General features: G+C 49.0%; 1 protein-coding gene across 2 annotated transcripts; it reads right to left on the bottom strand.

Annotated features, from left to right (window-relative positions):
• Positions 1-37,297: 37,297 nt before the first annotated feature.
• SLC37A2 (solute carrier family 37 member 2) lies at positions 37,298-100,394 on the bottom strand. Of its 2 annotated transcripts, none has more exons than XR_006574786.1 (18): positions 100,168-100,394; positions 75,822-75,903; positions 75,058-75,139; positions 73,369-73,447; positions 71,743-71,878; positions 67,599-67,675; positions 65,654-65,820; positions 62,643-62,680; positions 60,258-60,416; positions 54,924-55,014; positions 54,267-54,329; positions 51,605-51,690; positions 48,025-48,073; positions 46,604-46,677; positions 43,618-43,696; positions 42,515-42,612; positions 40,707-40,874; positions 37,298-37,834 (listed from the first exon to the last, which is right to left on the bottom strand). XR_006574786.1 is itself a non-coding variant. In XM_044996744.1 (18 exons), the coding sequence occupies exons 1-18, from the start codon at positions 100,224-100,226 to the stop codon at positions 37,819-37,821; spliced, it is 1,500 nt and encodes a 499-aa protein (XP_044852679.1). In that variant the 5' UTR covers positions 100,227-100,391; the 3' UTR covers positions 37,302-37,818. The 2 variants fall into 2 exon arrangements, 1 of the variants encoding a protein (XP_044852679.1); XM_044996744.1 differs by having other exon boundaries at positions 37,302-37,834; positions 40,810-40,874; positions 100,168-100,391.
• Positions 100,395-144,179: the final 43,785 nt, after the last annotated feature.

Raw genomic sequence — 144,179 nt, 5'->3', positions numbered from 1 at the left:
GGAAAGTTTCTTTTCCCATTTAAAAAAGTTCTAGCCTTCCCATTGGCTCTTTTGGTCAGGTGCCCACTTTTTTTCCCCTTTACCTGGGGGACTTTTAAACTTTTTACAGGTAAAGCAAGTAGGGGAAAGGATCACAACACCAAAAATCAACAATTCAGCACACACAGGAAAACCAGGCTAAAAGGATGCTGCATTGTAATTGAAATTGTGTCCGTACCGGGAGAAATAAAGATGCTATCTGCAGGGGTGCTATGGAGGACAGCTGGGCCTTTAAGCAATAAGCACTCAGCTCTTTGAAGTAACCTGGGACTTGGTATCCATTCCAAGGGAAAGCCTTCACACAGAGTGTGTGGACCGTGACCTGCATGGGGGAAACACTGGGGTTTTGTTCTTCTTTGTTTCTTTAGACACTATAAAGAATGCCTGGAAGGTGCGAAGACCTCCCTCTTCTCCCAACAGAAACAGGGCTTCCCCTGCTTGTCCTTATGTTAGAAATTCAGGTAACGAAGAAATGGATGGGGCCTCAATTCTGCCCTGAGAACCGCGAAGGCAGCAGAACTGCACAGAGATCTGTTGTAGCCAAAAGGTTCACTCACAGTTCTCAGTGCAGGATCAGGGACTAAAACATTACAGCTGTGCAAGGATAGTCCTGTGATCCAAGACTCCCATAGTGTACGGGCTTCTGAGATGTTTCTCTGGCTTGTTCCAACCACGCTGTGACTCTCAGGTAACAAATGGTCCTGAGGGCACATGCGCAAACAATATAGGTTTGGATGAGAAATTTTCCCTCCATTCATTTCCTCAAACAAAGAACACCACAGCCCCGAGGACAAGTAAAGGGCTGAACCAAAAGCCATTTCTTTGGCAACCTAGGCCTACCGGAGTTCCCCATCCTGGGTAGGAGAAATCCTCCAGTGACTTAGGCCTGCCTCTTCCCTGCCCCTAGCATGGGGGGCACGGGAATGGGGAAGGATGTGAGGTCATGGCATCCTTGTGCTCTAACAATCCCAGATGCCATAACATCCCTTCAGGGCTGTTAGCAGCCTATGCCAGGGGCCAGCCCTGCAGCCCATCTGCACCGGAACTGGGGGGCACAAAAGATTCTTGAGGCTGCTGTTGCCCTTCTCCGCCACAAAGCTTCACAGAACACCACTCAGACACAGCCCAGGACTGGCCCTGAGTTCTTCTGTTCATGGAGTTGCTTTCTCTTGTGGGTGCCGAGGCAGCAGGCAGTTGGAGATTGCCACTCAAACTCAAGTAGCAGATCCAGTGTTGGGCAGCAGGCCGGCAGAAATCTGCCAGCACTGATCCTCATGCTCCTGAGGAGCCTCACCGAACTCCCCAGGACTCCGTGGGGGCATGCCCCTTTGCAGGAGCAGGGCCTTAAGCGATAGAGATGCTGCAGAATGTGAAGCCTTCCAAGGACTCCAGGAACAATTTGCTGAAATTATATTGATACCATTTCTTGCACTAGGACGCCTGCAAAAATGTGTGACACTTTCTCCCTTGTCTCCACCAGACAAATAGGACTATTGGGAAGACAAAGAAGTTATAAAAAGGCCAGTTGTCAAGGCCAGTGTTTTGTATTACACATAGAAAATATATATTAAACTCCACTAAAATCTGTGGGAGCTATAGGAACTCAGGAGGGAGGAATATTATGAGGCATGATAAATATTCCAAACACGCTGTGTGTGTCCCATAAATGTTATCTTAGAAACAATTGGCTAATGTGAACCAGCAATTAGCATGTGAAATGGAGCCCTTGCTCTGTAAAGTATGGGTTTGCAGTGTGAATATTCAAGGAGCTCTTTGACATAGTAAAAAGGGGCGGCTTAGTGTTTAACAAATGTCCTCATAATGCACTCAATTGAAAAGCTTATTTAAGGTTTCTGTGTTTGTTCCAAACTCCTCCAGATGTCACATTTGTCACATCAGCACTGGGCTCATGTTTATTCTGTTCTGGCTGATAAAAAACGACCCCCATTGTGGGACTCATTACAATAATTTTTCAGGAGCATTGAATTCTAACCTCTATGCCACAGTGACTATTGCTTAGCTCTTAATTTCTTTATTCCTACCACTTGACCACAGCCCACTGCCAAAAACAGGGCAAGAACCCCGGAATGCTGATAGCCAATATTCCATCGCATCTCACAAGCAGGTGTATAACTAGCTTGGGAATTGTATGTTGGATCCCCACTAAGGATTAGTTCACACCGATGATAACAGCCTAGCTCATCTCCCAGTTTCTCCTTTTCTTGGAGGAGTTGAAGGTGGTGCTATGGATGTTAAGATCCTAAGTCCACACCCTGTAGGACTAAAAATAGTATGTGATGGTATCATAAAAGAGTGCATCATAATGCTTATGCCCAGAGGGACTGAACGGAGGTTACATGGGCAACCTTCATTCTGGCATTTCCTACCTTTTGAGCACTTGACTTTGCAACCTTAATATTTTTGGAACACTTTTTTTTCAGCGTTTGTGTGTGGGGGGTGTATGTAATATCTGTCTGTCTTGGAGACTCCATCTTAAGTTATCACCAGGGATCCTAGTTTTCCGTGATTAAAAATAACCAAAATGCTCCTAGAGAAAAACATAAAAATCTATGTTTTTCCTTGATGAAAATGAAATGCTGAACTTTCGTTTTCCTTGCCACAATATATATAGGTGTCAGTCAAACACGTTTTATTGATAGACAGTAGAACCCCAATTATCCGCACCTCCATTATCTGGCTCTCTGTATTAACCAAACGACCAGCTGCCTGGGGCTGGCAGCTGGAGGCCCCCCCACATCTTAAAATAAGGGATAGAAAGCTCTTTGCCAATTCTCCTGATTATCCCAATTTTTGATTATCTGATCTGGATAAGATCAGATAAACGGGGTTCCACTGTAAACTTAAAGTGCATTCAAAAATCAACGCCAAGATGGGAAGATGCATTGAATACGTGACACTGGTACTTTCAGTAACATGTATTCAATAGTTAATATATGTTTTTATTTTTTCACAAAATGCAAAAACTAAAAATTCTCTGTAAAAATGCCAATTCTATGTTTTTCTGTATTTTTCCATGACAAACAGATTTCTAGGATCCCTGGTTATAACTCACTGGATCTTAGTGGTGTCAGGGCATTGCTAATGGGCTACTGAGCCTGTCTCCTATAGATTGTGAGTCCGAAGCCAGACAAGCTCACCAAATGATTTGCAAATATACAAATGAACTAATTTGCATAAATGTTTATGCAACTGCAAGTGTCCTCAGTCTTTTCCCCAAAAGTGGCATCCTTAAACCTTTGCCAGCACCTAGGGCTTCCAAGACTGTATTTCAAAAATACGGGGTTGTTTTCTTAGCTCCTCACCCAACCCCTCCTCTCAAAATTATCATTATTATTAATAATAACAATAATGGTACAGTACTCACTGACATTTTCCAGGGTATTTCTTGCTCGTTTTTGCAGCACTCAGCAACTCCTGATTTTGTTATACTGAGATGAAAAATAAGAGATGTCCCTTGTAATACAGGACTGTTGGCGACCCTACCAGCAAGGGACTGCAGGCCAGCTGAGGTTCGCTGAAGAATACCATCCTCTGGCCATACCTGCTCCCTGCTCCTCCTCACTCCCTCCCTGCCCCCTATGCCACGGGGGAGTCATGCAGGGGCTGGGTACATGCTGCAGGAATTCTCAGCTGGCCACATCCAGCGAGCTTCCAGCTCCTTCGTGCCACCAGAGCAACACAAAGGGGCTGTTAATGCAGGAGAGAGCCTATGGCTCCAGCCAGCTTGAGTTTTGTGGAGGGGAAAGACCGTGCTGGAGTAATAGCATTCCAGAGCCCAGGGGCTTATGTATCCAGGGCCGATGCAAGGAAGTGTCGCGCCCTAGGCGAAACTGCCACCTTGTGCCCCCCACCCAAGCCCTGCGGCAGCTCCGCTCTGAGGTGCCCCCTGTGGCAGCTGCCCTCCCTGTCCTGAGGTGCCCCCCCCGTGGCAGCTCCCCCCCCGAGGGAGCCGTCCAGCACCTCCCCACCCCAGCTCACCTCTGCTCCAGAAGCCCTGCTGTCGTGCCCGTCGCCGGGCTCGTGTCATGTGCGCTAAGCAGAGCTGCGGAGCTCTGCCCAGCCGCCGGCGCCACTGCCGGCAATTAGAAGAATCGCATGGGATGGAGCGGCCGCTGCGCTGGGAGGGAGCGGGAGTCTGAGCCGCTGGCAGGCAGCCTAGGGGTTCCCCTGGGTCAGCACGCCACCGGCAGCCCGAACCCCTGGGCTGGCTGCCAGCGCACTGACCCAGGGGAATCCCTGGGCTGCCTGCCAGCGGCGGTGCTCTGACCCAGGGGAACCCCTGGGCTGGCTGCCGGCGGTGGCGCACTGACCCAGGGGAATCCCTGGGCTGGCTGCCGGCGGCGGTGCACTGACCCAGGGGAACCCCTGGGCTGCCTGCCGGTGGCGGCGCGCTGACCCAGGGGAACCTCTGGGCTGGCTGCCGGCGGCGGCGCGCTGACCCAGGGGAACCTCAGGGCTGGCTGCCGGCGCGCTGACCCAGGGGAACCCTAGCATGTATATTGTTCTGCTTCACCTTCTGGTCTCTTCCTCAGCTCCTTTCCCTTGCATGGCACTGGGACGTCTCTCTGTGCGCCCTAGCCTCGCCAAGTCACTGCAGAGAGCCTTGGTCCTGCAGGAGAGCAGTTGTTGGGCCTGCACACATCCCTCTTCCTAGTGTAAGGGCAATGAACACCAACCATCGGGACCAAGCCACAGCACAAGCCAGGAGCTAGGAGTCTCTCTTTCAACAAAAAGGTAGCAGGTATTTGGAATGGACGTGGCTGTGAATACCAAGCTAGGCATTTAAAAGCAAGGTGGACTTCCGGTCACGGTGACGCCTGGGCAGTGAAGTTCAAAAGGGCTTCCAGATGGATTGTTTGGGAAGGGAATGTTGCATTGTGGGATTGCAGCTGGAGGTTTGCTTATATCAGCATGGGTACATAAAAAAGCGGAATAACTATGCTGGAAAAATCAGAGAGTTTTATTGGTAGGAGACAAAATTACATATGGATGCATGTCAGGCTGTGCCTAAATAGGTGAGTCAACTTTCTAATGTAGCTCAGGCCTCAGATTTAGCAAAGCGACTGTCCCTTTATCAAGTTTCAGAGGTCAGTTTGGGCTTTTCACAGAGGTCTAGGGGATTTAGGCACTAAGACTAGATTTTCAAGGACCTCTGCACGTTGGGTGCTGAATTCTTTTGACTATCTGGTGTGGTGCTGAGATCTGGAAAGTTTGACCCTGAGCCAGTCTGAAAAGTTGGCCCTAAATTCCCTAGAATGCTTTGCACATCTCAACCTTAGTTTGTAAAACATAGCTCACGAGAAGGTGGGTGAGAATCTTAGCTCCATCTTGTATGGCTTCGGCAGCAGCAAGAGCCCCGACCACCCCTGGTTGTTTGAGTGCTTTGCAGCAGAGGCACCCAGCTGTGCTGGGGTAAGAACTTTTCTTTGTCAGCAGGCCGAGTAATGTGAACCATGCACGGCTTGTTACCACAGAAAGCAGCACTAAATCCTGCTTAGGAAACCAGGCTTGATGTGCAGAGCATTAAGGATCAGAGCAAAGGAAGGTAAGGTCTCTGGGGTATGGTACTCGCAGACTGCAGAGCTGAATCATCATCCCATACATCATCTAGGTGACATGGAAATCGTGCTGGGAACTGTGGAAAGGATTGCTACCGTAATTCTCCTGGAGAACGGAGGAGAAAGGAAAGCAGGGCATCTGGAAAAAAGACTATGGAAGATTTTACTCTTTATTTCAAAGTAGAAACCACTCCACTGTCAACTCTCAAAGAGAAAAAAACTCCCTTATGAAGATTAGCTTGTAGTGAAGACATCGTCACAAGCTGTAAAGCCTGCAAGTCCTTGACTCTGCAGCCCTTCCACCTAATATGGGCTCCTTACTTCAAAAACTGGTTGACAAAATCTGTTGTTGATCGTGCTAAGGTCAGTTCTTGATGGGTGGGACTATCTAGATCCCTTGGATTTCAAGAACTGCCTGAACACAGGGATGCGCTTCTGACATCCAGTATGAAAAATCTGCAAAGTGATGCACTTTGGAAAACATAATCCCTACTATGCATACAAAATGATGAGGTCTGAATTAGCTGTTACCACTCAGAAAAGAAATTGTGATATCATCATGGATAGTTCTCTGAAAATATCTGTTCAGTGCGCAGCAGCAGTCAAAAAAGCGAACAGTGTTAGGAACCATTAGGACAGGGATAGATAAGGAGACAGAAAATATCATAATTCCACTATATAAATCCATGGTACGCCCACATCTTGAATACTGTGTGCAGACGTGGTTGCCCCATCTCAAAAAAGATATTTTAGAACTGGGAAAAGGTACAGCGAAGGGCAACAAAAATGATTGGGGTATGGAACAGCTTCCATATAATGAGAGATTTAAAAGATCGGGACTGTTCAGCTTGGAAAAGAGATGACCAAGGGGGAATATGATAGAGGTCTATAAAATCACAAATGGTGTGGCAAAAGTGAGTAATTCAGTGTTATTTTCCCCTGCAGATAACACATGAACCAGGGGCCACCCGATGAAAATAATAGACAGCAGATTTAAAACAAACATACGGAAGTATTTCTTCACACAACACCCAGTCAACCTGTGGAACTCATTGCCAGAGAATGTTGTGAAAGCCAAAAGTATAACTGGGTTCAAAAAAGAGTTAGCTAAGTTCATGGAGGATATGTCTACCAATGGCTATTAGCCAAGATGGTCAGGATAAAAAACCATGCACTGGATATCCCTAAACCTCTGGCTGCCAGAAACTGGGACTAGACAAAAGGGAATGGGTCATTCAATAAATTTCCCTGTTCTGTTTATTCCCTCTGAAGCATCAGGCACTGGCCAGTGTCGGGAGACAGGATACTGACCCAGTATGGCCAGTCTTATGTTCTTAACAGCTAAAACAATGGTGCCAAGGAGAAGTGGTCTGTGTAGGTCACAAGGCAGTTTGATTTGTCTTCAATTCAGTGACCCATCAGTATCTTCCAAAATACCAAACTGATCTGAGTGTCCGTCTTAGAGGGGGCTGTCTGATTTTCTGGCTTACGTTATAGATGTCACCAATCTCTAAGGAAAAGGACTAGGAAAGTTTCTGGGGTATCTAGTCTCCACTGATATATGCTCTGCTCCTGATGTGTCTCCACAATGTCTCCACTGGGATCACAAACAACTTGCTGCCAAACAATAAAAACCTGGCAGATGACTTGCAGACCTGAAAGACATGTTTCCATGTATATATGCCCCCTGTGGACATGACTGATTTCCACAGGCCCCTGATGGATATACCTGATATTGAGGCTTTCGTGTGTGTGTGTGTGTGCACGCATGCAGTTTTTAGGGTTTTTTAAAATATTTGTCCCTATTTAATTTATTAATCCTATGCCCATGTTTGTGACTGAGCATGACTGGATTAAGTTTATGCATCACACCCATGTAACAATAATGAATGTGAGCTGTGATTTTTTTGTCACAACTTTTTCAGGCTTGTCACTAAATCGACCCACTTTCATGAAAATGTAACAGCCTCAGCTCTCCAGACTTTCAAATGTCACTGCTGGTATTTCCATAGATCTGATACTAATGGGTGACTTTCAGCTGAGGAACTTTAAGTGCTTTACAGAGGTAGGCATTGAATCCATAAGTCCTGACCCCCAGTCGCTGGCTGTGACTGCTTTTATTATTATAGTTACGGCATTGTTGGTACCTGCACATCTTACACCAAAGCCCTGTAGCCAGAGCCTTGTTCTCTGCTCTTCTCCTGCAGCTCCATCTTCATCACTTGGACAGGGAGCAGCCAAACAGTGGCCATCCTGAGGATATTGATGGGGAGCCTGCGAAGCTCTGCTAGGCAAAGCCCCACACAAAGAGCTGGCTCTTGCCTAGTGCCCCAATGGTGATAAGGCCAGATTTTGGGTGTGGGGGGGAGGGGGAATGAAGTCCACAGCCATGTGCCTTCACCTGAAAAGAGCTGCCTGGGCCCCACGACTTTGACCCGATGGACCATCTGCTGAAGTGAATCTGCCACACTTAAGCGTTACAGTGGCATGTGTGGTGCGAGGTGGTCACTGATAGCTAGGTCCATTCGGGGCCTTAGGACCTTGAATAGCATCTGAGGTTGGTCTGGTTACCAGAGCCAAAGGTAGCACGCTTGCATGAGGAGTGCATACCTGCCTGCTCTGTCTGAAAGGTTCTGAATTGTCTGGGGTCAGGGCCGGCTCCAGCGTTTCCGCCACCCCAAGCGGCGAGAAAAAAAAAGAAGCTGCGATCGGCGGCACTTTGGCGGCAGCTCTATCACGCCGCTTCATTCTTTGGCGGCAATTCGGTGGGAGGTCCTTCCCTCCAAGAGGGACTGAGGGACTCGCCACCGAATTGCCGCTGAAGAGCCTGACATGCCGCCCCTTTCTCTTGGCCGCCCCAAGCACCTGCTTGCTGCACTGGTGCCTGGAGCCGACCCTGGCTGGGGTTGCTGTGTGGCTATGCTCAGTCCCAGAGAGAGTGAGTTGCATGTCCCAGGGGATGGATTCAGTTTCTGAGGGTGCAGGGGCAGAGATGAATACACTGCACACCACTTTCACCCCAAGAGCTGGGCACAGCTCCCCTCGCCAGCCAGCATTGCCTTCCTCTAACTCAGACTATGGTTCAACCAGGTCCCTGCTGTGCTCCGGCACTGGAATGCCAGGAGGGATGAGGACTTAGGACCTGATCCAAAGCCCATTGCAGTGAATAGGTGTCCTTCCATTGGCTGTACCATTCTTGGATCAGACCCCTGAGTGTCAGCTGCTTAGTGGTGGCTCTTCAGCCAAAACCCCTCACAGGCCACTGGGGATTAGCTTTGCTTTATTTAATTCTTGTCTGGAATTCCCAGGCAGCCCAGCCACAGCTCTGCTGAGACAGTCCCAGAGTTTCGTGCTGCTCCCTTGGGATGAGAGGAGGGAGGGTCGTGTGAGATCAGGGGATTTGTAATCTCTGGGTGTGAGATCCAAGGTGCCTTTTCACTTGTAAAGAGCCAGAGCAGTGGGAGACGATGGCAAATTGACAGGCTCTCCAGTGCCAGTGGGCTCCCTGAGGACCCCGTGAAATAACAGCATAGGGCACTATGGCCTGAAAACACAAGGCCATTGGGCCGCCTTCTCCACAGAACACCTGCCAAGGGAGTGGAGTGGGTTTCACCAGGGACATCTTGGGACCGTTCCCATCTTCCCTCTATCTGAAGGCAGGTGGAAGAATAGTGGGGGTTTCATAGATCAAGGCCAGGACAGGCCATTATGATGTGTATTTGGTTTGTTGTGGTAATAGAATCTTGCATTGCTATGGCAACTGAGTTAGATTATTAGGGGATAGCCCAGCCAGTTTGGGCTGGTTTTTGGTTAGTTCAGTGAGTGTCAATAAATGGCTGCTTTCAAGTTTTACAGCTCTCTGTGTCTCCAGTGATTTCTTCCTAAAACTGTTGCCTCCAAGGATATCACAACATGGCGACGAGGATGGGATCTCTGTGCTGCCCCAGCAACAGAAGGAAATAGAACTTAAGGTACCAAAAAACAAACAAACCCTTTTTGCTGCTGGAGTGGAGTGAGAACTAGCTTGTTGGCACTGACTTTGCAAACTGAAACTAAAACCATGGCTACACTTACAGGGCCACTGGAACCTTTTGAGGAGAACTACAGTGCAATGGCACATATATACTGAGCGTTTTGAGCTTTTTGTTATTGCAAATGACATTACAGAAGAGAAGAAGTTGCCAATATTCTTAAGTGTTGTAGGGGCTAAGACCTACTCCCTGCTACGCAGCTTACTACACCCTGTTAAGCCAGAGACCAAATCTTACAGTGACATTGTGGAAATCCTGGGGTCCCGTTTTTCTCCAAAACCACTGGTAATTGCTAAAAGATATAGGTTCCACAAAAGAGACCAGAAAGAAGACAAAACAGTTGTACAATTTGTAGCAACTTTGAGAAAGCTTGCAGAACACTGTGAATTTAAGGAGACGTTAAATGACACCCTACGTGACAGGTTAGTGTGTGGCCTGCACAGTCAAGCTATACGGAAGCGCCTATTGACAGAGGCTCAGCTTACCATACAGAAGGCTGTTGATATTGTGGTCTCCATGGAACTGGCTACAAAGGAGGTACAATCCATTGGTGCATCCCCTAGGGTGCATAAGGGATCACAAGAACCTACCTACAAAACTGCGGGAGTCAGGAATGTTACCACTGTGTTAAGTCGGGTCACCAGGCATCAGAATGCTGGTGTAAGGACCTGGTGTGTCGACACTCTGGCAAAAAGGGACACATTGAGTGTGTCTGTAAACAAAAGGAAAAGAGGCCTGTGGTCAGGCTGACCAAAAAGGGAAATCTGCATATCCTAGAGCAGACCCAGGATGACCAAGAAGACACCTCATCATAAGAAGAAGAGCCACTCCACGTTTTGTCTTTGGAAGTGGGCTCACATGAATACTGGGTAACCCCCTTGTTAGACAGCAAACCTATATGCATGGAACTGGACACCGGTGCAGCCGTCTCGCTGATCTCTGAGACTGTATATAAAGAAAAGCTACAGCATCTTCTGCTTAAAGCAACAAAAACAATTCTGAAGACATATACGAATGAAGCTGTGCTCATGTTGGGCACTACTGATGTTAAGGTGGAGCTCAATGGACAGGCTGCTAAATTGCCACTGTTTGTGGTGAGAGGTAATTACCCAGCCTTAATGGGTAGGTCTTGGCTTAGGAAAATTCAACTGAACTGGGCAGAAGTGCGCCAAATGACTAAAAAAGAAACTAGTCTGCCCACTATACTAAGGAAACATGCTGCTGGTTTTGGAGAGGATGTGGGAAGTATGAAGGGAATCACTGTGACATTGAACATTAAACCTGACAGTCAACCAAAATATCTGAGAGCCAGAACTGTGCCATATGCCATCAGGCCAAAGATTGAAGTGGACCTGGAGCGCCTGGTCACAAATGGAGTCTTAATACCAGTTACCCATAGCCCATGGGCAACTCCTATTGTTCCAATAGTGAAGAAAGATGGCTCCCTACGGATTTGCGGTGATTTTAAAGTCACTGTCAACCCAGTGCTGTGTGCAGAGCAATACCCGCTTCCCCGCATCGATGACCTCTTCGCAGGCCTGGCTGGGGGCCAAAAGTTCAGTAAGATTGATCTGAGTCAAGCGTATTTACAGATGCACGTCAATGAAAAGTCCCAAGAGCTGTTGACTATTGTGACAAATAAGGGGCTTTATCGATACTGTCGCCTACCCTTCAGAATAACACCTCCTCCCGTCCTGTTCTAGAGGGCTATGGACCAGATCTTGTGTGGCTTGCCAGGGTCTAGTGCTACGTGGATGACATCCTGGTTACTGGAAGGAATGAGGAGGATTACATAAAGAATTTAGAGGCTACCCTACAAAGACTGGAAGAGTATGGCCTAGGAGTCCGCAAAGACAAGTGTGAATTCTTCCAGCCCTCTGTTGAATATTTGGGATGCATCATTGATGCTACAGGGCTTCGTAAGGCCTCTGCAAAAGTTAAGGCTATTATGGAGGCTCCCACTCCTCAAAATGTTAGCCAGCTTTGCTTGTTTCTGGGACTATTGAACTATTATGGAAAGTTCATCTCACAATTAGCCACACTGCTAAAACCACTTCACAAACTCCTTGGGCAGAACAAGGCCTGGAGGTGGACTGAAGCCTGTGATGTTGCATTTAACAAAGCTAAGGATGCATTGTTAAATTCTGAAGTTCTGACGCACTTTGATCCATCCTTACCCCTACCGTTGGCCTGCGATGCATCCCCTTATGGAGTGGGAGCAGTCGTGTCACACATTATGCCTTTGGGAGAAGAGAGACCTATTGCTTTTGCTTCACGCACTCTAAGCAAAGCATAAACTAACTATGCCCAAATCGAACGTGAGGCATTGGGAATCGTTTTCGGAATTGGGAAGTTTCATAATGCCTCCTGGCTGCTGGCAAGCACTCCTTCCTCTGCTATTCCTGTGCAGCCATCTCAGTGTCATCACCCTCAACCTTCCCGCACCCCCCCACACCAGCACATGGCTGGCTCTTGCTCAAGGGTGTTGAGGTGGATAGTTTCCAGCACTGCCTTCCTCTACCAATGTGCCTGGGCACCAGGAGGCCTATCACAACTGAGTCTTATCCGGGCAGCCGCCAGCTGGTGTCTCCATAGATCCACCTGCAGCTGCAGGAGGGAGGCTGCACCCCACATTCCAAGTGGTTTCTTTCCATCCACCCAGGCTCTGAGGATGTTCCAGGCTAGGCTGGTCGCATGGGATTCCCTCCCAGCCAGCTCTGCGGGCTCCTGGATGGGGGAGTGTGTTTAATGGGGCACATGGCATCATAGGCCCCTGGCACAGCAATGGCGTTAGCTGGAGTGATGGAAGTAGCTGTTAGCAGTGCTGAAAATCCAGTCCAGGGAGCCCAAAGGAAACATCTCTAAGTGAGGTGAATGGTGTGAGCGGCATAGAGATGAGGTGGCCGGCAAGGGACAAAATCAACCAGAAACAGAAGGTGAGGGGCAAACATGGATCAAAGGGCCACTCGTAACCTAATGGATTATACAGAAGCTATAAAATTGCCCATTAAAGGGAAGCACAGAGGGGATTTCAATGTTTTAACCAGACACTCACATTTCTGTTAGTCAGAAAAATCCAACCCCGCTGAGGATGAAAGCATTCCAATTGGTGCAGAGCGTGAAGACTTACCAGGAAACCATGTAAATCAGAGGTAGCTAAAATGATTCAACAGCCCAAGAAACTTCTGAGTGGGGTCCAGGGTTTGGCAGTGCTGGATATATGATCTAACCTCTGTGTCTGTCATCTTATAATTCATACTGTCTAGCATTTCGGCAGCGCCAATGGGGTACTGGGTTCTGTACCTGCAGGCACATTCCTGGACTAGGGGTTTATACTCTAAGATTATATAGAGGGAATTCATGTTGTTGTGGAGTAGTATAAAGGCTTTATCAGCATGAGTTTGACTAGGCTATATTACATGCAGGTGACAGAGAGATTTTGCATTCTTTCCCCTGAAATGTGGAATTCCCAAATGAGCAGCACATAGTCTGTGATGAGGATTGAGTTTTCTAGGGACTTTGAAGGAAATGCATTTCTTTTCTTTAGTGTGGGTTAAAGATCCCAGCTTGCATTCGTTTGTAATAAAAAGGACTTTTTTTATCTGTTGATCCCTTTTTTTGGATGCCTTTTGCTCACACATAGATGGTTTGTTTTCATTCACACTTTCCATACTTAACTCTCATTGCAAGGAGATGATGGATGTATATTTGTTTAAAGAAATTAGGTTGGAATCAAGCAAAGTTTATTTTCCTATATTTCCCAATGTTCCCTTAGTCTAAACAGCCACTATTTCCCCTGACTTACAATGGAAGTGAAGTTCCGTAGTGGAACTGAAGCTACTCATGCGCTCAGGAAAGATGGCCAGAGTCTTGCTAGTGGGTGGGCAGTGATGCCACTAGTTAAGATGGCCACTGTCTGCAAAGCCACAGATTACCCTCAGGGAAGCTGGCCACCATTTCACTAAAGTTTTGCCATATGAAATGAGGCTGCTCCTAGCAAAGATGGCTGCTGTTTTCAGGGGAGCGGGTGCCACAAGCTATCCCCTGGGAGGATGGCTGCCATTTCACTAAAGTCTTTGCCATCATTCCTCTCAAACCTTCATGCTTCCCAATGTGTGGGTCAAGTAACTGATATTAGTGACAAATGACCACAGAGTGGAACAGCTGGGTTGTTACACATCACACCATAACTGACGGATTCTAATGGTTCCTCACCATAAACCGCTTTGAAAGGATGTTTTCTTACTGTGTGAATTAAATAAACCAGTTTTTCCCCCAAAAAGAAAGGTGGAAATACAGAAATTCTCTCATGTGCAACTTTAAGACCCACATGGTTCATTAACAGGACTTGCCACTGGACCTTCAGAGTCCTGGCACAGATTTCTACAATCTGAATTAAATGAATCAATCCTCCAGCTGGAAACAGAACCAGACTCAAATATACCTTGTGGACCAGCCACTAGAGGGGACAAGGACTCATTCCCTCTTAATGTGGGACACACACGTCCATACATATGGTTGAGCTCCAAGACCCAGTGGCTATATTGGCTCAGCCATATTAGAGACCTAATTTCTATTCTTAGGTCTGCCAGAGGCAACCTTATGCAATTTCTCAGTTAACATATTTGTTATGCTAGGGAGGGAAGACTGATGCATGCCTAACTCGTAAGAGGATTTCACTGCAGATATTGCACTGGCTTATGGAGTCTCTGACCTCACTGCTCATGTAAGGCCAATTCAGGACATCTCAGGCCTCACATAGACTCACTTCAGCCCCAGTATGTGGATTAGCATTTTGGGATGTGTGTCTGTAGGCACTATGGATCCTAAGTGGCTCTCCTTACCTCCTGCATGTGCATTCCCAGTATAATGACTGTTCTGAGTACCTGAGGTGAAGTGTCTGTTTGGGCAAGTCTATTTGCAGAAGCCATTTCTCTATATGACCTGAAAGAATTCTGTCTGATTGATGTGTTCAAGTTCCTGGTTCATAGATTCCAAGGCCAGAAGAGACCATTGTGATCCTTTCGTCTGGCTTCTGGATAACACAGGGCAGAGACCTGCTCCAAAATAATTCCTTGAGTAGATCTTTTAGAAAAACATCCCATCTTGATTTAAACATTGTCATGATGAAGAATCCACCATGACAGTTGGTAAATTGTTCTAATGGTTAATGACTTGCACAGTTAAAAATGTATGCCTTATTTCCAGTCTGAGTTTGTCTAGCTTCATTCCATCTTGGGTGCACGCTGAAGATTTCAAGGGTCCCAGTATTCACAGTCTTTTGTGGCACTGCTGCTCTGGACTAAAATTCTGCAATGAATATCAGAGGCCCTCTCGATATTGAATGTCCCAGCGATAACTGTGAATTGTCATCAACACTCTTTGAAGATGTTCATGAGCTGATAACAATGGGTTTTTGAAGATGGATTGCAACCTGTGCCTTCAGGAGTTTGGGTTGGATCTCCTCAGTTATAAGTAAAGGATAATAGAATCATTTTAGAGCTTTAGTGAGGTGTGAGCAGTTTGCCTGGATTTTTATAGCTACCATAGTGCTGAAAGTTGGTCAGTCATGTAACTTTCGTTAAGATTCCCATCTCCACATGTTTGTCAATCTGTATAAGCTCCTTCTTCAAAGGAGCAGCTGCTCTGTGTGGCTTGTTGTAGTTGTTTCACCTCAGGGTTGATTTCCGTGTGATGTTCTCCAGAAGGCATCTGAGGCCTTTACAAATAAATCTCCATCTTGATTGTTTGTTTCTCCCTTTATTAGAGGCAGATCATTACATTTTCTGCCACTTGAAGAAGCCCCAGCTTTTAGCTCAATGGTCTACATGGATACAGATAGCTCTTGGTAGAACTCTCTTGCAACAAATATTTGCTGAAGTTGTAATTAAAGCTTTGCTCTCTGTTGTGAGGGAGATTAAACAAGAATGCACTGAGGGTAGACTTTGTACTGCCTATGTGTGGCAGCCATTCAGGCGTGGGAGTTCATAGGTTGCCAGCGCACCTTGTTTGGTTGCACAGGGTCAGCATTCAGTAGCACTTACTTTCTCCATGTAATTTGCTGGGCAAAATCAATAGTCAGGATCATGGCCCCACAATCCCCTCCACGCTGCCCCCTCCCCAGGGCTTGTGTCAGAGTAACTGGATTTTGCTGTAAAATGTCCTGCCTTTTGCCTGCTCCAAATTTCAAACATAATATTGCATTTTGCCTTTATTTTCACCTTTATTTTCCATGTTAATTTTGGAATAGAGACATGTGACGCAGTAGGGAGTGGAGTGGATTGACCTGGGAATGTCGTTTAGTTTTACTGGGACGGTCTGCATGGGGGATGGGAGAGCAGGGGATGACTTTAGGTGAGGGATGGTACCTGAGCCTGTAACCTGAGCCAGGAAGTGGGGTGGGGCCCGGGAAACTGGACAAAGGGAGAGGGGGAGAGAAGTGTGGAGTGGTTTTTGGTTTCAGTTTTGGGCAGGCTGGGAAGAGGCAGGGAACCCCAAGTCTGGGGTCTAAGATCCTTGCCCCCCAGAGGGACCTGGCTGAGGGGTCCAGGTTGTACCCACAGGCCCTGCTTGGGACTGTGTTCCTGTCATCTAATAAACCTTCTGTTTTACCGGCTGGCTGAGAGTCATGTGAATCGCAGGAAGTGGGGGGTGCAGGGCCCGGACTCCCCCACACTCCGTGACAAGACATTAAGACAAATGAGTGAGTTAATCAAGTGGCAAAGTAATACTGTGTATGTGACAAACTGCTGCCCCTAGCTCACAGCACCAGCAACCCCTGAAATAGCTGGCTTCTCACCTAGCTCATTTAAAGGTGACCTGAGAAGAGGCCCTTTTTTCTGTTTCTGTTACTTTATGAAGGATAAAAAAAGCCTGAAATGTGGGCTTTGTCCAGGTGGGTTCCCCTGGTTTTATAAGAACATAAGAACGGCCAGACTGGGTCAGATCAAAGGTCCATCTAGCCCAGTATCCTGTCTTCCAACAGTGGGAATGAATAGAAGGTGTAATCATCAAGTGATCCATCCCCTGTCGCCCATTCCCAGCTTCAGGCATACAGAGGCTAGAGACACCATCCCTGCCCATCCTGGCTATTGGCTAATAGCCACTGATGGACCTATCCTCCATGAACTTATCTAGTTTTTTGTTTTTAACCCTGTTATAGTCTTGGCCTTCACAACATCCTCTGGCAAAGAGTTCCACAGGTTGACTTGTGTGAAGAAATACTTCCTTTTGTTTGTTTTAAACCTGCTGCCTATTTACCTCTGAATGTGAGCCTTGATGGATCTTGGATTTTTTGGCGGCCCTAGGGGAGGTTGCGGAACATGTGTATTGGGAGCCCCACCTCACACTGCATGGATGTGTGTTTGACTCTTTAACAAAGACATCCTTTCTCCAAACCGTTCTTTGGTTAGATTGGCGTTAACAAAGACAACAAAAGAGAGTTTTGTTACAGCCTTTCGGCTCTTGCAATGCCATAATCCCCAGAGTGCTCCAAAGTGGACGAGACCTGAATTTCTATTGTAGAAAAGAGCAGAACCTCTTCCCTGCTCCTCTTTCCTTCTCTCTGGGATTTGTTAAAGACAAACCTTCCTGCCCTTCTCTGTCCTAGAGAAGCAAAAGCAGGGAAAGGGCGTGAACTAATCCCCCACTCCTTTGCCACTCACCTTTTAAGTGTCAGTGAGAGCCAGATTTGTTTCTAGGGCTGCTTGAGTCATGTTTGTGAGAACAAGTCTGACCAGAACCGAGAGGGAAATGTAGTGCCTTTTCCCCCCTGTTGAAAAAGAAAGGACAAAACTATTCAACTGATTCTACACAGATTTTCTAGAAACAGTTCCTCTTGGGCTTAAGCCAAGTGTGAATCATTTCAGCCCCAAAGAAATTTATCTGGGGAAAATTATGAGTCATTGAAAAAGGGGGGAAGAATTTAGGACAGATCTCTGCTGCTGTGCTGGCCAAAGTGTGCTGGCCATCTCATGAGTCTCGGTCCAACCTTCTGTTTCAGTGAGTGACAGTTCAGTGAAGCTGTGTAGAGAGTTTTTTGAACTGTCTCTGCTGTCTGTGTATTAATCCCCCAGGGATGGGAAGAATGAGGAAATATGAAGGCAACTACCTTAGCTGTTGTAAGGCCTCTGTAAAAAGTGGACGTCTCTGCAGAGATGCTTCTCTGGCATCGGAGTAAGAAAAGCAGCACCAGCAACTGCCACAATTTGCACTTGAAAAATAAGTGCTGTGTGAGTGCCGGAGGGTCAAGAATGTCACCCCTGCGGCTGGCAGTTCAGGCTGCAAGTTCCCAGTCGTTCTTCTGCAGACTTGAGTCTAGAGTAAATTTCCTCCCATCCGTGGCGTTTCCCCCTTTGTGCACGTTTCCTGGTCCATATGGAAGGACCAATAAAACATGATTGCGCTGGGTACCACACACCACGTGATCCCAGCTTGGGGGCTCTAAAGAACCCCATTAATATTTATAGGCGCAGAATTAAAGTGCGGTTTCAATTAAGGAGCAAGGCTATGAGGAGCTGGTCGGTGAGGAGTGGGGAGCAGAGGGGGGGTGGGAGAGGGGGCCTCTGCTATAGCATACCAGAGCTGTGCAGCCTAACATATATCAGTGCGTACAGCTCCACAGGCCTTTTCAAGCAGATTTACAGCCACCAGATGATCCATCCTGTCCTAGGGGCTGATATAGTGCCCCACTGGCACCCCACAGCCACGCTGCCCCAGCCCCCTCTGCCAGATGTGCATGCAGCTACTGAATTAATTTCACAGTTTCCACAGCAAGGGCTGGCTCCAGAGCGGCAGATGCCTCCGCTGTGAGCAAGCTGAATGAACCGACTGCATCAGCACCCAGAACAACAGAAGGTCTTGCCACTCGTGACAGAACCCCACCGGGGGGGGGGCGGAATTGGGAGCTGTGGGTTCTTTATCAGTAGGGGTGAAATCTCTCAGAGTTGGGTTGGATAAGCCCCCAGAAGTGTCTCTGCACCTTTTGTCTCTCCAGCATGGGGCTCAGGGGCTGGAAATCTCATGACTGGAGGCTCTCTTGGGAGACTCCTGGTATTTCCTTCTTTGGTCCAGCCAGAAATGCCTCAAGCAATAGCCACTCTCCTGTATCCCTGCAATTCCACTCTGCTCCCCATGGCACCTGGAAATACAGCAGCAGCACAAACACCAAAAAGTGAAACCAAGTGACCCTCCAGAACGTGTCTGGTGGGAGTATGGGCTGATGGCTAAGGGATGCATGTCTACACAGCCCATGGCACCAACCCTCCCAGCCCCGGTCAGCTGACTCGGGCTTACGCCAGTGCTCTCAAAACAGCTGTGTAGACAATGCTATGACGGTGTGGCTCGGGCGGAGCTCTGGCTTCAGAGGTTCCGAGCCCAAGCCCAGGGTTCCGAGCCCACGCTCCAGCCCAGTTAGGGTCTCTTAGAGGACATCTACACAGCAATCAAACACCCATGGCTGGCCTGGGTCAGCTGATCCAGACTCGCAGGGCTTGGGCTGTGGGTCAGTAAACTGCTGATGTTCAGGCTCAGGCTGGAGCCCGAGTTCTGGGACCCCAGGAGGGGGAAGGGTCCCAGGGCCTGGGCTCCAGCCCGAGGCTGAATGTCTACACAGCAGGTTGTAGCCCCACCAGCCGAGCCCCCTGCACCTGAGTCAGCTGACCCAGACCAGCCGCAGCCATGCTGCGGGTCTTTGATTCTGATGTAGACACACTGCTTCTGACTCCAACGTGCTCACAGAGCCTAGTGTTTACTGAGTGACTACGCTCCCTACAGAGAGCGCTGTGCAGGAGGGATTGTCAACTGCCCATGAAAAACCATGGGCCCTGCTACGGACCCTATGGCTGGGAACCACGCACAGTGAGATGTGCAGTAGAGCCTCAGAGTTATGAACCCCAGAGTTACGCACTGACCGGTCAACCACACCCCTCATTTGGAACCGGAAGTACACAACCAGGCAGCAGAGACAAACAAAAGCAAATACAGTATAGTATTGTGTTAAACGTAAACTGCTAAAAAAAAAAAAAGGGAAAGTTTAAAAACAGATTTGACAAGGTAAGGAAATGGTTTCTGTGGTTGTTTCATTTAAATTAAGATGGTTAAAAGCAGCTTTTTAATTCTGCATAGTAAAGTCTCAAAGCTGTATTAAGTCAATGTTCAGTTGTAAACTTAGGAAAGAACAACCATAACATTTTGTTCAGAGTAACGAATATTTCAGAATTATGAGCACTCTCCATTCCCAAGGTGTATGTAACTCTGAGGTTCTACTGTAGTACTGCATGCAGCGCTTGGGGGGGGGGTCAGGAATGGGGGGGGTTGAGGGGGAGGGGATGGCGGGTGGATGGTTTCTATTCTGCATAGCAATGACTAAGCTACAATCACAGGCTCTTGTTCGTAGCTTCCAAAGAGAATTGTGATATGTGTGCAGCTGCCTGGCCTGGCATGTGGGCGCGTGTGTGTGTGTGTAAAATGAGTGACATTGGCATGTGAGTGTGTGTGTGCGTATGTGTGTGTAATGAGTGGGGAGGGTGGGGAGGGTGAGTGAGAGATTCTGGGCTCTGTGTTTTCACATGGAAACCCCAGAACACTCATTTTATTCCTCAGGGTTGCAATGACCTGGAACCTCAGGGGGAGCTCACCCCCTCATTTTCTCACCTGCCATTCACTCCCCGTCTCTACTCCGCAGCATATCACAAAATCAGATTCTGAGGGCCTGGGAGGATTCCGTGCAGCCCTGGGCTCTGGTGGTCTGAGAAGCACCCCATACAGCCCTAGACTCTGTGGCCCTCTGGAATCACCCCACACAACTCTGAGCTCTGAGGTTCAAGAGACCAGCACCCCACATGGCTTTGAGGGTCCATGGAACAGCTGCCCATTTGGCCCTGGGCTCTGAGGGTCCAGGAATCAGGGCCCCGGGCAGCCCAGTAACATCCTTGGTATTGCATTCCTAGATTAATTATATCAGATAATATTTTTAAATGCTGCCATAGAAGTCTTTCCAGCCAAAATAGACCCTTACTACAAAATTCCATAGAGCAGCTCCATGCTCCAGTCAGAGAATCAGAGAATATCAGGTTGGAAGGGACCTCAGGAGGTCATCTAGTCCAACTCCCTGCTCAAAGCAGGACAAGGAGTGTCCTGGAGGAGTGAAGAAAGGGAGGAGTTGGGTGGGGAGGGCTGGATGGAGCAGCAGGGGGTCAGGAAATAAAGGCATTAGCAGAGCTGCTGTGGATGTTTAATCTCTCCTCATCAATCAGTCTCTTGGAATTATTAATCATTTTTGTTTCCCACCTTTGAGTTCCCCTGAGATTGCACCATTTGTGTATGGAAGGGCCCATAACTGAAGGTGATAGCCTAGGTGCAGGATCTTCACGCTTGCCCGTCCCTTCCCTCTCCAGGTAGCTCCACTTTAGACACTATAGTGCTGCAGTTTCTGCTTTGGCCCCAAGGCTTCTTGCTCTCCCTACACATTGTAATCCTTAGTCAGTGTCTGGGAGTGAAGAGGCTCGTGTTCAGTTCCTGCCCTTGGCCCAGGGTCATGGCACAAGAATTCCAAGCAGTAAGGTATTGAAAACACAAGCAGGATCATATGAAAAATTCCAGTTGCACAAACACAGAGAAGGGGTATTATTTGCACTCATTTCAACCCAGATTAGGTGAGTTGTCTGTTAATCTGCTTTTAGGTTAATCTCCCAGCACTATATTACATATTCAAATAGAGAGTAGTTTCATGGGAATTGCATGGATTTATTCCCATTTGATGAGAATGTCTGATACATGATCTCATAATGTATGTGCGCCAGTGAATAATAATCGCCGGGGGGAGGGGCAGGGGAGGCTTTCGCTCACCTTGGCAGTGGGACACTTGGCCAAGGGCACAGGTATGGCTCAAACACTACTGAATTGGGACTGAAACCAAAGCCAGATGTTTGGCTATTTCTAAACATCTGTTTGAAAACAGTGCAATAGAGACAAGGCCTGGCCCCATGCAGTTTACAGGGTTGCCGTGTTTACTCAACTAAATTAAAAGTTGTTGAAAAGCATGTGGGCAACATAACAATACTGGTTCCAGCCACGGCCTAGGGAAAGTAGTTGGTGATTAAACAGCAAAACCCATTAGGGACCAAGTGCAATGGTCATTGTCACCAGACTCCTCATCCTCCACAGAGCTGAGAGCCATGATCAGGAACTGCACTGGAGAATCCCTGCCTTGAGTTCCACCTTGGCTTGGCCTTCCCCCAGTGGCCTGTGAGAGGTGCTCCAGGGCTCCGAGCAGAAAGGCAGGCAACGCAGGGAAGAACTAGCTTGGGATTCCTGTTCTTGCTGCACACAGTCTCCACACCTGCCACCAAACCCCTCCAAATTCCCCCAGCCTCTCCGCCTTCCCAGACTTCCTGTCTACTGCCCTGATGCTTGAACGCTCTCCTGCCATATTCAGAGCTATGACCCAGCCTGAGCCGACTGGCCTGGCTTTTGTTGCTAGAGAATGGGTGAAACCAAGCCCTGGACTGTGCATTCCCTGGAATGGGATCCATTTGCTGTTATAACTGTCAGCCTGAGTCTGACAGCCGAGCGGAGCTGTTCCCTTCTGTCACATTATCACCAGTAGTGGAGACTCCACAGGCCAAACGAGCCCTCGGTTAGCCTCCAGAATAAGCCCCTTGTTTTAAGGCACCATCACTCTTCATGCCCCAGCTACTGGAGCAAGATGGCTACTCAGGCAGTGCACTGTTTCGGCCTATGACCCAGTCATGATTTTGTAATAATACTATAGGAGAATGCTATTGGCTGGTTATAAGTATAACCCTTCTGGCAGGTAGAGTTGGCAGCAACAAGGGCCAGGTTCAATATCCAGCAGTTCCTCTTAACAATACAACACAGAACCGACTTGAGCCCCCACCCAGTAACCTGGAAAAAGGTAACACTGCCCCTGAGTGCCCGTCAGAGCCAACACTTCCCCTCTCACAAGCACAAAGTCTGTGTATAGCAACAGAAAACTTATTAGAAGGGAGAGAGAACCCAGCATTAATTTGGGAAAACACCACAACCACAGTCAAAAGCATGTTACCATAAGCAAAGTAGACTCCACAGTGTCCTTTGCCTCAGTTTCCCACCTGGCAGTGGGAAAGTCCAATGAGTGAATGTCCCTTTAACACATCACTCCTGCTCTCCCTGCTGCACCCACTCACAACTGGCTGTCCTTGGTCAGCGTTCAGAGGGGCATTCACGGGATTCACCTCTCATCAAGGGGAGGCAGGGTACCAAGCAACACCTCCGCTGCTGCCTCTGCAACTGGCTCCCCTCTACTGCTGTTTCTCTGACCACTGTCTCTTTGCTGCCGCTGCTGCTTGTTGGGTGAGTGACCCGTTCACCATGCCCTGACCTTCCAGCAGATTCTCCCTACCCACCCCCACCATGCTGACAGCTAAGGGAGATTAGTGGCCTCAGTCCCACTTCCTGGGGTAGCTGCCTGGAAAGGGGAGCTCTGAATAACTGCCCCGCTCCTCTCTCCATGCAGAAGGGGGTCAGTTTGACTGTTGCTTGTGCCCAGGACAGTGGGTAGGAGGCTGATGAAGGGGGGTGGGACTCTCCCATGAGTCACCAGTGCAGGTGTGCTGCTCCTAGAGACAAGCCTTTCTTGGAAGAGCTCTGTGCCTTCTCCACTCCAGAAATAACCAGCTCTGGAGTGTTCCCTCCCTGTGTCTGTCATCTGCCTGCTTGAATGGCAGGGGCTGTGTTCAAATACTGGCTGGGTTTGGTTTTCTTGGTGTGTTCTACCCCGGTGTGGTGTAAGCCCTGCCAACAACCCCCTGGGAGGGGGGCTTTGGGGCTAGCACATTAGTCAGTGAACCCACTCTGCTTGAGTAAAGCTTCATGTATGCACCACAGACAGGAATTACTCTGGAAGTTATAGGTAGGGCTGGGTGGGAAGTGGTTTTCCCATCCTGCAAAACTTCAAGATTTCAGAGCATTTCCTCTTGGGACCAAACAGGCATTTTGAAATTTCTTGGAAAACCCAAGTGGGGTGGGAGGCACCCACCCCAGAATAGCTAATAGTCCCATGGTTAGAGCACTTGTGGGAGACTCAGGCTCTAGCCCCTGGGCTGAATCACTACTCTAGTCTCCAGCCTATTGATGGGCTGGGTCTCTCTCCTTGCCCAGAAATTCCATCCTGGACCTGAGAAACCCTTGCTGATGAATGTTTGTTGAAACTGGCAAGTTCCTATGAAAAGTTTTGGCTTTAGCCATCAGCATGTTCTGACAACAGTGTTTCGTTGAAAAATGCCCGGCCAGTTCTAGATATGAGGCACTTCCATAACATCATAAGAAGATCTCAAAGCACAATAATGAATGAAGTTTCACTGTCCTAATTTAGTCTTTATTAATCTGCGAGATAGGGATTTATTGTTTATTCCCATTTTGCAGAGGGGGACATCAGAGCATAGAAAGGCTAAATTAGTTTCCCAGGTTCACTTAGTGAGTGAGTTATGGAGCCAGAAATGGACCCAAGAATTCCCAGTCAAGTGTTCCAACACTCGACCATACTCTTCTCAGAGCCAGTGGCACAACAGATGCTAATTCAAGCATGGCTATAAGGCCCTAATGATACAAGCTAATATAAGTGGATGGGGTGCACCACACATGTGCAGAGGCTTGCCTGCATCCATCAGTCTAGAGGAGTGGGCTTAAATCGGTATGCTTTATCACTGGGCTTGTTTACTGATTATCTGGTATGTATTTTAAAACAAACAGTCTGGCTGAAGACGTGGATAAATAGGCCTAGTTAGACATACAGCTATTCAGTCAAGTCTTCAACCATATTTTCTGTCTTGTTTTCCTTTAATATGGAAAACTTACAAAAACTAGTGTATGTTCTCACATATCAAAAGGACACTGCTGAAGTGTTCCAAATAGCGTTTTCAGGTGCCTAAGGTGTTTTCACGGTTAAAGATGCCCCCTTTCACCAAAATCTGAAATTACACCCTTGACCAACTTGCCTGATTCAACTCAGGATCAGCACATTGCTTAATGCCACAGCACTGAGATATAGTTATAGTAAAAACAACAATACGTTTATTATCAAAGAGTCACAATTCAAGAGATAGTAAGTAAGGATCATGGAAACATAAGGGTTACATAACATGCTTTCTAGAGACTAAGGCCTTGTCTACACTGCCACTTTACAGCGCTGAAACTTTCTCACTCGGGGGTGTGAAAAACCACACCCCTGAGCGATGAAAGAGTCAGCGCTGTAAAGTGGCAGTGTAGACAGTTCACCAGCGCTGGGAGCCATGCTCCCCTCAAGCAGATGGGTTTTTTTTACAGCTGCTGCTCCGACTACACAGCCACGTTGGTAGTGAAGACATACCTAAACTTAACGATTAGGTTAACCTCCTGTCTAATGAAGTTTATCTCACGCAAAGCCTTTTGCAGTGTTTTCAGCCAAGGCTGGTTGTGATCCTGTTTTCATTAATGTAAACACACTGCCTGTTTACTTCCTAGGTGCAGGGTGTCTTCTTTCTTCCCCAAATATAGTCTAGCAAACCTTTGATGTGCATCTCAAGATAATGTTCTCTTCCCCCACTGTGTCTCTATACCTGTTAATACCTTGCTGAAATTCTTACAATCCTTCCTCTGCATTCAGTTTAGATGGGTGATGGAAGACCCATTGTGAATGAGACACTTAATTTACATCTCAACAGGGCGACAGGTGAATAAACACCTTTTGTGTGACAGGAAACCTGTTTCTTCACTTCTGCTGTGATACAGACTCCAAGGATACATTTCCCGTGTGCACGCAGCTCCCTGCACAGTATCTGTACATCCCTTGCTCAATAGTAACAATGGCCTGAGTGACCCTGGCTTCCAGTTAACCCCTCACAAGACATTCTTTGCTGAACTACACTGTACAGACCAGAATCAGGAAATTCCTTTAACCCTCTTGTCAGTTGGCATTAAGGAGTTCTTGGGTCATGATGGCCCCAAAGCCATTGCTATGAAGTTACGCTATGAGCTGATTAGGAGACATTGGGCCAATTCTGTTCTCATTTACACCAGTGTAACCCCAGTGAAATCTGGCCCATGGCATCATTATCACTTAGTGTACAACTCATGGTTACAATTCACTGCTGTATTTTCCAGCAGCAGCATTTGCCAATAGTTCTGTGAGGGACATTATCTGAGCCTGAAAACATGCTGCTGTTTTCATACTACATCTGTCAGAGCCTGCAAGAGAGGGTTTGTCATTGCTGGCAAGGCCGATCTATTCAGGAATTCTTTCTTGGACATATGGATAATATTTCAGATATGCCTGATTGATGTCTAATGTTTCCATTTTTTCCTTCTGCCTCAGTGCAGAGTATTCAGTTGGTATAAATAATGATAAAATTAATGTTAAACGTGAACATGAGCTGGGGAGTGATTTGACTCAAAAGGCAGGCAGTTCTCTTTATCAGTAAATACACACCTCAAGCCTTTTCAGATCTGGAGCATTAAGACTCTCACTGCTCCTTAGCAGCCACCCCATCATGATTAGACATTTATAGGGAGGTTTTGCATTGCTGACTATTGCCATGAGGCTGTGTGAGTGTGTGTGTGACTGTGAGAGATACATGGTGTTTTGAAGATCTGGCACTGGAGAGGGATGAATCAAAACAGAAAAGCACTGAGCTTTTTTACAGACAAGCTTTCCCAGTCCTGCAATTAAAATGTCAGTGCAAAAGCCATAAACAAATGGTGCCCTTCCCAGTGAGCCACACTGGGACCTTTCTGAAGCTCCATGTCACACGGCAGCAGCACCATCTAGCGACCAAAGAATTTAACATTTTTTTTCTTTTTTCGCACCCTCCTTGATTTCTGGGCAGTTAGTAACTCCCAGAACTGTTGCAGTGTGTTGTCTTGAGGGTGCCCTTATTGCACAGGACTACAGTGTATCCTCCATAAAAGAAATGCTGGGTTGGAAGCAACTTCAGGCCTCAGATGCTATTGTGGAGACTTCATACAAGAGGGGATGCTGTGGGACTTGGACTGGAACTCCCTGTCCAGTGAACGCTCAATGGCCTGGTTGTGTTGGTGAGGCTGCCAGATTTGGGTCCTCTTTTCATAGCCAGCATGTGAATCCACAAGTGAGGTAACAGTGCCACCCCTAGGGGAGCTTTGGCATGGCTCTGAGAGGATGCTACTTTTGTGTTCTGCTCGTCATTACACCTCCCCCAGGAGAAAACGAACCGTGTAATGCTAACAAATGTACATCAGTCTGGCATGACCACCACAGTCTATAGGGCACCAGCTCTCGCTCTCACACACTCTTTAATTTTACACATTGGCAGTAACGGGAAACTATGCTAAGGCTACTCAGTGGTTCTCAACCTGTGGCCTGTGGGCCACTTGTGGACCAATCAGCACAGAGCTGAGGCCTATGTTACATCCTCAGGGCTATACTAATAGTACTGGATGCGGCCCACAATGGTAAATAGGTTGAGAACTGCTCTACATGCACTACAGCTGGGAATCTGATCCCACTTCAGAGCTTGCTGCGCCTCCAGCCCCTCTGCCAGTCCTCTCTCAGAGCTCCCCCTCCAGGGTTTAGGCCTCAAGCCCTTACTTCCCACAGGAAGAAACCTGCACTTCTCCAGACAGGGTGCTGGGCTGCAGCCCCCGTGTACCAGCCAGGATTGCTCAGCAGATCCAAGTGGATTCAGTCCCTGCAGCGCTTCCCTTTGGGAGCTGGGACTAGTAATGAATTCAGTGCCACCGGCAGCCTTTTCAAACCAAAGTATTGTTCAGTCTTAGCAGTGTGAATGCAGCATAATGTGCAAAGAGCTTTTAACACAACAAAGAGTTTATCTGCAGATCTGTCTGACCCAGAGCTTAGACAGTCTCTGCTTATCCCAGGCACCCACCCGCTGGCCCTGAGGGGGCAGCCTGCAGCCCTGTGGCTCTCATCCCCTGTTCCTCACAAGTTCCCTTTTATCCACCTCAAAGTTCTTTATCTCCCTGACTTTTGAACCAACCCAAACCGGTTAATTCCCTGTGTTGTCCTTTAATCACTGGTAAATGGAGAGGTATCAGAAGTGTGTCTCCGCTTGTGCCACCTAACCCAGGCCTGATTTAACACCTTGGAGTCATTAGTAAGTAACACAGTGTAATGGTGCAAGACTCAGCCCTGCGGCACCTCCTGCTGGTGTCCTGGGAATTAGCTCTTTTTCCAGCCTTGGAGCGCCCTCTGCAGGCTGACGTCTTCCTGCCGCTGGGCCCCCGTGTCCCTCCCAGACCCTGGTGCTCCGTTATCTGGGGTGCTGCTCCCTGGCAGTACACCCCTCAGTGTACACCTGCTGTCTTCCTCTACCACCCAGTACTTCAGGGGTGGGCCTAGGACCAGGCCCTGCAGCCTGGGGAGTCACCAACCTGGAGCTCCCCTGCCCTACCCCTTCCCCTGCCCCTGCCCCTGCCCTGCTTCACTCCCAGTATCCTTTCTATAGACAGCCAGGCCCTGCTCCCTCCAAGACTGGAGAGAGAGACTGTCTAGCTCCAAGCTTGCAGCCCTTTTATAAGGACCTGCTGTGCTCTGTTTGGGGTGTGGCCCCAGCTGTGCCTGCTTTCCTAAGCAGCTCAGGCTTTTCCTCCCAGGGCTGGCCTTAACCCTGTCAGGGCCGGAGTGGGTAACCACCCCGCTACATACAGTAACAAGCAGCTGGACATGTCCTATCATAAATGGTTAGGGACCCCTTCCTTACCCTTCACCGCTCCCTGCTGTAGAAGTGCCAGCCCAAGGTGGTCAGGGGTGAGGAAGGCCCAGGGAGGATTGCCTCAGGGAGCTCTTCCCAAATCAGTCTATTGGGCAAGGAGGGAGACGGTGGTTTGTCTGCCTCCAATGGCATTGTCAACAGTTCCCCTGGAAGCCCCACCTGTCAGCTGGGACCTCCCCTCCAAAAAGGACCTAAACCTCTGTACTGCTTCTGGTTCCATCAGGCTTTTCCCAGTTCATGGAGGCATGTGCTGCCAAGGCTTTTTCAGCCGCTGTTTCTCTAGGACCCACGCAGAGGCAATGCGTGGGGGGCACAGGGAGTCAAGTGCCCCCCCCCACCCGATTGGCCTGCTGGGGGCCGGGAGGGAGAGGGGCTATACTTTCTCTCCCTGCACCCCCACTCCTCACCCCGGGTACCTTTTGGGCTAAATTGGCTGCTCTCCCTGGCAGCCGGGCAGGGAGCAGGACAGATCCGCAACTGCCTGAGAGAGCCTGGCTGGGAGGCAGCAGTGGCCCACTCCCTGCCTGGACTTGGTTGTGGGGGCTGGGGGAGGGAGGGGACTCTAGCTCTCTCTTCCAGTCAATCACACACTACGGCAAGAGAGGCTTCCTTCAGAGCTTTCTTTGGCTAAGGCACAGAGATTCTCTTCATTTGGACATCTCAGCTTCATGCAAGAAGCCACGTAGGCACCAGGCTAGTTCCTGAAGTCAGCGCTTGATTGCCTCCTCTGCCAGTGCTCCATTCAGTGGGGCCTGAACGCAGCCCTGCTGGGATTTACAGGGATTTGCTTTTACTACATGTATTTTGTTTCTTAACTGATGGAATCAGCACTTCATAAAATAACATCAGGCACAGATGTTACTTCTTGCCTTACGTTCCAAGGAGGTGAAGTCAATTGGAGTTCAGATTTATACTGTACATAAACACAGTGCATGGCACGGGCAGCCTTAATACCAACGGAACAATCCCCTGGATAATTAGCCTGACCTTCTCCTTGATGTGCTTGCTGGATGGAGAACAGGCCGGGACACTCATGGCTCAGCAGACAGAACACATCAGAATTTTTTGCTCCAAGCTGCAGTTTTGTTTTCAGCACATTAAAGCTGCTGCTCAGACATTTCACATCTGTGCAACTGGTTGCTGTTTCACGTCTGGACACAATGTACACGCTCATTAACCGTCTTAGTTTGGCTGCGGTGAGATCCAAACCTGTGCCCTTTCTGCCCCAGGGCAGCTGTGCCATGGACAGGAGAGCACCGGCTCTAGGCTCCAGGACCTACGTGGGTGTTCTACAGGTAGGGAGCTAGAGCAGTCCGGGGAGCTCTGACTAGAACTCCTTAGCCTAGGGCTGACGCTGCAGCTGTCTGCGTGGAGGCTCTGAGCTCAAGTGCAGGAAAGTCTGTGGCCAGACTGACCTGATTGCTGGGTAATCTCATCGGCAAACAATTCAGCTCCCATCATTATGTGGACAGCTCACAGATCTGTCTCTGCTCCAGACCTGGATTCTTCTGTCCAAATGAAAATCTCTGCCTGTCTCTCTGCTGTTGCCTTGGGAATGTCTAACCATCACCCCAAGCTCAAGATGGCTAAAAGAGAGCTCTTAATCTTCTCCCAAGCCCTCCCGGTTACCTCCTGTCTCAGTCACTGTGGACAACAGCACCCAAAGATACGGCCATTCCTATCCATCCACCAGCTAAAACTCTCCTCCAGGCTCTCATCAGCTGGCACCTCAATTACTGCAACATCCTGCTCTCTGGCCTTAACCAACGCAATCAGGGCCAGGCCTAGGTATTTTGCAACCCAGGGCAGAATATATTTTCGGTGCCTTTCCCTGATCAGGCCAGCAGAGCAAACCAAACAAAAACACTGACCAGCCAAGTTATGTGGTGTCCCAAGTGTGGACGCTGATCAGCCAGCTCTCAGGTCAGCCCTGAATCTTGACCCACGCATCTTCATCCAGAATGCTGCGGCGAAGATCCTTCTCCTATCCCATTGCTTTGTCACGCTTCTCTTTGCAACCCCCTACTGGCTCCCCCCTTCTCCCACATCAAACATGAGCTTCCTCTCTTCACTTTCAAAGCCCTTCACAGTCAGTCCCGACCCACCTATCATCTTTCATTCCCTATCGAGCTGTCAATGCTCCTCTCCAATCGGCCCTCAGCGCAGCCTCCATTGCTCACCTTTGTGCTTTCTCCCCGGCTGCCCCATGTGTCTGGGAAACTTCTTCTGGGCCCCGAGGGTGCTCAACCTCCCGCTCCTCCCCCAGCCCCACCAACCCCCTTATCCAAGCCCCTACCCCGCCCTGCCTCTTCCTGTCCCATTCCCACCCCCAAACCCCACCTCTTCCCACCCCCGCTCCGCCCTTCTTCTTCCCACCCAGTTTTGCTCCCTCTCCCGAGTGTGCCCTGTCCCTGCTCCTCCCCATGCCTCCTGCGTGCCTTGGAATGGCTTATCATGGCAGCCAGGAGGCACTGGGGGGGGAGCAGCTGCCAGCGGGTGCTAAGCACCCACTAATTCCAGCCCTGGAGCACCCACGGAGTCGGCGCCTATGGGCACTCCCCATGAATACTCACAGTGGTAGACGTGGTAGATCTTGACTTTAGTAAGGCTCTTGATACTGTCTCGCATGACCTTCTCATAAACTAGGGAAATAAGTTGGATGCATAACTGGTTGGAAAACCATTCCCAGAGAGTAATTATCAGTGGTTCACAGTCAAGCTGGAAGGGCATAAGGAGTGGGTCTTGCAGGGGTCAGGTATGGGTCTGGTTCTGTTCAGAAGCTTCATCAATGATTTAGATGATGTCATAGAGAGTACGCTTGTAAAGTTTGCGGGTGATACCAAGCAGGGAGGGGTTGCAAGTATTTTGGAGGATAAGATTAAAATTCAAAATGATCTGGACAAACTGGAGACATGCTCTGAAGTAAATAGGATGAAACTCAACAAGAAGAAATGCAAAATTCTCCACTTAGGAAGGAACAATCAGTTGCACACGTACAAAATGGGAAATGACTGCCTAGGAAGGAGTCCTGTGGAAAGGGATCTGGGGGTCACAGTGGATCACAAACTTAATACAAATTAACAGTGTAACAGGGTGAAAGGGCTTGAGGGTACCCCACAGAAAGGAATTCTCAAGTGCACCTTCCTGGGTTTCAAGGGGTTTGCATTTGGGTGGTGGCAGCATCTACCCATCCAAGGTCAGAGAGAAGCTGTACCTTGGGAGTTTAATTACAAGCCTGCAGTGGCCAGTATTAAATTTTTAAAATCCTTGCAGGCCCCCACCTTCTGCACTTGAAGTGCCAGAGTGGGGAATTAGCAAGACACAAGAAGTAATTCTTCTGCTCTACTCCTGGCTGATTAGGCCTCAGCTGGAGTATTGTGTCCAGTTCTGGGTGCCACATTTCAGGAAAGATGTGGACAAATTGGGAAAAGTTCAGAGAAGAGCAACAAAAATGACGTAGAAAACATGACATATGAGGGAAGTCTGAAAGATTTGGTTGTTTAGTCTGGAGAAGAGATGACAGAGGGGACATAACAGTTTTCAAGTACATAAAAGGTTTTTACAAGAAGGACGGCAAAAAATTGCTCTCCTTAACCTCTGAGGATAGAACAAGAAGCAATGTACAGTTTAGGTTGGACATTAGGATAAACTTCCTAACTGTCAAGGTGGTTAAGCACTGGAATAAAACTGCCTAGAACAGGGATTCTCAAACTTCATTGCACTGCAACCCCCCTTCTGACAACAAAAATTGCTACATGACCCCAGGAGTGGGGACTGAAGCCTGAGTCCACCTGAGCCCTGCTGTGCGGGGCAGGTGCCAAAGCCGAAGCCCAAGGGCTTCAGCCCTGAGCAGGGGGCCTGTAACCTGAGCCCCGCCACACAGAGCTGATGCCAAAGCTAAGCTCTGCCCAGCTTGGTGCGCTGGGGTCTGGAGCTGGCCCTGGCTCCGCCGCCAAGGGCTGAAACCCTTGGGCTTTGGCACTGGGTGGTGGGGCTCGGGCTTTGGCTCTGAACCACAGCAAGTCTAACGCCAGCCCTGGCAACTCCAGTAAAATGGGGTTATGACCCACTTTGGGGTCCTGACCCACAGTTTGAGAACCGCTGGCCTAAGGAGATTGTGGAATCTCCATCCTGGAGATATTTAAGAGCGGGTTAGACCAATACCTGCCAGGGATGGTCTAGATACTACTTACTCCTGCCATGAGTGCAGGGGACTGGACTAGATGACCTCTCGAGGTCCCTTCCAGTCCTATGATTCTAAGATTCTGCACAAAGGAAGAAGCAGCAGTGGCCCCTATATTAAGGTTGCCTAACATTTCCTATTGACACATTTTTCCAGCTTTTTTTCCTTTTCCTTTTTCCAGCAGGACCCTGGAATTTGGCAAGGAGGTAGGTCCGGGGGAGAGAGGTGCCTTTTACCATCCCTGTGCAGGCCCCAACTTAGAGGGCCCAGTGGCCAGAAAGGGTCCAGCACCCACCTCTGAGCACCAGACTCTTCTGAAGGATTGCTTGTGAAAGTCTTAGGGCTAGCGCAACACATGCCCTTGGATGTCTAACTGCCACTCTCGGCACCTAAATTGGAGATTGGGGGGAGGGATAGCTCAGTTGTTTGAGCCTCGGCCTGCTAAACCCAGGATTGTAAGCTCAATCCTTGAGGGGACCATTTAGGGAACTGGGGTAAAAATCTGCCTGGGGATTGGTCCTGCTTTGAGCAGGGGGTTGGACTAGATGACCTCCTGAGGTCTCTTCCAACCCTGAGATTCTATGATTTAGACACCACTGAGAACCTCCGAATCCTTGCACAGCTGCTGCCTAGCCTGGGGGTGCCCCCATTTAAGCTGACAAGGGGTACGAGGTGCCCACATTTTCATCATGGGCATATGCAGAGCCACCAAGCTGCTCAGAACCCCAGTTCACCACCAGTGGGCTTTCAAGCCAGGCCTTCCCCAGCCTCGCTCTCCTACAGGTCCTGGGCTGGTCGGTATGTTCAGAGCACGTTTACTGCATTGGCACTGCACAAAAGACAGTCGGGAATGCAGGTCTCCAGGGCCTAACATCCCAGAGTCAGGGTGGGGCAGGAAACCCCGGTTTGAATCCCTGCTCTGCTTGATGTGGAGCAGGGACAGGAGCCTGGGTCCCCTATATCCCAGCTGAGGGCCCTGCTCCCCCGGCTGTCACGGGGGGAGGGCTCTTGTTGAAGTGGTTCCACTTTGTATAAATACTCAGTGTGCTAGGGAAGGGGATGATTGCCTGCTGAGCAGGGCGCTCTGCGGGGATATGGGAGACCCAAGGCCCTGCTCCACATCAGGCCAAGTGAGGAGCTGAAAATGCACAGCCCAGGTGAGTGTCCTGACCACCAGGCTACGGGCTGGACGTGGGACAGGGGGCATGCTCTAGTTTTCTGACCTGGCTTAGGCTCCTCTCTGAAGGAGCAGCAGGGTTCCCAGCTGTGAATCCCAGGCAGGGGGAGGTGCCTAAATCACCCCTCATCTTGGCATTTCCTGTTGGCTAGTTTAGGCAGCTCCCCACTCTGCTTTCCCTCGGAAACCCATCTGGTTTCCAGTAGATTTGAGGGGCTTGACACTGTCCCACCGCGTATAATTCAATACCAATGTGGCCAGACAGAGAAGGGCACTTGCCCCAGATGCAGGGAGTCCCTGGTACAATTGATATCAATTATATATCTGTACCCCCCGGGGGAGCTCAGCTTGGTCCCTGGCTCTGAGCACTGGTTGCACAGGGAGACGCACACTGTCCCTGGGAAGAAGGAGGGCAAGGGCAGACCCGAGGGAGCGAGGAGAGTCACGATTTCGAGTGAAGGCCCCTTGAGCTCCGGGATATGGCAGCGTGTCTGGACAGCCACTAGCTGCCTGCTCAGAGGAGGGGCCATGTCTGGGGTGGTGGGGGGTACAGTCACATGATTGACAAGTCAAAGCCCTGGAAAAAGAGCTAGGGTGACCAGCAGGATGTGAGATGCCACCCCCAGGAGCGCTGGGAGAGGGGAGATGCCATTTTGGAGGAGCTGGAGCCAGCCACTGAAGGGACAAGACTGGTGTGGGGGGAGCTGGTGAGTCCCAGGCCTGCATGCAGGGTCCCCCTGAGAACTGGCCTCCAGGTGCCTGGCAGCAACATCCCTCAGCTTGGTGCTTTCACTCCTCAGGAGAGCGCCCAGCGTACAGGGTTTTGTGGGAAAATTCCCTCCCCAGCCGGGCGGTGTGAGCCCTACAGCTCCACGTGGCCAGTGCTGCTTTACTGCTCACTCGGGGCTGCCCGCCTGCTGGGAGTGTGGCTGAGCACTGCGACAGGAGATCAGGTGTTGGGTTTTTAGTAGAGTTGTTATAATCTGCACCTGAGCCCTGCACCCCTTTGTGGAGCGGGGAGATCCTGGCACCAGAAGTAGCCTGACTCCTGCAGGAAAAGGATGCCTGCCAGCAGGGATTGTCAGCCCCTGAGCAGTGCTGAGGAGTCCAGGTCGATTGCTGAACGTGAGGATCATTTGCGGAGTTGAGACCCCCCCAACGCAGAATATCCTGTAGCCCAGTGGTTGGAGCACTTCTGCAATATGGGAGACCTGCGTTCCAGTCCCTGATCCCTATCAGGTAGAGCAGGGATTTGGTTCTCCCACAGTCCAGATGAGTGCCCTGACCATAGGGTTAGTGGGTATGATTGGACAGACGGTCACAGAGCCCCAAAGTGCCTGTTGTGCAGGTTAGGTGTGCTGACAATGCTTCATGGATTGGACCCTACAGCTGGGATAGGCAGGGGAATGCCGAGTCTGAGAATCCCACCACGGCTTAGGCCTGAACTAGGACCTAAGTAGCTCAGTGGCATCAAAATTTGAGCAGTTTTGTGCAAGCTCCCCCGGCAGAAACATAAGTGCCTACAGGGGCTGGCAGCAGCTGAGCAGAGGTTAGGTCAGTGCCAGGGTGCCCTGCTACCTCATTAAGCAGCAAAGTCCCTCTGTGGATCTAACCCTGACACATGGGAGGCAACTGCCAGATGATAAACTTCCCTCTCTTTCCAGCATGCTCAGCTAGTTCTTCTGCTGAAGGCAGTTCCATGTTTGCACTGTGATTTATGTTCGGTTCCTGAATGACTGGATTTCTGCCTGCACTTCCACGTGTCACCCTTTTGCTATACTAAGTGTACGTCTACACTGCAAAGAAAACCCCCCGCTCAGAGTCCCAGAGCCTGGGTCAATTGACTTGGGTTCGCGGTGCTCGGAATGTGGGGCTAAAACAACAGTGTAAGTGGGTGCCAGTTGAATTGGAGCTTGGGATACGAGACCACCTTCCCTTGCCACGTTTCAGAGCCAGAGTGGGAACGTCTGCACTGTTATTTTTAACCCTACAAACCCGAGTCAGTTGACCCAGGCCCTGCCACTCTATGCTGCGGATCGTTCTTTACAGTGTAGATGTACCTAACAGGAGCCTCTCTTGCTTTCCCAGCACAGGAGTAGGGATGGCTCTGCAAGTGGGTGGCTTCTTGAGAGACTAATTCTCCTGGAGCAGCACTGAGGGCTTCGGGAGAGGACTTTGTTCCTTGATTGCGTAAAGAAAAGGGATAAGGAGCTATTGCTTTGCTCTTATGAAACTACTAGGGTGAGGCGAGGGGAAGAATCAGAACCAACAAGGAGCTTGTCCTGCTCTGCCTTACTCATTAAGAACGAATGTTACGGCCAGCTGGTTAGACTAAGACAGTGGCAGCAAGGATCTGTCTCTTCAGAGCGAGTGATGCACCCAGCACTACTGGAGATGGTGGGGGGGATTGATAAAAGACGATTTGATAGGCCTATTATTGGTCATGAAGACAATTTACCAGCTTTTCATTCTTTTTTGGAAGGCTGAGAATGAGATGGGTGTTAAATTGTTAAGATACAGAAGCCCTGTTCTTAAGTTCTTAGCCGCACAGACTGGCATATTGGATTTAAATGGGGCTCTTCCCTCCCCCACCACCATTCTCCTCTTCCCCTTGCATCTCTCTTGCTAGCACAATGTCCCCTAGACATGGGCATAGTTTGGGGGGGATATGGGAGTGTTGCACCCCAAACTGCAAGCTTGGGGCAGGTGTGGAATTTAACCCCCATGACTGGTCCCATTGGCCTGGCTAGAATTGACCCCCCAAATCTCCACCTATGCTCCTAAAGACACTTTAAGAAAGAGGAGGAATACATTAGTCAGCTGCTTCTGGACAAACAGAGGTTGTAGGAGAGAGAATCTTCTTTCCCTCTCCTCCTCACAGTATAGCTCACAGGGGTGTTTGGCAGTTGACTAGAACAGTGATAAGCACGGTGTGAGAACCCAGACAGTGTCCTTACAAACATGATCCAAGTTACTCTTAAAACAACGGTCAGTGGCCTGCAGATGCAGATTAAGACATTTCAAATGATAGGAATCTAGTTCACTTTGCACAGAAGCCGGATGAGATTATAATCTCACTCAAAGTTTCTGAACTACAAACCATCATACCGTGTTTTAAAATTATAAACCGGTACCATTATGAAAGATGCTGCTACCTTCCAGTGTAAAGAGTGGTTCTGGAAACAGAAAAAGCACATAATAAACCTGAGTTTGTGCTTATCAGCAAAGCTAGAAGTGGGATTCCTGGACTAAACTAACGAGTCTTTTTTTCAGTCCAAATGGCAGCGTTCTACTGTCTAGCACTACTCTGTATTATGACCTCGGAGAGCCAAGAGCATTGACACAACTCTTTGTCTTGTTCCCAAAAACAAATTTCTTGCTCGCAATACCTGGTTGATAGCTAGACACTATCCATTTATTAGTACCTACGGTGTTAATCTGTCCAGAATGAGAAAGAATCCAGCCACAGAAACTGGTAAGTTTTCGTCTCAGTTGCTGAGCACATTAATCAATGTTGCAAACAAATGACGACAGAGGCATCTGAAAAGCCAGAAGTGGGGCTCAAACCTGAGGATTGTCGTTTGAGAACCAGCTGGTGCTCAGACAGAACTGCTGATCTTGACAAGGCAAGGGCCAGCTGTAGCACATCGCACAGAAGGAAGCCAGCCTCGCAGCTCCTGGGGCCCAGCGGCCTTGGGAACATTTCCCTCCACTCCCGGGACAAAGAGGAGCTCCACTACAACACAGGTTTAGCACCATTTTAATAATAAAAGGAATAATGGAAGAGGAGCAGAGGCAGTGGATAAGAGACAGAGGCCCCAGTTATACCTCACAAAACCAGTCATGGGCCAGAATATACCATCTTCTCTGCACCCTCGCCCTGGATAAAGCTGCTGCCAATGATTAGAGTCCGTGGTGGTTGGGTTTTAGAGCACTACTCATCTTCCCAGTTCATTTTGCCTCCATAATTCCTCTCACTTTAAACTGAGAGCATCAAAGGTGGGTTCTGCCAGCAAAGCCCGTCACTGCTGCACTCCGCTGCTTCTGGTCACAGGGAGTCAGGTCAAAATTCTTTAAATCTGCGAGAACAAGAACCGCGATTAGAGCACAGCCCACGGAGTGTGGCCAGGCAGGTGCCTGCCAAGGAACAGTTTATTTTCAGGAGTTTAAATTACATTCAATATGCTTCCGAAGCACTTTTAAGCCTTAATAGCCACCGCTTCCCAGGTGCTCAGATACAGTCAGGGATAGCTGGAACTTTGCTCCGATGGAGATTGTTCAAGAACTGTAGTGTGCCAGAATCCAAAGCCAAGTCACTCGTACTTACATCCTGTCCCTTTGCATGGCCCTCACCCAGCTCACCTCACCTGCCGAGTTTTAGTGCCACGGAGTCCTTGTGCAAGGGAAAGAGCCGAAGGAGAAACAGGAGCAAGCAGGGAGAGAAGGCAGCAGAGATTCCACCCCCATTTTGGTTCCTGCTAACGCAAGAGCCTAGTGAGTGTCCCAGAGAGGAGAAAGCAGCTCACAGTTGTTAATTTGATTCCAGTGGGGGAACTAAATGGTGAGAGAGTCTGAGAAACAACCCAAGAGGGACATGCAAGGACCACCCAGGGGCTGAGGTGGCTGCAGCACCTTCCAGAGGCTGCGAGTCCCAACATAAGGAGACACCAGCACTGCAGTGACTATGCAGACAGTGAGGCAGACCTCAGTGAGCACATGGGCCTCAGCTTTAGACCTTAGAACCTTCTGCTGAGAGGGAATTTGGAGACCGAGCTGACTGTTCCAACTTCTTAGCCCAGCCCCCAAAGGCTAGCAGATGGGATATTACTGTCAGGCCAGATCCACAGAAGGAGAGGCTGGCTTTTCTTGGTCCCATTCTTAAGCGCCTTCCCCACACCCCATTCATTGCATAGGGAAACTAGCACCTAACTCAGGCTTTGTGGATCCTGTTTTTGTTCCAGGGATTTCTAGGTGTCTAAAGGTTAGGTGTTGCAATGCCCACGTCCCTGTGGGGATCTGGGCCTTCGTCTTAGTTGAAGGCTGCAGCTCTTGCACTGCAGCATTCCCCCCTCTCCTTGCTTCTGCACAGCTATCGCTGAGGATGAGCCAGAAGATTTAGTTGGGGATTGGTCATGCTTTGAGCAGGGGGTTGGACTAGATACCTCCTGAGGTCCCTTCCAACCCTGAGATTCTATGATCACACTGCAGAGACTCGAACTCACAGCTTTCTGGCCCAGTTCTCCCAGCTGTGCCAGGCTCACAAGCCCCGAAAAAAAGGAAACCTTGTCTCATAAAATGCAACAAGAGGCACCCTGGCTATAGCCCTACTTTTCCAGGCTGCTGTTGAGGTGACTCTCAAGAAGGCAGAACCAGCCAGATATAAATTGAGGTCCAGCTGCCATTAGCTGGCTGAGCCCACCATATTCCCTTCCCAAGGGATCAGACTGGAGCCTCGGACACCAAAGGGCTCTAAACAGAGCCTGACGCATCACCCTGACTGACTAACATAAAGGAAGCAGGTTTGCCACCCTTTGGTGGACCCAGCAAGCGCAGAGTGGCACATTCCCAAAGCCAGAGCTGCTCACAGCACATTCTCCCTGGGGCCCATTTCTGCCGGCAGATGGGCACACGTCACTCCCATCACTCCAAAGGGAGCTCCTTCAGGTTGGAGAAGCTAGAATTGGGCCCTTTGTGACAAGGTGACCGAGACATGAAAGCAGGAGTCTTATTACCCTGCACCAGGGCTGAGGGGGAGACTTGGGCCAGACTTACCGTAACAACACAGGGGCCCAGAACATGGCTACCAAAAAAGCTGTTTACCTGTAAACGTAATCAAGATATAGCGTACCAGGCTCCTGAGAGCACGGCAGGAACACACCTTGGCAAAGTGCAGCCCTACACCACCACGAGCTGCCCTGGGATTGTCAGTTAAAGAGCAGAGATGGCCTCTGAGAAATGTAGTCTACAATCTCATTAATTTATTTTGACTCCAGGACAAGACACATGATTATTACCTTCATTTTACACAGGCTTGGAAATTACTTTGATTGGTACATCATTACATTTCTATTTTTATCATTAGATTGACTGGCAAGATTAGAGGAGCAGTGGGGCTATGTACTTTGCCACTTGTAATTTGTTAGTTTAACACACTAGTTGGTGGTCAGACAAGATGATCTGATGGTCCTTTCTGGCCTTAGGACTAAAAATTTGGTGTCCAGATCAGTGTGTGTTTGGACATTTCAAGACAGTATTCTGGTCAGTTAGCCCCACTACTCTGCAATATGACCCAGAGCACAGCATGTGCCGCTGTCACGGTCAGGCACTGGAGATGGACATATTGGATTCTTTCTTTGGAAGCTGTTCCCTTAGAAGTCTGTTGTATGACTACTGTGCCTTGGGTCTCTGCTCTTCTTTAGTTAGCCACGGAACAGACACCTTCAAGTTTACCCCACAAATGCCAAGAAAGAAAAATCAGGATAAATCGCAGATGGAATTAGCTGCAGCAGCAAAATAGCAAAGATACTCACAATACAAACTATTTCCCATCCAACACTACTGCATGTGTTAGTGCCACAGAAGAGCTAAGAAGACACACAAGGACAATTCATTTAGAACACATTAATAGGGTTTGGAAGGGCTGGAGGTAGAACTCTTGGGTCATTAGAACTGTCATAACTCTCCCTGGGTTCTTCTGTGGCCCAGGCGCTAGGTGTCCCTTTGGGCATGCATGGGGGATAGGAGAGGGGGTAGGGAGGCATTCATTGTACAGGGGGTTCCATCAAAGACTGGACAAAGACAAAACATTTATAGCAGCATTTGGGGTGCTTCCCATTCTAAATGCAGGGAATGCAGCAGTAGAGGTAAATTACCCAAGTACAGTATTTTTCCCTTTTCAATGGCACCTACTTTAGATCTAAAACTCCTATGTGCACTCAGCATGTGCCATACCTGCATATTTTGCTGGAAGTGAAGGCTTCTCTGCCAGTGTTACAGGAGATCTGAGAACAGTCATAGAAATACACGACAAACTTGGGATTTTAGAAGCACGTACCCTCTTTTTCTTGTGTAGCAGCCACACCATCCTTTAATCTCTTTATACATCACCCGGGAAAGGAACTGGAAGGGAAAAAGACACTCAAGATGAATCTCTGACTTATGATTCTAGCCTCTGGGAAAGGATTGAAGATACAGTCCCCCCACCACCACCTTCCCTGTCCCTGGAGTGAATGAGAAGTATGCTAACAACTGGATGAATGATTTAGTCTGAATTTAGTTTGTCAGGCCATGTATTGTCTATCAATGTATTATTTATTCACCACAGTTCCAGGGAATACTTCTTTGTTCGTCAATTGAGAGCATTTTCATTGTGAGTATTCAAGAGTCAAAATTCTGATAGGACAAAGGGTCTACATCTAATCACAGGGTCTACATCTAATCTCTGATTGGATGAGCATATTCCTAACATCAGGTTTCCAAGGACAACACTTGGTTAAATACAGGCTTTGCTTTCTGCAAATGCCCTGAAACACTTACATCATTTGCCATCTCCATGACTATTCCTGCAAAGTCTTGTTTTCTAGCGTGTTCATGCAAAGCAAAACATGCACCCCTGCAATCAAAAATCCGACAAAACAGGAGTGGAAAAGCTCCTGATGTAGAGCAGGATGTCCAGCAATGACATGGAAAGGTGCAGGATGCAAGTCACAGTGAGCCTGGCTCCCTTCCAGCAGAGTTACCTCCTTATGGAAGTGGAAAGCCAGCGAAAAGGCAGCGCAGTGGTGTCGTTGGAGGTGGGGAGGAGGAATACTGCAAGAGCACAGATTCCAACCCAGACTGGGGCCCTACGGTGGTGCTAGGTGCTGTGCACAGGTCAGCGACAGAGCCAGGAATAGAACCGAGGTAGCCCCACTTCCAGTCCAACGCCTTGTCCACTGATCACTTTGTCCCTTTCAGTGACCCCTGGGCAGTTAACAGCAGCACTGGCTGTCAGAGAAGAAGGGGGAGAAAAGAGTGCAGATTCTCTTTCGATGCCCCAGCGCAGCGCAAAGGAATTAGGAAGAGCAAAGCGGTTCTGAGCCGAGGCTGTTACACAAATCTAGGAACCACTTCACAATGGCTAAGAGAACCCGCGGTGCATGAAAGCAGCACTACAGATGGAAGAGGTTGTTCATTGTGCCTGGCTTTATGCAGAGCCCACCGCTTTCACCATGCATGCGACAGTCTTATTTACACAGCGTTTTTGCCTTTTATCTTGAAGGCTCCCAGAGCGTGTTCTAAGCTATGGAAATGCTCCCCGCACTGAAATGGAGCCTCCTTGACAGCGGAACCAGTTGCTGTTTGACATGTGCACGGCAGCACTACACGAGAGTTTAGGGCAGGAAATGAAGAATCCTGTATCCAGCTGACACTCCAGGAGTAACACTGGGAGACATATGCAATTAACCCCACTGGCATTTGGTTCCTCCCTCTAGCCTTGACAAGCATGCCAAGGGCTTTGGGTGCTGTCCGTCAAACATGATGTTAATCCCTCAGGATGCTGGGACCCGAAATTCAATGCTGCCTCAAAGAGAGGAGCACCAAATACTCAGGCACCAGCACTACGTGCTACATCTCCTAACCTTTCCTTAGCAGCTACCCATCCAAATGCAGGCCAGGCCAGACACTTAGCTTGTGAATGAGACACAACCCCTGGCCCAGCTGCACACCAATCCCCTAATCTGCATCAAGAAGCCACAGCAGGCTCAAGAGAAACCCACCAGGCAAGCCAAGATATCCGCTGTTATTAGCATGTAGAAGACATTGTTCCAGCCAGTGGGAGAGATCAGCCCTGCCAGCAGGGGGCCCAGAGCAGCACCTGCAAAGGGCAAACACAGCATATCACTAGCAGCCATGAACCATCCCGGGCAGCCAGCCTGTGGGCACTGGCATATGCAGGGCAGAAAACCCATACCCAGCCCCCACGTCAGTTCTGGCTCACGTGCTGGAGTGAGTGCTTGAAGGTCGCACGCTCAGAGCTGCAGGCTCCAGCTCCTCCTCCAGCTCTCTCGGTCATCTCCCCCCTTGCTCCCACTCCCACCTTGGCAGCCGCTGCTGCTCCGCAATGCCCCCTTGGGTTCTCCCACTGCCCCTGCTATCAGGCACTGGCCAGACTCGCCGGATGCTACAGCTGGGCCTGCAGATCCAGCTCCCACTTCCCAAGGGCCAGAAGAGAGCGGAAGAGCTTGCTCCAGGTCTCCCCTCTGAGCAGTCTCCACACATGGCTAGCACTAGCCTCACAGCCCTGCTCAGGAAGCCAGTGTGCCTGAACCCCCCTGGCTCCAGCCACAGGCAGAGCTGGAGCAGCCGGCAGTAGCTTTCCTCCTGCCCCAGCCTGGGGGTGCCTCACTGCACAGCTCAGTCGCACAGCAGGGTTATTTATTGGGCACGGGGGACCGTTTAATCGCCAGGGCCCTCTGGGCAGTGGCGTTTGAATCTACTTGGTAGTTTGAAAAGCTCCTTGCAGCACCTGCACCATTAGCTCCGACCCCCAGGGCCGTGGCCACCCAACCGTTCCCCTGGGTCTTATCCCCTCCCTTCCCATCTCTCTGCCTGCCCGAGAATGGGTCCTGTAAGCTTACGGGACCCAATCACCATCCCTGCAGAGGGAAGTAAAGAGTCTCTCTCCCTTTCCATTCTCTTGAGTAAAGCAGGCTGGCCCCGGACCATTCCCAGCTCACCTGCAGCCTGTGCTCCCTTAGGGCAAAGGGTGCTGGACCCTGGGGACAAGAGGAACATAGACCCTACTGGGGGCAGGAGAGCTGGGGGGGTTGAATTAGGTTCTCCAGCTATTGTATGGAGTTCTTGGAAGTTTTCTACTCACCTATAGATCCAGTCCCATCAATTATGGCTGTAACAGTGGACAGGGCTTTTGCATTTCCCTTGAGACACTCGTGAGTTCCCTGTGCAGGAGGGGAAAGTAATAAATAAATCAAATAAAAATCAAATACTGGAGTAAAAATGAGGGTTAATTTGTGATCCACTCAGTGCATCCTGAACCCTGACTAGGGTGACCAGATGTCCCGATTTTAATCGGGACAGTCCCGATTTTTGGGTCTTTTTCTTATACAGGCTCCTATTACCCCCCCACCCCGGTCCCGATTTTTCACATTTGCTGTCTGGTCACCCTAACCCTGACTCATTCTGGTTACTGGGTTAGTCCAGGACCTGTCTCCAGCTTCCAGCGAGGAATGTTGGTATCAAAACGCCAGAGAGGTTTCTTCTGTGACAGGCAGATTTAGGAACACACCCTCTAGAGAGACAGTTCCTTGAAGAGGGGAAATCCCTTTCCTGAATACTTGCCCTGGGGAGGGAGATTCTTAGACCAGTAAGCGACATCTTTGGGAGCTTGCTCCCCTTCCATGTACCAAGCAGGGGCAGCATTCCAATAGTCTGATTTTCTGCACATTTCATGTGCCTCCTACAGCCACGTTCCAAAGGCAGGCAAGGAGCACTAGAGCTCACAATGGCTGAAGTCCTTTGCTCTGCCTGAAGGAGAAACTGCTTTGGCCTCTCTGGAGCCCTGGCTTGTGCTGGTTGGAGCGGAGGGATTTTTGAAGACTGAAGGTTGGGGAGAAATTGATTTTTTGCTGGCCTCTTCGCAGATTTACTGCATCTGGCTGCCCAAAACTGGGTCAGGTTCTCTGCTGTTTCTTACAGTGTTTCAGCTACATTTGTACTGAATCTTTGGAGGAGGAGGGGTGGGGGTCGCACCTCCGTAGTTTGCCTGAGTTGATAGTAAGACTGATGAATGGATAATAGGATTGTTACTGAGGACTTCCATTGCTGTAGTGCCCAATGACCCCAATCAGGTGCAAGGTTCCATTGTACTAGGCACGGCACAAACATAAAACAGACCCTTCCTGCGAGAGCTAAAAATCCAGTGATTTTAATCCCATCTGATTTTATTAACTCTGCTTGTAAAGTTTTTAAGGCCAGGGATTTTAAAGAGGTTTCAGAGCCAGGTGCCCAAATATCACTGAAATTCAACTGGAGTTAGATTTTAAGTCCCTTCTTTCCCTTCCCCTCCACCCCCAAAATCCTAACTTGAAGCCAGTTACGAAAGCGGGTAGAAATGTCTTCAATTTGAACAAGCTGAAAGTGTCATCTTTAAAAAACAACCCAAAGTTAATTCATAGGGAATGAAGGATGGAATTTTCAAAAGCGTATTGTGCGTGGAAGTTAGCTTGATGCAAGCCTAACTGCAGGCAGTAAAAACACTAAGTATAGTGGTAAGGTAATAATAATAAGGTAATAATTGGAAATATACCAATCTCCTAGAACTAGAAGGGACCTTGAAAGGTCATTGAGTCCAGCTCCCTGCCTTCACTAGCAGGACCAATTTTTGCCCCAGATCCCTAAGTGGCCTCTTCAAGGATTGAACTCACAACCCTGGGTTTAGCAGGCCAATGCTCAAACCACTGAGCTATCCCTCTTCCCTCTAAAAGAGTCTCAATAGGAAGCTCCTAAGGAGAAGGTTATTTAGAGGAGAAAGCGAGCAGCGTGTAGACCGCTTCCCTTGTCCCTCAGAAGGCCTTCCAGTTCGTTAGAGGAACTTTTGGGCAGTTGCTGACAGTGGGGCCATGGCAAGGAATGGGACTCTGTGCTGTCAGACCATAGAGCTGTTTACCAACTAGCCTTACATTTGATCTGAAGAGTGTCAGTCCAAGCATGTGCCAGAACTGGGAAGAAGATGTTCTAGTCTTAAAAGCAGCAGCAACAGAAAATATCCTTGCACAACTGACTGGACTGGACTAAATCTTTTGGAACAGATGCTTGCAAATATCTTCTTATGCTTGGCTGCTCTGGGGAATTTACCTCAGGGACTCTTACAGCCAGCGGATTGCATAAAACCACAAATCCTTCTGAACTGCCTCAGAGATGTCCGAGCACTCCGTACCACATCACTTAAATCCCTCCAGGTTTCTAATGCAGCATCCCAGCCCTTGTCTCCCTTCCACCAGGAGGGCTCAACCCAGGTGTCAGTGATGAGAAGACTTTCCTGCACTTGTGCTGTGTGCAATCCTAGCCCAGGGAGGGGAGGAGGGATTTGCACTAATGAGAGGCCCAAGATGTGGGTATTTGCACGTGATCCACAGTAACAACCCTCTATGGCAAAGCTCAGAAGAGACAGAATAACCTGTGTGTGGAAGGCGGTGCACAAAAAGCTGCAGTTGGAATGGAAGGCCTCAAACTTTGAGCCAGGCAAAAAATAAGAAAAAAGGCTCAAGTGAGACGAGAGGGGCCAGGTCTACATTAGGAAATAAGGTCCACATAACTACATCGTGTAGGGGTGTGAGAAATCCACACCCCTGTGCAATGCAGTTAAAGCAACCTAACCCCTGGTGTAGACAGTGCTATGGTGATGGGAGGGCTGCTCCCGCCGACATAACTCCCGCCTGTCAGGGAGGTGGAGTACTCACACCAATGGGAGGGCTTCTCCCGCCAACACAGCTACCGCCTGTCACGGGGCGTGTGTGTGAAGTAACCACACCGACGGGAGGGCTTCTCCCGCCAACACAGCTACCGCCTGTCACGGGGCGTGTGTGTGAAGTAACCACACCAATGGGAGGGCTTCTCCCGCCAACACAGCTACCGCCTGTCACGAGGCGTGTGTGTGAAGTAACCACACTGACGGGAGGGCTGCTCCCGCCGACACAGCTACCGCCTGTCGGTGGGATGGGGGTGGAGTACGCACACCAACGGGAGGGGTTCTCCCATCAGCGTAGGTAGTGTCGTCACTAAAGTGCTGCAGTGTTTTAAGTATAGACCTGCCCCAAGAACAAACAAACAAACAGTGTAATTCTTACCAAGTCAGCTGAAACGGCTGTCGTAATGAGAGAATAAGGCCCATTCACCAGGGCACCACATACAATTAGCATAGCTGCAAAGAGAAAAGAGTATCAGTACTACAGCACAGCTGGCCCTGCTGTATGCCAAGATCCTACAGCATCCAGTCAGAGATTTGTGTATTTGCTACACTCTACTGTAGGGAACAACCCTGTACTGGTAGGATCTACCGGGTGCTTCTAACTTCTATCAACTCTCAGTTCTGCCACTGAGTTCATAGTGGGACAACGGGGTCACCATGGGAGCAAGGGAATTGGACGCAAGAGCCATTTGGAGTTACAGGCAGCCCAGGAAGGCCCCTCTTCATCTCCAACACACTATTCTGGAGGTCACTGCAGGACAGGTTCTATGTCACACATTTACTCTTCCCTTTCAGAAGGTCACGTCTTCCCTCCTCTGCTCCCCTAGTGCCTGCAGGCAGGAACAAACTCTTACAACATAACTTCAGTGATGCTGTGACCTCCATTTCAGGCACCTAGCTGATAAGTGATTGGAGCCTGAGTCCTGGGGAGAGGGCCAGGAGATGAAATAAGACTAGTTGGGGCCCACTGCATCTCCGCTCCCCCTTGCTATTCTAAGGCCTAGAAGGTGACTACAGTGGTGACAAAAAGAATAAGCTGAGGCTTGGGGAAGGCTGAGTGCTGATGGGAAGAGAACATTCTGGGCGGTGACCGCATCACTTTATTCTGCAGCTCTCAGCCATAGTTAGGTGCTTTGACAAGGGTGACAGTGAGTGAGGCTCAGCCCAGAACTGCCTGGATCAAAGGAAGGTTTGCTGGGGACCTTGATACAAACAGGTTTTGAAGGCAGAAATGGGGTGTTGCCGGGGGGGTGGAGAGGGAGGATTTTTAAAATAACAGCAACAGCAACCGTATGGCACCAGTGACTAGTTGTGATTTTAAGGCCAGAGGGGCGCACGGTGATCACTGAGTCTGATTTCCTGCAGGCCACTGAATTTCATCCAGCAATTCCTGCATGAGCCCAATAACTGTTGGGGCCATGATTTGATTTATAAGAAGATGTCCAGATGATGGAGATTTCACCACATCCCTAGATGAATTCTTCCAATGGTCAACCAATCTCCCTGTTAAAAAAAACCATCTTATTCCAGTTTGAGCTTCACCAACTTAAGGTACTGGAAGCTACTTCTGCCTCTGGATGCTAGATTAAAGAGCCCTCTAGCATCAGACATCTTCTCCCAGTGTACATAACTACAGTCCATGGTCTACCAGTTAAGATTTTCCCTAGGGCAGATAATTCTGGAGGAGACGGGAGAACGAGTCTAGAGGGTTTATTTGCCTCCAGAGAGGCACATCTAGAAACTCAGAAACTTGTGAAATCACTCACTGGTTTGTTCCCAAGAGTCTGAAGTTCTACTTACCTGTTGAACTGGCTATTCCATTCTGGCCAATGTGATTGTACAGGAATAGCTGGAAGCAAAGCGGAGAAACCGATTATGTCAGCAGGTTAGAATTACCAAGCCCCTTAGCTAATTTCTGCTCGCCTCCACAGACCTCAGCTGGGTGGAGTGCCATGGCCTAGCTGCAGCTATAACAAGTGGGCACAAGTATCAGGGTTATTTCCATGGAAACCCCTCCCCCCATGGACAATCCTGGACCACAGACAGCGATTTGTCACAAGTTCCTCCCCCACCCCCCAGTCAAGAAGGAACTCGCCTTCCTCTCAAGATCAAGCTTATGAGGAGATGCTGAGGGAACTGGGATTGTTTAGTCTGCAGAAGAGAAGAATGAGGGGGGATTTAATAGCTGCTTTCAACTACCTGACAGGGGGTTCCAAAGAGGATGGATCTAGACTGTTCTCAGTGGTAGAAGATGACAGAACAAGGAGTAATGGTCTCAAGTTGCAGAGGGGGAGGTTTAGGCTGGATATTAGGAAAAACTTTTTCACTAGTAGGGTGGTGAAGCACTGGAATGGGTTACCTAGGGAGGTAGTGGAATCTCCTTCCTTAGAGGTTTTTAAGGTCAGGCTTGACAAAGCCCTGGCTGGGATGATTTAGTGGGGTTTGGTCCTGCTTTGAGCAGGAGGTTGGACTAGATGACCTCCTGAGGTCCCTTCCAACCCTGAGATTCTATGAAGCAGAGCGTCCCTGGGTCCCAGATGAGCTGCAAGGTGCAGTGAGCTAGTCCTGCCTGGATTCTGGTTCTGTCCCCTTTCCCAGCTAAGAGCATTTTAGCTTGCAGTGGTATGCAAGACCCCTGAGTCCACATCTGGATCCTTTCAGATAAAGGAGGGACCACCACTGTCTATCTTGGGGGCCTAATGTCAGGTGCTAAATCCATTCTCTGAGAGTCCAAGTACATACTTGCAGCTCTCACTGAAGCCAGCAGTTGGGGTGCTCATTCCCTTTGAATGTTAGCCCACTTACTTAGCTGCCTAAATACACACCGAGGTCCTTATTTTAGACCTAGTTTGTGGCTGGGGCATTTTGGGGGCAGTGCCCAGCTCCCTCTCAGCACAAAAGGAAATGCTCACAGAATTTGGCCTCGGCTCAAGAAGGCTCTTGGGCAAACCTAAGCTGCACTCCAGCAGTTAAGTTCTCATGCTTTCCATGCTAAACTCCTGGAACCAGATGCGTCAGGGTGGAGGACGCAGCAGTATTGATTCTGTACCGGTCTCTTGGCACTTCTCCCAGACAAGAGTAGAACAGAGAGGGTGAGGAGAGCCAGTTAGACATATGAGCTGGGTGTGGGGGGGTCATTCAGTGATCAGAGGGCACTGTTCATTCCAAGGCAGCATTAGATTGGTTAAGAGCCATTATCCTGAATGGAGATCTTTTTAGGAGTTGTGGAGTTGAGTGTGGGAAAAGAGGCCCACTGTGGCATGTTAAGGAGAGAGTTACTTCCATCCTTGCTTGCTGAGGGAAGAGGGGGTCATGGCCACATGGCAGAAGAGCATGAGTCAGTGTCAATCCTGCCAGTGTTCATCCCAGCCAATCACATCTGAAGCCAAGGGTTATGGGAAGCGTTCTAGAGACACCTGCTGGTCACTCAGCGATGTGCTTTTAACAGGAGGTTAAGTTTTACTGCTTGCACTCAATTATTTCTTGGTTAGAAAATGTTTAGTCTTTCTAGAAAGTGCGACTTGAGTAAGTCAGCCAGAGCAGATGTTCACAACTATTTATGGGAGGGCAGGACTGAAGGGGAATAACAGAGCCAGAATCTCTCATTTGGCCTTCAGCTCTGTAGTTCGACTGCCAAATAAAATAGCAGCAGCTGGTAACTGGACAGCTAGCCAAACATAGCTGTCTTTGAGATTCAGTTTCATTTGGTGGGCTATGTGAATGCTGAGTCTGGAAGAAGGTGAAATCCAGCAATACAAAATAATTTGTCTCTGTAGTGCTATCACTGCTCTAGCATGGCATAAGGACCAAGAGCCTGCATTCTGACCTCCTAGACATAGTCTCACTGTCACAGCTTTGCACTAATGATAGACTGCAGCATCAGAGGCATTTGGGCTGGGAAGAGAATTGCAACTAAGAGTCAGAGTGCGTTCACATTGCAACTTGGTCCAATTAGCTGCTTTTAGGGGTGAACAGTGAAGTCAAACCGAAGTGGAGTTCAGCACAGACATGGGGGGTATACTACCCATAGGGGGAAAAACCACAAACATTTTAACTTTAACTCCTCCTTTACTCCAGAACCCACAGGACACTTCTGGGCTGGCAGAAGGAGTCCCATTATTAGAGCACTGCGCAGATACATAATTAGTATCTGCATCCGATCTGCAAACATAGCTCGTGGATATCCACAGATTTGCAGGGCTCTATCCATTGTGATGGGGGAGTTGGATTATTTTCAGCAACTATCAGCGTTGGCTCCTTTGATCTGGTGAGGTACCATAACCTGCCACCAGCCCAGACAATACCTGCCAACAGGCCCATCTTCCCAGCACTGTGCAGCAGGGTCTGACAGTCCTGGATGCCTGGATGAGCAGCCAGAGTTTAAGAACAGCCTCTTGGCTGCTACTGGGTGCTGTGCAAAGTAGACAGGAGGGCTCCCCATTTTCCCTGCCTGAGCCACCATGCATTCGAACAGAGGAGAAGCTCCAGCAGGGAGCAGTCAGATGCCAGCCTCCTGCCAGATTTGCATAGCAGCAGGACTGCCATCCGCACCTCACTGATTCACAGCTGCACCAAGAGCTCCTCTGTGCTGCAGAGAACTCCAGAGCCTTAGAACAAAAGGGAAGGCTATTCCCTGATTCATTCATTTTTGCTCCATTCCTCTTGGAGAAACCAAGACCCTGAAGGTGCCTTTCTACCCCAGCTAAAGGGAGTAGATGGATCCCTATTCAGTGATTGATTCCAGCCTTACTTGGAATGACGCCTTAGGAGTTTTGAACATTAATAGTGGAGTACAGCTGTTCTGTTTCAGACCCACATTGACTAGGCAGAGGACCAGCCGTCCTGAGAGAATTGCTCTACAGCACCCGTCTCTTACTGGAGAACATTACAAGAGCTAGTACAGGGCAGAACCAGGAAGCTATTCAGTCTCTAGGGTGCAGGCCAAGCACAGTTGGTATCAGGCTATGGAATAAAAGTTTAGGAAGAAGCAGCTGGATAGTGAAGTAGACTAAGGGAGGTGGAGGTGGCACCCTCACTGCAGAGGTCTAGGAAGGGGCAAGTGAGCAGAGCGCGGGGGGGGGGGGGGGGAAGGAAAGCCTCTCACATGGCCTCCTGTGCCCAGCTGTGGAGGATGCTGGAGCCCCTTATGGTCTAGGAAGAGCTCCAGAGTGAACAGCCTCGTCCAGGAACAAGAGCTAGACATGAAAACTGTGACTCATGCCGATCCCGCCCCAGGTTCCAGACTTCCCTGCACAAGGTTCCACAAGGCCACTCATTGCAGGAAAGTGCATATGACTCAAAGGGGAAGAGCAGAGGAAAGAGGCTCACGTCAAGCCCTCATGACCACAGACAAGTGAACATTTTCCATCACAATACGCACCATAGGAGCAGCCACTATCAGCATCACACAGCATGTGGTGGCACTGCCGCCAGTGTAGTCCGATATGGTACCAGCCAGAATGCCTCCTGCATGAGAAAGTCACATAGAATCTCAGGGTTGGAAGGGACCTTAGGAGGTCATCTAGTCCCACCCCCTGCTCAAAGCAGGACCAATCCCCAGATAGATTTTTACCCCAGTTCCTTTGTATTCTGCCAGAGCAGGGGTTTGTCCCATTGCTGCCTTCCCACATGATTTCAGAAAGGTGCTTGTGGCCTGCAGACAGATGTTACTGTCTCGTGACCGGTTAGACCCAGGCAGAGAGGAGAATTCCAGGAGACTCACTCAGTGAGCTGGAAAACAGACATATGCAGCGAGGGCCTGGATTCTAAAGAGCTGTCACTACAAGCCAATCAGTGAGCAGAATAAAAATAAAAGTGATAATTGGTAATAAGAACATAAGAAAGGCCATACCGGGTCAGACCAAAGGTCCATCTAGCCCAGTATCCTGACTACCGACAGTGGCCAATGCCAGGTGCCCCAGAGGGAGTGAATCTAACAGGCAATGATCAAGTGATCTCTCTCCTGCCATCCATCTCCATCCTCTGACGAACAGAGGCTAGGGACACCATTCTTACCCATTCTGGCTAATAGCCATTTATGGACTTAGCCACCATGAATTTATCCAGTCCCCTTTTAAACATTGTTATAGTCCTAGCCTTCACAACCTCCTCAGGTAAGGAGTTCCACAAGTTGACTGTGCGCTGCATGAAGAAGAACTTCATTTTATTTGTTTTAAACCTGCTGCCTATTAATTTCATTTGGTGACCCCTAGTTCTTGTATTATGGGAATAAGTAAATAACTTTTCCTTATCCACTTTCTCAACATCACTCATGATTTTATATACCTCTATCATGTTCCCCCTTAGTCTTCTCTTTTCCAAGCTGAAGAGTCCTAGCCTCTTTAATCTTTCCTCGTAGGGGACCCTCTCTAAACCCCTAATCATTTTAGTTGCCCTTTTCGGAACCTTTTCTAGTGCTAGAATATCTTTTTTGAGGTGAGGAGACCACATCTGTACACAGTATTCGAGATGTGGGCGTACCATGGATTTATATAAGGGCAATAATATATTCTCAGTCTTATTCTCTATCCCCTTTTTAATGATTCCTAACATCCTGTTTGCTTTTTTGACCGCCTCTGCACATTGCGTGGACATCTTCAGAGAACTATCCACGATGACGCCAAGATCTTTTTCCTGACTCGTTGTAGCTAAATTAGCCCCCATCATGTTGTATGTATAGTTGGGGTTATTTTTTCCAATGTGCATTACTTTACATTTATCCACATTAAATTTCATTTGCCATTTTGTTGCCCAATCACTTAGTTTTGTGAGATCTTTTTGAAGTTCTTCACAATCTGCTTTGGTCTTAACTATCTTGAGACGTTTAGTATCATCTGCAAACTTGGCCACCTCACTGTTTACCCCTTTCTCCAGATCATTTATGAATAAATTGAATAGGATTGGTCCGAGGACTGACCCTTGGGGAACACCACTAGTTACCCCTCTCCATTCTGAGAATTTACCATTAATTCCTACCCTTTGTTCCCTGTCTTTTAACCAGTTCTCAGTCCATGAAAGGACCTTCCCTTTTATCCCATGACAGCTTAATTTACGTAAGAGTCTTTGGTGAGGGACCTTGTCAAAGGCTTTCTGGAAATCCAAGTACACTATGTCCACCAGATCCCCCTTGTCCACATGTTTGTTGACCCCTTCAAAGAATTCTAATAGATTAGTAAGACACGATTTCCCTTTACAGAAACCATGTTGACTATTGCTCAAGAGTTTATGTTTTTCTATGTGTCTGACAATTTTATTCTTTACTATTGTTTCAACTAATTTGCCCGGTACCGATGTTAGACCCTACAAAAGCCAGATTTGTATTTTGATCATCAAGGTTGTTTAGCAGGCTTCCTGCTTCTGATGTACTTAAAAAACATTTTGTTATTACCTTTGGAGTTTTTGGCTAGCCGTTCTTCAAACTCCTCTTTGGCTTTTCTTATTACACTCTTGCACTTAAGTTGCCAGTGTTTGTGCTCCTTTCTATTTGCCTCACTAGGATTTGACTTCCACTTTTTAAAGGAAGTCTTTTTATCTCTCACTGCTTCTTTTACATGGTTGTTAAGCCACGGTGGCTCTTTTTTAGTTCTTTTACTGTTTCTGTTGTACTTCTATTAGCAGCTCTTAACATGCTTTACAAACAGGAGTCAATCCTTACATCCCCTGCCCCAGTGAGAAGGGCAAGCGTTACTCCCATTTTTCAGATAAAGCCCAGGCAGAGAACAGGGAGCCCTATGCATCGCATACGGCCAACTTGGGACACTCGTGGTCAGAGGCACTGAGCACCCACGATTCCAGCTAGCAATGGGAGTGGTGGGTGCTGAACACCTCTGGGAGTCATGCCTCATCTCAAGGTAGGCACCCAAATCAAGACACACATTTGACAGTGTAGGTATAACTGAATTGGCCAAGGTCCCCCCAGGAACCCTGATCAGAGCCAGGGATACAACTCCTCTCTGTCTCCCAGGCCTGTGCTTTAGCCACAAGCCATCATCCCTCCCTGTCCACAACGGCAACACAGCAAGCAAGAATGAAGAATGCCAGACCTAGGATGCCGCCAACATCAAAGAGCGTGGACAGGTCCCCAGCCTCCTTAGCGCCGAAGTGAGCTGCAATGAAATGAGATACATCAGAGACATTCACTTGTCAGAAGTTCAGAGCAAGCCTGAGCTCCGGCTGTGTGGTTATTCTCCTGGCATCAGGAGCCAGAGCTCTTGGGGCTGAGAGACAGGCATCCACTGGTGCTGGGTATGGATCTCCTGGGAGCCAGAAGCAGCTCTTGTGGATGCCCAGGAAGACACCTTGTTCACTAGGAGCCCATTGGCAGGACTTGCACCCTAGACTGCAGGCACAGGATGCACTGTCATTTGCACAGTTTGGAGCATCTAAACCCCATGGACCTGCCCAGCACCATGATGGGCATCACTGAGAACAGCTGGCCACAACAGCTGAGCTGCCATTGTGGTGTACGTCTGTGTCCCTCAGCTGAGGTCCCCACACTCCTGAACCACTGCCAGGTTTTCCAGGAGACTGAACACTTATGAGGAAGAAGAGAACACTTTCTTGCTCCTAAGGGCAAATAAGCAAGATTCTCTGCGGGAAGCCTGTGCACTCCTGCCAGGAGGCAGGCAAATGAGAACCCTCCATCCAGAGCACACCCGGTGAAGTAGTTAAATGGGCATTAGTAGCTTCCTGTGACTCACCAACATTCACAATGTAGAGAGGCAGCCAGTAGAGGAAAGTGTAACTGACCAGCTTTGCAAACAGCAGGCATAAGGAGAACTCCACTACACCCTGGGGAGGAGATGGAGGGGAGAAGGGTTAGTGTCTGAAAACCCCAAGGCACAGAGGGGACCCCTATCCTCCCTCTTCCATCCTCTTCTCTCTCCCCATTTGCTTTCAACCCAATCCCATATGTCGGGTGCATCAGTGGTGCTAATGATCATCTTAAACTCACTCGTTACCTTGGACAATTAAACAGCTTCACCACAGTATCTGCAGAGTTCTAGGTGTTCGGGAAGCATAGGCCAATAGGGAACACTGCCGACACTGAGGGAATGTTATCCGAAGCATAATCAGACAAGGAGTTACAAGCTTCCAGGGAAACAGCCTCCATTTGGATTTCTCTGACGCCCCAGGCATGCCCACTAGCCACCTTTCTTAAAATAAACATCAGGAAGAGCAGCTGAGCATTGTCCTTCTGAATTTTCGAACAGGAGGCCTCATCCACTCACACCTCACTTTTATTCATAGACTGGAGGAGGAAAAACAAGTTTTCCTGCTTTTTCCAACTCCCACATTGGTTTCTCAACTTTGAAGGAAAAAAAAAAGTCATGGAACTGAACTTGTTGAATAAACTGAAGTGAAGAAAGTAAAGAATTCTCTCTGCATGTGCAGAAGAGGCTACTGCTGTCAAAAGTTGGTTTAGCACTTCAACAAACTCTGCTTCCAGGTGCTTCGCCAGTGACTTCCCCCAAGTCAGTGCTTTGACTTCCTTTAGAAGTTCAGCAATGAACATGTCCTGCTTGAATTTTATTTAAATTGAAATTTTAACAGCTTGTACCATTTTTAGGCCTTGGTATAGGGTGTCAATTTCAAAATTTAATTTTCAATAGGTTTATTTTTAAAAAAATATATAAATGTATTGAAATACATTTTTTTAAAGCACGATAGTTGATTTTTAATCTCTATGTCTACAGTTGCCAACCCTCCAGGATTGTCCTGGGGTCTCCAGGGATCAAAGATTAATCATTAAATAAAGATGTCATGTGATCAAACCTCCAGGAATACATCCAACTAAAGGTGGCAACCCTAGGGGTGTCTCCATGCCTCCCTTTCCCTTCTGTACAATGGGGACAGTGGCCTCACAGGGGGTTGAGAAGATACACTGGAGATTGTGAGGTGCTCAGTTACTGCAGTAATGGAGGCCACATGGAACACAGATGGGTCAGGGAAGGCACCAAGGCCCCTCAGATTCGATCATTAGAAATATTGCTAGCTGGGTTTGTGATGACCAGGAGAACCACATGGTGAATGGCCTGCCGGGTGTGAAGGTTGTGGGCCTCTTGAGGCATCTAGACAGACTTATGGGCGGGGCTGGGAAGGAGATGGTGGTTGTGGTACATGTGGGTACCAGTGACATAGGGAAAGGTAGGAAAGAGGTCCTGGAAATCAAACTAGATAAGAGATTAAAGTCCTGGACCTCCATGGTAGGATAGTTCCACACACAGAGCCAGTTAGACAGAACTGCAGAGTCTCAGAGTATGGATGAGATGATGGTGTTCAGAGGAGGGATTTAGGTTTATTAGGAGCTGGGGAAGCTTGTAGGAAAGGAGGAGCCTATACAGGAAGAATGAGCTCCATCTAAACCAAATCAGAACCAGATTGCTGGCATGTAACATTAAAAAGTTTGTAGAGGATTTTTTTAAACTAAGAGCTGGGCCAAAGCTGACAGGTTCAGAGGACCACATGGTTTGAACAGACATCCTATAGTGGAGGATCTATTAATGGGGATTCCCTATATCCTAGTAAAGGAGAGATGATAGAAATAGATAAAAATACAGGTAGGAAGTGGAGAGAAACAGTCATATGAAGAAGAGTCCCACTTAATACATACATCACATGAAGGCAGACAACTAAATACTGAAACATTTTATAAGTGCTTACATACAAATGCTAGAAGTCTAAATAATAAGAACTTGAGTGCCTGGTATTATATCAGTTTCCTAATTTAATAGGTATCACGTAAACTTGGTTGAAAAATGACAATCAATCAATGGGACACAGTAATACCATGGTACAAAATATACAGGAATGGCAGAGTAGGTCTTGCTGGTGGGGAAGTGGCACTATACATGGGGAAAAAAGCACCAAGTCAAATATAGTGAAAATATTAAATGAATCAAACTGTACCATAGAATCTTGAATAATAAGAGTACAGAGTATATATCAACCACCTAACCAAGATGGTGAGAGTTACTATGAAATGCTCGGGGAGATTAGAGAGGCTACAAAAATAGAAAACACAGTAATAATGGTGGAATTCAACTATGCCTATATCGACTGGGTAAATGTTACCTCAGGATGGGATGCAGAGATGAAATTTCTAGAGACCTTAAATGACTGCTTCTTGAAGCAGCTAATCCTGGAAGCCACAAGGGGAGAGGCAATTCTTAATTTAGTCCTCAGGGGAGTGCAGGATGGCCCAAGACGTGAATATAGCTCAACCACTTCGTAAAAGCGACCATAACGTAATTCAATTTAACATCATTGGGGGAGTGAGGGGAGTCATACCAAACAAGCCCACCGCAGTAGCACTTAGCTTCAAAAAGGGGAACGACAGAAAAATGAGGAAGCTAATTAACCAGAAATTAAAAGGAACAGTGACAAGAGTGAAATATCTGCAAGCTGCATGGAAACTTTTATAAACACCATAATAGAGGCACAAATTAAATTCATAGCCCAAATTTAAAAAAAGGAGGTGGCTGGAGGCAAAAAGACACCCTTTAAAAATTGGAAGTCAAACTCTACTCAGGAAAATAGAAAGGAGCATAAACTCAGGCCTGGTTTACACTACAGAGTTCTAGGTAAGGCAGCTTACATTGATCTAACTCTAAGGGTCTACACTAAAATGTAGCTCCCACCAGTGTAACTCATCCACTACACCAATTTAATAACTCCACCTTGGTGAGAGGCGTAGTGCTGAGGTCAATGTAGTTAAGTTGATGCAGTGCCAGTATAGACACTGTTGTTTACATTGACTGGTGCAGCCTTTCAGAAGCCATCCCACAATGACCACACTCAGTTAAATCGGTGCGAATACTCCTGGTGGGAGCACACACCGCTGACACAAGAGTAGCAGCATGGACGTGCAAAAGCAATTTAGTTACTTGGGTGGCTGTACAATGACATACCTTAGGTTGACTTAATTTTGCAGTGTAGAATTGCCCTCGGGCAAATCAAGGATAAACGTACAAGTAGGCGGGCCACAAAAGAATCTGAAGAGCAACTAGCAAAAGACAAACTAACAGAAAAACCAACAACAACATTAGAAGCAGGAAGCCTGCCAAACAAACAAACAATCAGTGGGGTCACTGAACAATCAGGATGCTAAGCTTAACACAGCATGTCTGTTCGAGAGAGGCTAAATGAATTCTTTGCACTGGTCGTCACTGCAGATGAGGGTGATTCCCAGACCTGAGCCATTCCCTTAAGGTGACAAATCTGAGGAGCTGTCTCTGACTGAAGGGTCAGGTGAGGTGGTTTTGGAACAAATTGTTAAATTAAACAGTAATAAGTCACCAGGACCAGATGGGATTCACCCCAGAGTTCTAAGGGAACTCGTATATGAAACTGCAGAACTACTAACTGTGATATGTAACCTATTGCTTAAATCAGCCTCTGTACCAGATGACTAGAGGATAGCTAATGTGACACCAATTTTTTAAAAAGGCTCTAGAGGTGATCCTGGCAATTACAGGCCAGTAAGCCTGTTCAGCACCAGGCAAATTGGTTTAAACTACACTAAAGAACAGAATGATCAGACACACAGATGAACACGGTTTGTTGGGAAAGAGTCAACATGGCTTTTGTAAAGTGAATTCATGCCTCATCAATCTATTAGAATTCTTTGATGGGGTCAAACGCACGTATGGACAAGAGTGATCCAGTGGATATAGTATACTTGGATGTTCAGAAAGCCTTCGACAAGGTCCCTCACCAAAGGCTCATAAGCAAAGTAAGCTGTCATGGGTTAAGAGGGAAGGTCCCTCTCATGGATCAGTAACGGTTAGAAAGACAGGAAAGGAAGGGTAGGGATAAACGGCCAGTTTTCACAGTGGAGAGAGATAAGGATCTGTATTGGGACGAGTGCTGTTCAACATATTCATAAATGATTTGGGAAAAGTGGTAAAGAGTGAGGTAGCAAAGTTTGCAGATGATAACTATCTTAAGTCATTTTGTAAGTCCAAATCAGACTGGGAAGAGCTACAAAGGGAGCTCACAAAACTGGGTGACTAGGCAAGAAAATGGCAGATGAAATTCTGTGTTGATAAATGCAGAGTAACACAAAATGGAAGACATAATCCCAACTATCCATACAAAATGATGGGGTCTAAATTAGCTGTTACCGCTCAAGAAAGAGATCTTGAAGTTGTGGATAGTTCTCTGAAAACATCTGCTCAATGTGCAGCGACAGTCAAAAAAAGCTAATGTTAGGAACCATTAGGACAGGGATAGATAATAAAACAAAAAAATATCATAATGCCACTATATAAATCTACAGTATGTCCATACCTTGAATACTGTGTGCAGTTCTGGTCACCCCATCTCAAAAAGGATACATTAGAATTGGAAAAGGTACAGAGCAGGGCAACAAAAAATGATTGGGGGTATGGAACAGCTTCCATATGGGGAGAGATTAAAAAGACTGGGACTGTTCAGCTTGGAAAAGAGGTGACTAAGGGGAGATATGAAACAGGTCTACAAATTCTTGACTGGTATGGAGAAAAAGTGTTATTTACCCCTTCACATAAACACTAGAACCAGGGTCACCCAATGAAATTAATAGGCAGCAGGTTTAATGCAAGCAAAAGGAAATATTTCTTCACACAATGCAAAGTCACTCTGTGGAACTTGTTGCCAGAGGATGTTGTGAAGGCCAAAACTATAATGGGGTTCAAAACAGAAGTAGATAAGTTCATGGAGGATAGGTTCATTAATGGCCATTAACCATGCTCTGGGTGTCCTAAACCTCTGACTGCTAAAAGCTGGGACTGAATGACAGGAGATGGATTACTAGATAAAATTGCCCTGTTCTGTTCATTCCTCGCTGACACTTGCCACTGTGGGAAGTCTGGATACCGGGCTAGATGGACCTTGGTCTGACCCAATATGGCCATTCTCATGTTCAGCTACACACCTTGGACTTCACCTATGTCTGTGCTGGTGTATAGTAAGTGGCACCCCAAATCCCACAGGACATTAGCCCCCTGTTCAGAATTCTCTGGACCCACTAGCAGCCTGGTTCTTCTACTCACAGGTATCCTGAGGGCTCCTAAGAAGCTGATGGCTTCTGGCTGCTCAGCTGGTTCTTTGGGATACTCTGAAGAATCGATAGTGTTCTCTCGGCTACAGCTCCCATCATCAGTGGAGAGCGTCACTTCAGGGTCTTTCTCCTCGGATTCCTCGGATTCCGTCTGAAACCAGATTAGCCCAGCAGTTTACACTCAGGCAGCTGGAGCAGAGTGTGTCCATACCCTGGCCTGGCACAGCTGTTGAGCCCAGCCCTCCCCTTGGTTGCAGGTACAGCTTATTCTCATGCTCAGGCCCATCAGTATGATGGGATGAAGTATTGCATAGTCACACAACTGCATAACAAGCCTGCTGTTTCAAGGCCAGGCATTATAGGCCCATGTGTAGGGCCCTCACTCCTGGGGTCACAAATCTCAGTTGTCATTTAAAAAGAATCAAAAACACAAACACACACCAAAAGCTGCTTCTAGCCCTTATGGCTGCAAACACTTGGGTCATGTTTCCAAGCTGAACCAAGGCAGTGACACCTTCCTGAGGTTGCAGACAGCCTGAAACAATAGCTGACAAATGAGCTATGCTGTGCATCTCAATGGATTTGTTAACAGTGGAAGCCACTGCTGGGGGGCGGGGCCCTGCCATCACCACCAGAACAGGGGCCCTCACTGCTGCCACCCCATCATCAGTTCTTGTGGGGTGATGTCAGAAGAGCCCATTTCCTGAAGTTCTCTGTCAGGGTCATGGAAGCAGAGTCCTCGCTGCTCGGGCAGCCCCAGGTCCCCAGAAGATGGAACAGTGGTTTTCAGTTTTCCCAGAAAGGGAGGGTGTTGGCCTGCCTGACTCCAACCAGCTCACATAGGCAGCCCCTGCCAACACTGCCCCAGGTAGGGCAAGGTCCCAATGCCAGGCTGAGGCTGTGCCAAGGACTCCAAGCTGCCTTAAATTCATGGAGGTTAAATCAATTAATGTCTATTAGGCAGGATGGGTAAGCAATGATGTCCCTAGCCTCTGTTTGTCAGAGGGTGGAGATGGATGGCAGGAGAGAGGTCACTTGATTATTACCTGTTGTTAGGTTCACTCCCTCAGACACCTGGCATTGGTCATTGTCAGTAGACAGGATACTGGGCTGGATGGACCTTTGGTCTGACACAGTGTGGCTGTTATTATGTAACCTGGCTCTGGGTTTAAGAGATTGACAGGACTAAGGGCTTGTCTACCTGGGGACGTTTACCAGCAGAACTATACTGGTATAATTCTATTGCCATAGTGGAATAAGAATGTCCACACAGGAAGTTATACTGAATAGAGCAGTATCATTATACCAGTACATTTCTCTGGGTAGACCAGCCCTAATAGAGCAGGAGTGTGGCAGGCCATGGCTGAAACATGTACCAAGGTGCACTGGAGTCCACCACTGCAAACGTGGGGGTATTCAGGTCAGGAATGAGCTTGTGCATTGACAGTTACACCTGCCTATGGCCGGTGCTGCTAATCCCGCTGCCTGAGTGCTGGACACATATCAAGCGTCCGAGTTTCAAGGGAAAAAACTTGCCAACAGTACAAACTCCATTTTTCCTCCCCTTCCCTCCCCAACTTTTCTATTTGTTCCAGGGGCAGCGGGAGAGAGAAGGGGAAAACCTGATTCAGTTTCTATCAAGGCTGCATGAGGCTGGGAGAAGGGAGAAGGTGGATTTAAACAAACAAACAAACCACTTTTCCCATGAAGTTTCATTTTAGAAAAAAGTTCATTAAATAATAAATAATAATAATAATGTCAAGCAGCTGTCGGCAGCCATTCTTAGGTTCTGCCGAAGAGCTGCCTGGTCAGTGCACTCACACGCAGCAGCTTGGCACCCTCGCTACGTGATGTGTCTCTAGCCTGCAAAGTGCTCTTAGCGAGGGAGGCCACATGGCTAATGAAAGTAGGAAAGCTCAGAGCCCCACATGTGTCATGGGATCAATGTGCCTCCATCGAGGCATCTGGACAGGGGACAGGCCAAGAACATTAGACTGTATCTCCATACAGGTGTCCGGGGGAAATATGTTGTTACAGGTTATTTATAGATTTCAGCCAGTGAACTGCCCAAGAGCACACAAGCCAAATTTCAACAGCCAAAGCATCAGGAACACCCTCCTTGAGCGATTCTGCATCTCTGGATAAGTTGTGCCATTCCTGTGGCTATGGCTGCACATCAGAGCTTTTGCTGCACCACAGCAGAGTGAATTGCTGGGATATCCCTTGCTAGCCCCACACCAGGGAAATGGGAAACCTTCTGGAAGCTGGGGTTTGGAACCGTGATCCCCAGAAATGGCACTGCCCTTGCTGAGAGGGGAAGAGGAAACTCTGCCTAGCCCCGGATTCCTCGGAGAGCTTGGAAAGGAAGTTAACTTACATGGTGTAGAGGTGGGCTGCAATCAACGTCTTCAGGATCTGAAAGAGAGAGAGAGAGAGAGAGAGAGAGAGAGATTCCATGTGACTGCCACACACAACAACCCCATTGCATCCTCCCGTTACCTCAGCACACGTACAACAGCCAGTGTGGGAAACTAATCCAGCACTCCCTAGTCTTTGGCATGTGTGCAGCCCACCCCACAGGGCAAGAGCTTTCCGGTGCACTAACTCAGGAGCCCCACAACTAGGAAAAGGAGTGTGCAAACAACATTTCATGCTACAAGGCCTGAAGAATAAAAGGCCCCAGTTATGGCAATCTGAAAAGCAGGTCCAAGATTCAGCAGCAACGGCAAAGCCAAGTCTCGGCTGCAGCTCACAGTAAAGGTGACGACTTTAGAGACCAGTGACTATTTCCTGAAGTGAAGTGAACTGGAAGACCCCAATTGTTCCCAAGGGGCTCATTTCCCCTCCATTTTCCAGCTGCAGAGAGGAGTGGGAGAGGGCCTTGGCTTTTATAGGAAGCATGTCTGGCGGGCAGCAGATCTACACACCTCTAGGGGAGCTCAGAGACCAGAGCACTGGCGGTAAGAGCTGAGTGGACACAATTCAGGGCAGCCATGCAGAGCAATAGCATGGCCAGGATAGGGAAGCAGTTGTATCATCACTTGCCACTAGATGGCAATAGCTATTTGTTGTTTCCATTCAAAGTGCTCCTAGCCTGAAGTTTAAAGGTGCTCTGAGCTGAGTCCCGTGAGGCAAGAGACACAAAGGAATCTAGGCACCTAAAGATGCAGAGAGGTACCTAAGAACATAAGAATGGCCAGACTGGGTCAGACGAAAGGGCCATCTAGCCCAGTATCCTGTCTTCCAACAGTGACCAGTGCCAGGTGCTTCAGAGGGAGTGAACAGAACAGGGCAATTTATCGAGTGACCCATCCCCTGTTGTACAGTCCCAGCTTCTGGCAGTCACAGGCGAGGGACTCCCAGAGCATGGGGTTGCCTCCCTGCCCATCTTGGCTAACAGCTGTTGATGGACCTATCCTCCATGAACTTAGTTAATTCTTCTTTGAACCCAGTGATACTTTTGGCCTTCACAACATCCCCTGAGAAGGAGTTCCACAGGGGCCTAACTTGGACACTTTTGTACATCCCACTAGGCACCTCTCTGCATCTTCAGGTGCCTCAATCCCTTTGTAAGTCAGGGTCTGGCCCAACGTTCCCTTTAGCTTTGGGGTCCCCAGACATCAGTGGCTAGCAGTCACAGCAGCACACCACGTGAGGATTCTCATGGCATCTGACCGGGAGGCCACCCTTAGGTGACCCATGTACCCCAAAGAGCTTTGAAAGCTGTCCACACTGTACGGTACCATGCAGCCACAAAGATCTCTGCTGGAGGCAAGGGGGCATATGAACTCCCAGGACCTGCCCTCTCTTCACTGCTGTCCCTGCTTCACTTCTCTGGATGTCAAGATGCTCCTTTGCACTCCTTCCATTGTAAGAGTTCAGCCCTGCAGCAGACAGCTTCCTGGCGTCACATGGCTGCAAAAGCCCCCCACAGCAGCTGCGACATACTAAGCTTGGAAGTGGGCCCCAGCTTAGTGCAGCTTTCCCCATGGCTAGCTCCCATGCTGCCGATTTACTGCTCTGCGTGGCCGTCGGAAAGTGTGCCCCACCACAGAGAGAGGCTGCCAGGGCCCAAGGTGCACATGCTGAGAGGGATAAGAGATTTTGCAGTCACTCCCCTCGGGCATCGCTCTTCTAGGACTTCATGTTCCCTGGAGAGCCAAACCCCTTTCCAAGGTTTTCATTCTTGTTATCGGCCCATCATTTTCTAGTGTTCCCCCAGAGAGTCTCCACATGGCCACGCAGCACTGTACTACAGAGGACAGTCCCATATGGACCCCAAAGGTAGACAAGCCTTTCAAGCTCTAAAGAGAAGAGATAACACTGACTTCTGTGCATGAGAACCGCTCTGACACCACCTACTGTTTCCACACAGGCCATCAGATAAGGACTTTTGTTACTGAGCTAAAGACCCTGGTTCCAGTCTTGACTCTTTCCATAGATTGCCTGTGCCCAGGTTATCCTCACTCAGAATTCATCAGCTCAACGAGATATTGTAGAATAATCAGTTTTTGGTCCATCAAGAGTCTGCTCGTCACAGTTAGAGCTCTGCCAGCTAGCTCTGATTAACACTGATCTCAAACACCGATGAGAAAACCCTCTTCGTAAAACCCTCTTCCTGGGGAAGAGTACTCTGACAGCCTGAATCCACAGCCCATGGATATGCACCAGCACCAACTGGTTCCATCTGCCACTTCCACCAATGCTCTTGCCAGGGAACCTGCTTGCTGGAGGGTTCTCAGACACCAGCACAAAGGGGACAGCGCCCTGCCAGAGGTTAAGCCAATACTGAAAGGAGGTTTCAGCACCATTCACCAGCTACGCCAGTGTCCTAGAGCTGAAAGGCTTTAGATGCCAACCCTAAATATTGAATACAGCCAGTTCTCTCCTCATCACTATGGAGGGCTGGCATGGTGTCAGCGATGCTGCACCAGGTACTGTTCTCCCGGCAGAGGCTACTGGGGGTATGTCTTCCCTACCGGCCGTATTGGCGGGTAGCAATCGATTTCTCGGGGATCGATATATCGCGTCTCATCTAGACGCGATATATCAATCCCCGAACGCACTCCTGTCGACTCCGGAACTCCACCAACCCAAATGGCGGTAGCGGAGTCGACAGGGGGAGCCACGGACGTTGATCCCGCGCCGGGAGGATGGTAGGTAACTCGATCTAAAATATTTCGACTTCAGCTATGCTAGTCACGTAGCTGAAGTTGCGTATCTTAGATCGATTCCCACCCCCAGTGTAGACCAGCCCTGAGAAGCTGCCTCCCTCTCTGCCACAGTCTGTATCCACCTTCCTCATCCCCAGGCCAGCAGAATGCTGCAGCACAGCTAGTCTTCCAGCAGGAGGTTGTGATGAAGCATCTAGGCCCAGCTCACACTCACATTCAACGAGGAACAAGAAGCAGACGATTCCCATGATTGCAATGATGATCCCAGGCACGATGAAAGACAGGCCCCAGGCTGACGAAACCCACACTCCAGCGATCAGGGACCCCAGGATGTTTCCTACAGAGGTATGGGAATTCCAGATGCCCATGATCAGACCTCTCCTGATGAAGGATAAGAGAGAAACCATTAGTACAGCATTTCTACAGTGCTTGCCAGTTATGACCATTTATTGAGATATATCCACTAGACGAGTCTGAGACTCTTCCCTGCAGGCCCTCAATGTCCTGCCATTTCCTCCACACCCAGGCCCTATTCCCCCGCAGCTAAGAAAGGCTCAACAGGATTCCCAGCTCAGCTGATGTGGGCAAATGGGCATGCAGGGACCAGGGCACATTCTCTCCTGTTCCAAACAGCAATGACAATTTGGGCTGTGGGGGAGAAGCAGAGGGGATTTGGCCAGTGGGCATGAACATGGCAGAGTCCAGTAAGAAGTACCCTGCACCAAAGACTGGGCCAACCTAACCCAAGAGGGAACATGAGAACGCCGCTGCTGTATATCCTCCTCCCTAGGAGGAAGGGCCCACAAATTTGGGAACTGAGCATTGCTCATGTTTTTCAAAGGTAAGGGCATGCACTAGTGATGTGACTGTGTGCAGCCCCCACTATTGCTTGAAATGGACAATAATAGGCCAATAGTTCATAACCAGCAATTTCACTCTGGGTAGCACCATTCCCATATACCGCAAGGGTCCAAACACATCAGAGCTTAGCAATAGAGATACAGTTAAAGCAGTAATCCAGGAAAAGCCAAAACAATGGGACACGCGCAAAGCCAGAAGAGATGGTCACAGCTACAGTCTTTCAGCTGTAAAGTCAGGGAGAGGCAAAGATCCAGGAAGGCTGCTACAGGTGGCAGTATCAGCAAAGGAGAAGCATGAACAATGTGGTGTGACTGAAGCAACATAAGAGGCCCATGATCAGAGGAGAGCTGGGCTGCTTTGAGTCCATGGAGGGATACCACAGAACTGGCTCCCACACAAATGAGTAAGTGTTTAAGATGGGCTCCTGCTCCGTATGCGCAGAAGGGGATGTTGTATTCTGCCGCGGCTGGAAACTGGCATGTTAAGGAAGGGAGCTGCAGCAGTCAAGGGAGAGAAAGTGAAGGCCTGGATGAGGACTGCAGCAGAGGGCCTCCTGGCAGCAGCGAACACAAGCAGGGGGGAGGATACGCAGATTTACAGCCACAAACAGGGAAGGAAGAAAATTCTCCAAATCCAAAGTTATGGCCAGTGAGGACAAGTGGGGGGCTGGCACCATGGGGAGCAAAGGCAGAGATGGGCTCCTGCGTGACCAGTTTGCGAGGTGTGTGCTCATCACCCTATTTGATCATGACAGAGGGCCCAGCAGGTGAAACACATATGATCACTAGTTGCTGACATATAAAACAAGGTGGCAATGGCTTATCAAGCCATTGCTGGGTAAACAAACATTCTTCTCAGAGCTGATGACTTACCAAGACAGGCCCTGAGTGCTGGAACACCTCAGGAATCTCTGCCTCAAAGCACTGACGGGTAGCTATGTGGAGTGGAAGGAACATAGGGAGACATGCAGTGTGCACAGAGCTTACATTGGCAAATGGCTCAGCGTAGCTGCCTCTTTAATGGTGCTTCCCAGTCCTCGCTGGGAAGCCTCAGCATTTTAGGGTCTCCTCTGCCACGCAAAAGAGCTGTATTGTAGGACCTTGTGTGAGTTTCAGGCCAGGCCTCGACAGCGCCACCATGACCATAAACCAAAGTTAGTCCACAGGTTTCTGTGTCGGGTGTTGTTTCTTGCCACTACCAGGGTGTGAATCAGGCACTTCCTCAGGGCGGGGATTAAGCAACAAAACACTTAAGATTTTTGTTGTGGCTTCTCTCAAGAGATGAAGAAACAGACTCACTTCCCCTTTCCGAACCAGTTCCCAACGCACGTCACCACGGATGGCCAGCCAGTCGTCTGCACCAAACCATTGCAGATCTAGTGGGGAGAGAGCAGGTGTGTCAAGAAGCCATGCAATAGAGTCACAATGTCAGACTGTGCTATCCCCTGTCCCCATCCCTGGAAAATTCAGTCCTCCTCTAGGACAGAAGTGTTCTCATTAGCCCATCACACATATCCACCACCTGAATCAGAAAGAAAGTAGTGCCTTACATCTCAGGCCATTCACTCCAGCCAGCTTCCCCACCAAAGGAGAAGGAGAAACTCTGTCTGAGGCATCTCAAGATATTGCTATCTGGCCATTTCTTCTGGATTTCAGGGGTGCCACTGGTTACTGAGGTAAATGCAGACCTAATTCAGTACAGGAGCAGGGAGGCAAACTGAACAGTTTGAAATCATACCTCAGTAGCAGGCAATTCTGGTGAAACATAGGAAAGAAAGAAATCCCTCTCCCTGCAAAGGAAGTCATTCTAGAGCCAGAGGTGAGACTCATCAGTGCAGATGCTGTCTAGTAGACAGTCTCCCATCCAAAACAGTGCCTACATCCTATGGGGTTATTGGTGCCACACTGCCAAAGTATCCTTACACTTCCTGGGGAAAGGCAGTGTATTTTCCATGGCCCAATAGTCTAATTCCTTCAAAACCCCGGCTGCTCAGGGAGTCAAGTATGCAGTCGTTCTGAAGGACTGGTGCCCAAGTTAAAGACATGCCAGTCCCACCCTCTCCATGCAGTGGCAGGGAAGGCCAATGAGTAGTGCAGGTACACTTTAACCCATCCAGTAAAGGGAACTATGCAGGGCAGGTTTCAGAAGCGTTACAAGGACATTCATAGAGCTGCCATAGGAAGTAGGCCTCCATCTAGATGGAGCTGCAGGCATGCACTGCAAGGGACATGACATCCACTAGCTCCTGTTGTCTCCACAGATCTCTGCTTGTAGTGGAAGAGGCTGTTTTTTTCACTAACGGGAAAAACTGCAGTGCTCTTTGGAAAACACCAGTCCCTGATGCCAAAACGGACAGGCCAAAACCAGAAGCCTAAAGTTCAGATCCCAAGTACATATTTTGACTCCTAAACAAAGTGGCTGATTTTCAAACATGCTGAGCACCCAACAGCCCCCTGGTAATTCAGCACTTCTGACAAGCCAGGACATTTATTCCAGAACCTAAATACAGATTTGGCAGATTAACTTTAGGTTCCTGCTTTTGAAAATTGTGGCCTTAATCCTCAGAACCCCTCACCCCATGCAGTAGGCTGGAGGCGTGCAGAAGCAGGGAGCTTGTCACTTGCCCAAGGTCATGCAGCGAGTCAAGAGAGAGCTGGGATTAGAACTCCTAATCCCTGGCTCCAAGATCAGCCCAATATCGCCTCCCTTGTGCCCAGGGCTGCCTGCTCCAGTATGTCTGGGATGCTGAAAGCACCCACCCTTTTCAGCGAGTAGCCAGTAAGTTTTCCCTGCTGGACCATTTTACATGCATCAGGAATGTAAACTATTGCTGTCCCCCACCTGGAGGCTGGGAATCCCTGCAGTGCTTAGCAATGCTTTCTCGGGCGTTCGGTGATATTTCTGTCTGAAAGTCATTCCAGGAGTTTTCAATTTAAGTTGCTCTATTTCAAAACCACAGCATTTTCCAACTGCCCCCACCACCTAGGGAGTGAGGAGAGCCTTGGATCTAAGGCACAATATTACTGAGAAGATTCTCAGTCTGCCACTAACTCGCTGTGTAACCTTGGACAAATCACTTCTCTCTGCTCCCTAGTTTTCCATTTGTAAAATGGGGTTAACCTGACCTGACCCACTTCACAGGGAGGCTGTGAGGCTAAACTCGTTAAAGTGTAGAAGGTGCATCAAGTCATGCTCAGCATCCCAGTCACTCCTGTAAATAAAGCCAGAACCACCCTAAGACATGAAAATAGGTGTCAAAGCACTGGGAGTAGGAGATGGTTGGGGGGAGGAGGGAGGTGTCTCTGCACTTAGAAGGAGGCCTATGTTTGAAGCGCAAAATCCTGACCCATGACCCAGCCCAAACATCCACTTAGGAAGCAATGGCATGTCAAAACACAAAATGTGAGCAGTACACAATTGAGGCCTTTAACCCAGGCAGCTGCCCTCTGGATTCCAAAGCTGCAATTAAGGTCTGCACTGCTGGTTGGGAGTTCATCCTTTAATAGGAAGGAACAGCCAGGGCCCCACCCAGGGCCCCACCAATAGCCAGCTCATTGTGAAACGCTTCCCTGGCATTGCTTGAGAGAACAGAATCCCTGCCAGCAGCAGCTTTGCAGAAACCTGAGCAGCTTCACCGCAGCCCTGGAAGTCAAGGTTTTTCCATTGTGAGGGATGGCGCCTCAGTCTGCAGCTGGGATATTTTTGGGAGTCAAGTTTTGCTGCACCCCACGTCAAAGTGGCAGGTTTGACGGCATATTTCTTATCAGAGAAACTGGAACAGGAACCTGCAATTACAGGTTCAGGAAACGTGGCTGTTGCCAGTAGGTTACATTTCATCAGCACTTGTGCCAATTTGCCTCTGGTACAGGGTGTCTGGTGAAGCAGAGATTTGCAGTGCTGCATCTGGGACATCAATGTTCAGAAATATCCACAGTTCCTGCTACTTGCTCTCCATTGGCAATAGACAGGGCCAGTGAGATTTCCCGACACTCCTGTAACGTAGCACATCTAGGGAACTTTTACAGGTTGTTTTCTGTTAATAGGCCCCTCCATTTCCTGTTCATACCTGAGCAGGAATGAGAGTACTTGGCACAGCGGGGTCTGGGGTGCACCATCTGGACCCCAGATGAAGTGCCTGAGATAGCAACGTTCTTCTGAAGAGAATTATTTAGCTTTTGGTTTCTTCCAGTGGTTCATAGTAAGATGGTGTGAGGAGGGAATCTCAAGAATAGGGATGACTATTTTTAACTCCAGGTCCTATCAGCTTGCAGAGAATATCTGTGCGGCCTACTCTGGATGAAATCAGAGTGGAGGAGATGAACATCTCTCTGATCCTGAAGGAGAAGCAGCCTTGGCACTGCTCTGTAGCCTGGGTCTCCCTCAGGTAACACAGTCTGCCCGTTCTAGTCACTTGCTAGTTTTTCCATACTGGTCATTCTGCGCCAGCCTGGCTGCTGTAAGTTTGGGAGCATTTCAAGCCTCCCTAGGACATTTTAAGAAATGGAAGTGCCCTGTTCTTGCTAGCACTTTGGAACAACCACATTAGAGAGAGCTCCTGGAGAATCCACTGCAAACTTCACACCGACTCAGGATACCATGGAAAATTTCTGTACACTTAGGCGGATGCCTGGCCATGCCAAGTGTATCTATTACCTTGCTTGTTCTTTCATGGGGGAGAAACAGAACAGGTTTGTGGTTTGGCTTTGCATTCCTGGCTCTCTGGGCTGGCCAGAGGAACTGAACCCCAAGCTGGTTTAAGAGCAGGTTAGACAAACACCTGTCAGGAATGGTTTAGATTATACTTAGTCCTGCCATGAGTGCAGGGGACTAGACTAGATGACCTCTCAAGGTTCCTACCAGTCCTATGATTACATCAAAGGCTGCAGAAGCAAGTACTGAAAAAAAAAACCCATCAGGCAGGACAAAGAGCAACTCCCAAAGTTACTGGGAAACTCATACAATAGCCTTTACTCTAAAGGATGCTGAGGATTCCCCTCGGGAAACTCAGCCTTTTTTAAATGATCACACATTAGGCTGCTCCCATCAAACCAGTACATTAATTACAGCTTTGCCGATGCACAGATTTAAGAACATTATGATAAACTATTCCGCCCTCTTACACAAGGCAGGCCAGAGCTTCCCTCCAGTAACTCCTGCACTGAGCCCCATCCCTTGTGGCTGAGTTAGCGCATAGCTTTTAGCAGGAAGTCCGATATGGTTTAAAGATTCCAAGTGGTGGAGAAGCACCATGTACCTGCAGAGAGGTGTTCCAAAGAAACTCTAGGCTTGCTGATTGCATGCAGACTCTTCAGAGGTACTGAACTTCCTGCTCTGCACAAGGAATTTCCACAGAGTGAAAATCCAGCCAACAGATTGACCACAACGTTGTGGTCAGTTAAGCATTTCAGAACAGACAGCAGGTGAAGGCCAGGGACTCCTTACCTGGATGATGATGTAGTACCAGAGAACGTGGATTTCCCAGAAGTAGGCCAGGCCAAACAGGGCAGTGAACATTCCACTCAGCACCATCCCTCCCGACAGGTAATAGCGCAGTGGGAGGCGCTCACCAAAGATGCCGCTGCACAGAGGAGGGGAAAAAGCATTAACAGCCACCCACATGCACTCTGCCAGCTCAGCAATACTTTACACAAGGGCTGGGGTCTTACCTCTGGGAACCAGGGGCTGGGACATGCTTATGGAAAGCTACAGCCTCTGTGAAATGCGAAGCCCATCCCTGCATGCAGCGAGGCTGAGGGGGCGGTCTGAACTCCAGAGAGACAGACAGAGCTACTTTCCTCCCAAGCAGGAACAAAACCCAGAACCAAACCCCAAATGCCATCCTGATCCTCTCACCCCCGAGCAGAATGAGCCTTAGATGGCACCTTCCTAATGTTCAACTCTTCGAGTCCCCATCCCCTCTCAATGGCTCTGGTTGTATCGGTGTGGAGTGCTGAAGTCATATCTCACAGGCACTGGGCATTATCATTTATGTGCCGTGCTGGCTGAGGCCAGGTGCCATAAGTCACCAACCCAATGCAGTGTCCCCAGGACAGACCTAGTATGTGGTCTCCTCTCAGCTGCACCCAGACCGGAGACCACCCCGCCATCCCACTCAGCCCAGATCAACACAGAAACCAACCTGACCTCTCAAACAGGCCGGACACATTTCAGATACAAACCCCTGAAGCTGCCGTCACAAACAGCAAACTGATAAGAAACCTACTAAAGTGTCCACAGCCGGTAGCATGCATGATGGATGTTATTTACCAAGCTGGAGTGCAAGTCATTTCTTATCCCCACAGGGTTATTTTCCAGGACAGGGGAAGGGCAAACGCCACCCAAAATCATCATAACCCAAGCTCCAATAGAGGGAAGTCTGCATTCTAGGAACAGAACAAGGTGGCTGAAATTCCAAGCTGAGGCTACGCCGATTCCACTGGCAGCGATAGCCAGAGTTTAAGGGAAAGGTCTGTACAGCTAGGGCGCTTGGAATCACTGGGCTGAAGCAGGCAAGAGAAAGGGGGATCAATTTATTCTCAGTGCCGGGAGGCCAGTTCAAAAGTTTGTCTTCCCTTCATCTTGCTTGACAAGAGATGTGACCAAAGAGCACTGGTGCTGCAGCTTTCTGCCAGGGTCTAGCTCCCTAAGGGGTGTTCCACTTCTTAGCCAGTCATTGGCATTATACAGCACCATTCACCCAACACATTCCAGAATGGCTTACAACAGCTTCATGCACCACTGAAATGCGGCCACTTCTGGGGTGCAAGGTAGCAGCCTTTGGCTATACTACATGTCCTGTGCTTTTGAGGCTACCAGGGGCATGTAGGAAGCCAGAATCAGACTGTCTGGCCCAGCTTTTGTCCAAAGACACCACATGTCATTGAGCCAGGCAAAGATACCACCCTGACGCAAGAGCCGGTACACCTGTTGGCAGCTATGCAGTCGGAAAGCTCTCATGGGGTCTGTGGAATAGAGGTGATCCCAACGGGAAGCAGCGACGCATCTGGGGGAGGATTTGAGATGTAACCGTCTCCTCCCTACATGCTGGTGGTGCTCGGAAGTCCATACCTGATAAACATTCCAATGGCATAGGCAACCAAGAAGGCATTGTCCAGGGCACCAAAAAGCTCTTTGTAGTTAGCCTGATCTGGAAAACAGGTGACAATGCAGGCAGAAGCCAGCATGTTATAAAGAGCAACAGGCTGGAATAGCAGGACTCCCAACTGCAGTCTCTGCCCACTCTCCCCACCCCAGCACCACAGGGATGCTTCAAGGCCTGGAAGGTGGGCTTGCAGCTAGCTATATTTTCTGGGTTTAAGCCTATATTTTAGAGAAGCCCTGCATCTCATTCACATCCACGGGGGATATTGCTCTCTCCCACTCCCTCTGCAATGCAGGTTATCGCTTTGTGCCCCCAGCAAGGCTCAGAGACCCTCAGAGCTGAATTGCTGAGTGCCTCACTCACTGCTTCAGGGATCAGATTTTTAAGAGTAGAGCAGAACATTGTGTATTTAAACATTAACTCACTGCTCTTCACCCCACACCCCCGAAAACAAAGTATAATTATCCCCATCTACCAAAGGGGGCTGAAGGTACGAAAAAGGGGATGGAACAATGCAGCAGAACTGGGATTCAAACTCAGGACTTGGCCTCCTGAGCTCATTCCTCCAGGCCGGTGATTCTCAACCAATGCGACATGAAAGGAATGAGGCATTGACTATGTTCTTACAGTCTAAAGCTCACTCCCACACCTCCTGACCCTTCGAGGGGAAGTGTTCTCTGTCAACCGCTCCGCATGCACTGACCACTCCATTCCATTGGCTTGGCACTGTACGCATGGCAATGCTTTTTACACTCTTTTACAGTACATGTAAGAGTTTCAAAAACGTTACTTTGAGTAAGGGGTGCCAGCCTGAAAAGGTGGAGGAGCATGGTTCTAGGCCATGCTAAGCCGCACTGCTTTCAGAAACGACGCCTTCGCCGAATGCCAGTACATCCCACTATGAGGCCAGCTCTGGTGGCTTCTGTTACATGCCTGTTTTCCAGTAGGCATCTGCCCTTTGTACCTGGGACCCGAGGCAAAAGCACCCTGGGCACTGCTCAGCTGGTTAATGGCCTCCAATTGGCTCTGATTAGCAACTGCCAAACCCAGGTGTTCTGGGAACCCGGCCCTCGGCTAATGCACTAATGAGACTCATAAGTACGTTGTAAATACATTAAGGCTCCTGAGTAAGGTCATTAATCACGTTATGAGTCTATTTGCCAGAGCACTGCCAATTCTTAATATTTGATCGGACTTCCTGGGGTCACAGTCTAGGGCGGAGGCACACAGGCTCAGTCATGGCTTGCTCTTGGAGAAGGGGCTGGGGCCCCCCCAACAGGCAATGCAGAGGCACTGGAAATTGCTGGCCCCAAGGGCTACCCAAGCAGCACTCCTACAAAGCCAGGGTCATAGCAGCAGCATGGGGAGTGTGGCAGAGGGACGTGGACAGGCTAGGGGGAGATAATGAGGGCTCCCAACCCAGGCAGCCTGAGCAGTCTCTGTAATTTCTGCCCAGCCATTAGAACCTCCCACCCAAACACCTCCCTGGAGACCTTGGACCAAGTGACTTGCAGCTAGTTCTGGTCACTGAGCTCAGAGGTGAAGCTCTCCTGAGGGAAGGGAGCTGCACTCTCCTGCGCTCTTTGCAGCTCAGAGCGCAGCCATCCAGAGGAGCTGGGTGGGAGGCCCACGGCACTCAGTCAGGAAGCTCTTACCAAAGGGAGCCCAGTCACACCACGTGGTGCTGTTGGTGCCATTGGGGGGAATCAGAGAAGAGCAGTTGGTGTGCAGCTCACTCTGTGGACCGAACAAGGAAAGAAAAGGCTGAAGAGTCCAGGTCTCCTTCAAAAGGCATCTTCACACAAGAACAAGAGGCAGCTCCCACTTCTTGTTTCCCTCCTACACACACACACACCTCACCCCACAGCTTGTCCCCAACCCAGCACCTCCCAGACATCCCCCCACCCCACCCCATCCCCATGTGCTCTCTGCCTACCCTGTCCCCACCAGCTAGTGCCTTTTAAGCACCCTTGGTACCTAGGATGTCTTGACTGAAGTCTCCCGGGTGCTGCTTGGCCATGTTTCAGGCACCAGGAATGGTATTTAACACCCCTGCATGAAGGTTTGAACCTACATGACACAGATCCTCCTCAAGGGAAAAGTCTTGCCAGAACTGAGGATCTGAGAAGCTGCCCGAAGAGAGAATCCGGAGAACTCTTCCTCCTGACCCTTGCCCAAACATCTCTTAATAAAGCGCACTAGGTTGAGACACTAGTGCGCCAGGCCAATGGCTGCAAGCAGCTCACTGCTGGTTGTGGAGGTAATGGTGAGACCAGGCCATTGGCAGGGCTGCAATACCATCAGACTCATGCATTAGCAGTGGGTTGGGGAGCTGGCCAGAACAAGACTACAGAAGCAGAAATCTCATCTCATGAGCATAGGGCCACACTACGTGTTACATTCCAGGTACAGCACTTACCTTCACAATGCTAATGGGTTTGCGAGAGAGATGGAAACTGGCATAAAACAGGAATGTCAGCACAAGCGTTAGCCCCCGATACCTGAATGGGGGAAGAACAAGAAAACAGCACAAGTGAGAGAGACAAGGCATTAAAATGGAGAGGAAATGCCCTCTTTGGCTCCTGGGGCCCTGCTGCAGGAGCCATATAGATTCATAGAATATCAAGGTTGGAAGGGACCTCAGGAGGTCATCTAAGTCCAACCTCCTGCTCAAAGCAGGACCAATCCCCAGACAGATTTTTACCCCAGTTCCCTAAATTGCCCCCTCAAGGATTTAACTCACAACCCTGAGTTTAGCAGGCCAATGCTCAAACCACTGAGCTACCCCCCCCCCTTAGCACCAGGGTCAGGGATAGCACAGTCACAGTCTGTGCTAGTCACTGCCCTGCCACATAAGAGCTGGGGACAAGCCTGACCCCTTTCCCCACCATCCTGGAGCAAGGAGACTCTATGGACACATGGGCAGGATCCTACCCACAACCCTGACCCACAAGCTGGAAGAACTCCACTTCTCATATGTAGAGGTCCAGGGGAGCGTGGCCTGAACATGGCACTGGCTCCACCTTAAGTGGGTCTGAAACAAGCTTCCACCCCATTCCAGAAACCCTCAGCTGACTGGTGCACCACTTCTTTCATCACACCCCTGGGGCTACAGAGGCAGGATATTGGTGGGATTGGGCCACAGAAGTTACACAGGTGAAAGACACAGATGGGCTTCTAGTCAATCCACCCACCTGTGATGCTAGGTGGAACGAGTTAGTTCCAGCAATCTCTATATTTAAATTCCCTAACTGGTCCCATTCTAAGGGATTCTTCTGACTCTGTTTGAGATGTTCTCACACCTGTTTGCAGAAAGCCTTTGATATTTTAGCAGCAGAAATTCCTTCCACGACACAAATGCCTTTTCCCTTCTCCCATAAATTTAAATTCAGCATTTCATGAGCTATAAACCATTCATTCTCCATTCCCCTTCCCGCACTCCTCAGGGAAGTGTCGGCAGCCTTCCTAGATGATAACTGATGACAACACCCGACTCACAATGCCAGGGTGGCAGCAAACATGCTGAGAGGGCCTGGCGCTGCAAGAGCAGCTGTAAAATTGACAGTTGGTGATGTGGGGGTGGGGAACACACATGTGGAAGGGAGGGAAAAAGAGAGAGCAGAGCTGCCTGGATTCAGCATATGGCCCCAGTGACCCATTTCTCCCACCCTTGGGGACACCACATACAGCTGGTGCGCCCCCCCAACTTCCAAGGGTGGGGAGAGAGGAGTACCCCATTCTCCTGCACCTCCCGAGAGCCAGCAGTCCACCCTTCTGAGAGAAAACAGCCTTCTCCTGCTGCCAGCTAATAAAGCTAGTCCAGTAATTCAGGTGATAGAAGTCTGGACTGCAGAAGGCCCAAGGTTCAAAGCCCACTCATGATTCATCATGAGAGACTGTTATAGTCATATCTATATAAATATGCTTCTATTTTTTCCCTCTCCAACTTTAAAACAAAAAAACCACACATGCGGGCGCGCATACATGTTAAATAAAAAAAACTGCATTTAAAGAACATTTCTGTTACAGAGTAAAGGCGCCCAAAAATTAGGAAATGCAAGATTTACTGCTGCCCAAGCAACCTTAGTTCGGTGCCCTTGCGCATAGGCACTATGATACAGTCTTTAGTTCCATGATTACATGCTATTTTTTTCCCCACAGGACCCTGCCTCATTGTGATATATGCACAAGAGAATGAAATTAAAGTTATGTGGACAACTGTAAATCAGGCGTTTCCTAACTTTTGAGTGCTTGATGTAGTAACCTAAATAGCTTTGAACAGGTTTTGTCTGTTTGTCTTTGCCTGTAAAATAAATCTCTATTTCAGTAGCACACAAAGGCGATCAGGATCAGGGCCCCATTGTGCTGTCCAAAGACAGACAGACAGTCTCGGCCCTGAAGGTTCACAACAAAGCCACAAGAGAAGTGAAGGGAGGGGGCAGAATTGAGGAGGCAAGCAAGCAAAAGAACCTGGTGAACAAGCCATCCCATCAGATGGGTGGTATTTCAGGGGAGGATAAAGCTAGGGAGGAAGGGAGTACAGGAAGAAAGGGGAGAGAAATAGTTGCAGCTTGTCACCTGCCTAGCTTTGATTACCATCAGGGCAAGGGTTAAGTCTGAAGCAACCTGAGAAGGTTTTGATAGAGGCTGCTTAGATTTTACCTGGGAGACTCCCCCCACCCACCCTTCCAACGGGAAACAGCCCAGAGGTGGGTAAGAGAGAAGCTGACTGTTGGGCAATGAAGCCTGGGAACACTGGCAGAAGGAAGGTGGGGATCCATGACGTGTTAAGTTATTAGACCAGCTAAGCAGGATGGGGTTAAGTGATGAAGGGCCTTAAGAAAGGTGAAGGCAAGAAGCTTGTGTAGGTAAATGGGCGGCAGCGGAGGGATGCAGAGGAGGCTGACAGGGTCCAAGCAACAAGCCAAGGTGGTGATTTCAGCACCAACAGCACATACAGACATAAGGGGAGCAGGAGTGGAGCAGCCACAGTGGGACACACTGAGGCCTCAACAGGCATCTGGCTAGGTGGCTGGGCAGAGAGGAAAGGCTGGATTTCAGAGATGTTGTATAAGGAAGTGCACCACTGAGAGGACAGTAGTTTGCCCACAGTGCTGAGAAAGGAGGAGGAGGAGGAGGAGATGGAGTCTAAAAGGTGATGACTGGGCACCCAAAGAGGCATCAGGAAGGCCAGCTGAGGCTTGGCCTACACTACAAACGTCCTCAGTAGAACGACATCATTCTACTGCCCTAGCCTCTGGTGCAGACAGCTCTGTATTGACAGGAGAGCTTCATAGTATATCAGGGTTGGAAGGGACCTCAGGAGGTATCTAGTCCCACCCCCTGCTCAAAGCAGGGCCAATCCCCAACTAAATCATCCCAGCCAGGGCTTTGTCAAGCCTGACCGTAAAAACCTCTAAGGATGGAGATTCCACCACCTCCCTAGGTAACCCATTCCAGTGCTTCACCACCCTTCTAGTGAAAAAAGTTTTTCCTAATATCCAACCTAACCCCCCACCCGCACTGCAACTTGAGACCATTACTCCTTGTTATGTCATCTGCTACCACTGAACAGTTTAGCTCCATCCTCTTTGGAAGCCCCTTTGAGATAGTTCAAAGCAGCTATCAAATCCCGCCTCATGCTTCTCTTCTGCAGACTAAACAATCCCAGTTCCCTCAGCCTCTCCTCATAAGTCATGTGCTCCAGTCCTCAATCACTTTCCTCTCCTCTAAGTGCTTCAGAATTGATTCCTTGAGGACCTGCTCCATGATTTTTCCAGGGACTGAGGTGAGACTGACTGGCCTGTAGTTCCCCGGATCCTCCTCCTTCCCTTTTTTAAAGATGGGCACTACCTTAGCCTTTTTCCAGTCATCCAGGACCTTCCCCGATCACCATGAGTTTTCAAAGATAAGCTTCGTGGGGAGGTGCAGTTACCTACACTGACAGGAGAAGCTCTTCCATCAGTGTAGGTAGTGTTTTCACTAAGTGCTACAGCACTGCAAGTGTGAACAAGCTATGAGATACTGGACTGGATAGAGGGAGAAAGCGCAGCAGCAGAGAGGCAGATTTAAAAATCAACACAAACATGAGGAGGTTAGTTAAAACAGAAATTAAAAAAGATACAGCACCAAAAGTGAAATCCCTGCAAGCTGCATGGTAACTTTTGAAAGACACCATAATAGAGGCTCAACTTAAATGTATACCCTAAATTAAAAGACACAGTATGAGAACCAAAAAAGTGCCACCGTGGCTAAACAATGAAGAAAAAAAACAAAACAAAAACAGTGAGAGGCAAAAAGGCATCCTTTAAAAAAGTAGAAGTTAAATCCTAGTGAGAAAAATAGAAAGGCGCATAAACTCTGGCCAACGAAGTGTAAAAATATAATTAGGCCAAAAAAGAATTTGAAAAACAGCTTGCCAAAGACTCAAAAAGTAATAGCAAAAAAAAATTTTAAGTACATCAGAAGCCTGCTAAACAACTAGTGGGGCCACTGGACGATCAAGTTGCTAAAAGAGCACTCAAGGACAATAAGGCCATTGTGGAGAAACTAAACAAATTATTTGCATCCGTCTTCACAGCTGAGGATGTGAGGGTCTGGCTCTGGTCCAAGTACCCAAGCATCCTGCAATACTTACCAGATAAGAAGCAGAGAGTTTCCTTAACACAAGGGAATCTGGGGAGCCAGTGGAATGGAATCAGACTGTCTGTACTAACAGAAGTTTGGCACCTCAAGCCTGAGCTTTGCCCTGACCGCAAAGCATGTTTTCCCAGGTGTGGATGCAGTTCACAAAGGCCTAACGTAAAACGGCACCCTCTATCCTCATATCTGCTCCCTGTGTGCAACAGAATCAAATCCATTCTGAGTGACAAAATAAAATTATTTATTGCTTTTTACTTCCTATTGCTCCACAAAGCCAACAGAGCAATAGAGGAGAGAGGGGGGAAAATCTATTTCCTCTTGTGCATCAATGCGATTGTTTGTGGAATTCCAGCGTCACCACCTACGCAAGCCCCGGAAGGTTGCCCAGGAGTCTCTGAGTGCAGAACTCAGCCTATGGAACCTTTATTGCAGCTAATGCACAAAGCAATCAGTACCCACTTTGACTCCTGGATGCCAGGTTGAATTTGCAGAGCTGGCAGTTAGAAGAGCCTGCTTTGAATTTGTAGACTGAATGCATTTAGCACGGAACCTGATAAACAGAGCTGTGATCACCGGATGACACACTTACTAAGACATGGTGTGACACAGATGGAATATTGGTTCCACCAGGGCAAGTTAATGGGCAGGGGGACATGCTACAGAAGCACCCACTTCCTACGTGCACAGATAGAGACCCAACCACTTGGGAAGAGGACGACTTTTGATATGGTCTCTCACAGCATTCTTGCCAGCAAGCTAAAGAATTATGGATTGGATGAATGGACTACAAGGTGGACAGAAAGCTGTCGGGCTCAACGGGTAGTGATCAACGGCTCGATGTCTAGTTGGCAGCCGGTATCAAGCAGAGTGCCCTAGAGGTCGCTTTTGTGCAACATCTTTATTAATGATCTAGATGGTGGGATGAATTGCACCCTCAGCAAGTTCACAAACGTGCAAAAAAATTAGCAGCCTTTCCACTTCTGGTTGTTTAAATACATCAGGACGATCGAGGTGCTAAAGGAGCACTCAAAGACGATAAGGCCATTGTGGAGAAACTAAATGAATTCTTTGCATTGGTCTTCACGGTTGAGGATGTGAGGGAGATTCCCAAACCTGAGCCATTCTTTTTGGGTGACAGATCTGAGAAATTGTCCCAAAATTAAGGTATCAGAGGAAGTTTTGGAACAAATTGATAAACTAAATAGTAATAAGTCTCCAGGACCTGATGGTATTCACCCAAGAGTTCTGAAGGAACTCAAATGTGAAATTGCAGGACTACTAACTGTCATCTGTAACCTATCATTTAAATCAGCTTCTGTACCAAATGACTGGAGGATAGCTACTGTGACGCCAATTTAAAAAGGGCTCCAGAGGTTACCCTGGCAACTACAAGCCAGTAAGCCTCACTTCAGTACCAGGCAAATTGGTTAAAACTATCGTAAAGAACAAAAAAATTGTCAGACTCACAGATGAACATAATTTGTTGGGAAATAGTCAACACGGTTTTTGTAAAGGGAAATTATGCCTCACTAATCTACTAGAATTCTTTGAGGGGGTCAACAAGCATGCGTACAAAGGAGATCCAGTGGATATAGTGTATTTAGATTTTCAGAAAGCCTTTGACGAGGTCCCTCACCAAAGGCTCTTAAGCAAAATAAGCAGTCATGGGATAAGAGGGAAGGTTCTCTTATGGATTGGTAACTGGTTAAAAGATAGGAAACAAAGGGTAGGAATAAATGGTCAGTTTTCAGACTGGAGAGAGGTAAATAGTGGTGTCCCCCAGGGGTCTGTTCTGGAACCAGTCCTATTGAACATGTTCATAAATGCTCTGGAAAAAGGGATAAACAGTGAGGTGGCAAAATTTGCAGATGATACTAAACTACTCAAGATACCTAAGTCCCAGGCAGACTGTGAAGAGCTACAAAAGGATCTCACAAAACTGGGTGACTGGGAAACAAAATGGCAGATGAAATGTAATGTTGATAACCACAAAGTAATTTATCAGGGGGGCGGGGAAGGGATAGCTCAGTGGTTTAAGCATTGGTCTGCTAAACCCAGGGTTGTGAGCTCAATCCTTGAGGGGGCCATTTAGGGATCTGGGGCAAAAACCTGTCTGGGGACTGGTCCTGCTTTGAGCAGGGGGTTGGACTAGATGACCTCCTGAGGTCTCTTCCAACCCTAATATTCTATGATCTTGCCATTTTCTTGAAAATGCCATCTCTTGCCCTGTTTTGGGTGGAGATTGTTTGCTGTGGTGTTGTAGCCATATTGGTCCCAGGATATTAGAGAGACAAGGTGGGTGAGGGCAATATCTTTTATTGGACCAACTTCTGTTGGCAAGAGACAAGCTTTTGAGCTTAGACAGAGCTCTTCTTCGGGTCTAGGGTAGAGACTAGAAGACCAGAGGGAACATGGGCTGGATTTATCACACATGAGCGACAGGCCAACTGGTGCCATTTAAAGCCAACATGATCAGGTTCAGTGGCTGATGGCTTAGTGCAATGTTATTTTTAGAAGATGTGGGACTAAAAGGATTTCCTGGGCCACCAGGTCCAGTCCCTGTTATGGCAGGCAGACCTGACATGTAAATCTTGTTCATAAACTGATCAAGCTCCATCTTAAAATCAAATTAGGTTTCTTGTCCCCACTGCTTCTAGTGGGATGCTGTTCCAGAACTGGCTAGAAACCTGCTTCTCATTTCTAGCTTCAATTTATTTCTGGCCAGTTTATTCCCCATTTGTTTTTGTACCAAATTGTCCTTCAACTTCAATAGCTCTTCTTAGTGTAGCCCTGGACGTATTTATCAAGCACAACCATGGCCCTTCTCAGCCTGTGGTTTGCTAGGTTAAACAAACCAAGCTCTTTTAGTCTTCTCTTGTAATATAGCCTCACCATTCCCCATGAGCATCCTAGCAGCCCTTCTCTGCACCTGGCCCAGTTTGGAAATTCTAGTACAGCAGCTGGAATTCTGGTTCCTCCAGCAGCTGTTTATTAGATGATTCAGACACTCAAGAGTTAGAGATGAAGACCTGCTGGATCATCTAGTCCCTCTCCCAGCGCAGAAATATTCCCTATGGCATGTGTACTCGCATGGTCCTCAGTCTAGTTTTACAAGTCCCAAGCAAGAAGATGTTCACCACTTCCCTGAGGAGACTATTCTACAGCACAATACATCTGGCAGTCAGGGAGATTTTCCTGATACACACCACATTTACCACACTACAGAACTCCCCCCAGGGTTAGAATGCAGGGAAGTGGACAAGTTCTACTCCAATGCCATTCATAACCCCAGAGTAGGTATGGATTCCTTTCTAAAAATCATCAATCATTACGTAGTCAAAAGCTGACTTTAAAACCCATCTTTAGGCTTCATAGTGAATGATGAAGAGGCAGTTCACCTATTGGATTCTCATTCATCAAGTCCTAGCAAACAAAAAAAGCAATCAAGTGTGTCCAGAAAGAGTTGTACTTTCCAAATTCCCAATGCCTATCATTCATGGCTCCATTAGCCTCTTTAAGAAAAAATGCACTACTGTGGACAGGGGTTAGGACTTAGGGGATACAGAACATTAAGTGATCCTGGCAGCTCTTTCCACTGGAAAGGCGATACAGAGTTTGCTGTCCTCCACACTTCTAACACCTCCCTAGTTTTCCATGTAATTTTTTACAAGCTATAATTATCACTGATTCAGTGAGTTCATGAGTTAGTTCCCCTGCACACTAAGACTCATGTAATTCAGGTCATCTGATGACCTGTATGGCCTCTATGACCAAGATTAAGAGCAGACGTTTAGGAAACAAGTTATTTTGGCAGGATCTTCCTTCTTTACCAAAAGATTATTTATATATATCCAAAGATTGGATGGAACAGAGAACCTCACAGCATGGGAAACGTTTGTTTAAAATTCGAGAGAACAGAGCAGTTCCTAGTCATTCCATTACTCTGGACTGATCACTGAAGCGCAGTCACAGAAATCAGAGATGGAAAAGCACAATTAGCTCAACCTGTCCAGCTCCCACGTGTGCAGGATCACTCCCTACCGTACCTACCGCATTTTGACAATATATTACATTGTCCATTAAAAGAAGCTTTCAATGAATAGCCACAACACTGATCAACAGGAAAATTCCTCCTATGTTCTTAGTTCATAAGAAAAATTAGCTTAAAAAGGTCGTTTTTAAGAGGTACTCTCAGCCTTTTCTATAAGCTTTTAATGGTTCCAATAAATGCCTAAATAAAGCAGCTCAAGATTTCTGTGGGGAGGGCCAAGCAGCTAATTCATCTTTTTAGAATATGTTACAGATTAGATAGAGGGCTCTTCAGTCTAGCAGAGGATGGTATAACTTAACATAATCTAATGTCTGGAAGTGGAAGCTGGGCAAATGCAGACCATAGGAATAAGAAGCAATTGTTAAAGTTTGTATTTATTTTTTTAAACAGGGAGAGTAATTAATGGCTGGAACAACCAACCAAGGGCTGTGGTGGATTCTCCGCCACTAGCAGTTTTAAAAAAAAAAAAATCAAGTAGGAACATTTTTCTAAAAGATGTGCTTTGTTCAGCCACAGCTATTGGACTCCTAACAGGAATTAATTCAGGGAAGTTTGGTGGCCTGTGTTATGAAGGTCAGACTAGATGCTCAACACTGATCACTTCTGGCCTTAAATCTATGAACTATCAGGAAGCACAGTTTAGAAATTTAGGGAGCTACTGACAGATATGTGTAAAGGCGGCAGAAATCTGCAACAGAATCCTAGGCTTTGATGGTGGTTATGTGTCAGCTGTTTATCTGGAGCAGATTCCATTGAAATGAGAATATTTCCATTTCAACATTTCCCTCAGACAAGCAACTGAACCACAGAATGACTAATATGTTTCGAGTGTCACAAGGGAGAAGCATCAGAGGGGTAGCTGTGTTAGTCTGGTTCTGTAGAAGCAGCAAAGAATCCCGTGGCACCTTATAGACTAACAGACGTTTTGCAGCATGAGCTTTCGTGGGTGAATACCCACTTCTTCGGATGCAAGACAGTGGAGAAGGGAGAAGCAGTGGAATTACTGCCTCCCTGTGACCAAGTTCCACTCAAGCCCTGCTGTGTGCACTGTATGCAGAGAAACAGCCATAACAGGGAAGGAAAGATTCAGAGACTATTTCTCTCTCCCAGGACCAAGCACTTAAGCACGATGCAGGAAGGATGATCAAGAATCAGCACCCTAGTCCATAGGGATCACACTCAGGCAGGCCAGCCCATGCCCAGACCACAATTCTGCACACAGAATAAGGGAATTTCCTTAACCTGAACGAAAAAATGGGGGTGGGAGGGGAGAGTGCAGGGAGGTCTAGACCAATGACATACGTTGTCATTGTAGCTTCATCCCCAAAACAATGGCATGGAAAATACTTCATCTGCAGAATCGCCGAACTCCATTTTCTGCTTTTCCACTTCACTAGACAAGATTTCATTCAATTACATGTCATCTCTGCTCTGAGATGGGCACGAGTCCTTCCCATCCACCCACTCAACCTTGAGAAGAGCTTTATCTTCATTCAAAAGAATTCTTTGGTTTGGTTACTTTGGTCTATTCAAATGCTGGTCACTGTGTCTTCCACTTCAGGCCTCAAGAGTCAGCAATTCAGACTGAGATATCTGTGATTACTGGTGACCAGTACGGACCAGAGCTTTCACATTTACTACAGGAAGGAGAAGCCACCATTAGTGCATTAAACAATCTGAAGACAAAAAAAAAAAATGCAATGACTTAGCCAGCTTTACACATTCCTGATGGGCATAAGAGCCTGGCTAGTCTCATCACTTCCCTTGTAACTTCCAAACAAAGTTTACATTCACACATTGAAGCGAGAGTGTTTCTAGCATCCACAGACACTTTCAGGTATGTTATATGCCTATAAAAATCATTCAAAGTGACACAAGAAATTCCAAAAGTGAAAAAAACAAAACAAAGATCTGACAAAACAAGCAAAACCCACCACGCTGGCATTTTGTCTCCTAGGAAAAGTCTGTTTTTTCACAACCCTGAATGCACTGGAGAGTGAAAAAGATCAGACATGCTAGAAGACAAGCGGGTCTTTGGCTGCCTTAGGGGTGATGCTGCTGTAAGATCCTTACTTAATGGAGTCTTGGCCCACCTGAGAGTCTGGTAAGGGTAGCAGTCCCCATAAAAAAAGTGAACATTTGCCCACAGTTCTCAGTATATTCCCCTTGATACCCCTCTTATGCAGAGGCTGAGTATCTCAGATACTGCTCTGTGGTGCAGGCAGGTGAGTACTGATGCCTCAGTTTTCAGAGGTCCTGAGCACCAGCAGCTCCCATTGACTTTGGTGGGATTTGTGAGTGCTTAGCATAGATGAAAATAAGGCCTTTATGTGGGGGCAATGGAGGTGGAAAGAGATAGGAAACTAAGGGCCTGCTCTAGCCACTCACAGACAGGACTTCAGCTTCAAACAGCTGAGGACTGTCACCCTAGCTCCCCGCCCCCAACATCCTCTCAGCATCTGATTCAGCATTTATGTCCCACAGCGCTGCCTCTGGAAGAGCTGCCTGCACAAAACGGCTAGAGACAAAATTGGCTTGAAGAGGATTGTATTGCAGGAGAAGATGCTGGGTCCAAGCGGCTCCTCAAGGGTCAGTGTTTCAGGCAGGGATTATCTATTCCCTCATTAGCATAGAGATCTCAGTGAAAACAATCACACTGACTTGGTGGGGGGCGGGGAGAGCTTCAGACCCAACACAGCAGGAGCCTGTTCAGCAATTTACCAGTCCCAGGTACTTTTATCCCAAACCGAGGGCAGCACCACAGGTGTGTTGAGAGAGGGGGAAAATGGACACATCCAGGGACATCTACTCTTCAAGACACAAGCTGACAGCTGTTTAGTCTGCAGCTCCCTTTGGTCCCAAAGTGTCAAGATGACCAGTCGCGTAAACCCATCTAGCAGATTTCACAAGGCACCCGGAGTAGCTCAACTCAGTGGGCTATTAGTAATGGAGAAGGGACTCCCTAGGCAGGTGAGTTCTGAACAAACGGCATCACATCCTCATACCTTTCAGGGGCTGTGCTGGGCCAGAGCGTGGCAAGGATCTTGTGCTCTGTACTGAACAGGGAAATTTCATCTCATGGGGACCTTTTTAGGCAGCAGGAGACAGTTAAAAGCCATGTCCTCCTCTCATTTCTGTTTAAGGGAGCAAGAAGTCAGGAATAAGCGTTAGAGCTGCCAAAGCAATGCCACACAGCTGTGCTTCTTAGCGCTGATCAGACACTGAGGAGGATCAGTGCTGCAGTACATAGAACTGACGCGTCTATATGAACGATTAAGAACATACAACAGAGGACCGTGTAAGATCAGCTACAGATGTGTCACTAGTGACTCGTACACGAGTGCCTCAGAGCTCAGCCTAGCCAGGGAACTACTATATGCCATTGTAGCCTTTGGTTTCCTTCCCCCAGAGAATTAATCTTCTGAACTGAGCAGCTTCTGTTCTTGCCCCCGAACTGGTTTCACTTCTGCTTAAGAGAGAACTGACTTAGACATAAAAACACAGTGCAAGAAAATCCTGCAAAGAGAAAGTAAAGACCCTTTGGGGGAGGGGGCCAAGGCAGCTCCTAATGGAGGATGCACCGTGCCCTTTCCTGGAACCTGCTGCCCCTGCTCAATCTAGAATTCAGCTATTTTAAAGGAAAGAGTGGACAGCAGAGAGGACTGAAAAGTTCTGAGAGGAAACTGCTGGCCCACAATGTGGTGAGCAACAGGAGTTAGGATCTCTCAGGCCTGTCAATCAAGGATCTCCCAATACAAGAGAGACCAAGAAAAACCTGACCAAGGCAAAGCATATGCAGGTCCTGTATTTGCTGGGAAAAGAGGGAACTGGAACCAGGAGGCTTTGGGACTACCACCAACCCCCCATTTCTCTGTCTGGATGAGGAGCCAGATCCACAAATTAAGGCGATGCTGGAGCTCTATAAAGCCTGTGTGCAAACAAATTAGTATGTGCCACACAAAAAAAAACCCTACTCCCCCACCACACTGCATCCAAGTCACTCGGGAGTCAAGTACAGATTACCGCAAAGACTTCCAGTGGCAGGGAGTCATCAGAAGAAGCCACACTGTGGTTTGGGTAGGAGCTGATCCAAAGCCCAATAGAAAAAACTTAGCACTTATTCCATTTGGCTTTGGATCAGGCCTCCACAGCAGTGAGCCCAACCGATTTTATCAATCATTACAAGTGCATTGTAAGCATGCAGTGCAGACTCCACAGAGGAGAGCTAGACAACGGCTCATCTCCAGAGTTGGAAATCCCTAATTTCTTTCCTCAGCACAGAAACCAGATGACTTAATACAGCTTTGAAACTTTACTATGCAGAAGAAAAATGCTGCTTTTTTTTTTTAAAGCAGTTTACATTTAAACACAGTGCTGTACTGGGTTTGGGGGTTTTTTTGGGGGGGGGGGGGGAAGAGAGGTTGTCTCTGCTGCCTGATTGTTTACTTCCGATTCCAAATGAGATATGTGGTTGACTGGTCAGTTCGTAACTCTGGTGTTCATAACTCTGAGGTTCTACTGTTCTACTGCATTAAAGTGTGCGGTTGGAGCTGGAGAAGGAGTGAAACTCCAAAAGACAAGTATTAGCAGCCTAAGGTTCCCAGTGCATAGGAGGCTTTGCAATGTTTTCCTGTCTTACATAACTCCTAATGCTAACAAGTTCAACTTAGATGCACAAGTCACTCAGCATAACTAAACCTGCTATTTTAGCTGACCAGCCTACACTCTCCCAACAGTTTTAACTAGATCAAAAAAGTAGCACCTCATGAGTTTAGTATTTTGTTTGAAGAGATCTCTTTGGGATCTTTTCGAATCTCACTGAGTTTCTGGCCTCAGTGATAGCCTATGGCAATGGAGTGCCACTGTTTAGCTGTGCACTGTGTGAAAGTGTATTTCCTTTTATCAGTTTCGAATTTGCTATCTATTAATTTCGTTGAACGTCTCCTTGTTCTTGTGTTACAAGACAGGGTGAACAAAAATTCCCAGTCTACCTTCTCTAGGTCACTGCTTATTTTATTGACTTTTATCTTGTCCTCTCTTGCCTCCTTTGTAAAAGGTAACAGTCACAGTCATTTCAATCTCTCTTCATATTAGAGTTTTTCCTGGCCCCTGATCATTTTTGTTGCCTTCTCTAAACCCCCTCTAATTCTGCAATATCCATTTTGAGAAAAATACCCAGATGGTGCTGCATCACTCATTTACAGATGGGCATTGCAATAGTTTTGCTATTATTCTCCAGCCTATTTCTTATGCATCCTAACATCTTGTTTGCTTTATTGATTGCAGCGTCTCACTGAGCAGAAGTCTCCATTAAGCTGTCCTAAATGACACCCACATCCTTTTTCTGAGTCAATACAGCTACGTAAAATAAGGTGTACAAATATTTTGTTTTCCTTCCAGTATGCATTACTTTGCATTTATCAAGGGAATAGACATCATGGCTAGTTAGGTTCCCCTATATTCCCCCCCAGTTCTCTTTGGAATTGATAATCTTGTGCTATCTGCAAACTTTGCTTCCTCATCTCCCCCCCTATTTCCAGAATATTTATTCGCACGGATGCGCGCACACACATACACACCATTCAAAGGACATTAAGGTTGCTAAATCAAGCACTCCAAAGTTAGGAAATGTCAGAATTAAGGTTCCTGATGCAATCTTAATTTGGTCCCCCTGTATGTCTGCATTATGGGACACCCTTCAATTACAATTAATTGGTTCCAACCATTTCTCTCCACCAGAGCTCAGAGAATGGTGATGGGTAACTGCTCCTCCTCCCCAAAGGTGGGATTCCACAAGGATCCATACTATCCCACTCCCTTTCAATAGCTACACGAGAGCATAGAGAGACGCCATGGGCTCAGATGCCCCAGGATGCCAGTGACACTCTACCACCTACCTCAACTGACGGAACCACCACCAACACTCAAGTGTCAGAATTCCAACAGGAAATTAGCTCTCCTATGAAGAGCAGCTGGCCCATGTTGAACCTAGACACAACTGAAGCAATGCTGACTGGAAAGAGGAAACACTTTGAAAAGCTAGCCAAAATGTTGTCGCTATCTTCCATAGAAAGTGCACAGCTCCCATTTCTCAAAGTGGCGGGAAGTCTTGGGGTCCTGTTTGAATCCTCACTAAGGTCAGGTGACCAGGTAGCATCAGTTTCCAAAAATGTCTTGTGAACCTGGACAAAGAGTTCCATGCATTTGTCATCTCCAAGCAAAGTTGCTTCAACTCCCAGTGCCTTTCCCGGGGCAACTGGGACTAACTGAACAAGGATACTGGGAGTGGGGGGAGATTGGGACTCCGATGGGGATCCCAGAGGGGGAGACTAGGGCTGGCTGGCCGGCCGGCCAACGACACTAGGACTTGGATGAGAAGCCTGAGGAGTGGGACAGGATAGGCAAGGAGAATGGAACTGGGATGAGAAGCCAGTGGTGGGGAAAACACGGGATTGGGATAAGGACAAGTTCGAGTGGACAGGGCAGAAGAGTCTATGACCACAAAGCACACACCCCCTCCAGAGCCAGGAATGGAATCCAAGATTCTTGAGTCACCACTCCTCTGCAGTCAGCAAATATCTGTGAAACCCTTCCACAAAGTGTGTCTCTCATCCCGCCCCCAGTGTTAATCCACATAGAGGATTTAATATTGCTTTCAATTACTCCACTAGTTTAAGGGGCAGAGGTTTGTTTGATGGAGCTAAAGGTTCCAACCCTGCTGATACACCAACCACATAAGTCATGATGGGATTTGTTTTTTCAGTTTACATTTTTAAACATCTAGAATATTAGTGAGCTCCCGAGTCAGGAATGGCAGCCACTTTAAAATTCATAGTTTTAGAATTTAAGGACAGACGGGACCATTGGATCATCTAGCCCGTGCTATATTTCACAGGCCATTAATTTCCACCTAGATACCCTTATGTTACGCCCAGAGACTTTAGTCTTCTGAGGACTGAAACGCTTTAGTTTAAACCATGTGCTACAGGGACAGAACAGAAAAATCAAGGTACTTATAATGCCGGAGACCCCTGCAGGGCAAGGACTTGATTAGGTGAGATAAGCCCAAATGCTCCCAGCAGGCGAACCGCATCCTGTGCTGTAGAGAGGAAAGCAAAAAAATCTTCAAGTCCCTGCCCAACAAAGAACATGCTGCACAGGAAAGTGCCATGGCCACAGGGAAACCCCCGGTGGCCACATTTGAGAAACAGTGCTCTAGACTCACTAAGCTGTGGAGTGTCCACCACAAACACTCAGAATCGTTTAAGGCCAGATTTAGGCACCCTTGCTCTGAGTAGTTTTTTCATGCCTCTAGCATTCCCAAAGGGCCCGTCCACACTGCAGCTGGGAGGGTGCTTCCCAGCCTGGGTAGACAGATGCACTCAACCCTGCTCAAGCCAGCATGCTAAAAATAGCAACGTGGCTGCAGCGACATGAGTGGGGACTCGAGCTAGCCATCGCGCCTGGGGACACGTGTGGGCATCCAGCACACGCAGCTGAAGGGGGAAAAGCCAGTCAGCCAGCAGTACAAAACCAGCTGGCCAATCAGAGTGGAACAAAACTTCAAGTGGGGTAGCAATACAGTTCCCCTTGGAAGTTGGCACCCAGAACTCACCTGCCCCTAGCAGGTGGGTTCACTTTTTCTTCTGGACAGATGATTTCCATTCCCCTCCCTCTAACCTGCATACCCCTTTCTAAATACATCACCACACCTTTCTAGACCCAGTGTCTCTCTATGCTAGCCCCACCCCCATTCTTTCGTTTGCCCCCTAATGTTGATGCAAGAGAAGGAGGGCATCAGCTTTCTCCTGTGTGCTGCCTCCTGGCTGGTGCACTCTGCAACAGGATGAGTCACAAACACGGCAGCTACCTACCATATGCCATCACCAGCGGGGCTGCACCAGGGCTACAGCAACAGTGGGAGAGGCTAAGAAAAATGCCAGTGTAGAGGAGGCCTCTAGAACCAGAGAAACGGAGTCCCCTGGCAGCTGTCCAACAGCTGAACCCTCGCTCGCTCTCTTGTTTGGAGGCATGGGGGTGGGAGAGGCTGATAGGCAGCACTAAGCACCAAGCACTGTGGCTCCCCGGCTGAGCAATGGAACACAAGGGCTGGCAATAGTAGCCCTGGGGCAGTAGGGGACGGGTCACTCCTGATCACTTCTGAGGGTCCAAGTTAAACACCTCGCCCCACCCTCGCTCCCATTGTTTGCTCATCTAAAACACACAATCCTTGTAAACTGGCATCATTTGGACACATAATTGCAATATCATAAGTGTCTTGTTGGGATCCATCCAGCTAGGCTGCCCCTTCTGGGTTACTTCCCACACCCATTGCCCCTTCAATGGGAATGGACCAGGTACACAGGAAGCACCGGAGATGCATTCAGAGCGACCACTATTTTTTTCTTCATTTCAGTCTGGGTCACCTGCCCCACACACACGACTCTGTGGTGCAGAAATGTCAAATCTGCAGCTAGGTGAAGAACAAACCCTAATCCCATGATGTACAAAAGCCGGTTTCACTAAATGAGGTATGTGCTCTGAGCTTCCTCGGCCGTTCGCCCCGCCCATGCCCCAGTACAAGCTGAACTGTATGGCACATATCACACTCGATCTAGCTGCAGTGCTGACCCATTTCCAAGAGCTTATTATGCTTAATGCATAAAAAAAAAAAATCAATTCAACACTGGATTGAAACCCAGTACAAAAGCCCAACACGTGAGGAGATTCATAGACTGTGAGGCCAGAAGGGACCACTGTGATCATCCCGCGTGAGCTGTTTAACACAGGCCATAGAACTTCCCCCACAATAATTCCTTTTGAATTAGGGCAGATCTTAAAAATGCATCCAGACTTGATTTATAAATTGCCAGTGTCCACCTCAACTCCTAGTAACCAGTGGAACAACTTAATTACCCATAACATTAAAAATCTGCACCTTATTTCCAGTCTGAATTTGTCTAGCTTCAACTTCCAGCCACTAAATCACATTAGACCAGGGGTAGGGAACCTATGGCAAGCGTGCCAAAGGTGGCACAGGAGCTGATTTTCAGTGGCACTCATGCTGCCTGGGTCCTGGCCACCAGTCCGGGGAGCTCTGCATTTTAATTTAATGTTAAATGAAGCTTCTTAAACATTTTAAAAACTTTATTTACTTTACATACAATAGTTTAGTTATATATTAGTCTTATCGAAAGTGACCTTCTAAAAACGTTAAAATGTATGACTGGCACACGAAACCTTAAATTAGAGTGAATAAACGAAGACTTGGCACAGCACTTCTGAAAGGTTGCCGACCCCTGCATTCGACTTTTCTCTGCTAGACTGAGGAGCCCATTATGAAAAATATTTATTCCTTATATCCACACTTACAGACTTTGATCAAGTCACCCATTAACCTTCTCTTTGTTAGAGCGAGCTCCTTCAGTCTATTTAGGTTATCACTCTAAGGCAGGTTTTCTAATCCTTTAATCATTCTCCTGGCTCTTCTCTGATCCCTCTCCAATTTATCAACATCCTTCTTGAACTGTTGACACGGGATCTGGGCATAGTGTTCCAGTAATGGTCACACCAGTGGCAAATCCAGAGGTGTGTCCTTTCTTCTTACACCTCTGCAGTTTAAAGGCTAACACGAATTTTTTGAAAAGCAAGAATTAAGTTGCCCAAAAGCTTGTCGCTACTCCCCAGGTAATACTTGCATCATCCAGACTGCATTATGGTTAGTGAGCTCTTGAAGTCCCACCCAAACACAGTGTTTGAGTGACTGTTGTGGATGATACTCCTTGGCAACAGAGTTGAGTAAGTTATTAACATTTGTGCTGCTTTGTTATGAAAGCCTGTGGCACACCCATGTCCCATAGGCCTTACTAGCAATCAGAGAGTAACCAAGATCAGTTACACTCATTAGATGTATTTATTTCTAGGTATTTCTACGGTGCTCATCCCCATAGTGTCAGAGCTCCTCATATTTATTAATGTGACAATAATGCAGCCTTCCAGACTGCCAGTGTGCCTTGGCTCTGAGCTGGGGACGGAGCGGAGGAAATCACCTCTATAGCCGAGAGGAGAGTGCTGTCTCCATGGCCCAGTCACTCACTAGCAGCAGAGGGCCCAGTAGAGTTGAATGGATAATTGATACTCGTTGTTTGGTTTTGGTTTTTGATTTTTGAAACCAAAACCAAACAACATTTTGAAATGGAATAGTGAAACAATTTCTTTCAAAAATGTCAAAATAAAGCATTTTGACATTTCTGTTTTTTTTCCCCCTAAAGCTGCTAGTCGAATTCAACCCAAATACACAAATAGTTGGGTTGCCCTGAAAAAGTTATTTTTTTCTGCTAATTTACTATTTGCCAAAAGATTTCGCCCAGGGGAGGATTGAGAGTAGTCACTACTGGGTCCCAGTTCATCAGGAGTTGAACCAAGACAACCAACTCGTTATGTACAGGCAACCAGCCAGCTGCCACAGACCACACATGGTGATGCAAGCATGAAAGGCTCCATAGCTTCCTACCTACACAATGAACCGTTAACACACCATGTAATTACGTACAATACGTATGTATTTGATAGATTCTAACCACTAGAATGGATGTGTACCTCTATCCTTGCTTTCTAAGGGACATTACAGTACATTACCATACACCAGATTTCATGACCATCCAGATACCATGGTGATGGGCACAATGAGAAGGTCTCCTGTTTCTTTGAAATTTCAGCAAGAAGTCAGGCTAGGTCAGGTGAGATGAGTGAGCTGGTAAGATTGTCAGTAGAAGCTTTAAACTAAAGCAGCGCAAGACAAAGTTGCTTTAGGAAGAGTGCTTCTCTTTATTACAGAAGGGCTCCTGGTGCCGTGCTAGAAGAAAGCAATACTTTCCACGATTCTTCAGCAATCTCGTGTCTATCATGTGACAATGCCAGATTACATGTCAAAGAGGCACAAGCCACTATCCCCCCTGGAAGTGATGACTCAGTATTTATACTCATAGTCATAACAGGAACTGAAAGGTTTCAAGCCCTCATTATGTAGAAAAAGTCACAGACTCTAAGACAGTCAGGTTTGAAAAACAGGGTGTAAGGAGAGGGTTATATACCTACACTAAACCTCATGGGAACTGCACTGCCACTCCATGTGCTGCTTTGAGAGTTCATCAAAAATTACAAGGCTTCTATGGGGCCCCCTCTCTCTCTTTTTTTGAAATGTAGATGGATGATCACAAACGGAATGTAAAAAGAGAAGCCAGAAGCCCTGTAAACATTCTGTTTGTGGGGAGCAAGTCTCCCTCCAGGAGATCTTCGCCTGTCTGGCTCAAGAGCTTTCCCACTCCCAGCCCTGCCCAGTTATGAAGGGAAATGAACGTTGCAGACATCCATTTCTATCTCTGTAGCCCCACTAATCTTCTCATGTTCACAGCAGGGCAGACTGAAGCCCCCTACAGAGCCTGAAGCTTAGGCCAACAAAGCCCTGAGAATTCTTCAGGGATTGGAATGCAACTCAGCAGATTAACAAGGCAGCCCCCCTGACACATGGGCTGCATCTTCCCATACAACACAGCAATGCCCAGGGGAAGAACCTTTCTTGTAGCCAAAGATGAGTGGCCTGGGCAGCGGAGAATCAGCTATGAGGGGAACAGCTACAGATAAGTTGTATTTCCCTTTCAGTGACCTGGAAAAGCCAGATAAGCTTCACTCTCATGGTTTAGCTGATATAGGTAAAACAAGTTCACTTTATCTCCTATAATCCTGGCATTTTATAAGGGTATATCAAGTGACAGGCTTTTACAAAGCACTGCCATGGACTGCAGTGATACAATATAGCATTATAGGAAATGTCACAATATGACCATGGATAGTAATATCACTTAAAAGCCAAACGTATGGAGTAAGTGAAATACTTTTAAAGTAGAATAGGATACCTGCAGCAAACCACCCCAACAGAAGTCCGCAAAGTTTACTGTTTTATCTTAACAGGGTAACATCTGGAAGATAGATACATTAAGATGGACAGCAAGCGGTGAAAATTATTGCATGCAAAGGACATATGGTCCAGCTAAAGCAAATGAGAGAAAACTGAGGCTGACAGTTTCTAAGATCAGCTCTGTCACAAATGTGACATTGTCAAGTCCCTCGCTAGTTGTGCCTCAGTTTCCCCATTTGTAAAATGAGTATTTCACAGGGATGCTGCAAGATTTATTAATTATGCAATAAATTGTGATCCTTGGATTAAATAGGAACCGTGAAGTATTAAGAGCCAATGCATACTACACTATGTTCTAAGGTTCTGCTGATATATAAACCTCTGAAGTTGAACAAAGCAAACATTTTATGAAAAGTGTTATTTCACATTTATTTTTACTGGATTTGCAGATTTTAAAGAGCCACAAAAATAATCTTAAAAATATTTGTTTCATTGCTGGCCACGAGCATTATGTTGGGGTTTCCTACCTACACAGTGACACTCAGTGCAAGTCTACATTTAAAATGCTGCAGCTGTGCCACTGTAGCACTTTAACGAAGACGCTCTATGCCAACAGGAGCTGGCTCTCCCGTTGGCATAGTTAATCCACCTCCCTGAGAGGCAGTAGCTATGGGTAGTGTAGACATGCTTTATCGCCGGGGGGAGAGCTCTCCCAGAGATTTAAAAAAAAAAACCACAACCCACCCCTACCAAGTGATGGTAGCTTTATCGCCGGGAGTCCTAAGTTGGGTTGACCTAACTTTTTAGTGTACACCAGGCCTATGTTAATTTGGATTAACTCTCCTGAATGTAGACATGCCCTAAATAAACTTACTGTTGGTCCACAGAGATGCACCAGCAAGTTGCCCAGCAACTTGCAGCAGGAACTGGCATAGACCTGGGGAAATGCATTGCTCAGCATGAAATAGAGCAGGTGCCAACTGAGTAGGAGGAGAAAGTCCACAAATGACAAAATAACCACCCTAGGCACTTTCTAGCTGCAGATTGATCTGGGTGAGCTCCTTGTTTCAGTGACAAAGTATCAGATGCCAGAGAGCTGGTGCATGGGGCAGGGCCTGGAGTTTGTGACAGATGCAATAAACTCAAGAGCCGGGAGCGCTCCTTCACCCGCACATCTGCCCGCAAAAAACCCCAAACAAACCAACCATGACTATCAGCTCAGCCCCGCACCCCCAGCTCTCCAGTGCCACTCTGCACCCATTCCAGCCCTGGGCTCCCCTCAGCTCTGCAATACCACCCCGTGCCCATTCCAGCCCTGGGCTCCCCTCAGCTCTGCAGTGGCACCCCACACCCATTCCAGCCCTGGGCTCCCCTCAGCTCTGCAATGCCACCCCGCGCCCAATCCAGCCTGAGGCTCCCCCCAGCTCTGCAGTGCCACCCCGTGCCCATTCCAGCCCTGGGCTCCCCCCAGCTCTGCAGTGCCACCCCACGCCCATTCCAGCCCTGGGCTCCCCCCAGCTCTGCAGTGCCACCCCGCGCCCATTCCAGCCCTGGGCTCCCCCCAGCTCTGCAGTGCCACCCCGCGCCCATTCCAGCCCTGGGCTCCCCCCAGCTCTGCAGTGCCACCCCGCGCCCATTCCAGCCCTGGGCTCCCCCCAGCTCTGCAGTGCCACCCCGCGCCCATTCCAGCCCTGGGCTCCCCCCAGCTCTGCAGTGCCACCCCGTGCCCATTCCAGCCCTGGGCTCCCCCCAGCTCTGCAGTGCCACCCCGTGCCCATTCCAGCCCTGGGCTCCCCCCAGCTCTGCAGTGCCACCCCACCGCCATTCCAGCCCTGGGCTCCCCCCAGCTCTGCAGTGCCACCCCGCACCCATTCCAGCCCTGGGCTCCCCCCAGCTCTGCAGTGCCACCCCGCGCCCATTCCAGCCCTGGGCTCCCCTCAGCTCTGCAGTGCCACCCCGTGCCCATTCCAGCCCTGGGCTCCCCCCAGCTCTGCAGTGCCACCCCGGGCCCATTCCAGCCCTGGGCTCCCCCCAGCTCTGCAGTGCCACCCCGCGCCCATTCCAGCCCTGGGCTCCCCCCAGCTCTGCAGTGCCACCCCGCACCCATTCCAGCCCTGGGCTCCCCCCAGCTCTGCAGTGCCACCCCACAGCCATTCCAGCCCTGGGCTCCCCCCAGCTCTGCAGTGCCACCCCGCGCCCATTCCAGCCCTGGGCTCCCCTCAGCTCTGCAGTGCCACCCCGCGCCCATTCCAGCCCTGGGCTCCCCCCAGCTCTGCAGTGCCACCCCACAGCCATTCCAGCCCTGGGCTCCCCCCAGCTCTGCAGTGCCACCCCGCACCCATTCCAGCCCTGGGCTCCCCCCAGCTCTGCAGTGCCACCCCAGAGCCATTCCAGCCCTGGGCTCCCCCCAGCTCTGCAGTGCCACCCCGCGCCCATTCCAGCCCTGGGCTCCCCTCAGCTCTGCAGTGCCGCCCCGCGCCCATTCCAGCCCTGGGCTCCCCCCAGCTCTGCAGTGCCCCCGCGCCCAGTCCAGCCCGGGGCTCCCCCCTGCTCTGCAGTGCCCCCCCGCGCCCAGTCCAGCCCTGGGCTCCCCTCAGCTCTGCAGTGCCACCCCGCGCCCATTCCAGCCCTGGGCTCCCCTCAGCTCTGCAGTGCCACCCCGCGCCCATTCCAGCCCTGGGCTCCCCCCAGCTCTGCAGTGCCACCCCGTGCCCATTCCAGCCCTGGGCTCCCCCCAGCTCTGCAGTGCCACCCCGTGCCCATTCCAGCCCTGGGCTCCCCCAAGCTCTGCAGTGCCACCCCACCGCCATTCCAGCCCTGGGCTCCCCCCAGCTCTGCAGTGCCACCCCGCACCCATTCCAGCCCTGGGCTCCCCCCAGCTCTGCAGTGCCACCCCGCGCCCATTCCAGCCCTGGGCTCCCCTCAGCTCTGCAGTGCCACCCCGTGCCCATTCCAGCCCTGGGCTCCCCCCAGCTCTGCAGTGCCACCCCACAGCCATTCCAGCCCTGGGCTCCCCCCAGCTCTGCAGTGCCACCCCGAGCCCATTCCAGCCCTGGGCTCCCCCCAGCTCTGCAGTGCCACCCCGCGCCCATTCCAGCCCTGGGCTCCCCCCAGCTCTGCAGTGCCACCCCACAGCCATTCCAGCCCTGGGCTCCCCCCAGCTCTGCAGTGCCACCCCGCGCCCATTCCAGCCCTGGGCTCCCCTCAGCTCTGCAGTGCCACCCCGCGCCCATTCCAGCCTTGGGCTCCCCCCAGCTCTGCAGTGCCACCCCACAGCCATTCCAGCCCTGGGCTCCCCCCCGCTCTGCAGTGCCACCCCGCACCCATTCCAGCCCTGGGCTCCCCCCAGCTCTGCAGTGCCACCCCAGAGCCATTCCAGCCCTGGGCTCCCCCCAGCTCTGCAGTGCCACCCCGCGCCCAGTCCAGCCCTGGGCTCCCCTCAGCTCTGCAGTGCCACCCCGCGCCCAGTCCAGCCCTGGGCTCCCCCCAGCTCTGCAGTGCCCCCCCGCGCCCAGTCCAGCCCGGGGCTCCCCCCAGCTCTGCAGTGCCCCCCCGCGCCCAGTCCAGCCCTGGGCTCCCCTCAGCTCTGCAGTGCCACCCCGCGCCCATTCCAGCCCTGGGCTCCCCTCAGCTCTGCAGTGCCACCCCGCGCCCATTCCAGCCCTGGGCTCCCCCCAGCTCTGCAGTGCCACCCCGTGCCCAGTCCAGCCCTGGGCTCCCCCCAGCTCTGCAGTGCCACCCCGCGCCCAGTCCAGCCCTGGGCTCCCCCCAGCTCTGCAGTGCCACCCCGCGCCCAGTCCAGCCCTGGGCTCCCCCCAGCTCTGCAGTGCCACCCCGCGCCCAGTCCAGCCCGGGGCTCCCCCCAGCTCTGCAGTGCCACCCCGCGCCCAGTCCAGCCTGGGGCTCCCCCCAGCTCTGCAGTGCCCCCTCCGTGGCGCCCCGCTAGTCCACCCCAGTCCAGTCTTCCTGGAACAGCCAGTGCCACCACTTGGGGTTTGGGGGCAGGGATGAACCGGTCCATCCCCGTGGCTCCGGGCTTCTAGCTATGAGGCCTCGGCGGAAATACCAGCCTCGCTCGCCCGGCGGAGCCCCCACGGGCCTGCCGGCATCGCAGCGCCGCTGGTGCCCCTGCAGCGGGCCGGTCCCCGAGCTTACCAGCTGTCCCGGGGCAGAGCCCGGATGAGGCGGATCCCGGGAGCCAGCGAGGATCTCATGGTGCCGGGCGCGGAGAGGCGCGAGCTCTGCTACAGGCCCGGCGGGCGCTGCCATTTAAATGCCCCGCTGGAGCCCGGCAGCCGGGCACATGCCGCTGGGTCAGCCCCGTTCCCCGCCCCGCCGGTCACATGCTGCGGCCGCGCCGGGGCTGGATCGGACCCGCCTCCTGCGTCCCGACTCCCATCCTGCGCCCGCCTGGCGCTGCGCGGGGGCTGGGGCTCCGCGCGCCTCCCCGCCCCCATCCGCCGTGCGCCCGCCCGCTGCCCCTCCCCTCCCCTCCCGCCGCTATCCTCCGTGCACCCTCCCTGCTCCCTCCTCTCCTCCCCGTGCGCCCCCTACCCCTCCCGCCTCTATCCCCCTCTGTGCACCCTCCATCTCCTCCGCCGTGCGCCCCCTACCCTGCCCCTCCCGCCTCTATCCTCCGTGCATCCTCCGTGCTCCCTCCTCTCCTCCCGCGTGCGTCCCTTGCTCCTCCGTAGACCCTCCGTGCACCCTCCCTCTCCTCCCCTCCCCTCCCCTCCCGCCTCTATCCTCCATACATCCTCCGTGCTCCCTCCTCCCCTCCGCCATGCGCCCCCTGGCCTTCCCCTCCCGCCGCTATCCCCCTCGTGCCCCCTCCGTGCACCCTCCCTCTCCTCCCCTCCCCGTGCACCCCCTGCCCCTCCCTCCCACCTCTATCCTCCTCGCGCCCCTCCATGCACCCTTCCTCTCCTCCCCTTCCCGTGCGCCCCTGCCTTCTCCCTGACCTTCCCCCCACCTGCGCCCCTCCCACCTCTATCCCCCTCGTGCACCCTCCATGCACCCCCTTCTCCTCTGCTGTGCGCCCCTAACCCCTCCCCCTCCCCTCCCCCCTTTATCCCCCTTGTGCCCCCTCCATGCACCCGTCCTCTCCTCCCCTCCCCGTGCGCCCCTGCCCTTCCCCCACCTGCGCCCCTCCCACCTCTATCCCGTTCACACCCCCATCTGTTGTATGTCCCTCATCTCCCGCCTCTATCCCCCTCCCCGTGCACCCCCCTCCTCCCATCTGCCGTGCACCTCTCCTGACTCTATCCCCCTCCCTGTGCACCCCCTGCCCTCTCCCTGCTCCTCCCCCCACATGCACCCCTCCCCTCCCCTCCCCTCCCCTCTCTATCCCTGTTATCCGTATAAATACCAAATGCCTTTTGAATCTTGCTAAATTATTGGCCACAACAACAGCATGTGGCAGCAAGTTCCACAGTTTAATCACACATTGTGTGAAAAAGTATTTATTTCAACTGGTTTTAAATTTCCCATCTTTTACATTTCATATAGGCCATGCATCTCGCCACCTCTCTCCACTCCATACATATAGCCCTACAATCCTCCCTCCCCATACAAGCCCTGCCCCTATCCCCACAAACCTTCCCTCTCCATGCACACGTCCCACCCCATGTCTCCCCATACACCTACCAACCTTATACAGCCCTGCCTGTATCCCCAAGCACATACAGCCCCGCACCCTATTCCTCTCCACAGACCTCCTGCCCCAGCCCCACCCCCACTCCCTCCCTCCTCATACTCCCCCCAGCCTTGCCATCCTCACACATCCTTCTGCTTCTTTCATTACACACACTCTCCATACACTCACATCTCCATCTCCAGACACTCCCCACCCCCAAACTTCTCAGCCCCCATATATAGCTACTTTCCCCCTATGCCAGACCCTACCCCCATACACTGGCTTTGCCTGCCAGGGAGTATCCTGCACCCAGACACACCCTTCCTCTCCTGGCCTTTGAGGTGCTGGCCAGACCCCTCGGACAGCATGCACCCCCTCACACACACACTTCCCTCCGTTCCCCACAGAGAACGGCCACATTTGTATGTGGCATTTCTCACAGGTGAGCACCAGCCATTCATTCCCTCCCCGCCCCAGGGTTTCTTTTGCGGGAGCAGGGCAGGAGAGGCTGGTGAAGGGTTGGGAGAGCCATGGGCAAGAGGGTGTGTGGGTGGAGAGAACCTAAGGGAGAAGTGGGGGGAGAAGGCTTTGGTGGATTGAAATGGGGGGGCAAGGAGGGTAGGAAAACCAGCAGAAATCTCATCTCCCACCCCCCCATTCTGCCCCCATCCAGACCCTGCTCCCCCAGCCTCTGTCCCTTGGCTGGGATGCAGCAGAGGGGAGGGGAAAGTGCAGCTGCCTGGCCACACAGATAACCCCTTCCTGCACCCCCAAACAAGCACACCCTCTCCCTGCACATACTCACACCTACCTCCCATCCATTTCTGTCACAGCAGAGGAGGTTTCCAGTTGACTTTGTCTGAACCAAGGCTGCGAGCTGAACAAAATATTAAATACAAGTATCTCCTTGAAATGTCTTCCTGAGCCCTTCAGGGATGCAGAGAAATTGTCTGGTGGGTCAGTCTAGCCATTGCAGCAGGTAAGGAAAGAAACCCACTTTCTTGTGTGGATCTCCATATCTGGGGAAAACAAAGCCTTGTCATAGAGCAACTTAGCATGGGTATGAAAGGCACTGGCTCCCAGGAGAGCTGCCCAGCACCGAGCGTGGGAGTGCTGAGGAACGACCGGACCAGGCTGACTGAGGACACCTAGTAGCACCCAAGTTCAATCAGGCTCCCCCTCCCCATTTTCCTTCCTTGGGCTCTGCCATGGCAGCAGAACAGAGGGGAATGAAAACTCACCCAGTCCTCCCTTGCTTGGCTGACAGGAACCTGAGGAGAGCGCCCTGACCCTGCAGAGCTTAGTAGAGAACCTCAGGGCTCTGGCTCATAGTCTGTCAGGCACTAAAGCAGGTTTAAGTGTCAGAGGGTGGAGGGAGCTCCTAGTGCAGTGGTTCTCAAAGTTTTGTACCGGTGACTCCTTTCACATAGCAAGTCTCTGAGTGCGACCCCCCCCCCTTATAAATTACAAACATGTTTCAATATATTTAACACCATTATAAATGCTAGAGGCAAAGCGGGGTTTGGAGTAGAGGATGACAACTCGCGACCCCCCATGTAATAATCTCGCGACCCCCCGAGGGGTCTCAACCCCCAGTTTGAGAACCCCTGTCCTAGTGGCTGCTGTTTTCCCCTAGGTAGTCACTGACCCATCAGTAGCAAAGCAATTCCCTCTAGCACCAATACATAAAACAGGTGGCAATGCAGAGCCTGGTTCTGAAGTCACATCAGTTTTACTGCAACATAACATCTCCCACTTTCACAGCAGTCAAAGCAGAACCGGGGACACTGTAGAAAACCAATGTTTGTACTTGTGATTATATTAGGAATGGGCATTTAATTAGAGGTAGAATTTCTGCTTTCCTTGTAACTGAAGCGTAGGAGTCAACTCTTGCACTATTCAGTGTTAACTCCTAGAGTCAAAGGGTATGTGATAATCTCGGCCTCCATTTAGAGGAGAGGAACGGTCTAGTCTTCATAGTGGGGGAAAAAAGCTTAAAACCCTACGATCGCTAAAAGACTCAAAAGTCAGCAGGCAAATTAAAAGAGCCCAAATCTGTGTTTTGTTTTGATCTCATGATTTTGAATTAAAATCTTCTGTGATTTTTGGACGTTTGGGTTTGTCAGTCCTAGGTCACTGCCCTGCTGAGGACCTTAACATTCACCGGAGAGGGCAGAGCAGATGCTGTGGGGCCATGCAGATCTGGAGCTGCAGAACCTTGAGCTAATTAACACAATTAGACAGCTGCTTCCAACAGATTTCTTCTTTCTTACATTCTTGGCACTCACTCACCCTGCTTAGTGTGGGACAAGAAAGAGTCAATACTGCCAGCACTAACTAGCTGAGCATTGCATTATTCTTTTAGGCAAGTTTACGGATACCTAAACAGGGAGAAGATTTCAGATAGTTAAGGACTATTTAATTTACCAGGCAGAGTAAGGTGCAACAGCTAGAAGCCATTCGAACTACAAAGAAGGAACAAATTTTTAACAGTGAGGATAATTAACCTTTGGAACAACAGACCTAGTGGATTCTCCATCACTTGAGGTCTTTAAATCAAGATTGGCTGAAGTTGTAAGAGATCTGCTGTAGCTCTACCATGAGTTATGGGTTTGATGCTGGAATCACTGACTGAAATTCTCTTGCCTGTATTATGCAAGAAGTCAGAATAGATGGTCACAGTTTGAGACTGAAGGATCCCTACTACTAAGGCTCTGCCTACAATGTGAGATGTCCAGCAAAATCAGACTGTCTAAGCAGGCCTGCTTTGTGTTTGAGCTCAGAGATAGTAAACGGTGTAATTACCATAGTTAAGTTACCACACAGCTCTTTCTAAACAAACACGCTTATTCTTAAGATAAAGTATTACAGAGAAAACATATTAAAACAATAAAAAAACCCTACACACATGCTACTAAACTCACCAGAGATCACCCTCTCTCTCCAGCAAGGGCTTTGGTTGGTTCACCATAGTCCCTCAAACTCCACCCAGGGGTTTTTCCTTTGTTCACAAGTTCATCAGCACTTCAGCTCAAAACAAGGACTCTCATGAATGAGGGAGTCCCTCCTTTATCCAGTTGAGCTCTTTGAAGAGACTGTGAATAGGTTATCAGCCACACATGGGTCCCCCCTTCAGGGCAAAGCTTCAAAAGGCTGAGTTCTTGCATAACTGGAATATATCCCTTAAAAGACGTTACGTACAATCCCACAATCGTACATAAACATTTGCATTTTGAATATAACGAACTCCAAAGATACTTGTACTAAATTCAATCAAGTTTGTCCACGATATTTTCATATCTGTCACAGTCACAATGGTCCCTTCTGGCCTTAAAGACTATAACTCTATGAAAGAAGGGATTGATTCTGTAGGATAGGTGACAGCCCTACCTCCCTTCCACAGCGTGCTGCTCTCCGCTCAGCAAGCAAGCTATGCCAAGGGAGAGCTTCACATTTAAACTACCGGGCAAGACAGAAAGGTTTCCTGCAGTGGGTGTGTCACAGATCCACAAGTCCAATGCTCTCGTACAGCTCTGGAACAGTTCCTGGGAGAATCCCTTCAGTCTGTCAGCCCCCTTAGGGTCACACTCTGTCACTAGGGTAAGTCACTTGGCTTTACTGACTCCTTAGACTGAACCTCGGGGCCTTCAGCACTCCTGCCTGATGCTGTGAGCTCCCTGCAGCGAGTCCACCTGAGTTGGAAACCTGAGGGAGACTTGCAGATCCAAAAGGAGCAATGCACCCCCAACTTCCTTAACCTGGAGTAGCTCTCAGGCAGCGGTGTAAAAGCAGGAGGGTTTATTAGTTGTCTGGAACACAGTATAGAAAGTCCTTAGTTAACATAGAGAACAGATAGTTACACCATAGTCCATCTGGGTCAGTCCCAGAGCACTGTTTACACTGGAGCTTTACAGCGCTGAAACTCGCTTCACTCAGGGAGGTGTTTTTCACACACACACACCCCCCGAGTGAGAAAGTTGCAGTGCTGCAAATTGCCAGTGTAGACAAGCCCCAAGAAACTTTTCCCACCATCTAGTTAACCATGCAGCACATAGGGGAAACTGAGGCACGCACAATATACACCTCTACCCTGATATAACGCGACCTGATCTAACACGAATTTGGATATAACACGGTAAAGCAGCGCTCCGGGGGGCGGGGCTGCGCGCTCCGGTGGATCAAAGGAAGTTCAATATAAAGCGGTTTCACCTATAACGTGGTAAGATTTTTTGGCTCCCGAGGACAGCCTTATATCAGGGTAGAGGTGTACATACAAAATATTATGAAAAATTCCCACTCCATCACAGGGGGCCTCCAGGTTTGCAGCTGTGTTTTTTTAATACATAATCTTGATAAAATTCCCATGCCAATAGAGACCTGCCTGGCAAGGATTTTTCGACAAGAGTCTCTGGACGGTGGGTAGTGAGGAGACCACCCGGGTAAGCAGAGATAGTTATTTAAAACCTGCTGCTATTTGATATTTGTTTCAGTTACTTTGGTTTATGGTCATTCTGTTAATGGAGCATAAAAACCTGTGTCATTCCCCGATCTCTGTGCTCAAGACCTGTCTCTTTCTGGCCCCCCCGGTGTCACACTCTGTTATGAGTGATGGCTCTCAGGTTTGGCTGTTTGTGAATGTATTGCCTAAAATTCAATACGCATTTTAAAATAAAAGCCCTGTTTTCGGATAGTACAAAGAGCTAGGGTCACATGAAACAGCCACTGATGGCAGTGTCCAAGACACAGCTATCAGCAGCATGCAGTTCTGCCTCTCAGACATCGTGCATAGCTCCCAAAGATAATAGTGCAGCTATAAATTCCAGAGCCACAATGTTCCCTCTTTAGAGGTTGTGTCATGTGCCCAACTACTCAAATTATGGATCAGTGTTTCTGTGCAGATCACCAGGGACTTTCTCCTGTAGTTTCCAAACACATTTTAACGCTGATAGCCAACAGGTGATGCAAGTAATGCAGTGTCTATTCAGACACTGTGTTGCCCAAACTACATCGACCTAAGCCTTATGCCTTTTGCAGAGATGGAGGTCAGCATAGCGAGTGAGTTACAATGGCGGGAGGAACACTGTAATGTGTATGCATACATAGTTAGTCCACATAAGCTGCCTTACGTCAACCTAACTCTGTAGTATAGATCTGACCTGAGAATTCTGTTCCTCAGGGCACATGGCTGAGGGCCCAGCCTGGTTATTTGACCTGCGTGTGATTTTTGAGAATTTTGCCATCACAGATAATTGAAAGTTAGTGCAGAGGGGTAATGATTCATGGCTCTCCACCACTGGCTCCTCAATGCCTTTGTGCAATGCTGGCCCAAAGGAATCTAGCCAGGTTGAGTTGTGCGGAACAGTGACTAGAGTGTTCGAGCAGCTGGTTTGCTCTTACTCGTTATTCCCTATCGCATTAACCTCATGGACACCATGTGTTAAAGTTTTGGAGGAAAGAGGGAAATGAACATGACATCGCCCACTGTCACACAGAGCCAGTCAGGCTCCCCCTGCTGGCAGCCTGCGGACTCCAATGAGGGATCAAGTCAGTGATTCTCCCCATGGACTCTAAGGGTACGTCTATACTTACCGGCCGGGTCGACGGGTAGCGTTCGACTTCTCGGAGTTCGAACTATCGCGTCTAATCTAGACGCGATAGTTCGAACTCCGAACGTGCTCCCGTCGACTCCAGAACTCCACCACCGCGAACAGCGGTGGCAGAGTCGACGGGGGAGACGCGGACTTCGATCCCGCGGCGTCTGGACAGGTAAGAAGTCACGTACCTTAGTTCGACACCCCCCCCCCAGTGTAGACCAGGCCTAAGCTTCCCAGGGTGTCAGCAGGCTGCAGCACTGGTTCCTTCCCCATTTCCTGGGCATTGACTCTCAGTCTGTTACCGCTTCATGGAACTGGAGCCCTGCAGCCCTCCAAGACCAATGCTGACCCCCGAGATACCCCCATATCTTAAACACACCCAAGGGTGAAAGTAACTTAAAGGACTTACTGGTAAGCCGGAGTGCTGAGTGGGGGGGCAAGGCTTCAACCAGAAGAGGTGGGGCCTTTCAACATTTAAAGGCCTTTAAATCACTCTGGAGCTACCAGTTGTAGAGGCGGCTGGGAGCCCTGGAGCTCAGGGGCGAATTAAAGGGCCTGGGGCTCTGGCTGACCTTGGTTAGGTTGGTCGGGGGTGCCTGGACAAAAATGGGAATGACTCTAGGTCATTCTCTTCTTTGAGTTTCGTCTAATGGAGATTCAGTCCTGCCTGGAATATCATGCCAGCTGGAGGCTTCTGCCTCAGGCTTCTCTTCCAGTCGGCAGCACCGCGTGGTCGCACCTACCCCAGCTTACCCCTTGCTCCCATGGCTCATGAAGCCTGGACCGTAGTAAGGACCAGTTCAACTATAGGCTGAGCAAGTGCATAATGGTGGTAGAATGTGCCTTTGGATGTTTAAAAGCTCGCTGGCGCAGTTTGCTGACTCGGTTAGACCTCAGTGAAACCAATATTCCCATCGTTATTACTGCTTGCTGTGTGCTCTACAATATCTGTGAGAGTAAGGGGGAGACATTTATGGCGGGTTGGAAGGTTGAGGCAAATCGCCTGGCTGCTGATTATGTGCAGCCAGACACCAGGGCAGTTAGAAGAGCACAGCAGAGTGTGCTGTGCATCAGAGAAGCGTTGAAAACCAGTTTTATGACTGGCCAGGCTACGGTGTGAAAGTTCTGTTTGTTTCTCCTTGATGAAAACTCACCCCCTTGGTTCACTCTACTTCTCTGTAAGCCAATCGCCCTCCACTCCCCACTTTGAGCTCCGCTTGCAGAGGCAATAAAGTCATTGTTTCAAATTCATGCATTCTTTATTAATTCATCACACAAATGGGAGGATAACTGACAAGGTAGCCTGGGAGGGGTGGGGGAGGAGGGAAGCACAGGGGTGGGGTAGTTGTAGGGGCACCCCCTAGAATGGCATGCAGCTCATCATAGAAGCGGCATGTCTGGGGCTCTGACCCGGAGCAGCCGTTTGCTTCTCTGGTTCTTTAGTAGGCTTATCATAGAATCATAGAATCATAGAATCTCAGGGTTGGAAGGGACCTCAGGAGGTCATCTAGTCCCACCCCCTGCTCAAAGCAGGACCAATTCCCAACTAAATCATCCCAGCCAGGGCTTTGTCTACCATGACCTTAAATACCTCTAAGGAAGGGGATTCCGCCACCTCCCTAGGTAACCCATTCCAGTGCTTCACCACTCTCTGAGTGAAAAAGTTTTTCCTAATATCCAACCTAAACCTCCCACGCACAACTTGAGACCATTACTCCTTGTTCTGTCATCAGGTACCACTGAGAACAGTCTAGATCCATCCTCTTTGGAACCCCCTTTCAGGTAGTTGAAAGCAGCTATCAAATCCTCCCTCATTCTTCTCTTCTGCAGACTAAACAATCCCAGTTCCCTCAGCCTCTCCTCATAAGTCATGTGCTCCAGCCCCCTAATCATTTTTGTTGCCCTCCACTGGACTCTTTCCAATTTTTCCACATCCTTCTTGTAGTGCGGGGCCCAAAACTGGACACAGTACTCCAGATGAGGCCTCACCAATGTCGAATAGAGGGGAATGATCACATCCCTCGATCTGCTGGCAATGCCCCCTGCTTCACGCGTCATTGCTGTGGGTCCTTGTTATAACCTCTGTCCTTCATGCCCTTGGAGATTTTTTCAAATATTCCAGCATTTTGTCTTTTGGAACGGAGTTTGGATAGCACGGATTCGTCTCCCCATACAGCGATCAGATGCAGTACCTCCCATTCAGTCCATGCTGGAGCTCTTTTGCGATTCTGGGACTCCATGGTCACCTGTGCTGATGAGCTCTGCATGGTCACTTGTGCTGATCAGCTCGCTATGCTGGCCAAACAGGAAATGAAATTCAAAAGTTTGCAGGGCTTTTCCTGTCTACCTGGCCAGTGCTTCTGAGTTGATAGTGTTGTCCAGAGCAGTCACAATGGAGCACTCTGGGATAGCTCCTGGAGGCAAATACGGTCGAATTGTGTCCACACTACACCAACTTCGACCCAGCAGGGTCGATTTCAGTGCTAATCCCCTCATTGGGGAGGAGTACAGAAATCGATTTTAAGAGCCCTTTAAGTCGACAAAAATGGCTTTGTCATATGGACGGGTACAGGTTAAATCGATCTAACGCTGTAGAAGGAAGAAAAAGGAGAAGGTTCAGGAGGAAAGAAAAGTTAGCCATTGTCCGTGTAAGGTGGTGGCAAGGCCTGCAAGAGGAGATGTTTGAGAGGCAAAGTGAAATATGGGATTGGATGGAAAGAGAGATTTGTGAATCATCAGCACAGAGGTGAGAGCTGGAGCCCCAACGGCCGATGAGGTCACCCAGAGCCAGGATATGCTGTAGGAAGAGCAAAGGGCCAAGATCATATCCATGGGGAGCCTCACAGAATGGGGAGGGGAGTAGGGCCCCTGAAAGAGACAAATAAATAAACCAGTCACAACAATGTCCTTGTTGACACACAATATTGTCCCCTGGAGAGGGCACTGGACTAGGTCTCAGGACGCCTGTGGTGTGGACCCAGTTCTGCCACTGACCCACTGTGTGATTTCAGGCATATGTGGGGAGGGATGGCAGTGGAATGAGGTAATCCTCCACAGAGCAGGCTGTGGGTCTGGGTCCCAAGCTTCATAGATCCTGGGATGTCTGCAGGAGACCAGAGCCAGGGGCGCCAGGCTGTTCCACATCCTTGTCTAGGCTAGAAAGATGTCTTGCTAGCATGTGCGAACTAACACTCTACAATTAGACTTGCTTAATTAATTAATTAATTAGGCTTGAATAAAGTCTGAGAGTGGTTTGAACATTGGCCTGCTAAACCCAGGGTTGTGAGTTCAATCCTTGAGGAGGCCACTTAGGGATCTGGGGCAAAAATTGGTCCTGCTAGTGGAGGCAGGGGGCTGGACTCGATGACCTTTCGAGGTCCCTTCCAGTTCTAGGAGATTGGTATATCTCCAATTATTACCTTTAAACTAAAAACTATTTCCCCATGCTAATTTTCCCTCCTACTGTTACTCACACCTTCTTGTCAACTGTTTGAAATGAGCCATCCTGATTATCACGATAAGTTTTTTTTCACCTGCTGATAATAACCCATATTAATCGATTTGTCTCATTAGAGTTGGTATGACAACCACCATCTTGTCATGTTCTCTGTGTATATATCTATATCTATATATATATATATATATATCTTCCTACTGTATTTTCCACTCCATGCATTTGATGAAGTGGGTTTTAGCCCACAAAAGCTTATGCCCAAATAAATTTGTTAGTCTCTAAGGTGCCACAAGTACTCCTCATTCTTTTTGCTGATTCAGCCTAAAATGGCTACCACTCTGAAACCTGTCTACAAGTCTAGTGTAAACACGGCAGACTGGTCAAATTAAAGCATAGGCTCTGTCCAGCTGAGGCACAAATATTTGAGGTCTTCTACATTCTACACCTTCAATGGGAGTAAGGTTTGCCCTGTGGCTACACGAGGACTTCCTCACTTCAACTGAGGCAGGGTCGCTGTTATCTCTCACAGCTGTCAAATGTGAGAGCTTCCTTACCCAACAAACCACCTTCATTCACCAGCTGAATCCTCCCACCCAACATTGCCCCTCTTAAAATGCCCCTTCAAGCTAGGCAGTCCCAAGCTGGTGTCCTATCTGTGGGTCGCTGGTGGGAACTGCACTTTCTGCCCTTCCCATTGCCTTCCTCCTGGCCAGGCTACTCACACATAACCTCTCCCCAACATTTCAGATAAAGCACCAGCTCCCCTGTGCGTCTGTGTCTTGCCAGCTGGCCTATCTGGCCCTGGCCTGACAAACCCCTTTGGTGGGTCAGCATGGGGATATCAGTAGCCTCTGGGACCTGTGCCTGCAACAGCCTGTCATCTACTGGGGCAAAGGATTTAACCTTATTGTCTTTATTTCTGAGGCTCATGATAGAGGTACTTAATAATGGATGTTGTAGAGAAGACTATATCTGGGTGAGACCGCCTGGCAGGTGCTATACAGGGGGTCAGACTAGATGATCACACTGGTCCCTTCTGGCCTGGGCTTCTGTGACTGTAATAAAAAGAGGGTTCTTGTTTACCTTTTCCATAACCCAGCAGCAACGGTCTGTGCAATGGCAGTGGAAGGCAGCATATTTACAACTGATTAAAGGAAACACTTTTCTGTTTCACACCATGCACCATTAACCAGTGGAACTCCCTACTACAAGAGTGCTAGGCAGAGACGGGCTCCACCTAACAAAGAGAGGGAAGAGCATCTTCGCAAGCAAGCTGGCTAACCTAGTGAGGAGGGCTTTAAACTAAGTCCACCAGGAGAAGGAGACCAAAGCCCTGAGGTAAGTGGGGAAGTGGGATACCAGGAGGAAGCACGAGCAGGAGAGTGCAAGAGGGGAGGACTCCTGCCTCATACTGAGAAAGCAGGACGATCAGCTAGTTCTCTTAAGTGCCTATACACAAATGCAAGAAGCCTGGGAAACAAGCAGCGAGAACTGGAAGTCCTGGCACAGTCAAGGAATTATGATGTGATTAGAATAACATACCTGTTGGGATAAATCACATGACTGGAGCACTGTCATGGATGGATATAAACTGTTCAGGAAGGACAGGCAGGGCAGAAAAGGTGGGGGAGTTGCATTGCATGTAAGAGAGCAGTATGACTGCTCAGAGCTCTGGTACGAAACTGGGGAAAAACCTGAGAGTCTCTGGATTAAGTTTAGAAGTGTGAGCAACAAGGGTAATGTCGTGGTGGGAGTCTGCTATAGACCACCAGACCAGGGGGATGAGGTGGACGAGGCTTTCTTCTGGCAACTAACAGAAGTTACTAGATCACAGGCCATGGTTCTCATGGGAGACTTCAATCATCCTGATATCTGCTGGGAGAGCAATACAGCAGTGCACAGACAATCCAGGAAGTTTTTGGAAAGTGTAGGGGACAATTTCCTGGTGCAAGTGCTGGAGGAACCAACTAGGGGCAGAGCTCTTCTTGACTTGCTGCTCACAAACCGAGAAGAATTAGTAGAGGAAAAAAAGTGGATGGGAACCTAGGAGGCAGTGACCATGAGAGGTGGAGTTCAGGATCCTGACACAAGGAAGAAAGGAGACCAGCAGAATACGGACCCTGGACTTCAGAAAAGCAGATCTTGACTCCGTCAAGGAACTGATGGGCAGGATCCCCTGGGAGAATAACATGAGGGGGAAAGAAGTCCAGGAGAGCTGGCTGTATTTTAAAGAAGCCTTATTGAGGTCACAGGAACAAACCATCCTGATGTGTAGTAAGAATAGTAAATATGGCAGGCGACCAGCTTGGCTTAATAGAGAAATCCTTGCTAATCTTAAACACAAAAAGGAAGTTTACAAGAAGTGAAAGATTAGACAAATGACCAGGGAGGAGTATAAAAATATTGCTCAGGCATGCAGGAGTGAAATCAGGAAGGCCAAATCACACTTGGAGTTGCAGCTAGAAAGAGATGTTAAGAGTAACAAGAAGGATGAGGAGAAAGCAGTGGATGTGTTATTCTTTGACTTATCAAAGCTTTTGATACAGTCTCCAACAGTGTTCTTGCTGGGAAGTTAAAGAAGTATGGGCCCGATGAATGGACTATAAGGTGGATAGAAAGCTGGCTAGATTGTCGAGCTCAACAGGTAGTGACCAATCGCTCCATGTCTAGTTGGCAGCCGGTTTCAAGTGGAGTGCCCCAAGGGTCGGTCCTGGCGCCAGTTTTGTTCAATAGCTTCATTAATGATCTGGAGGATGCCGTGGACTGCACCTTCTGCAAGTTTGCAGATGACACTAAACTGGGAGGAGTGATAGATATGCTGGAGGGTAGGGATAGGATACAGAGGGACCTAGTCAAATTAAAGGATTGGACCAAAAGACATCTGATGAGGTTCAACAAGGACAAGTGCAGAGTCCTGCACTTAGGAGGGAATAATCCCATGCACTGCTACAGACTAGGGACCGAATGGCTAGGCAGCAGTTCTGCAGAAATTGACCTAGGGGTTCCAGCGGACGAGAAGCTGGATATGAGTTGACAGTGTGCCCTTGTTGCCAAGAAGGGTAATGGCATTTTGGGCTGTATAAGTATGGGCATTGCCAGCAGAATGAGGGATGTGATCATTTCCCTCTATTCGACATTGGTGAGGCCTCATCTGGAGTACCGTGTCTAGCTTTGGGCCCCACACTACAAGAAGGATGTGGAAAAATTGGAAAGAGTCCAATGGAGGGCAACAAAAATGCTTAGGGGGCTGGAGAACATGACTTATGAGGAGAGGCTGAGGGAACTGGGATTGTTTAGCCTGCAGAAGATAAGAAAGAGGGGTGATTTTTTAGCTGCTTTCAACTACCTGAAAGGAGGTTCCAAAGAGGATGGATCTAGACCAGGGGTTGGCAACCTTTCAGAAGTGGTGTGCTGAGTCTTCATTTATTCACTCTAATTTAAGGTTTTGCGTGCCAGCAATACATGTTAACGTTTTTAGAAGGTCACTTTCTATAAGTCTATAATATATAAGTAAAATATTGTTGTATGTAAAATTTATAAGGTTTTTAAAATGTTTAAGAAGCTTAATTTAAAATTAAATTAAAATGCAGAGGTCCCTGGACCGGTGGCCAGGACCTGGGCAGTGTGAGTGCCACTGAAAATCAGCTTTCGTGCCGCCTTCGGCACGCATGCCATAGGTTGCCTACCCCTGATCTAGACTGTTCTCAGATGACAGAACAAGGAGTAATAGTCTCAAGTTGCAGTGGGGGAGGTTTAGGTTGGATATTAGGAAAAACTTTTTCACTAGGAGGATGGTAAAGCACTGGAATGGGTTATCTAGAGAGGTGGTGGAATCTTCTTCCTTATCGGTATTTAATGTCAGGCTTGACAACGCCCTGGCTGGGATGATTTAGTTGGGGATTGGCCCTTAGATGACCTCTTGAGGTCCCTTCCAACCCTATATTCTATGTTTCTATGTAGTTGAGGATGGAAGCTTACCAGGATTCAGAAAAGAATTGGACTTTTAGATGGCCAATGGGAACATCAACAGTCAAAAGGACAGAATGTCTGAACACTGTGGTGAATCACTGACTGCTTAGGGATAAGAAAGAAACATCCCAGGTAGGCATGTTATTGCATAATTGTCCATTATGAAGGTTTTACACCTACCTCTGAAGCATCTGGTACTGGCCTCTGTAGGCCAGGACATGGGACCTATGACCTGATCAGGTCTGGCAAATCCTATATTCCTAAAGTTCCCATGTAACCCGCCCCCCCACCCACACACACCCTACCCCCCTCCTCAAAAAGAACAAAACAAAACACAAGTGCAATAGAATATGCTGGGGGTGAGTGTCAATGACTATAGTGCACACCTTGGGTGTGCTAAAGCACTCCACTGTCTCATGCCTCAGCACATTCAAGTGTGTGTGACAATCACAGACACTCTCAGAGGTTGTTGCTGGCAGATAAGAAGAACACTCAGATAAGTAAAAACTGTCAGGCTCAAAACAGCAGGGGAAATCTCTAACCTGCTACTCTTTGAAAAGAATAATTAAGTAGTAGTTGAATGTGACCTCATCCATAATTTACTTGGATTTCCAAAAAGCTTTTGATAAGGATTGTCATAAAAGCTTATTAAGGAATCTAACTAACCCACAGGACAAGGGGCAAAGTCTCGTTATGGAGTAAGCACTGCTTAGGCAATAAGGAAGCGCTGCCTGTCCTAGAAAGGATAGAGGTTAAGAGGAGTCAGATCTAAGGGGTAGGTACTGGAACCAATGTGACTCATACACTTAATGGCTTGAAGAGGAAATTTCCTTGAGTTGGTGACATTTATTTCAGTGATTTGCTGCCATTATTTTAACCAAAGGTTTCCTTTGGCCTCTGCTAAACCCAGCTGTGTGTGTGCTTACGAGAGCCTATTCAGTTGTCTATCCATTTAAAAAAAACATTTTCATAACTTTATTTGCTCAAGGGTGTTTCCTCCCTTCAGCAAATAAACCTGGATTAAATGCAATTTCTGGAAATGCTCTGGTAACATTTTCAGAATGTGTTGATGCTTGAGAAGTTTGAGTTCCCAGGACAAGTTGTTTCTGGCAGGGATGAAGTAGCAGCAAACAGAGAAGGCTGGGAGATCACTCCAACTCTCCCTGACATGGGTGGCAGAATTCCAACAAGCACATCGCCAAGGTACTTGGCTGAGTGGTTTGCAGAGCGACAATCACTGCAGATGCCAGCTTGCTGATGGGGTTAGATTTCAGGAACCACAGAAGACTTTAAGTACCTCCAGCTGGACTTTCCTGAACAAGGATACTGGGCAGTGTGATGAGGGATGACATTCCATTGTCATCACCCTAAGGCTGAAACCAAATTCATCTATGTTGATGGGCTCTCAGCTTGCAGGGTCCCCTGAGAGCGGCATTGGGCTCTCCCATGGGAATGCTGTGATGCTGTGCAGGCTGGAATGCTTCTAGGTGGTGTTTTGAAAAAATCCATCCCCAGTGAGCCTTGGGAGTTAAAAATTCCTAGTTTATTAAACATACAGAGCACCTGGGCCCTCCCTCCTCCATCTGCCCCCCTGAAAAGCCAATATAAATCCACTCCAGATAACTTAGCAGCTTGTGTGAGGACAGACTAAAGAGCCTGGGTTTGGGATTTGCACCTGGGTTGTCAGGGTTCCCTCCCCACTCTGAACTCTGGGGTACAGATGTGGGGAAGTTCAATCCTTGAGGGGGCCATTTAGGGATCTGGGGCAAAAATCTGTCTGGGGATTGGTCCTGCTTTGAGCAGGGGGTTGGACTAGATGACCTTCTGAGGTCCCTTCCAACCCTGATATTCTATGAAAGACCCCCTAAGCTTATTTCTACCAGTTTAGGTAAAAACGTTCCCAAGGCACAAATTTTTCCTTGTCCTTGGACGGTATCGCTGCCACCACCAAGTGTGTTAGATGAAGATTCAGGAAAAGGACCACTTAGAGTTCCTGTTTCCCCAAAATATCCCCCCAAGACCCTTCACCCCCTTTCCTGGGGAGGCTGGAGAATAATATACCAACCAAATAGGTAAACAAGGTGAGCACAGACCAGACCCTTGGGTTTTTAGGACACTAAAAACCCAATCACGTCCTTAAAAGCAGAACTTTATTATAAAGAAAAAAAAGTAAAAGAAGCACCTCTGTAAAATCAGGATGGAAGGTAATTTTACAAGGTAATAAGATTTAACACACAGAGGATTCCCCTCTAGGCAAAACTTCAAAGTTACAAAAAACAGGAATAAATCTCCCTCTTAGCATAGGAAAAAATCACAAGCTAAAACAAAAGATAAGCTAACGCATTTCCTCGCTGTTACTTTCATTTTTTGTAATCTTGGCTGCTTATTTCAGGCAGGGTTTTAGGAGATGTTTTTTCCTGCCCAGAGAGAACAACAAAGAAAGCACAAACAAAACCTCCCCCCACATATTTGAAAGTATCTTCTTTCCTTATTGGTCCTTTTGGTCAGGTGCCAGCCAGGTTATTTGAGCTTCTTAACCCCTTAAAGGTAAAGGAAGGACTTTATACTACCCTTAGTTGTATGTTTATGACATGGGTCTTGGAGTTACTTTCCATTTTCTACCCACTCAGACTGACTCCTTCCCTCTGGGTCAGGTTTTACAGCCCTTGAGCACATCAGCTGTATCCTCTCAGCCATTGCTTTTGATGCAAAAGTTTTCCTCTGTCCCATCTTATAAGTAGGCCAACTCCCAGCGGTGGCTCCAGCTGTGGAAGGAGGCAGATTCAGAGGCCACTATCTACACTGTAATGTAAGGGTTAGTGGGATTCAAGTCAGCTGATCCGTGTTAGAGAACCATGGGCTTGTGCATCTACACTGATTCTTAAACCTACGTTCAGACTTTTCTGACTTGGGGCTCTGGCTTCCATACTGGAACATGCAGACATGAGTCCAACCAACAATATCTGAGTCCCTAGCACCCTCCTGAAATATGGCCACTCCAGCCCTTTGGCCCTGGTGCATTGTGAGGAAACTTGGCTGTCCACCCTGCACATTACAGGAAGTTTGAACAGCCCGCCAATGCGGAGGAGTTATAGAATAGAATCATAGAATATCAGGGTTGGAAGGGACCTCAGGGGGTCATCTAGTCCAACCCCCTGCTCAAAGCAGGACCAAATCCCAACTAAATCATCCCAGCCAGGGCTTTGTCAAGCCTGACCTTAAAAACCTCTAAGGAAGGAGATTCCACCACCTCCCTAGGTAACCCATTCCAGTGCTTCACCACTCTCTGAGTGAAAAAGTTTTTCCTAATATCGAACGTAAACCTCCCCCACTGCAACTTGAGACCATTACTCCTTGTTCTGTCATCAGGTACCACTGAGAACAGTCTAGAGCCATCCTCTTTGGAACCCCCTTTCAAGTAGTTGAAAGCAGCTATCAAATCCCCCCTCATTCTTCTCTTCTGAAGACTAAATAAGATCAGTTCCCTCAGCCTCTCCTCATAAGTCATGTGCTCCAGCCCCCTAATCATTTTGGTTGCCCTCCATTGGACTCTTTCCAATTTTTCCACATTCTTCTTGTATTGTGGGGCCCAAAACTGGACACAGTACTCCAGATGAGGCCTCACCAATGTCGAATAGAGGGAAATGATCACATCCCTCAATCTGCTGGCAATGCTCCTATTTATACAGCCCAAAATGCCATTACCCTTCTTGGCAACAAGGGCACACTGTCAACTCATATCCAGCTTCTCGTCCGCTGGAACCCCTAGGTCCTTTTCTGCAGAACTGCTGCCTAGCCACTCAGTCCCTAGTCTGTAGCAGTGCATGGGATTCTTCCATCCTAAGTGCAGGACTCTGCACTTGTCCTTGCTAAACCGCATCAGATTTCTTTTGGCCCAGTCCTCTAATTTGTCTAGGTCCCTCTGTATGCTATCGCTACCCTCCAGCGTATCAACCACTCCCCCCAATTTAGTGTCATCTGCAAACTTGCTGAGGGTACAGTCCACGCCATCCTCCAGATCATTAATAAAGTTATTGAACAAAACCGGCCCCAAGACTGACCCTTGGGGCACTTTGCTTGATACCAACTGCCAACTAGACATGGAGCCATTGATCACTACCCATTGAGCCCAACCATCTAGCCAGCTTTCTATCCACCTTATAGTCCATTCATCTAGTCCATACTTCTTTAACTTGCCAGCAAGAATACTGTGGGAGACTGTATCAAAAGCTTTGCTAAAGTCAAGGAATAACATATCCACTGCTTTCCCCTCATCCACAGAGCCAGTTATCTCCTCATAGAAGACAATTAGGTTAGACAGGCATGACTTGCCCTTGTTGAATCCATGCTGATTGTTCCTGATCACTTTCCTCTCCTCTAAGTGCTTCAGAATTGATTCCTTGAGGACCTGCTCCATGATTTTTCCAGGGACTGAGGTGAGGCTGACTGGCCTGTAGTTCCCTGGATCCTCCTTCTTCCCTTTTTTAAAGGTAGGCACTACAGTAGCCTTTTTCCAGTCATCCGAGACCTCCCCCAGTCTCCATGAGTTTTCAAAGATAATGGCCAATGTCTCTGCAATCACATCCGCTAACTCCTTTAGCACCTTCGGATGCAGCGCATCCGGCCCCATGGACTTGTGCTCATCCAGCTTTTCTAAATAGTCCTGAACCACTTCTTTCTCCACAGAGGTCTGGTCACCTCCTCCCCATGCTACGCTGCTCAGTGCAGCAGTCTGGGAGCTGATCTTGTCTGTGAAGACAGAGGCAAAAAAAGCATTGAGTACATTAGCTTTCTCCACATCCTCTGTCACTAGGTTGCCTCCCTCATTCAGTAAGGGGCCCACACTTTCCTTGACTTTCTTCTTGGTGCTAACATACCTGAAGAAACCCTTCTTGTGACTCTTAACATCTCTTGCTAGCTGCAACTCCAGGTGTGATTTGGCCTTCCTGATTTCACTCCTGCATGCCTGAGCAATATTTTTATACTCCTCCCTGGTCATTTGTCTAATTTTCCACTTCTTGTAAGCTTCTTTTTTGTATTTAAGATCAGCAAGGATTTCACTGTTGAGCCAAGCTGGTCACCTGCCATATTTACTATTCTTACTACACATCGGGATGGTTTGTTCCTGCAACCTCAATAAGGCTTCTTTAAAATACAGCCAGGTTTCCTGGACTCTTTCCCCCTCATGTTATTCTCCCAGGGGATCCTGCCCATCAGTTCCCTGACGGAGTCAAGATCTGCTTTTCTGAAATCCAGGGTCCGTATTCTGCTGGTCTCCTTTCTTCCTTGTGTCAGGATCCTGAACTCCACCATCTCATGGTCACTGCCTCCCAGGTTCCCATCCACTTTTGCTTCCTCTACTAATTCTTCCCAGTTTGTAAGCAGCAGGTCAAGAAGAGCTCTGCCCCTAGTTGGTTCCTCCAGCACTTGCACCAGGAAATTGTCCCCTACAATTTCCAAAAACTTCCTGGATTGTCTGTGCCACGCTGTATTGCTCTCCTAGCAGATATCGGGATGATTGAAGTCTTCCATGAAAACCATGGCCTGTGATCTAGTAACTTCTGTTAGTTGCCAGAAGAAAGCCTCGTCCACCTCATCCCCCTGGTCTGGTGGTTTATAGCAGACTCCCACCACAACATCACCCTTGTTGCTCACACTTCTAAACTTAATCCAGAGACTCTCAGGTTTTTCCCCAGTTTCGTACCAGAGCTCTGAGCAGTCATACTGCTCTCTTACAAACAATGCAACTCCTCCATCTTTTCAGCCCTGCCTGTCCTTCCTGAACAGTTTATATCCATCCATGACAGTACTCCAGTCATGTGAGTTATCCCACCAAGTCTCTGTTATTCCAATCACATCATAGTTCCTTGACTGTGCCAGGACTTCCAGTTCTCCCTGTTTGTTTCCAGTTCTCCCTGCTTCTTGCATTTGTGTATAGGCACTTAAGATAACTCGCTGATTGTCCCGCTTTCTCAGTATGGGACAGGAGTCCTCCCCTCTTGCGCTCTCCTGGTGTCCCATTTCCCCACTTACTTGTGCTTCCTCCCGGTGTCCCATTTCCCCACTTACCTCAGGAATTTAATCTTCTTCCCCTGGTGAACCTAGTTTAAAGCTCTCCTCACTAGGTTAGCCAGCCTGCTTGCAAAGATGCTCTTCCCTCTCTTTGTTACGTGGAGCCCGTCTCTGCCTAGCACTCCTCCTTCTTGGAACACCATTCCATGGTCAAAGAATCCAAACCCTTCCTTCCAACACTACCTGTGTAGCCATTCATTGATTTCCACGATTCAACAGTCTGTACCCTGGCCTTTTCCTTCCACAGGGAGGATGGACAAGAACACCACTTGGGCCTCAAACTCCTTTATCCTTCTTCTCAGAGCCACGTAGTCTGCAGTGATCCGCTCAAGGTCATTCTTGGCAGTATCATTGGTGCCCACATGGAGAAGCAGGAAAGGGTAGCGATTTGAGGGCTTGATGAGTCTCGGCAGTCTCTCCGTCACACCGTGAATCCCAGCTCCTGGCAAGCAGCAGACCTCTTGGTTTTCTCGGTTGGGGTGTGTAGCAGAGTGAAACCCTGCTCCTGCTGTGAGGGGTTTAAAAGTGGCCTGGCAGGGCTTGAGAGCGGCTGCTCTCAAGGCTGGGCTGAGTGAGAAAGTGGCTGCAGGTGAAGCCACGCCCCAAACTGAGCCACAGCTGGCCCCTATAAAAGGCCAGGGAAGCCAGAAACAGTCAGTCTCTCTCTGCCTACAGAGAGAGAAGGGCCTAGCTGCAGGGAGCTTGAGACTGGATACCTAGGGTGAAGCAGGGCTGGGGAAAGGCTGAGGAGCTGGGGAAGCTCCAGCCTAGAAAGCCCCAGGCTGCGGCCTAGCAGAGGGCAACTGGTACTGGGGGTTGCAGAGGGCAGCCCAGGAGTAGGCCAAGGCAGCAGGTCCAAACCCCTTTGCCAGGGCTGAGTAGGCTGATACTGCAGTCTGCCCAGAGTGTGGGGCTAGACAATGACTGGCAGTAGCCAATACTGAGGCAAGGTGGGGATAGAGGGTGGGGGTTCCCCAAGGAGGGGAGACCCAGTGAGAAAGGGGTTACTGCTAGGGGGCAGCACCCCATGTGAAAGGGCACCGGGTCCAGGGAGGGACACGGGGGCCTGAAGACAGGTGGATCACCAGCCTGCAGAGGGCGCTCCAGCACTGGACTGAGCTAATTCCCGGAGTCACCAGCAGGAGGCGCCGCGGGGGTGAGTCCGACCCGTCTACAGGGTGGCAGATAGATGACTCAGACCCCCTGAGGAGGGACTCCCTGACCACCACCACCTGCCTCCTTCTCTTGGGAGCAGTGGTCGTGGACCCCCATCCCTAGAACAGTGCATCTCATGCCTTCCAATTGGTGGAGTCTCCTTCTGCTCCCTTCCCTCAGATGCATGATCTAGTCCACTCTCCGCATTAGTACCTGTGGAGAGAACATGAAAATGGTTGCTCACCTGTATCTGCATTGCTGGTACATGGACACTCCTCTTTCTTCTTCTGGAGGTCACGTGCTGCCAAATTTCTTCATCGTCCCTCTCTCTCCTCTGCACAGCCTGCTCCGATTCTTCAGGACGTTGTGCCCATAGAAGCATATCCTAACTTCTGTCCAGGAAATCTTCATTTTCTCTTATGCAACGCAAGGTTGATACTTGTTTCTCCAGACCTCGAACCTTCTCTTCCAGTATGGAGACCAGCTTACACTTTCTACAGACAAAGGTGCTTCTGTCCTGTGGAAGAAAGACAAACATGGCACATCCTGTGCAGATAACAACAGCTGAACGCTCACCTTCCATAATTTCTTCCTTCTAAGAGCTTCCTCAGCTGCTGAAGTAACTACTCAGAGAAGCCTGCAAGATGAAAGCCTCAGGGCACTCTCCCCAGCAAACTCCCAGGCAAACTCCCTGTGTTAGCCTCCGCTGTTACCCCAAGGTGGGTGGCATTTAAACTATTCCAGAGGCAATTGCTGGCTTTGAGAGAATGGGGTTTCCTAACTGTGCTGGGGCCATTGATGCGACCCATGTGCCCATAGTTTGCCCTCCTCAAGGAGCACATGAGTATATAAACCACAAAGGGCATTACAGGTCCTCGTGGACCACAAAGGGTGATTTAATGGGGGCTGCACAGGGAAAGTCCATGATGCCAGGGATTTTCACTGTTCAGCAGTCTACATTCATGGCCCAGCTGGGACACTTTTCCCACCACATGACAGTGTCATAAATGGAGTTACTGTCCCCACCAGCATTCTGGGGGACCCTGTGTACCTAGTTTTTACCTTGACTTATGAAACTGTACCCTGATGTCAGCAGCTCTGGCAGAAGATGGTTTAATTACCCTCTCAGCAGGTGCACAATGGTTGCTGAATGTGCTTTTGGCAGATTGAAATCCCACTGGAGGTGTCTTCAGCCCCGTTTGAATACCAGTGTCTTCAATGCTGTCTGCATCACTGTGGCTTGCTGTGCTCTTCACAATCTGTGTGAAGAGAGAGGGCCTTTCCCCCCTGAATGGACCTGTGACAGCAGAGGCTGCTGGATTGGTACCTCAGCCAGAAAGTGCACCTGCCACACCTGGAGCTCGATGCACCCAGGCACAAAAGTTAGGGATGCTTTATGCTTCCACATTATGGACTTGCATGGCCCAATGGAATAGGGGGAATAGCACTGCTATGAATGTGCTTATGGGGAGAAAAGGGTTAATTAATTGTGGAGAGTCAGTGCTTGGTTGTTAGGGGGCTTGATTGCCATGCAATGTACTTACGAATGACATGATTTGGGTGGAGGGGGGTGCGGTCAATGAATCACGGCATAGGCTCTTGTAAGGAAGTTATTAAAGTGTGAATTGCTGGACCTAACTGTGTAGAGGAGAAGTGTTTGCTTAGTCATGTATAATTGCTCCTGATCCTGTTTTTAGTTTTATTATTGCAAATCATGATTATATGATGGGATGCAGTAATAGCAATAAAAATCCTTGATGTTATAAAATGTTTTATTTGTAAACATATTATAAAACAGTAGACCTTCAACAATTGTCAGACGGGTCAGCAAAACAAAACAACACCCCAAACCAAGTAACAGAACATTTCCAAAACAAAAAAAATTAAAGTGCAGAACACAGTGTAGACACAACTCACTCCCCTCCCCTCCCCGCTGCATGTCTCCTGGCCCCACATTCTTCTTTCCCTTCTTGCCCTGTTTTCCACACACTTGGTGCCAGGGGAGGGGGATGGATGTATCCACAGGAGAGAGGTTCAGAAGGAAGGCTACACAGGTTTTAGGTGCCCTGCCCCGCCACTCATGGGGCATAATTGCATGGGCCACCCAGACATGGAGTTGTCTGGGCTACTTCTGGACAGAGGGTATGTTGCAGAGGAATCAGACCATGGTATGGAAGAGGCAGCAGGAGCTGGTACTCTTCCAGACACGATGGAGGTGAGTTGATCAAACAGTTCTCTTTGTTGTCCTCTGTTGTCCTTCCTTAGCCACTATTCCCATTCCAGGAACATTGCTGCCTGCTCCCATGCTGAAACACCTGTCCTCCAGCTGTGTAGGGAGCCTCAGTCTTTCCGCCTGCCTCTCAGCATGCCGTTTCTCCAGTCTTAAGTCTCTCTGCTCCTGGTACTGGATCTGTTTGTTGGCCCTTTCAAGAACTCTGATCATAACTTCATCATGGATATGCTTCCTCTTGGAACTGTCCGTGAAAGTACGTTGAGCCCGGAGTCAAGTTGTGGACATACAGCAGCTAGCAGAGGTCAAGGGGCCTGAAACTGGACAAGACACAGAGGGTTATTGTCTCAAAGAGCTCAGTGAAGGAGCACAGAATTAATTATTGTGGAATTTCAAGGACATAAAATGTTACATTGCAAAACTGATCCCCAGTAGACTGTGAAAGGGATGCTTCAGTCCACAGAACAGCCCTGGACACAGCCCGGTTAATCACACTTATAGAAGTGCAGAGACAATGAATCAGAATATGAGGGTTGGAAGGGAGCTCAGGAGGTTATCTAGCCCAACCCCCTGCTCAAAGCAGGACCAACCCCAACTAAATCATCCCAGCCAGGGCTTTGTCAAGCCTAACCTTAAAAACCTCTAAGGAAGGAGATTCCACCACCTCCATAGGTAACCATTCCAGGGCTTCACCATCCTCCTAGTGAAAAAGTTTTTTCTAATATCCAACCTAAACCTCCCCCACTGCAACTTGAGACCATTACTACTTGTTCTGTCATCTGCTATCACTGAGAACAGTCTAGATCCATCCTCTTTGGAACCCCCTTTCAGGTAGTTGAAAGCAGCTATCAAATCCCCCCTCATTCTTCTCTTCTGAAGACTAAACAATCCCAGTTCCCTCAGCCTCTCCTCATAAGTCATGTGCTCCAGCCCCCTAAGCATTTTTGTTGCCCTCTATTGGACTCTTTCCAATTTTTCTGCATCCTTCTTGAAGTGTGGGGCCCAAAACTGGACACAGTACTCCAGATGAGGCCTCACCAATGTCGAATAGAGGGGAATTATCACGTCCCTCAATCTGCTGGAAATGCCCCTACTTATACAGCCCAAATGCTGTTAGCCTTCTTGGCAACAAGGGCACATTGTTGACTCATATCCAGCTTCTATTCCACTGTAACCCCTAGGTCCTTTTCTGCATGCTTTTTCAGTTTGATAAATTTTGCATAACTAGTTGAAGTGGGGATGGCCTTGCAAAAAAAAGGCTTCTTCAACCATTTCAGCCTTTCATATAATCGTTCTTATGGTGGCAAAGGGAGATGTTATTCCAAGTTGCTGGTGGGAAACTTGTGGTGTATGCAGCCAAAGTATTCAAATGTATAGTGACTGACCAGCACATCTATCAGTGGAATGGGTTGCTCAGCTATCAAGGTAGCCCTGGAAAATACACCCTTCCCTGCAATGTGACTGCCTAGCTGGAGTTCCTGCTTCAGGAAAAGCACCCATCTATCAGCATCTGGGATTTGGTCAGAATCCATGAGGAAATTAATAGGATGCTGTGTTAGCTTCCACATGCAAACATGCATGCAAACGTGCAGAACTCCACAGCCTTCTCCCTCCCTCCCCTGGCACATTTCTGGACAAAAACTAACACCTCAGTCATATTTGGGAGAAATGATTTTGTCCCCTAAAGACTGCATGGACTACTTTGAACTGAAATGGGCTAGCTTTGGAAACAAAACACATTTTCCCAAACACACACAGAGACTTCACTGTTGCCTGGCAGCTCCACAGACCGTTGAGTGACTACAGAGCAGCAAAGGTAAAGCCATTATTACTTTACGGAAAAAATGAATGACCCTAGAAAAAAAATCAGTGCCTGTCCAGTGAAAATGCTTTTCAAAGATGTTATTTACTGTTTGCATTTCCCAGCTGCCATTTTGAAAGCCATGCGAAGGGAAGGGGTGGGGAAGGATGACACGGTGCTGGGATACAATCTGTCATCGGTGGGCACATGCTGGTAGCTGCGGATTCTCATAACTGTTGCTTTGCTGTAGTAATTAACTTTTAAATGGAGCCAGAAACTTACCAGGTTCGGGGGAAGATTCTGTCTCCTCTGGTTTCAGAGTACCAGCCGTGCTAGTCTGTATTCGCAAAAAGAACAGGAGTATTTGTGGCACCTTAGAGACTAACAAATTTGTCTCTAAGGTGCCACAAGTACTCCTGTTCTTTTTGTCTCCTCTGGGTTCGCTGCAGGCTCAGCAGTGGGCTGTTACTTCAGGGGGAAAGGGGCAGGGGCATCAAACAGCTCCTCCAAGTATGGACCCAGAATTTGTTGCTGATCCTGTTTCACAGCCTGCTGTGGGACCAATTTCAGCAACAGAGTGACTTGATGGTCTTCGCTCAAAGCCTGCTGCTGGTTTCCATCAGTCACCATCCCGACTGACCAGATCGTCATGCACCACAATTGGTTCTGTGATGGGTGTGGTGCTCAGCATCCAGTCAAACACCTTATAAAACAGGAATGAGGTTGGCACGTTGCCCAGGTGCAGTTCTGGTACCTGGTCTTCCAGTACTCACTCGTGAACCTCTTGATCTGCTCCCTGCACAGGTCACCAGTCCAGAAAATTTGCAAAGCTTTTTTGCTATCTGCATGGTCATTCCTGGTACTTTTGCTAAAGTCCACAATTTTGCTGACTTCGCACCAGAGATTCACCAAAATCTGGTTGTTTTCCCATGACCATGATGCAGCACCCTTTGCAAAAAGCTTCTTCTGGTCAGTCTCCATTGCACACATGAAAGGCTCTGCTTTCCAACGGGGAATTTGGAGCTCAGTGGTCAGAATATGATGGAAAGGTGAATGCCGACTCACTGAACTGCTGCTGTACACCAAGGGGGCTGGCTTCCATTTTCAGTTGAGTCCTTTAGAGATTCTTGGGACCAAGAGGACAAAGAAAGTTGGCCCATGGGCATGTAGATACTTTTGGTAGACTTCCAGGACATGAGTCAAGTGAGGCTGTGTCTACACTGCAAAGCAATAAGGCTCAAACTCTGGGTCCCAGCTTGACTTGGGCTTGGACTCTGCAGCCCAGGAGGGTCCTGGTACCCTGGTACTAAGCCCTGGGTTAGTCTGATTTGTGTGTAGATGGAAAGGGGGTTAGGCTTGAGCCTGAGTCAGAGCCTGGGATTACATTGCAGTGTAGACTTATCCTGAAAGCTCCTGTCCTCAACCCATGAATAACCTCCATCCTTGCCATAGCATCTGAAAGGCAGTGTCCTATTGCTCCATCTTAGTAGAATGAGAGCTGCACTGACAATGGAGAAGTGAGTGATGCTCACACTCCAGAAGCTTGCAAAGCTGTATTGCTACTGGTCAGTGGGGAATCATTTTGGAGTTAGAAAATCCACAGTGGAGGCTGTTGCCATGCAAGGGTGCAGGGCCATTAATCATCTCCTGCTTTGTGGGTGGATTTTCAGCAATGGGGTTCCTGACCTTTGGACATCCCTATTTTGGCACCAGAAAGGGTTACTTTTCTATGGCTATGCAAGCCTTGGTGGATCACCAGGGACACTTCACCGACATCAATGTGGGCTGGTCAGAGAAGGAGCATAATATTTGCATCTTTAAGAAAATACCACTGATCAGAAAGCTGCAAGCAGAGACATTTTTTCCCAACAGGCAGATTACCATTGGCAATATTGAAATGCCCACAGTGATTGTGCGGGACCCAGCCTACCCCTTGCTCCCCTGGCTCATCATCTGTATGCCAACCACCTTGACAGCACCAAGGAAAGATGCAACTACCAACTCAGCAAGTGCAGAATTACAGTTGAATGTGGTTTGAGTAGATTGAAGGGACTCTGGCAGTGTTTGCTCACCAGATTGGATCTCAGTGAGAAAAATATCCCAATGCTTATACTGCATGTTGTGTTCTGCATAATATCTGTGAAGCAAATGGAGAAAAGGTACTGCCAGGATGCAGGTAGAGCAGCTGTCAGATGAGTTTGAACAACCAGACACAAGAGCTCAACGTGGAGCTATGAGGTTGAGGTAGGCTTTGAACAAGCACTTTAATGGTTAGCCACATTAATGTGCTGTGCTGGACTGTACTCTGGCCCTGAAGGTTTGGGGGTTGTTAGGAAATAGGTAGTGCTGTATGTATATTTATAACAATCAGCCTGTGTGTTTTACTGAAGCTATGAATTATAGATTCATAGATTCTAAGGCCAGGGACCACTGAGATCATCTAGTCTGACCTCCTGTAAAACGTAGGCCAAAAACCTTCCCACAATAATTCCTAGAGCAGCTCTTTCAGAAACAAGTCCAATCTTCATTTAAACATTGGCACTGATGAAGAATCCACCATGACCTTTGGTAAGTTGTTCCAATTACACCTTATTTCCAGTCTGAATGTGTCTAGCTTCAACTTCCAGCCTCTGGATCATGTTCTACCTTTCTCTACTAGATTGAAGAGCCCATTGTTAAAAATCTGTTCCCCGTGTAGGTACTTACAGACTGTGATCTAAACACCCCTTAACCTTCTCTTTGTTAAGCTGAATAGATTGAGTGCCTTGAGTCTGTTTCTACAAGGCAGGTTTTCTAACCATTTAATCACTCTTGTGACTCTTTTCTGAAACCTGCCCTTCGGTGGGTCAGTCCTGCAAACCTTGCACCTTCCCTTGCAGAGGTCATAGGCAACACCGCCCCTCCACCCTGGCCAATTTACATTTAGATGGGTTTACCATCAGTCCTATGTTTCAGAGGGGCTGTAAGACGTGTGTGAAGTAGTCTCCCCAAGCCTTGCAGTACACAATAAGACCAATATATGCCACTGCTTATCAGTTATATGGTTTTAATGCCTTGTTCAGCAACCTCTGTGAAGGAACATATGGACACTATGTAGAGTCAAGCACAGGAGTTTATTACGCACAGTGCTGACAGAGTGTCACTTTGCTTATTAGGCTCAGAGACGCTGCCCAACAATTAATTATATAGGGTGCCATGGGAGGAGAGAAGCAACAGGGATGGGTTTTCCCAAGCCCCTGGATAGGTTCTATCAGCAAGACAAGATAAGCACAATAAGCCAATGATCTAAAAGATTACATAATGGCTCCACCCATGGCTTAAGTTAACATATTGCTAATACACAAGTAATTACCCTTAAACTATTTATATTAAATTATATAGGTTAAATCCTAATTTTGGGGTTTAGGGGAATGAGGTAGCAGCTCTCCCGGTTGACCAACAGGTACATAAGAACATAAGAATGGCCATACTGGGTCAGACCAAAGGTCCATCCAGCCCAGTATCCTGTCTACCAACAGTGGCCAATGCCAGGTGCCCCAGAGGGAGTGAACCTAACAGATAATGATCAAGTGATCTCTCTCCTGCCATCCATCTCCACCCTCTGACAAACAGAGGCTAGGGACACCATTCCTTACCTATCCTGGCTAATAGCCATTAATGGACTTAACCTCCATGAATTTATCCAGTTCTCTTTTAAACTCTGTTATAGCTCTAGCCTTCATAACCTCCTCAGGCAAGGAGTTCCACAGGTTGACTGTGCGCTGGGTGAAGAAGAACTTCCTTTTATTTGTTTTAAACCTGCTGCCCATTAATTTCATTTGGTGCCCCCTAGTTCTTATATTATGGGAACAAGTAAATAACTTTTCCTTTCTCCACATCACTCAAGCTGAAAAGTCCTAGCCTCTTTAATCTCTCCTCATATGGGAGTGCAGCTGGGTCTTCGGCGGTAATTCGGCGGCGGGGGGCTTCCGCCGCAGGTCTTCGGGGCACTTCAGCGGCAGGTCCCGGAGTGGAAGGACCCCCCGCTGCTGAATTACCGCCGAAGACCCGGCTACACTTCGGAAGGACCCCCCGCCGGTGAAGACCGGGAGCAGAAGAAGCTCCGGGGGCCCGGGCCCCGTGAGAGTTTTCCGGGGCCCCCGGATCAAGTGAAGGACCCTGCTCCAGGGGCCCTAAAAAACTCTCGTGGGGGCCCCTGCGGGGCCTGGGGCAAATTGCCCCACTTGCCTCCCCCACCCCGGGTGGCCCTGGATCTGTCACCTACAAATGCCGGCTCAGGTTTGGGAATCTCCCTAACATCTTCAGCTGTGAAGACTGAAGCAAAAGATTCATTTAGTTTCTCTGCAATGACTTTATCATCTTTAAGTGCTCCTTTTGTATCTCGAATGTCCAGGGGCCCCACTGGTTGTTTAGCAGCTTCCTACTTCTGATGTACTGAAAAACATTTTGTGATTACCTTTTGAGTTTTTGGCTAGCTGTTCTTCAAACTCCTTTTTGGCTTTTCTTATTACATTTTTACACTTAATTTGGCAGTGCTTATGCTCCTTCCTATTTACCTCACTAGGATTTGACTTCCACTTTTTAAAAAATGCTTTTTTATCTCTCACTGCTTCTTTTACATGGTTGTTAAGCCACTGTGGCTCTTTTTTAGTTCTTTTACTGTGTTTTTTAATTTGGGGTATTGTAGCGAGGCGGTCTGGTTCCCCGCTGCCCCGGAGAGGGACAAGCCTCTCTGGACACCAAAGTGGGCGGAGCCAGCGAATCCTGCGCCTCAGAGGTCAAGGCGCAGGACAGGAAGTATAAAAGCCCGACCCCAGAGCTCACTTGGAACTCAGCCACCGGAGGGGCCAGACGCCTGTGGCATAGCTCCCAGTTGGGAGACCACGGCAAACGGCGGCCGACCTGAGGACTGGCCAGACCAGCCAATGCCTGATGCTAGCCCGAGCCCAGAGATGCTGCCAAGCCTGCTGCTCGCCAGTTACCTCGAGGAGCTGCCAAGCCAACCATGTGCTAGTTACCCTGAGGAGCCCATGGTGTGTGACCCCTTGGAGGATGCCGTCCGGACCCAGATACCTCTAAAGGGGGAGTCTGGAAGTAGCCCGGGGGCAGCTGACCCTAGTCTGGCTGCAACACCGCCAGAGCCAATGTCAGTGTGTTGTGGTCAGGATCCCCATTGACACAGCAGTGGGTCTTCTGCTGCTGTTAGGGACCCGGTCTGGGATGCAGTGGAGTGGGTGGGCCTGAATCCCCCCTGCCACCCACCTCGCGGGTGGCAGCCTCCCCCTCTCCACGGCCGCTCAGAGCCAGGAGCCTGGGGTTTGCTGCTCAACTGTTTGCTCAACCCCTGCCTGAGGGCCTGAACCACTGACTGTTTGTTGCCCCGCCCTGACCCAGGGCCTGGAACTGCTAACACTGAACAGTTTGCTCAGCCCCTGCCTGAGGGCCTGAGCGACTGACTGTTTGTGGCCCTGCCCTGATCTAGGGCCTGAAACTGCTAACACTGAACAGTTTGCTCAGTCCCTGCCTGAGGGCCTGAGCTGCTGACTGTTTGTCCTGCAGCCAGGCTAGTTCCCCGACACACCTGACCGAAGTAGCGAGGTGATCTGGTTCCCCACCGCCCTGGAGAGGGACGAGTCCCGGCCAAATCTCCCTACACGTGGTGGAGAATGTGGGCACCGATCTCCCGATCCTTGGGAGAAGGGATCTGCGGAGGAGCATGCCCGAGCGACCATGGTTATGGATAAGCTTATTAAGTTCTTAGCCGAAAGCCAACAACAGCAGCAGGCAGTCGCCCAGCTCCAGCAGCAGCAGCAGCTGGTCCAGCAGCTCGGGATCCAACAGCAACAGCTGATTTTGGAGCTGGGATGCCAGAACTGGGACCACCAGCAGCAATGCCTGCAGCAGTTGGTGACCTTGCTGCCCCGTCCTGAGGAGCTCCAGCCTGCAGTGCCACTGGACCAATCAGCCTAGCCCCTCCCATCCGGTTGACAAAGATGGGCCCCAACGATGACCCAGAAACCTTTCTTGTGACTTTTGAAAGGGTGGCATTAGTCGCAGGCCGGGTCCAAGACTAATGGGCTACCATCTTGGCCCCGTACCTGACCGGGACTGCCCAAACTGTATATCGGGACCTGTCCTTGGACGCGGCATGGGACTACACCTGGGTAAAGGCGGCAATCTTAGATGCCTTGGACGTTAGTCTGGAGACCTTCCGACAGCAGTTCCAGAGCTTGGTCTACCCTATGGGGGCCCGACCCCAGATGGTAGCCCAAGAGTTGAGAGAAGCCTTCAAGCGGTGGCTACAGCCCAAAAGGCGAACCCTAGATGAGCTCGTTGAACAAATTATTCTGGAGCAATTCATCCATATACTTCCATCGTGAGGGAGGGCCTGGGTCCTCCGCCGTCGGCCTACAATGTTAACTGCTGCCATCACACTGATGGAGGATTTCCTTGCCGCCGAAGCACTGGTGGGGACCAATCATTCGAGTTTCCCCGCCAGGACTGGAGCGCCGTAACCCAGAGAAAAGGGGGGCCACCCTGATTGAACCACAAAATCCGTCCCGGGGCCTGGAGCCCCAACCCCGACCTGCCAAGGTCCCAGTTTGACAAGCCCCAGCACCCTGATCAGATACTGGAGGGACCAACCGAAACCCTCCCAGGGGCCAGGCGGGAACGCTATCCCAGCCTGGGCGCTCGGACCTGAGACCCTGTTTTTCCTGTGGGAAATATGACCATTTACAGCGGGACTGCACTGAGATGGATTGCAGCTTCAGCCAGGTCTGCACGGGAGAAGCTCATGCCCAACGCCCACAGGCTGCCAAGATTACGGTGCCAGTGGTTGTCGGGGATTGCCAAACCTTGGCCCTAATTGATTCAGGCTGTGGCCAGATGCTGGTTTGTCAAAGCCTAGACCTCCAGGCTGACCCACGCCTGAGGACGATCCATCTACAGTGCATTCACGGCGACGTACGACCCTACCCCAGTGCCTAAGTCCGTCTGACTGTGGATGGGGTGACACGATTGATGGTGGTCAGCCTGGCTCCTCGGCTCACCTGGGCAGATCCTGGGCCGGAACTGGCCAGACTTTCCGGAAGTCCTCCACTCAAATGCCGATGAGAGTCCCGCAGTTACCCCAGTACTGGAAGGGAGCCTCCCTGAGACCCAGTCAGAGAGGAAGGAGGCACCAGACCCCCAACAGACCAGAAGAAGAACCAGAGGACTCCACTCCAGAAGCTGCTGCTGAACCCCTGCTTCACACTGACTTTTGTCGTGACCAAAGGGCAGATCTCACTCTCAGTCACGCTTACGAGCAACTAGCCACGGTCAATGGGGCTGCAATTGACCCGCACCAGGCAAAGCAGTGGCCACACTTTGAACTATGTCAGCATCGGCTCTATTGGGTAGAATGGGACCCTCGCACTGGAGAACCCCAGAGCCAACTACTCGTGCCTTGATGTCACCGGCAGGCAGTAATGAAACTCACCGACGACATCCCTGCTGCCGAGCACTTGGGCCATGAGAAGACTCTAGCCCGGATACTGACACACTTCTTCTGGCCCAGTGTGCATCAGGAAGTAAGGAACTATTGTAGCTTCTGTCCAGAGTGCCAGTTAGCCACACCTCCCCCCCCCTTGTGGACACCCAAGGCCTCGTTGGTCCCCATGTCCATAGTCGAAACACCCTTCGAGTGTGTGGCCATGGACCTGGTGGGGCCCCTCCCCAAAAGCACTGCTGGGTTTCAGTATGTGTTGGTCCTAGTAGATTATGCTACCTGAACTATTGCGGGCAAGCTCGTGAAGGTCTTTGCTCATGTAGGCCTGCCCCGGTTGATTCTCATGGATCAGGACATCAACTTTACCTCCCAACTGCTGCGGCAGGTGTGTGGGCTCCTGGGGATCAAGCAGTTGCGGACCTCTATCTACCATCCGCAAACCGACTGTTTGGTTGAATGGTTTAATCGTAATCTAAAAGACATCTTGCGCAAATTCCACCCAGAAGAACTACACCAATGGGACCAGCTACTCCTGCCCTTGCTTCTGGCGATCCGGGAGGTGCCCCAGTCCTCTATGAAGTTTTCCCCCTTTGAGTTGTTGTATGACCGCCGCCCATGGGGCCTGCTGGACCTGATGCGCGAAGCCTGGGAACAAGCTCCATCACCAACCCAGGGCCTCTTGAAGTATGTCCTTCAGCTCCAGGAACACCTCACTCAGGCTGGGGTGCTCACCCGGGAAAACTTAAGAATTGCCCAGGAGGCTCAAGCATGAATCTATAACTGAGACACGCAGAGCCGCAACTTTAAACCTGGTGACCGGGTCCTGCATCTTCTTCCCTTGAGTGAGTCAAAGCTACTGGCCTGCTGGTAGGGCCCCTACAAGGTGGTCCAGAAGGTGGGGCTCATCACCTATGAGGTCAACCAACTGGATCGACGTAAGAAAACCCAGCGGTACCATGTCAACTTCCTGAAGCCCTGGTGGGAGTGTGAGGGCATATTAATTAACCCCTACCCGCCAGAGCCAGAACTGGGCTCCCATGCTGCCCTGACCCAGGACACCGAGGGGCCCCAGCTCGTGGAGACCCTCACAGACCAACAATGCAAGCAAACCCAGTGCCTCCTGCAGGCGTTCCCGCGAACGTTCACCAGCCAGCTGGGTTACACAACCCTGGTTTATAATACCATTCAGACAGAATCTGGGGTAGTGATCCAAGAAATGACCAGGCCCTTGCCACACCGAATGTGGCAGATTGTCGAGGAAGAGGTACAAGCCATGCTAGAGCTGGGCATAATTGAACCCTCACAGAGTGAATGGCGTAGTCCAATAATGCTAGTACCCAAGCCCAATGGGACGCGGCACTTCTGCATCAACTTCTGACACATCAACACTATTTCCAAATTTGACACGTATCCTATGCGTTGCGTAGATGAGCTGCTTGGCCGGTTAGGGGAGGCTTGCTTCCTCACCACTCTTTACCTCAGCAAAGGCTACTGGCAGATCCCCCTTGACCCTGCTTCAAAGGAGAAGACTGTTTGCCGCCCCAACAGGTCTGTACCAATTCACCTGGATGCCTTTCGGCCTCCATGGGGCCCCAGCCACATTTCAGTGGCTGATGGACCGTGTCCTCCAACCCCATCGAGACTATGCGGCCACCTACCTGGACGATTTGGTCATCTACAGCTGCCACTGGGAGGATCATTTGGTACAGGTGGCTGCAGTCCTGAGATCCCTGCAGGCAGCCAGGTTTACAGCCCACCCAAAAAAATGCCGCATTGGAATGCAAGAGACTACTTATCTGGGCTACACCATAGGGAACGGACAAGTGAGGCCCCTCGTGGGAAAGGTCCAGGCCCTGGCGGCCTGCCCGCCTCCCACCACAAAGTGTCAGGTGCAACAGTTCTTGGGGCTCTCCGGCTATTATCAGCATTTCATCCCCATTTTGTGTCTGTCGCTGCCCCTTTGACTGGCCTTTTAACCAAGGACAGCCCTCAACGTGTGGTTTGGACCCAGGAATGCGAAACCGCCTTTCAGGAACTCAAATCGAGTCTCTGCTGGGTACCTGTCCTCTACAGCCCAAATTTCAACCAGGACTTCGTCCTCCAAATGGACACCTCAGAGGGAGGACTGGGTGCCGTCCTGTCCCAAGAGATAGATGAGGAAGACCAGTAGTCTGGTTCTACTTTGGTTTAGGTGGAGCCCATCCCTCCTGTATAGGCTCCCCCATCCCCAAAGTTTTCCCAGTCCCTAATAAATCTAAACACCTCCTCTCTGCACCATTGTCTCATCCACACATTGAAACTCACAGCATTGGGTATGCATCCAACTTGGACACAGCTTGGGAATGAGAATGATCAGGCTATGCCAGTTGCTGTGGGACTCTTCCACCATGCCCAGGTCCAGCCTGTAATTCTTTACGTACCATGTTCCACTTGTGTCTTGGTAGTGGTCTGAAGTGTCGTGTACCCTTTTTCCCCGTTCTGTTTCTGTGTGGTGGAACACAATATGTGTATGGCCAGATGCCTTTAAGAAAACTGTTGTGGCAGTCTAGACAAGCTCCTGGACTTGTTGTTCCTGCTCCATCCATAGATTTGGCCCCTCTGGCCCTGGGGCTATAGGTCTTGAGGGCCTAGCTCAGGTTCTGGGGGAAATGGCATGATCAGTCATCCCTCCCGATCCACTCTCCGACAAGCTCTTCCAAGAAATGCAAATCTGCCCCGAACTTTTTGTGAATAGATTTCAGTCAGGTCATTTCTTCCTTCTCCTTCATCTAAGAGCTGTATGAGTTTTAGCAGGTGCAAAGATTTCTCTGTTTATGAATCAGATTCTCATGGAACTGTCATAAGAACATAAGAATGGCCCTACTGGGTCAGACCAAGGTCCATCTAGCCCAGTATCCTGTCAGGTGCCCCAGAGGGAATGAACAGAACAGGTAATCATCAAGTGATTCATCCCCTGTCACCTATTCCCAGCTCCTGGCAAACAGAGACTAGGGACACCATTCCTGCCCATCCTGGCTAATAGCCATTGATGGACCTATCCTCCATAAATTTATCTAGTTCTTTTTTGAACCCTGTTATGGTCTTGGCCTTCACAACATGCTCTGGCAAGGAGTTACACAGGTTGACTGGGCGTTGTGTGAAAAAAATACTTCCTTTTATTTGTTTTAAACCTGCTGCCTATTAATTTCATTTGGTGACCCCCTAGGTTCTTGTGTTATGAGAAGAGGTAAACAACACTTCCTTATCTACTTTCTCTACACCAGTTATGATTTTATAGACCTCAATCATATCTCCCCTTAGGCATCTCTTTTCTTATTAATCTCTTCTCATATGGAAGCTGTTTCATACCCTAATAATTTTTGTTGCCCTTTTCTGAACCTTTTCCAATTCCAATATATCTTTTTTGAGATGGGGCCACCACATCTGCACACAGTATTCAAGATGTGGGTGTACCATGGATTTATAGAGAGGCAACATGATATTTTCTGTCTTATTATCTATCCCTTTCTTGATAATTCCCAACATTCTGTTCGCTTTTTTGACTGCCACTGCACATTGATTGGATGTTTTCAGAGAACTATGAACAATGACTCCAAGATCTTTTTCTTGAGTGGTAACAGCTAATTTAGACCCCATCATTGTATATGTATAGTTCAGATTATGCTTTCCAATGTGCATTACTTTGCATTTCTCAACATTAAATTTCATCTGCCATTTTGTTGCCTGTAGCAGGGTGGTGACCCACCCCTGCCCTGAAGGGCTTGAAGCCAGCCCTGGGAGAGGGCTGGGGCTGCAAGCTAAAGCCTCGGCTGATTGAAAAAGCAGCCACGGCTGGGCCATGCCCCAATCAGAGTGCAGCTGGCCCTATAAAAGCCAGTGAAGCTAAGAGCTGACAGGACTCTCCCTCTAGCTCTTGAGGGAGAAGGGCCTGGCTCCAGGGAGCTGAGAGAAGGTACCTAAAGTGGAGCAGGGCTTTGGGAAGGCTAAAATTGCTGGGGGAGCTCCAGCCTGGAAACCCCCCAGGCTGCAGGCCTTGTTAAAGGCCAGAAAGGGTACTGGGATTGCAGAGGGGCAGCCCAAGGGTAGGCAGAGGCAGCAGGTCCAACCCCCCCTTGCCGGTGATGAGTGGCATTTACACTGCAGTCTGCCCCAGTGAACCGGGGCTAGATTGAGACTGGCAGTAGCCATAGTCTGAGGCTAGGTGGGGATAGAGGGTAGCGGTTGCCCGGGAAGGGGAGACCCAGATCTGTGGGGGTACTGCCAGGGGGAAGCACCCTGGCCTGAAAGGGGCACCGGGGTCCAGGAGGGACTCAGGCCCAGTGGCAAGTGGGACAGTGCCTGCAGAGGGCACTCTGGAGGCTGGAAATGCTAATTCCCTGAACAACCAGCCGGAGGCCCCGCAGGGGTGAGTTCCACCCCATGACATTGCCCAGTCACCCAGTTTTGAGAGATCATTTTGTAGCTCTTCGCAGTCTGCCTGGGTCTTAACTATCTTTAGTAATTTTGTATCATCTGCAAATTTTGCCACCTCACTGTTTACCCCTTTTTCCAGATCATTTATGAACACGTTCAATAGGACTGGTTCCAGAACAGACCCCTGGGGGACACCACTATTTACCTCTCTCTAGTCTGAAACCTGACTATTTATTCCTACCCTTTGTTTCCTATCTTTTAACCAGTTACCAATCCATGAGAGGACCTTCCCTCTTACTTTGCATAAGAGCCTTTGGTTAGGGACCTTGTCAAAGGCTTTCTGAAAATCTAAGTACACTATGTCCACTGGATCCCCTTTGTCTGCATGCCTGTTGACCCCCTCAAAGAATTCTAGTAGATTGGTGAGGCATGATTTCCCTTTACTAAAACCATGTTGACCCTTGCTCACAAATTATGTTCATCTAGGTGTCTGACAGTATTATTCTTTATTATAGTTTCAACCAGTTTGCCTGGTACTGAAGGCAGGCTTATAGGCCTGTAATTACCAGGATCACCTCTGGAGCCCATTTTAAAAATTGGCGTCACATTAGCTATCCTCCAGTTATCTGGTACAGAAGCTGATTTAAATGATAGGTTACAGACTACAGTTAAAAGAACAGGAGTACTTGTGGCACCTTAGAGACTAACAAATAAACTAATAAATAACTAATAAATTTGTTATGCTCAAATAAATTTGTTAGTCTCTAAGGTGCCACAAGTACTCCTGTTCTTTTTGCAGACTACAGTTAGTAGTTCTGCAATTTCACGTTTGAGTTCCTTCAGAACTCTTGGATGAATACCATCTGGTCCTGGTGACTTATTGCTGTTTAATTTACCAGTTTGTTCCAAAATATCTTCTAATGACACCTCAATCTGGGACAGTTCCTCAGATCTATCACCTAAAGAGAATGGCTCAGGTTTGGGAATCTCTCTCACATCCTCAGCCATGAAGACCGATGCAAAGAATTCATTTAGTTTCTCTGCAATGGCCTTATCGTACTTGAGTGCTCCTTTAGCACCTCGATTGTCCAGTGACCCCACTGGTTGTTCAGCAGCCTTGCTGCTTCTGATGTACTTAATTTTTTTTTACACGTTTGTGCCTGCCTTACCTTCCAGCGTAGGACTCATGTTTACCATCTAAAGCTGGATGGGCAGATCAGCCCTCTGCCTCTTGTGTTTCTGATCCCTCAGTGGCAGAGGAGTTCATACAAGATGTTCTTCATCTCGCTCAGGAGCCGCTTTTGGGCAAGCTCTGGAGGCACTCCGGGAGGCTCTGGTAGCATGTCGGTGAGAAGCCCTTTACGCTGTACAGTAAAAAAGAACCACTGTGTGCTGGCTGCTGGGGAATTCAGCGAGACTGGGCCCAATTCTCTGCTTACTTCCACCAGTTTTACACCAGTGGAATTACTCCTGATCTGCAGCAGTGTGAGTGGAGATGAGTTCAGGGCAGGTTATGGAGTTCAGTGCAGTAATTTATGATGTTAGTAGCGTAAACTCTCTTACCTAGCAACAACCAGTTTGAACTAAATGTCAATCCAAAAATAGCCCAGGGTCCACTTACCGCTGGCTGCCCTTGGCACTGCTGAGCAAGCTCTGGTGAATCTGCAGTCATGCTGCCTCTCAGGAAGCTGCATCGGACGCGCTGAATGGTGCTGTTGCATCACTTGCTTTGCCAGGGTCAGACAGTCTCCTCCTGCAGGCAGCACACTGCTGGAAACTGCACCCAGTTCCCTGGGTTTCCCTTGCATCATCCCACAGCGTGAGGGGATTGTGCTTGGAGCGGGATCAGGGCTACAGCCTGTGTGTCCAGCAAAGACCTATGCTCCGTGGTGACAGCAGACTCCATTCTTCTGGCTCCTGGGCTTCCTTAGTCCCGTTCTCCCCTTCAGCATAGCTACCTTAGGAACCTGATACCATTGGCTTTCCGTGTGGCTAAGGGAGCAGCTGTGGTACTGCTGCTGGAAGCTGTGTTAACTCTGGAGGGCGTTTCCGCTAGGTCTCCTGGGGAGTGTGCTGCAGAGGGCAGCTGCCCCTGGAATGACCCCACCCTCCCTGCAGAGCTCTGACTCTGGACAGGGGGCTCGGAGTGCGAGAGGAGCGTGCTGTGGGTTCTTTTCCCTCTGCCTACCCCGACCTCTCCTCCAGAGGCAGCAGAGGGGAGCCGAGGGCCCCCAGCTTACAGCTGTTGTTGTTTTATGCTCATTAACACACCAACCACAATTGCCATAAAGTCCATCTTTACTCACTGTCTCTAGATGTGTCTCGTAGGCAGATACATTAGTGGAGTCTGATGTTGGTTCTGGGTACAATTCTCTCTATGTCCAGGGCCAGTACAGGGCCTGAGAAAGGAATGGACACGGTGGAACATGGGACCTGCCAGACTGGGTCAGACCTGAGGTCCAGTGTCCTGTCTGTGCCAGTGGCCAGCCCCAGGTGCTTCAGAGCCCCACACTAGGCCTCGTTCTGGTCTCTAATAGGTAGGGACTGGCTAAAGTCTGGACGCCGGAATTTCAAACGTCCGTTGAGAATCTGTTAGCAGGAATTGTCGTAACTCTGCATGACTAGTTATCCCTAGAAATGGCTGATCCCTTCTTGGTGCTTAGGCCTTGCTCTGGCTCTTGGCATGGGATGATGGATGCCCAGAGTCAGCAAATGGTTTACTGTTTCGCTTCCTTATCTTTGCTGTCCTGCATCAGATTTCTGACAGCCCAACCACTGTGTGCATTATCAAGTTTCCCATCTCTAGTCATTTCCTCTCTAATTGCTGACTTCTCTTGGGGTTAGCTGTTGTCACAGGCCTGTCACTTTCATAGCCCGGCCCCAAACAATGCACATTGCTCTACTTTATACCATGTTTACCTTGCTCGTCTGATTTACCTGCCATAACCACTGTGTTGCTAGCAACCTGGAGCTGAGCCCTCTCTGTTGGTAGCAATACTGTCAGTCCTTCCCTTCCCCTCGCATTGTGACCTTCAGAAATAAATACATTTTGTATGGATCTAGGCTATTGACCCAGTGTTTACTGCTGGCTCAGGGCAAAGCTGTGACATATTCCATTTACCTAGGGGCCAATTCACAAAGTGCAGGTGCCTAATAGCCTCTTCCGATGCCTAAGTCCAATTTATTGGCACCACAGACATTCTCAAAACCAGCGCGTGGCTGCTGCCTCCCTCAGGGCACCAAAGTGCTCACCTTTCCCTCACGTTCAAAGTCTCCTGTGTCCTGATGACACCCCACAACTAACCAACAGGTCAGAGCCCTAGTGCAAGCCATGCCCCTGTGGGAGTTGCAAACAAGGTGTTCCCCTGCCTATCTCACCAGCGGTGCCCCATCCCATAGGCATGCTCAGAGCACGGGCACAGGGTGGAGCCTGGCACAAAAGACAGGCGTGTGTGTTTGTCCCCAGATTCCCCAAGAGACCAGCGGTTGGAGCTCGTATTGGAGATGTGGGAGGCCCAGGTTTGTATCCCCCTCTGCCTGGTTTGGACTCAGCCTCTATCCAGGTGAGTGCCTGAACCACAGGGCAGGTCTCTCTCAATCTCTCCTCCTGGAACTGTTCCCTTTGTATCACTACTTCAATAATTATGGGAGCAGGGACTGAACCTGACTTTGCCACAGGAGTACCCTGTGTACATCACAGGAGTACCTCGACCACCAGGCTATCCCAGTCTCTTGCGCACTCTGGCCCCATTAATAGAGAGATTGAGAGCCACCCCCTGTGCCGCCCCCCACCTTATTCTCAATAGCCGGGTGCATGGGGCACCCACCTGGGAGCTCCGAAATAGGGAGAGCAGGGACTGGAGTCTGGCTTTCCCTTACCCAGATGAGCGCCCTGACAACTGAGCTACTGGCTGTGATAGGCTGAATCTCTCTCTCCATTATTTGTGAGATAAGGCTGACCTGGCTTAGGTGCCTGGCTCTGGGAGAGGGATCATGGCTGAGAATCCTGAAAGGAGGGAGATGCCCCAAGGTCCATGTCCGTGAGAGTTAGGCACCTAACTACCTCTGAGGATCTGTCCCTAAGCCCTGTCCCTTTCCTCTGCATTTCATGCTGGACTAGCAGCTCCCCATTCACATTGCTGGCTCCTGAGGATCACTTTCTTAGGTGCCTAACTCTCCCCAGATGATGCACAGGGCGTCTGGGAGCATTGGGCTGAGGGTCTCAAGAGGCAGCAGGTGCCTAAATGTTCTGCATGGCAACACCTCTGTGAGCCAAGTCCTAGCTGGATTCATTTTTCTCATTCCCATGTAGGTGGCACGGAAGGTCAACGTAGGCCAGACACTGAAACCCCCAGAGGGTTTTCAATGGCAAACAGGCTTTTCCACTGGCCCCTGAGCTTGTGATGCAGGGTGGCTCCCATGTAGGGTGTGTCAATGGATGGGTGTCCCCCCAAGGAATGCCAACAATGTCAAGGGTTCGTTAGCATTTATGGAAATTATTTGCTGCTTTGTATCTCACGCTGTTGAGACCTTTATGTCCTTCTGATAAGCCCTAATAAAGTTTATTACTCTGTTCTTGATGACTTTAATTGGAGTACAAGAAGCTCTTATCTCTGCAGAAGGCTCTTGGCCAACGATGGCATTCGTGCTGCCATGAAGCAGCTAAAGCATCGCAGTGGTGGTTATCGTCTGTGAGTGTGTGTGTGTGTGTAGGTTTGTATGATTGTGGGGTGAAGCATAATGGCATACACTTCTTCCTCTTAATGTCCCTTGTCACACCGTATAATTATGTGATTCTTTGTCCCTGTGGTGTGGAGAACAGGTGAGCATCAGAGTGACCCCAGATTCCTTAAGCTTTATCACAGCCTGGATTGCATCCTAACAGGAAGAGAGTTGTGGATCTAACCCACAATACCCCCTCGTGCCCTGCAATGCCATGTGCCCATCTCCCCTCCCGCTCCCCATGGTGTATACCCTTCCCAAAACATTCCTGTGGAACCAACAGCAGCGGCTGATGGAACAGAACTACACTGGGAAAGTATTTCTGTTTTCGCTGTCTTGGTCCAGGAGTGTTTCATCTTATTTGAAAAATTGTTGCTTAGTTGGGGTTAGAGCGTCAGTGGAGACCTGGTCACCTGCCTGCTCTTCATTTCACTTCCTACTCCTTCGGCACCATGTGTCTCCTCTCCCACGCCCAGGCATATGCCGTTCTGCTGCTTGTTTCTCTTCTGTCTGCTTCCCTTATATATCTAGCCCCATGGCCCCAGTCACCACCTCTCTCTCCTCCATGTGCCTCTCCATGTGCCCTACCCTCCAGCGTATCTACCACTCCTCCCAGTTTTGTGTCATCTGCAAACTTGCTAAGGGTGCAGTCCACACCATCCTCCAGATCATTAATGAAGATATTGAACAAAACCAGCCCCAGGACCGACCCCTGGGGCACTCCACTTGAAACCGGCTGCCAACTAGACATGGAGCCATTGATCACTACCTGTTGAGCCCGACAATCTAGCCAGCTTTCTATCCACTTTATAGTCCTTTCATCCTGTCCATACTTTAACTTGCCAGCAAGAATACTGTGGGAGACTGTATCAAAAGCTTTGCTAAAGTCAAGGAATAACATGTCCACTGCTTTCCCCTCATCCACAGAGCCAGTTATCTCCTCATAGAAGGCAATTAGGTTAGTCAGGCATGACTTGCCCTTGGTGAATCCATGCTGACTGTTCCTGATCACTTTCCTCTCCTCTAAGTGCTTCAGAATTGTTTCCTTGAGGACCTGTTCCATGATCTTTCCAGGGACTGAGGTGAGGCTGACTGGCCTGTAGTTCCCGGGATCCTCCTTCTTCCCTTTTTTAAAGATGGGCACTACATTAGCCTTTTTCCAGTCATCCGAGACCTACCCCGACCACCGTGAGTTTTCAAAGATAATGGCCAATGGCTCTGCAATCACATCCGCCGACTCCTTTAGCACCCTTGGATGCAGCTCATTCAGTCCCATGGACTTGTGCTCATCCAGCTTTTCTAAATAGTCCTGAACCACTTCTTTTTCCATGGAAGGCTGGTCACCCCCTCCCTATGCTGTGCCGCCCAGTGCAGCTGTCTGGGAGCTGACCTTGTTTGCGAAGACACAGGCAAAAAAAGCATTGAGTACATTAGCTTTTTCCACATCCTCTGTCACTAGCTTGCCTCCCTCAGTCAGTGCTTTTAAAAGCACATTTTCACTAATAGAATAAAAAGTGAATTCATTTCCAGGTTCTCTTAGGGATTGTTTCCTGGGTTAACACCCACTCTGGCACCACAGCAGACAAATACTCTCCCCCTGGCTGCCTGCAGCCCCAGCATACCAGAGGTC

Source organism: Mauremys mutica, chromosome 22 (assembly GCF_020497125.1).
Source record: "Mauremys mutica isolate MM-2020 ecotype Southern chromosome 22, ASM2049712v1, whole genome shotgun sequence".
Lineage (NCBI taxonomy): Eukaryota > Metazoa > Chordata > Testudines > Geoemydidae > Mauremys > Mauremys mutica.
This window is presented reverse-complemented; position numbering and strand designations above follow the sequence as displayed.

Excerpts from the sequence above, each read along its gene's own strand:
- SLC37A2 (XM_044996744.1), bottom strand. The coding sequence starts at position 100,226 with ATGAGATCCTCGCTGGCTCCCGGGATCCGCCTCATCCGGGCTCTGCCC. Across the intron at positions 48,074-51,604 it reads TGATAGTGGCTGCTCCTATG|CTATTCCTGTACAATCACAT; the intron begins GTGCGTATTGTG and ends CTTTGCTTCCAG. Across the intron at positions 40,875-42,514 it reads CGGATATCTTGGCTTGCCTG|TTCCTTTCCCGGGTGATGTA; the intron begins GTGGGTTTCTCT and ends TTTCCCTTCCAG.